The sequence below is a fragment of the Hyaena hyaena genome, unplaced genomic scaffold (assembly GCF_003009895.1).
Source record: "Hyaena hyaena isolate Hyena2069 unplaced genomic scaffold, ASM300989v1 scaffold_34, whole genome shotgun sequence".
In the NCBI taxonomy this organism is placed as follows: domain Eukaryota; kingdom Metazoa; phylum Chordata; class Mammalia; order Carnivora; family Hyaenidae; genus Hyaena; species Hyaena hyaena.
In genome coordinates, this window is record NW_024080665.1 from 1,659,029 (window position 1) to 1,778,696 (window position 119,668).

The 119,668-nt window shown below is 50.1% G+C and overlaps 2 protein-coding genes across 4 annotated transcripts; one reads left to right on the forward strand and one right to left on the reverse strand.

Annotated features, from left to right (window-relative positions):
• Positions 1–888: 888 nt before the first annotated feature.
• On the forward strand, positions 889–3,671 carry TPBGL (trophoblast glycoprotein like). Its single transcript, XM_039228796.1, has one exon. The coding sequence runs from the start codon at positions 927–929 to the stop codon at positions 2,103–2,105; it is 1,179 nt and encodes a 392-aa protein (XP_039084727.1). The 5' UTR covers positions 889–926; the 3' UTR covers positions 2,106–3,671.
• A 15,295-nt stretch (positions 3,672–18,966) lies between these two features.
• Positions 18,967–90,837, reverse strand: ARRB1 (arrestin beta 1). 3 transcript variants are annotated; one of them, XM_039228669.1, is made up of 16 exons: positions 90,511–90,837; positions 41,184–41,214; positions 39,314–39,374; positions 36,192–36,236; positions 35,411–35,607; positions 34,095–34,154; positions 33,187–33,254; positions 30,874–31,009; positions 29,921–30,005; positions 29,398–29,470; positions 28,442–28,579; positions 27,170–27,253; positions 25,886–25,909; positions 23,647–23,717; positions 22,855–22,906; positions 18,967–21,496 (listed from the first exon to the last, which is right to left on the reverse strand). In XM_039228669.1, the coding sequence occupies exons 1-16, from the start codon at positions 90,528–90,530 to the stop codon at positions 21,385–21,387; spliced, it is 1,257 nt and encodes a 418-aa protein (XP_039084600.1). In that variant the 5' UTR covers positions 90,531–90,837; the 3' UTR covers positions 18,967–21,384. The 3 variants fall into 3 exon arrangements, with proteins under 3 accessions (XP_039084600.1, XP_039084598.1, XP_039084599.1); XM_039228667.1 differs by lacking the exon at positions 90,511–90,837 and adding an exon at positions 44,104–44,367; XM_039228668.1 differs by lacking the exons at positions 25,886–25,909; positions 90,511–90,837 and adding an exon at positions 44,104–44,366.
• Between the last annotated feature and the right edge of the window lie 28,831 nt (positions 90,838–119,668).

Sequence of the window (119,668 nt, forward strand, 5' to 3'; positions counted from 1 at the left end):
CCCCCCCCCCCCCCCGCTGCCAAGGGAGCACTTCCTCCAGAGCCAACCTTTGAAGAGAAAGAACAATAATCAAATGATCCTCCCCAGGGGTTGGGTGGGTTATCAAGATTAGTGTGGGGCCTAAGCTAACTAAACAACAGAAGGCTTTCTGGGAACTGGGCTGTGTTTCTCTGCTGTGGCCAGGCGCCTGTTGTGATTTCTGTTCTGTGGCTCAGCCGGGGTCCTTGAAGCCTCTGTTGTTCTTTCCATTTTCCACTCTCTCATTCCAGTGGGGGGGGGGGGGGGGGGGGAGGAGGAGGAGGAGTGGGGGAGATGACGGAGAAGCAAGTCAGAGCCTCGGAGAGCCAAACTTCTCAGCAGCCCTGGAGCTGGAGAGTGGGGGAGAGAAAGCGCAGCAGCCGAAAGGGGGGGGGGGGGGGGGAGGAGGAGGAGGAGTGGGGGAGATGACGGAGAAGCAAGTCAGAGCCTCGGAGAGCCAAACTTCTCAGCAGCCCTGGAGCTGGAGAGTGGGGGAGAGAAAGCGCAGCAGCCGAAAGCTCAGATTCTCGGGAGCCTCCCACCCCGCCTCTCGGCGAGGAGGGCGCGGAGGCTCCGCTGGGGGAGGAGGAGGAGGCGGGGAGGGGGGAGACAACCCGACAAACCCTGCCCACTCGGCTCCAAGCCCGCAACGGCCGCGGAAGTCGGAGGCCGGCGCGCAGGGCGAGGAGGGCACCGAGGGCGGGGGGCTCCGCTCCCCGCCTGACCCCTCTCGCCCCAGCCAGGAAAGTGAAGGCCCCTCGGACTTTAGAGCCAGCGGACAAAACAACCGCGACCGCCAGCCGCTCCGGGTCAAGGACTTTCCCCGCCCGCCCCCCTCCTGCCCCCCAGGCGCTCCGAACTCACTGGTGAGCGCGGCGGCCAGGGCGCTGGATGCGGGGGCAGCTGCGATGGCCCCGCGCGCGGGACAGCCGGAGCAAAGGGGGCCGCTCCTGCCGGGGCTGCTGCTGGTGGCGGCGGCGCTGAGCCGGCCCGCCGCGCCCTGTCCCTTCCAGTGCTACTGCTTCGGCGGCCCCAAGCTGCTGTTGCGCTGCGCGTCGGGCGCGGAGCTCCGGCAGCCCCCGCGGGACGTGCCGCCCGACGCGCGCAACCTCACCATCGTGGGCGCCAACCTGACCGTGCTTCGCGCGGCCGCCTTCGCCGGCGGGGACGCTGACGGGGAGGAGGAGGCGGCGGCGGCGGCGGGCGGCGTGCGCCTGCCGCTCCTCAGCGCGCTGCGCCTCACGCACAACAACATCGAGGTGGTGGAGGACGGCGCCTTCGACGGGCTGCCCAGCCTGACGGCGCTCGACCTGAGCCACAACCCGCTGCGCGCGCTGGGCGGCGACGCCTTTCGCGGACTGCCTGCGCTGCGCTCCCTGCAGCTCAACCACGCGCTGGCGCGGGGCGACCCCAAGCTGCTGGCCGCGCTGGACGCCGCGCTCGCCCCGCTGGACGAGCTGCGCCTGCTGGGTCTGGCGGGCAACGCGCTGAGCCGCCTGCCGCCCGCAGCTCTAAGCCGCCCGCGCCTGGAGCAGCTGGACGCACGCCTCAACGCGTTAACTGGCCTGGGCCCCGACGAGCTGCGAGCGCTCGAGCGCGACGGCGGCCTCCCAGCGCCGCGCCTGCTGCTCGCCGACAACCCCCTGCGCTGCGGCTGTGCGGCGCGCGCCCTGCTGGCCTGGCTGCGCAACGCCACTGAGCGCGTACCCGACGCGCGGCGCCTGCGCTGCGCCGCCCCGCGGGCGCTGCAGGACCGGCCTTTCCTGGACCTGGACGACGCTCGGCTGCGCTGTGCCGACGGCGATGCATACGGTCGCGGGGAAGAAGTGGAACTCGCCGGCCCGGAGCTGGAAGCCTCCTACGTCTTCTTCGGGCTGGTGCTGGCGCTCATCGGCCTCATCTTCCTCATGGTGCTCTACCTAAACCGCCGCGGCATCCAGCGCTGGATGCGCAACTTGCGCGAGGCCTGCCGGGACCAGATGGAGGGCTACCATTACCGCTATGAGCAGGACGCAGACCCTCGCCGCGCGCCCGCTCCGGCTGCGCCCGCCGGCTCCCGCGCCACTTCCCCGGGCTCGGGCCTCTGAGTGTCACCCCTTGGGGGTTGATAGATGTCCCTGACAGTTGGTGACTTTACTGGGGCTATCTGGCCAGAAGCCATGGGTATGAGACGCCCGCGAGTAGGGGGCTTTGAGACTTGCCCCTGCCTGGCCTGAGACCTTTGGGTTATGGCATCCCCCCACCCAGAGACTCCAAGCTGTACCTCCTCTCCCCGGCCTCTGAGAGCTCTCACCATCAAAGATCGAGAGCCACCCCCTTCGGATTTCAGAAACCCACTTGCCCATCCCAGGCTCTGACACATCCCTCCTAAACCACCAAAAGCACCTTCCCCTTTTCAAGACTCTCCAGGAAACTTTGTCCTTCAAACTTTGTCCTGCCTCCACCACCCTGTACTTTGAGGCCTGCCCTCTCAGTGGGAAACCATCCTAGACATTACTGACTCCCATCTCCAGCTTGGAGACCTCAACTTCCTTCCCGGGGCTCAGGGACCCTTACATCCCATTCCGGTCTCAGAAGCAGGGCACCCCCACTTGAAGGTTTTTGTGGACTTTGAACCTTTTTTTCCATCCCGGAGCTCTGAGCCCTCTATCCTGCAGACACCCACATCCCCAGGCTCTGAGGGCTAGGCACCCTCCCCCAATTGGGGGGCGTATTTCATACTGCCCACCCCCCCGGAGCTCTGGCTCCGGCGCCTCCCTTCCTTGGCCCAGGCTTGGGGCTCAGCTCCAACTGTCTCCCATCCCAGGGACAGTCACACCCCGTTATAGCCTTAGTATGGAACCAATCCTCAGCCTTTCTCACCGGGGCTCCGATCCCCCAATACTCAGTGCTTGTCCCCTAATCTCCAGGCTCTGAGCTCTTCACCCTGATCTGAGTTTAATCCCCCTGCCCAAGTTTTAGGCTATCTATCCCCTCCTACACCCATCGCTTGCATTCACTATCCACCCCTGCCATTCATTGGGTCAGGGTCCAGTGAGGAACCCATTCCTGGGATGTGCCCATCCCCCCTTCCTCCTAGGGTGAGCTCTCCAGCCCTATAAGACAGGTGCAGGGGCCAGGTGTCCCCCAGCCGTCCTGGCCCGAACCAGATGCCCATGAGGAAGGAGAGACTCCTAGTTGGTTGGGCCTCAGAACCAGAATCACCTGTACATTTTGGCCTCAGAGAGAGGTAGAGGAGGGGCCCTGAAGGCCTGGGAGCTGTTGCCCACACACCCTTTCCCACCCATGTGACTCTTCTCTCCCGGGGTTTCCTTGATGTCATCCCCTCTCCCCCTTCCCCCGTGCCTTTTGGAAAAGATGAAGGGTCTCATTTCTTGTCTCAGGCACAAGCCGTCCTGTTTAGGGTCAGAGCCTCAGTGCCCTGCCTTCTGCATGATCCCAAAGCACAACAGGTGAGCGGGGAGGGGGCTGCCTCTCCCTGACTCCCATCCCCTAGGTCAGGCAGAATGGCTGGCCTGTGCTGTCTCTGCACACAGGAAGTCCCTCCTTCTTCAACATATTGGCTGAGGCCTGCCTTCCCACCCCCCACCCAAGACATCTGGATCTCCCTTGGGCAGTTTTCTATAAAGTCTGCAATAATCTCGGATACTCTACTCTTGTAAGTGGTGCCATGTCATTCCTGCTGACCTTGGGGCATTGAAGGAGGCGGGAGGGGACACCTGGGAGGGCATTTGGGACCTCCCTGAAGTGAGGCCGTGACCTTTGGTGTCTTCGCCTGGAGTATGGGAAAAAATAGGCTCTGACTGCATGTAGCCGGATTGAGGTGAGAGCATGGAGGGAATTCCCACTGTGATTGCATTGCTCTCCAAGCCAGCCTGCCTTTTATCCTCCGAGAGGGGGTTACCCACAGCCCAGATTGGATCCTACACTTCCTCTACACCCTCTTAACCCAGTCATTCCTCATCACTGCGGTGAGGGTGGTAGCTGTGCGGGAGATGCAGTTGGACTGACAAACACTAGCATCAGATGAGGCTATTGGGGAGGAAATCCAGCTACAGAGAATCAGAGGTAGTTAATTCAGGCGGGAGAGGAGGGATCATGATTTGCCACTTTGATACCATCCCCTCTGATGAACTGTCTGACATCCCTTACGACCTGTGTCATGCTACGCTGTCCTGGCTAGAGGGCTAAGAACTGCACCTTGGGTATGTGAGAGGAAAAGCAGCCTAGAGGTGGAGGGAGGTGGGTGGAGATAAAATGACCCCTTGAGATATGTGGAGCAAAGAGACAGGTGGGTTCCGGGCCAGTAGGGCCAGTGTTAGAGGCGTATCTCCTGCCCTAAGGTCCCCAGACTGGATTATTTTGCATTCGTGGTCTCAGGGCCCTAGAACTACATGGCAGAAGGCTAGAATTTTGGGACTTTAGAATCTTACGGCCACGTAATTTTAGAATTTGTGCCCTCTAGACCCTGAAAAGGACCTCAGAGGTAACGTGGGAAGCCTCCTAGGCTGTCCCAATAAGGAGCACCCTCTCTCGCTGAGGAGCTCACTCCTTCCTCTCCTGGGAGCATCCCTTTCATTGCCAGAGGAGTCTGCCTGGGACTCCCTGACAGTTCCAGCTTTGTCTCGGGGCCAGGAGTGCAGGTCATGCACGATGGCTCCTCACAGAATCAGGGATAGTGGCATGAGTCTCCTTATCTGTTCCCAGCGAATTCCCTACCCCTTCTCCCAGTCATTCCTCATGAAAGGGGGCCAGATTCTCTTGAAACATTCCCCTCTGTGAATGACCTTCAAAAGGTGCTCTGCCAGTTCTCCAGGACAAAATAATAATGATCTCTCTAACACAGGTTCGAGAGCTGTGTCTCTAACAGGTCACCTCCCCGATTCCAAAGACATGCCCTCATAATGTAACATAACACTACAGTAAGTCCTGGCAAACAAAGCATGCTGTTAGCTGTGGGTTCATTGTCAGCAAAAATCTTTGAGGGTTTTATATGAGAGCTGCTGCTAAGCTAAGTACCAAATCAATAGTTGTCAAAAATCAACTAATTGAGTGCCTAATGTATGCCAGTTGATATTTAACCTTAGTGCCATTCACTGATTCCCATTAAATGTCATTTCTGGGCTACCACCCTTCTTGCAGCCAGTCAGTGGTCTTTGGCCTTATGGGACTATCAACGGGTCCCCAGGGTCCCTAGCTTTGCCTCTCCTGCAAATCCAGCGAGCCATTAAGCCTGGACTGAATACAACTTTGTTAGTTCTAGAGAAGCTAACGACCCAGGGAGAATCCTATTTAATCATGATCTAGAGAAAAGAAGCCCCAGGAAGTAGAGCTTAGAGTAAGGGCCCCTGGCCCAGCCTACAGAGACTTCTACTCAGAGGAGGTCATTTTTGAGTGATGTTTTGAAAAATGAGTAAGATTTTGAAGAGCAGAGAAAGCTCAGAAGAATCATCTTGTGCAAAGAACAGGAGGCAGGAAGATCTTGCTAGTCTGAGAACTAAAGAAGACCGTTAATGGCTGGGGTTAGGTGGGTGGATGTATGTACATAAGTCAGATCTGCATTCCCCACATTCTTCACTGGGAGGCTCTGGAGGGACCTCTGCCCATAGAGGAGGAGTGGAATATGGGAAGCAGGAGAGCTGCCTGGTGCCTCTTCCCTTTCGCTCACTTTCTGCCCATCCTTTTTGTGCCAGACCTCATGCTGGGCACTGGAGACAGAAAGAGGAATCAGACCTAAGCCATGCCCATGGGAGCCCAGATGGGCAAGGGGGTAAGGACTGTGGCTTCTATAGGAGTCCAGAAGAGACCTTGCAGGAAAGGATGAGATGGAGGGGTCTGTGTGGCCTTGACCTGATACACTGATGCCACCCACCCCTCCGGACGCTCTCAGCAGTGCCGAAGTCTCATTGAATGACCAGCCTTGCCTCTAAACATAATGCTGCTTATGCTACTGGGAGTCTGCGGTGGGCAGGGGGGTGCAAGGCCAAGTGCCAAGAGGAAGAACTCCATCTGGGACGTCCCCATAAAGAGAGAAGACAGAGAGAAAAGGTGTGTAACAGTCAGAAATGTGATAGACATGAAACCAGCTACACACTTGGAGAAACATGTGAGACATCCCAGGGTTTGTGGCCCTGTAAAAGCTGAAATTTCCTCTCAGGAACAGAGGGAAGTCATGATCCATCTCCTTGAGAAGTCTTTTACTTCTGCAGCCTCTTTCCTACCCACACCCTTCAGGTCTGGTTTGGAAACTAGGAAGGGGCCGGCTAGAGTCCAGAGGTCTGGGTTTCAGACCTGAGCTTAGCATTATTTGTCATGCCATTTGGTCCTCAGTCATAAATACTAGTGGAGACCCTACTGTGTGCTGGAGATACAGCAGTGGACACAGCAGACCTGCCTCCTGCCTTCCTGGCCCAGTCCAACATTGACCTTGGATACCCCATGCCCCTCTCTGGTTCCAGGTTCCTTTTGTCCAGGCTGGGGCTGGACTTGTGACCTCCAGAGGTACGGCCTGCTCTCACTGAAGTTCATCTCCTTCTTCATTAAGTCTCTGCCTGGCAGACTCACGGCCCTAATTTATGACCATGGCCTTTGCTGGACTGAAAGAAGCGACAGGGCGGTTAATATTTCTGTGGTAATGTGTTTGGCGGCCTTTGGAGTCCCCTCCCCCACCCTCTCCCTCACCATTCCTCCCCCTCCTCCTTCAGCACTTGCCCCAGGCCAATTCACCTAGGGCTGGCTAGTCCCATGCAGACCACCTCAACTAACCCTTCATTGTACTGATGGGGAAATTGAGGCCCAGAGAGTGTAGGATCCCACCCAGGTCACCCAGAGTGTCAGAATCAAAGCAGATCCAGAACCCAGGATGCCTCTGGGGCCATCCCAGCCCCACTCTAGGTTTGAGTATCTGGCAGGGCTGTCCCATCTCCTCACTCTGTATCTCCATCCCTTTGGCCATTCCTCTTATAGCCAGCCTGTGGTAGCCTAGAGATCAGAGATGGGGGGGGGGGCGGGGGCAGTGGGGAGGGGAAGCCATCAGCAGCTTCCAGCAGGCCTTAGAAACCTGACTCAACCTTTTGCAGGCAGAAAACCTGCTAGGGAGCATCTCTATCCCTCCCTGAGAGAAAAGAGGAGTTTGCTCTGGAACCCCAAGCTCCACGGTCCCCAGATATAAAACTCATTCTTCCTGAACCTCTACTTTCTGCTGAGCACCCGCTGAGATGGACCAGATCCTGCTCCCCTCCTCAGTAAAGACCGGGTCACTGTGATAATGGAAGCACATGGGGCCCCTAAATAAGGTGACCAACCAAACCAGAAAACTTTGGAGAGTGAAAGCAGCCATTATTGATAATTGCATCAGGACAAGAATAATTCAGGACTGTACCAGGCTGGTGGGCCTTGGACTCTGGTGACTTTTGACAAGACCCAGAGGGGAAAAGAAAAAGTGCTAGACTGCTAGACTAGCTAGTCTACCAACACTAGATAACTAATACACTCCCTGTCCTTGACCTTATCCTCCAGCCCTCTTGAACTTCTATTCTCCAGCTCCAAACTACTTAGATTTTAGCCACTGAGCCCAGTGATTCCAGTCCCCGTACCTTTGCTCACCTGGTACTCTCTTCCTGAAATGCCTTCCCTATGAAGAAAGCATCAGGACAGCTTGAGTCCCCTCTGCTGTCCTCACCTCACCTCTTCTTCCCATCGCTGCACCCCCTAGACCTTTATTTGTATAGACTGGTCTTCTGGTCCATTGTCCACACCAGACCAGAAGTTCCCCTCAGGGGTTGGGCCCATTTCCCTTTTGGGTCCCCAATCCTGGAGGACAGAGAAGATTTGTGAGCACTGTCCTTGCCCAACAGAAATCCAAAGCACCAGGGAAGAATCATCATGCAGGGCTCATGGCCTCCCTTTGCTGCACATCAGATGCCCACTTCCTTTGACCCCCATAACCTTCCACATCATTGAACTGAGTTTGCCATTATATAAGATGCCTGAATGGCCAGCTCCTTGTTACGGTTTAATAAAGTGAGAAAACAGAAAGAAAATGCAGCTATAGAATATGCAATCGTGTAAAACATAATTTAGCCTTATCTTCTCAACTTTGGCTTTTTAATACAATTATAACTTTCTGACCCTCTATTTGGAATGCTTGTCCATCGTCCTACCTGGGTGACTCTGACCACTGGCTCAGCCAGCTCAGTCACAGGTCTTGGTTCCTTTACCCAGAGAGCTGCAGCGACATCTGTTGGCCAAAGTGTGTCAAAGCGGAGTGAGTTTTAATTTTTCTCTGCATACATGTGTCATCTGCTGGTGAATATGGGAATGTTCCTTCTTTTCAGTTAGTCACAATCTGTTCAAGTATTTTATAAAGTGCCTATTATGCACTAAGCACTGTGCTAGGAAGAAGTTGGGGGTGGCAATTTATGCATATTATAATATATATTAACCCATTTTATTTATTTGTATATATTTAACCCATTATATATTTATATTTATACTCATTTTAGCCTGATGACAATCCTATGAAGTAGTTATTATTATTCCTATTTAGAACTAAAGAATAAAAAAAAAGAAATGAAGAAACCAAAGGCACATAAATATGAATGATTTGCTCAAGGTCACACTGCTAATAAAGGGCCAAACTGGGCTTAGAACCCAGAGCCCATGTGCTTATACTATAAACCAGCAAGACACTTATGAGAGAAATAAACAGAGTGATATAAGAATGACGGGGAAGGATGTCCTATGATTAGGGTAGTCCGGCAGACCGCTCTGAGAGGGTGGCTTACCCTGATAGATGGGAAGAAATGAGCTCTGTAGGATCTATCAGTCCAAGTAGAAGAAATAGCAGGTGCAAAGTGTTGAGACTGAATATTCAAAAATTGGATGGGAGGCCAGTCCTAGCCAATGTTCATAGCCTCTCCTCACCTGCCTAACTCCTTCTTATCCTTCAAAACTCAACTGAAGCAATTTCTCCTCTAGGATGCCTGCCTTATTCTCCACCTTACCCACCCCACCTAAACATGATGACCCCTACTGAGTGCTCTCATGGCACGCCATGACTACGTGTCAGCCCCATCTCTAATATTCCTCAACAGCAATCCCAAACCTTATATGTCATCATACCTTATTCTCCTATGAATCTGTGAGCTCCTTGAAGGGATTATCTTATTTATCTTTGTGTCTTCAAGGGTCCGCATAAGCTCCAGCAAATGGCACATGCCCAGTAAATATTATTTGCAATCTGTGATATAAATTGTTTATTTCTTTTTTGCCTTATTATTATTATTATTGCTTTTGGCTTTTTTATTGAGATACATATTTTCATAAAGTAAAATCCATTCTTTTGGGCTTACAGTTGATTTTGACAATCAAGATACAGGAACAGTTCCATCACCCCTCAAGTCTCTGCTATAGTCTCTTTGTAGCCAAGCCTCCCTCAATCCTAGCCACTGGCAACTAGGGGTCTGTTTTTTGTCCTCATAGTTTTGCTTTTTCCAAATGTCGTATAAATAGAATGATACATATTTGTTCTTTTAAGTCTTCTTTCATTTGGCATAATGTATTTTAAGATCCATGTTGTAAGTATCGCTAGTTTGTTCATTTTTATTGCTGAGCAGTATTCCATTTTGTGGCTGTACAATAGTTCATCCATTTACTCTAGTTGAAGAGCATTTGGGTTGTTTCTAGCTTTTGACAATAAAGCCACTATTAACGTTCACATGTGGGTTTTTGTCAGAACATAACTTTTCATTTCTTTTGAGAGTAAAAATGCTAAGTCTTATATAAGTATGTTTCAATTATAAGAAACTGCCAGGCTGTTTTCCAAGGTGTCCATACATTTTACCTTCCCAACAGCACTGTGAGTGTTCCGATGATTCCTCCACATCATCACCAGCACCGTTTATTGAAAGGACAACAACTGTTTGCTTTTGCACTTTCTTTGAAAATCAATTGACAGTATATATGCAGGTCTATTTCTTGATTCTGGATTCTGTCCAACCAATGTAGATAATTATTCTTTCACCGCTATCACATTGTCTTTATTACTAGCTTCATGGTAAGTCCTTAGATCGGGTAGTAGAGAATTTCAACTTTGTTTTTCCTTTCAAAAAATGCCTGGCTGTTCTAGTTCTTTTACTTCTCTGTGTACATTTTGGAATCAGCTTGTCTATATCTGCAAAACACAATCCTGAAGGGTCTTGATTTGGATTTCCTTGAATCTGTAGTCAGTTTGGAGAGAACTGGTATCTTAACAGTATTGAATCTTCCAATCCATGAACATGGGAAATGTCTCAATTTGTTTAGGTCTTCTTTGATTTCTTTCACCAATATTTTGTGCTTTAGAAATGTGCATCAAGATTATGCACATATTTATACCTAAGTATTTCCATTTTGGTGCTGTTGTAAATGGTGCTTTTTATTTGGTGTTATCTATTTATTTATTTATTTTGACAGAGAGAGTGAATCCCAAGCAGGCTCTGAGCTATCAGCACAGAGCCCAATGTGGGGCTCAATCTCACAAACTGTGGGATCATGACCTGAGCTGAAATCAAGAGTCAGACGCTTAACTGACGGAGCCACCTAGGCACCCTTGGCATTGTCTTTTTAATTTCAATTTCCAATTGATGTTACTATCCAGAAGTACAGCTGATTTCTGTATATTGATCACGTATCCTGCAACTTACGTAGATTCACCCATTGTAGCACCTTTCTTTGGTATATTTCTTGGGATTTTTCTATGTAAATAATTATGTTGTTTGTGAAAAGAGAGACCATTTTATTTCTTTCTTTACAATCAGTGGGCCCTTTATATCTTTTTCTTGCCTTATTTTACTGGCTAGGACCTTTAGTAGGATGTTAAATAGGAGTGGTGGGAACAATCATCCTTGCCTTTTTCCCAATCTTAGAAGAAAATCATTCACCACTACCACACCTTTTCACCATTAGGTAAGATATTAGCTGTGGGTTTGTTGTAGATGCCCTTTATTGGGTTAAGATGGTTGTTGTCATTGTCGTTCTTTTTAATCAGGAATGGATATTAAATTTTGTCAAATGCCATTTGTGCATCTATTGAAATAATTTATCAGCATCCAATAAATTTACTTATTTTTGTTTTCATTTTCATTTAATTCACAAGATTTTCTAATTTTCTGTATGGTTTTTTCTTTGATCCACTTACAAGGTTGCTTACTTTCTAAGTATTTGTAAATTTTCCAGATTCTTTTCTATTATTAATGTCTAGTTTAATTCTGCTATGGTCTGAAAACATCTTTTTTATTTAAATTCTTTTAAATCTGCTAAGGTTTTTTCAGACCCAGAAAATGGTCTTTCTTGGTGAATGTTACATGTGTACTTGAAAATAATGCTTATTTTGTTGTTTTGAGGTGAAATATTTGATTAATATCAATTAATTGATAGTGTTGTTCAGGTCTTCTCTATCCTTACTAATCTTCTGTCTTCTTTCTCTACTGAGAGAGGAGTGTTGTGGATTTGTATAATTCTCCTTTCAGTTCTATCAGGTTTTGCTTCATGTGTTTGAAAAACACAATTACTACATGTATATACAGTTAGGATTGTTATGTCTTCTTGGTAAGTTGAAATTTTTATTTTTCTATTATGTCCCTCTTTATCCTTGATAACATTCCTTGTTCTGAAGTCTACCTTGTCTTCTATAATATAACCACTTAAGCTTTCTTTTTATTATTGTTTGCATGGTTGGCTTTTCCATATTTTTACTTTTAACTTATCTTTGTCTTTATATTTAAAGTGGGTTTCTTGTAGACAGCATATAGTTGAATTATGTTTAAAATCCACTCTCACAATCTCTATCTTTTAATTGTTATATTTAGACTACTTACATTTAATATAGTTATTGATATGGTTTGGTTTAGGTCTACCACTTTTACTTTTTTGATTGTCCTCTCTGATTTTTATTCTTTTGTTCCAAATGTCCTGCCTTTTTTTTTTTCCCGAATATGTGCTTATTTTTTAGTATGCTATTTTAATTTATCTATATTTTTGGTTCCATTTTATTTGTTGCTCTAGAAAATACAACATACTTACATAACCTTTCTCAGTATACTTAGGGTTAATATTATATCACTTCAAGTATAATACAGAAGCCCTACAATAGGTCTCTTTATCCTTCACCACTGAACTTTATATAGTATATATAGTATAGTATAGTATAGTATTTCATCTATGTACTGTGACAACCCTATTAGACAATTTATCAGTCTTCCTTTCAACAGTCACACATATTTTAAAGAACTTAAGGGGACCAATGTAGCCTCTTATACTTACACAAATAATCACCATTTCTATTGCTCTTAATTCCTGAAGATGTGAATTTATATCTGGCATCATTTCCTTTCAACCAAAATAACTTTTTTTTAAGAACATGTATGCTGACAAATTCTCTTAGTTTCCCTTCATGTGAGAATCTCTTTATTTTGCATCATTCTTGAAGGATATTTTCACTGGATACAGAATTCTGGTTTGACAACTATTTTATGTTAGCACTTAAAGATGCTGTTTCACTCTCTTCTGGCTTCTATGTTTTCTACTGAGAAAGCTGCATCAAACCATCACTCTTTGTAATGAATAAGATATAAGAATGTGTCATTTTCTCTAGCTGCTTTTAAGAATTTAGACTTTATCTTTGGTTTTCAGCAACTTGGTTATGTGTGTCTGTGTGGTTTTCTTTGAGTTTAACCTGTTTGAGTTTTGCTGAGCTTCTTGAATTGGTAAATTTATACTTTTCATTCAAAGATTTTTTCTGTTCCAGTCTCTTTCTCCTGTCTTCTGGGAGTCCAGCGACATGAATATCAGAGCCTATAATACTATATCATAGGTTCTTGAAACTCTGTTAATTTTTCTCAGTTGTTCCTCTGTTTTTTAGATTGAATACTTTCTATTGATCTATCTTCAAGTTCATTAACTCTTTCCTTTGTCAAGTCCATTCTGCTATTTAGCTCATTTTCCAGTTTTTATATCTCTTCTTATTTTTTATTTTAAAAATTTTTTAGTTTTTATTTAAAGAGAGAGCGTGGAGGCAGAGAGAATCCCAAGCAGTTTCCACACTGTCAGTGCAGAGCCCGATGCAGGGCTTGATCTTACAAACTATGAGATAAGGACCTGAGCCAAAATCAAGAGTCAGGCAATTAACCAACTGAGCCACCCAGGCACTCCTATATATCTTTTGAGAACAACTATCTTTCCATTCATTTCAAGTTATAGTAAACTACAAAATATTTTCTTATAATTCCAACATCTAAATCATCTTAAAGCTGGCATATGTTGATTGTATTTTCTCTTGATATTTGGTCATATTTTTCTGTCTCTTTGTATGTTGCATAATTTCAAGTTACTGTATCTGAAAAGGACATTGTAAATGTTATATTGTTTAGACCCTGGGTCCCATTATAATCCTTTATAGAATGTTGATTTTGTTATTGTTGTTTCAAGAGGCAATCAACTAATTTAGGTTCATATCCTAAGTTCTTGCATCTTCTGTTCGTGGTAGTTCTAATCTCAGCAGAAACCCACAAAAGAGGGAAAAAAGAGAAATTCACCCCATTCAGCTTACTTCTCCAAATTTTGACTCCTCTATAACATCTGCCTGCTTTTGTTTAATTTTCAGAGTCATTAGTGTGTTCAGTATTTTTGTCAACAACTTTTATGTAATCAGCAGAAGTGATAGGCTGTAGTGGATTTACTCTCTTGGTTATAATTTGAAAATCCTACCCAGTTTATCTTGATTTGCTGGAATTTTAAAAAGCTAGGAGAAATGAAGTCTCAAAGTACCATGAAGACAGTGAGTGACAGCAGGAGAAAAGCTCAAAGCTAAAAGGCAAAAACAAATACTTCCCCCACATTTACAGTCCTGTTTAGAGGTCAAGGTACTCCTCAATTGAGGTATCCAGGCCAGTATGATTATTTTTATTTTTTGGATGAGAAGATTGAGGAAGAGCTGGTGATTTGCCTGTTTGGTCTCAGATATAATCCCCTGATTACATCCAAGCATGATGTTGGAGGGCAGGAAGAGAGGAGAAACCAGACTATTTCTCCTACTCTCTCTGCTTTGGGTAGCATCCCCAGTGACAGATGTGTTTCTCTGCTGGTCTGAATTCTTCAGATACCCTCTCCCTCCATGTCCCTAGTTCCTCAGGTCTGTAACTCCTCTCTCGGTCCTTCTACCCTCCAGATGTAGTGGTTTCCAGTTGTACCTAGTCTCTGAGTTGCCTCACATTCCACTTGCCCTTTGAACTCTTACAATATTATAACCAGTTTCATCAATAAAATCCCTGATCCTGAAATACAGGCAAGGGCTATTTCTCTGGACTCAGACTGATACAGACCACTTGCGAGGGCAGAATGAAAGTCCTAGCTCAGGTCTCCTAATTCAAATGTCGGTGTCTTCCCACTACCCTTCTCTGGCCTAAAGGGAGCATCGGAGGAAACAGACCACCTTCTGGCCAACCAGGAAGGCAATGCTTTGATCTAAGTTGCACATTATTTTAGAGGAATGTAAAAATATATATTTTTTTTCATACATAATCAATTTTCTGGGCAAGTCATCTTACATTCATCAGCATTTTCCTTTTGTGTTAATACAGCACATTATCATGTAGAACTTTGAATCTTTCTCACATATATCCCCACTTCTCCTATATGTTCTTTTGGAACAGGCAGTGGAAAAGTCATGGAAAAGTGAAGGGACTTCAGGGAGACCCAGTAGAGCAGGAGATGAGAACTGAGTAAGAACCAGGTCTGGGTAGGAATCCAACTGAAGTGGTTGGTGTTGCCAAAAAGAATATGGGGTAGCTTTACCTGAGGGGCAGACCAGGGCTCATGGGATCCAGTGACATCTGAGAGGGATAAGAGGTTTGACAACTTCCCCAAGACCATAATACCGGTAATGGCAGAGTGGGGAGGAGAAAGCTCTTTGGCAGTTTCCAAAAGGGGATGCGGGAATCGGGTTGGAGTTGGGGCCACAGAAAACAGAAGAAAACACCTGACCCAGCCACAGGTCCTGTCCACCATTCCAGGGCAGCACGGACAGGATTTGCTGGTCTATGTCTTACCATGAGCTAATGAGACAGAAATGAAAGCACATCCAGGATCTGTCACAAAAGACCTTTAATGGTCCCTTATTTATGGTTCTTTTGTTCATTGTCCTGTTAGAGTTGAATAAACTGTAATAACTTATCTGACATTATAAGGAATGCCACAGGTACAACAGATAAACCTGGCAGGTGGCCCAGGAATGAGGGCGTAACAAAATAATCACTTAACAGAAGGGCCACAGACCTGGAGACCTGTCCCAGTCACCTGTCACTCCCTGCATCCAGGATCCACACAGTCACTGTGCCAGGCTCAATGCTGGCTCCCATTGGGTAGGAAGAGGCACATCTCCCATAGTGTGTGTGGCTAGAACTTAACACTGAGCAGAGATGCTCCAGGAAGATGTTACATCCCATTAGTCATTAATCCCATTAATCAAGTAGTCTGCTGATCTGCAGTGCAGGCCATGACCACACCCCAAGTTTGTGCAGATCCCACCTCTCATATGACACTGCTTATCATGCCCACCTATGACCTTCCCTTGCAGTAATCCCTGTGAGGAGGGCAGAGCTCGGCACTAGCCCCATCTTACACATGAGGAAACTGAGGTCAGTGGGGTTCCAAGGGCATACTTAGGCTGAACATAGAACTCTTTCTCCCATGCCACATGGTTGGCTATGCCCTGAGCCTCACATTTTCCCCATAGAATTCCCTCAATAGGGCTTGGACAGGATTCTGTGTCAAGGGCTAGTCCAGGTCTCACCAATGTACCCCCCCAACTTAGCCCTGGTCAGGGGCCCTAGCAGAGAGGCAAGCTGGCAGAGAGAATGTGGGAGACTGTGGGTGGGGGACCAGCATCCCTTCAGTCACCTTTCTGATGCCCACACACTTGCTTGTCCACAGATGTGGGAGCAGAATCCTATTAGAATGGCTCAAGGGAAACCTACTGCTTTAAAAGTCTCTGGAGGGGCATGTCCTCACAGGAGGGACTTCTGTCATAAAGTCCTCCCTCAGCACTTGTTTTGTAAAAAACCCAGACATCGATCCATCTGGCTGTATGTAAAGAGGAACCTGAGTCTAGTTTCTCCTTCTCTCATTATGTGTCCCTTAGGCCTGGGCCAGGGAAGTGGGGTGCAGACACAAATTGTGGGGTGGGGGCTGGGCCTGTGTCCTTGCTCCTCAGTCCCCCACACTGCATGGGCTGATATCAAGGTAAGACTCATCCTCACTGAGCACCAGGCCCCTGCCTAAATCAAACCCAGGCCAGAGCTTCAGGGTGGGTGAGCTACAAAACCATCAAATGTGTATATGCACGTGCGTGCGTGCGTGCGAGCGTGCATGCATGCGTGTGTGTGTGTGTGTGTGTGTGTGTAAGCAAATGCTTGGGCCTGGGTCTGCGACCCAAGTTCCAATACAAAGACACTTTGTATTGGAATGCTAGAGCCATTCCAACATGAAAAGCAAGAATAGAGCCTGTGCTTGCTGGTTGAAGATCAAACCTTAGAATGGTGGTTTGAAGAAGTTTTTCTTCAAAAATTTGAAGGTGAAACCTCAATAGGCAAGACAGATAAAAGCAGAGTTGTCCTGGTGGAAGTGGGGATGAGGGAGAGCTGGAGACCTAGCCTTTGCCTCCACCCCCATCTTCGCACCTTAGCAGCCCCTGACAACGCTCTGTGAAACTCAGGGGTTCCACAGCACCTGGTTTGAAAACCACTGTGTCAAGAGTGTCTATAGATCATGGGTCCTGGGGACCTGTGCTTTGATTTCTCTTTCAGAGTGAGGAGTTGGGAGAGAGTCCTGGGGGAGGGGTTCCCCCTTCAATGAGCCTTTGAAGCCACTGTGTGGCGACACTGCAGGGGAGTGGGAGAGGTAGGGACCCTGTGCCACAGGTAGGCCATTTCGGTCTGGAGGGAGGACAGAAGCGATGGACCTTCCTGGACAAGAATGGCAAAATGCCAAGCTCAGTGCAGGCTTTATGCATGAGGGTCAGGGAGGTCTGTTTTGGTCCTTGTTGACTTTAAAAACAGAACAGATATAGGCCCACGCCCATGAAACCCAATTATAGTTTAAGATTGGGGCCAATGCCTTCCTCTGGGATGGGTGGAGAACGTTCAGTCCCCAGTCACCGGCAGGAGAGAAGCTGCCTTTGTAGGATACTGGAGCCACTGGGTCAGCGCGGGCTCAGCTCTTGGGGTAAGAGGCCTGGGTTTTTCCTGGGCCCAAATCCCTCCTAAGTGTCACCAAGAAGCATTGGCAGCTGTGTTTGATCCTGGAGGGGGCCTTCTACTTTGAAAGGCAATTTCTATTCCACCTCACCCTTGGGGTTCTTAGATGGAAGAGTGGTTCAGCCCTCCCTGGGCCTGGGGGTTGGCGGCTCTCCCTAACCTGGGATCAGAGCCAAGGCTTTTCTGGTCTCTATGGGATCTGAAAGATGGGATATGTGGGTGGCACCAGGCTTGTGACGATCCAGAAAGCCCAATCACTGATGACATCCATGGCTTGCCTATCTGTCATGATCACTGAGACCGCTATCTGTGGGCAAGGCATTCCTGAGGGCACGGTGACCTTCCCGTGTGACCCCGGGTTGGCCCCCTGCAGTGGCAGTGCCACGGCCTGTGCAGCCCTTTGCACCTTACAGAGCTGATTTTCATCTCCTCTGGGCCTTGCAATTCCTTGAGTCAGGTGGGCAAGGGATCACGACCTCATTTTACAGCTAGAGAAACCGAGCCCAAGAGGTCGAGTGACTTGCTCAAGGCTAATCAGCTGGTTGGTGACAACTGGACAGGAGGCCCAAGGGCTTCCAGGCCAGCACCGCGGGCACGGTGGGCTTCCAGGCCAGCACCGCGGGCACCGTGGGCTTCCAGGCCAGCACCACGGGCACCGTGGGTTTCTAGGCCAGAACCGCGGGCACCGTGGGCTTCCAGGCCAGCACCGTGGGCACCGTGGGCTTCCAGGCCAGAACTGCGGGCACCGTGGGCTTCCAGGCCAGCATGCTTTGCATGGCACCATGTAGGAGCCAGCTTGTTGGCAACACGCCCAGCTGAACCAGCCCCTGGTGTGCCCACTCTCACCTGTCTGTGCCTTGAGGCTGACGCAGCCCATGGACTCCAGCCAAATAACTCAGTCCTTATCTTCAAGGGGACTGAACTCTTCTCACAGTGGTAGTGCTGAGGACATCCAGCTGGCCCTCTGCCTGTAGATTTTCACCCGGGGCCATGTTCTTTCCTTCCGCCCAGACTTTTATCTATATGCCCATCCACAAAGCCCACTGGAATGTACCAGTGTGGAGCTGTGTGGTCAGCACAGAGCCCACATGTGTGCACAGAGAGCCGATACTGTGGGCTGGTGCCTGGAACCCAGTGGGGGCTCCTGCATCCCCAGTTTCACTCCAAGATCTCACCTGATTCCAGACAGGTTAACCTCCAGATGGAGAGGGGCTCAGCATAGAAGGACTCAGTTATGGTGGGGGCCACAGGTGGAGTGGGGTCTGGAGTCAATCAGAAGCTTTGAAAGATGATCTGGGTCTTTCTCTCAGGAAGAGGCCAAAGGAAACACTCTGGCTTGAGCGTGGCACCTGGCTGGCAGGTGGGGCTGAACTCCAGTCTGTGCACCATTCAGTTTTGCATTCTAACATGGGCTGAATCTACCTGGAAAGGGCACTGCTTCTAATTCACAGCAAGGCACTATATGAACCAGCAGCAGCCAAGGAGCCCTGAAAGCAATGGCTCCCATTACTCCCCACTATAACATTCACCTGACCATGAACTTTCTGAGGACAGGGGCTGCGACTGACCCATCTCTGTGTCTCGAGTGCCCAGCACTGAGCAGAGACTGTCAGCCAAGAGCTGTTAAGCCAAGTTCGAACGAAATCGACTCAAAGAGTAAAAGTCTAGATGAGGCTATGATACTTCCCACAGCTAGAGAAATTTCCATTAAAAACACTGGGATAAACCCCAAATGGTGAGTGTGACATTGAGGTGAAGAAGCTCAAGAAACCAGGCTGACAAATCTTTCATGTGTGCCAGTGAGGGATAGAGGAAGAGGTTTGTAGGGGAGTGATCAATTACCTCAAATCCTAAAGTGCCTCATACCAGCCTCAAAGGTTCCAGAGGAAGACGCTTGGCCTGTATTGCTAAAGCCCTTCATCAACTCTTCAGCTGTCCAATGAGGTGTGGACTGCCAGCAAGCTCTGGTAGAGAGGCTGGCAACCCCAGGGCTGGCCAGGAGAGTATGGCTGCCCCAAGCTGACTTGGTCCTGACCTGGGGCAGGGAGTCCCTAGCCTCAAATCTTCATGAGATTCAGGAGAAGGGCTGAGGTGCAGTGCTAGGTCTGTAAACTGGGTAATCTCACCATGGATGATGGTTACAGAGCCCACCTCAGGAGGGGCTGGACAGAAACGGTTTGAGACCCAACTTGCATAACAAATGTTTGTTGTCTCCTTTTTCAGGGAAGTATGGGACAGAGTAAGAGGGAGCAGGGATGGAGGAGAGCTCCCTTGCCCTGCTAAGCAATATATTTGCTTGGGTATAAGGTAAACCTCAGGGGGCCTACCATCCACAGGGAGCTGTGAGGCACCAGAGGCCCTGTCATGAGCAAATACAAGCTTGACCTTCTGTAACACTCAGGCCCTAGGGCCGAGCAGCTCGTGCTAGCTATGGCCACAGTTTGACATTAGATGACCCTCCAGAGGCCCAAGAAGGGCCCTTCTCCAGCCTGGAAAGGGGTTGGCTAGGAGTTTGCCAGGGCCCCACTGCCTCTGGGGTGCAATGAATCACCTCTGGAGGCAGACAAACAAGAGTCAATGGTCTGGCTCTGGTTCCACCCACCATACCAGAAGCTCTAAGGTTTACAAATTCTTAGAGGCCAGAGCTGGGAGGTCCCTTTGTGATTATCTGGTCAAACCCCTAGGTTTTCTAGGTGAAGAACTGAGGCCCAGAGAAGGAAAGGAACTTGCCCAAAGTCACACAGTAAGTGGGTGTCAAAGTCCAGACAAGAACAAATACCTTTTAACACTTTCTACCTCATCATCTGCCCACTCTATTGCCTAAAAATGCCCCAGGTCTCAATCACACCAACACCAGCCAATGGGTGCTGAGTATCCATGACACTGGGAACTGGTGGGGGTTCATCAACTCCCTAAGGAAATGAAGGGTTCTTTGCTACCTGACAGTCCCTTTCCTTTAGGTGAGGGCATCCTGATGGACCATGCCACCTTTTGGGAAAGAAGCCCCTCTGACTGTGGGCATGGTGGCCTCAAGCACTATCTCCCAGCCTGTGGGCCAGCCCAGCTCAGCCCGGGTGAACTGTAAGGTGAAGCAGGGGGATATGGGTGTCCCCAGCCCCGTCTGGACCTCCAGCCTTACTTCCTGAGGGATCACCGATTGTTCTTACATCCGCAAAGGAGGGAACAAAGCAGATTCTTATCTTCCTTGCCCCTGACCTCACCTCTCAGAACCACCCTTCAGGAAACCTCCCCAGGAGCTTGAGCTCATTCTACTTCTGGTTGGTGCTTTCCGAAGACCCCTCCCTTCTCTCTCTGTGCCTGTGTACGGACAGGACACACACATAAAATACAAGGTAGCTAGGATGTTACATCCTGACAGTACTGAAATAGATGGGCTAGTTCACACAGCTTGCCTTAGACTGAGTAACTGCTGGTGAGAAAGCCAGTCTGGTGGCTTTTCTCTACTCCTGGGGTCTGCAAACCCTCACCAATGGTCACTGTCAGACACAGAGGGATGGAGGGTGGGGACAGAGGGCTGGATGGGGAGAGGTGTTTGTTGGGTCTCGACTGCATGAAGCCATTGAGCATTTATCCACAGTTATGCCCCTCCCAGCCAGACGAGGGTGGCCCTCAGGATAGTCATCTTTTAGCTGCCAGAGCTGTGTTAGCCACCTGGGACTGTGGGCACCCTCTCACACGTCTTGAGCCCTCACCTTTCCAAGCCCTATGCCCCACATTCCCCGTTCTGCTCCCCATCCCAAGTCAAATTCCAAGGCCAGAGCCAGGATGGCCTTTCCGGGGGGTCGGGTGTCACCAGGAAAAGAGAGGGGCTGGAGGGGTGCCCCGCGACAGGGGTGAGAGGGGTGAAGGTGGCCCATGTGCCCCTTGTTGGCATGGTGATGTGGGGCCAGTCCTGAGGCCAGAGGTTCACCACCGTGACCTGGAAGAACACTGGGCCCCCTGGTAGTAACTAGAAGAACAAAAGAGAGGGGGAACGAGAACGGGAAGAAGACGAATAAGCATCCTAGTGCAGGAGAGCTGACCCGGAGCTGCCCGGAGGGGGGCTGGCCCCAGTCTATCTGTCGTTGAGCTGCGGAGAGCCAGTACCATCCTCTTCCTCCTCCTTGTCGTCCTTCATGCCTTTCAGTCTCTGGCGGGCAAAGTCCTCAAACACGATGTCGTCATCGCTGGTGGGAAAGACAAGGAAAATGGGATGTGCTTGCAAGGCAGGGAGAGTAGGTTTATCCAGAAGGTTGGATGGGACTCCGAGGCTGTGCCCTGGGGTTGACCGTGGGCAGAAAGGCCTGTCAGGCTGGCCCATCTAGATGCCCTCCAGTGACAGTGGGACTGGTCGTATCGGGACTCCAGCCAGTCGTGGAAATACCAGAGGGATACAAGGGTTTGACTTTCACACCTAAGGGCTGGGAAGGGACCCAGTTCTTAAGGATTTGGGGGTGGGAGGCGGATATCAAATGGGGCTGGAGGTGCAGTGTAGCTGGGCTGGGGCCAGAGGGAGAACGTATTCACACTGCGAGAGGCCAGGCCACCAGCACTTTCACAGCCTATACTGAACCCCCCAGAACAGGCCCAGGAAAGCCCACCACCCACCCAAAGAACTACCCTCGGGAAGCATTCCTGTGTCTGTACAGGATGCTGCCGGCTTGGCTTAGTGGAGGAAAAACCCATGAAAGCCCTTCTCCAGGGAGCTGTCAGCTTACACTCTACCCTGAAGGATCTTGGATGGGACGGGGTCTGGGAGTAGCAAATCTAAATAGTGGGGCAGAGGCAGGGTGGGTGGGGAAAGGGGGTGCCTGAGTGGGGTTTCCAGACTGAGGACCGCTTTTAAGAACAGTGAGTTCTGTTCTATCACATAACATGTACACCTAGGCCCACCCAAGTCCCCTGCCACACAGAACTCAGCCAGCCACATGAGGCATCCTCATGGGGTGACTTGAGACCCCACATCCCAAATATCTCCTGGGGGACAAGGAAAGGGTGGATTTGGAGCCGGAGAGAGAAAGCTGCTTGGCTCTGGAGGTGGTTCATGATGTCGGCCCAGGTCCTCCCCCTCTGGCCACTGTCCGGTGAGGCGATGGCCTTTGACCGCAGGGAAATCCGCATCGGTCCTCAGGACACAGAAGCAACAAGAGCCCCAGAACCTTCCCCACCCCACAGCCTGATTCACCGGCTGGGCGCGGGCAGGGCAGGAGAGCCCCCAGCCAGGGCCCGAGCCGAACCAGCCCTGTGAAAGCCGAGCAGGCGCTGTGGACGGACGAACGGACTGACGGATGGACGGACGTGCAAGGACGAGGGAGGAAGACAGACCCCACCAAGGCAGGAGGAAGAGGAACAGGCACGGAGGGTCCTTCAAGTCACATGCAGGCAAGCGGGTTGCTGAAGAGGCGAGCAGAGGCGGCTCTCAGCAGACGGGGTTAGATCAGCTGTTCCTCAGGGGTTAATAAGCATATATGCAAATGACCCCATCGCCCCACCACCACCACCCAAGGCCCGCCCCCCGGACTTCTGCAGGCAGGGTTTGGCTTACTTGGTGTCAAGTTCTATGAGATTGGTATCTACTGGCGCCTCGTTCTCTGGAACTAAACACAGGGTGGGCGGGCGCCCGAGCATTAGTGGCGAGTGGGCATGGGGCCAGGTGGCTACAGCTCCCCACTCCACGGCAATGGGGAGGGCTAAGGAAGAAGGGAAGTGGGGAAGAAGGGCTGCTCCTTGATCTTGAAAACACCCTCAAATCATCCTAAAGGCAGGAAGGAAGGTCCAGGAGGGTCCACGAAGGCCCAGGAGGCCCCCCTGCAGCTCCAGAAGTATAGAAAAACCTCCGGACCCTACTCCTTTGTCATGCCTCCTACATGACTTAGATTCTTAAGTACAGGACTTTCATAAAGTGTTAAGACAACCTTATTTTTTCCCTCACATTTTCACGTCTCTGAACTTGGGGTATGTTTTACAAACAATGGCATCTGATAGTTTCATTGTGAGAACATTTTTCTTTCTTTGTGGTACATACTATCAAGTTGTCTCAGTTCAAACAGTCTTCGATTTAAGGAAATATGACCAATCTGGTCATCTGACCCCTCCGCTCCCAACCTCCCTCCCCATGGACAAAGGAGTCAAGACCTCTCTGTCTCTTGGGGGAGTCAGATGCAAATAGAGGAGTGTGGGCCTCACAAAAGACCCTGGGGAGCTGAGGGAAAAGGGTGACCCAGGGCTGAAGGCTAACCCAGAGTGAGATGGGATGATGGGGAGACACAGCAGCTGGTGGAGAACGGGGTCGGCAACCTGGAAACTCCCACTCCAGTGACCCACAGATCCTGCTCACCTTCACGATGTGGGGGTTCCTCTTTGGGCTTGGGGTGCATTAGGGTGAAGGGCAGTTCCACAGCCACGTCACTGAAACAGAGACCCAGACCCGGTCAGCTTTGAGCCCAGTCTCAGACTGTAAGACTCAATGCCCTATCAGTTTGAGGACTAGGGGAGGGTTTTATGGTCAGAGGAGGTAGCTCCCAGCTAAGGCAGGGAATCTGCTCAGGCCCTAGTTCTGCTACTCAGTGAACTTTACTCTCTCTAGGAGTTGAATTAGAAGACCTTTTCTGCTGGCTCCAAAAAGAAATGGAAACCTCCCCTTTCCTGAAAAGGATCCCTGGATTCTCATGAGCTGGGATGAGGCAAAGGGCTGGGAAAAGGACAGGGCAGTGTGCATGTTGGTCCCTCGGTGGCTCCAGAGGTGTCCGGGGACCGTGCAGGCCTCAAATCACCACAGCCAGCCCAGCCTTCCTTAACACAGCCCTTCCCCCCCTACTCAGTCCCACCTCCCAACATCTCCATGAGATTCTTATGAAAGTGCTCCAGTGGTCCTAACCCGTCACATCTGGATGATGCACTGCTGAGGTCAATTAATCAAATTCAAGTTGTATTGGCCCAGGCCCCAGGACTATCTACACTGTGCAAAGAGCCTTGAAGCCCTGTAGGGATGGAGGGTCTGGGTGGTGGGCAAGAACGGGGAAAGGGGCTGCCAACACCCAGTGCTTCTGACCAGGACCTCCCTCCCCTTGGCCCTGAGGAACAGAATAGTAACAAGGGCAGACACGTGGTGCTGACTCTGCGCCAAGGACTGTTCTAGAGTAGCTCCTTTAATCTCCACAACAACCCCATTATTATGGCATATGTACAGACTAGGAAATTGAGTCACAAGGAGGAAAAATAATACTGCACAAGGCCACACAGCTATTAATGGGAAGTGACAAGATTCGGACTCCATAATTGACATCCTTACCCACCGAGTGATAACTGCTCAGAATTGAGGTGGTGATTCCTATCCGTCCTCTGCTCTCCACTCCTACAGAAGCAGCCATGTTCCTCCTCTCAGCTTGGGGTGGTGTCACCTAGGAGGCCCTGCCAACTACGAGCACCTTCAGGCACAACCTTATCTCACTGACCTTGCTGCCCAGAGCCCAGTTGGTGGGGAGGAAGGGAGAGTGGTACAGAGTAGGCAGGGACACCGGCTGTGCAACCAGAAAGGTCTGTTCCTGGCCCCAGCACTGTCCGGGGGGACGCTTTTACATCTTCAAGTCTCACTGAGCTCATCTGGAAAATGGGGATAGCAATACTTACCTTCTAGAACCACAAGAACTTCTAGGAGATGATATAGGTGAAAGGTTTGACTGAACTGTGACACTGGTACCTGCCAGCATCATTACTTCCCCTCAGTGGGAACATGGGGGACTCATAGGCTATTAAAATAATCTGGCTTTTCTTTTCTTTTTTGGTTTTTGCTTACAAAGGGGATTGCTTTTCCAGGCTCACTTGGAAGAGCGAACTATCAGAATGGAAGAATGCATTTGCCAACCTTCGTTAAAGCCAAACAGGATGTGGGTGGAAGAATCTAGGCATTAACTCCAGCGGGCCATGAGTGATCAAGGACAGAGGATGGGACTGATTCCTCCCTGCGACCTCAGCATGTAGCACAAAGCTGGGCACAAACCTGTGTTCAGAAAATCTTTGTGGAGTTGTACTGAACCGAATCGAATTACTTTCACCTCGCCAAATAGATGATTTCTTGGGATGAACAACACTGCCCTCCTTGTGACAGCAGGAGGCAAATCCACTGCAGGTGGAGCGTGTGCAGTTCTGGGAATGTGCAAGGATCCAGCTGGCTACAAAGAATCTTGTCTACAAGGGCAGATCTCCACAGGCCCTCTCCTTAGCAACGCATGGCCAGCATTTAACTCCCATTAGTGTACAAGTGTGGAGGCCACGAAACCTGCATTTCTCCAAAACGCGAGACTTTTAGGGGGCCATTCCCCAGATCAATGAAGCTGACTTTGCTGTCTGCGGAGGTTCTTATCTCTTGGGTGGAATGGAAGGTTTTTAAAGGGCAGGTTTTTAAAGGAGAAACTGCATCTCCCTAGTCTCTTTGGAGAGGGCCCTAGACCAGGCACATGCCTGAGCCTCGCAATCAAAAGTGACTGTTAAGATTCCTTCCAACCCAGTGCCCTGCACTTCGGATCTCTGGGCCCTCCAGGAAGGTGGGTTGATCAGGTTGAAGGGAGGGACTTTACCTGGATGCAAGGTCTCCCAACAGGCTGGGTGGGTCAGAGGAGGCGGGAGAAGTGGTCAGGAGAGAGTTCAGAGAGGAAGAAAACAGAAAGTACGTTCATTCACCACCTTGCTGCCCATAGGGATAGGGAAGACCCTGAGATGCGCTCCCACCCGCCGCTGCGTGGCTGTAACCTCATCCAGAGATACAGAGATGCCATTAGCCTTGCCCAGGGGACTGAAATCCAGGCCCAGCTCAGCCAAATCTCCTCACAGGAGGTCTCACTAAGCCTGAGGATCCTTCTCTGCAAAGGAGACATAAAAACTGACCCCTGTGCTGCCCGCCCTGGGGAAGCCTCTCTGGTGGTAGAAGAAATCAGTTTGGGATTCACTGAGGATTCCTCAAGGAAGAGCCTGAGGCAGACTGTGGATCCTGCAAGAGTCACAGGACACAGGATTTGGGATTTTCAGGTCTGAGATGTCCTATATATGTGGTCAGTATTATACACTGCCACCTACATAAGGCATTATTCTAGAAATAAAGGGGATTCAATGTCTAAAGCTATTAGCATTCAAATCTTTTCATAGACATTTATGAATCAGAGAAAAAAAAAATCCCTGTGACAAATTAGAAATCCTCATTCTAGGTTTCCAACAACATGCAGGCCCGTTCTGTGGGGAAAAGTTCCATCTGAGCCTCCACCAGCTTGTGCTCCGGGGCAAGAAATATGTATGGTCTAGTGCAATGAGCCCAGCACCTAGCCTATGACCTGAGATCAGGGGAGGAGATTTCAGGAAATGTTTGGAAAACTGTCTGGGCCTCTGTTTCCCCATCTGTCAAATGGGAGAGTCAGAACTTCCCTAATCCAGCTTTCGTTAGCCATTTCCTCAGCAGATCAGCATGGGCATGAGCAGGGGTGGGTGCCGTGCCCCAACATGTGATGAGGGCACAGAACCCTCTGGAGATCCCACAGCATAGATTCTGAGGAATCTTGCCCCCCACCCCCACCCCCACCCAAACAACAACCCCAGGTGCCCAGACAGGGAAAGGGAAGAGGAGGAAGGGGAGGAAGGAGAGAAACATGGAGAGGGCAGGCAAGGGATTGAAAGCCTCTGAAGTGGGAGAGGGAAAGGAGGCAAAAGAGAAGGAAAAGGAGCATGAAAGGGGAGGAGAAAAAACAGGAAGTGGATGCTTTGTGGATGCAGCTAAAACGTCAGACTAACAGGTAGAATGGGGCAGTGGGCTGTGGATGGTCGGGGACACCCCGCTCAGCACTTCGAGTCTTGGGCTGGGCTAGAGCACTTACCCGCCCCGAGATACCACCAGCTTCACTTTCACCTTGTAGGAAACAATGATGCCCAGGATCTCCCGGTTGGCTCCTTCCCTCAACCTGCAAGGTGACATAGGGAAGCAGGTTCATGGTGGCTGGCTGGGTAGATGAGACACAGTAGGGTGGCATGGGGGGGGGCGGGGGCGGGTAGCAGCTATCCGTCCCTCTCCTGGTCCACTCAGCCACCATGTGCAAACAGAGCTCCGTATATGAGAAAAGTAAGCTTTGCCCTGAGTGGGTAGGAACCTAGAGCCCTGGGTCCCACCTCTGGTTGTAAAACTCAGTCCCTGTGCACACCTGGTAAGCCTCCTTCCTCCCTAGGCCCGAGTCCCTGCAGCGTGGTGGGTCCTTTCTACCCTTAGATGGATGGATTCTGCTTCTCTCACTGCTCAGCGACTCATGGGGCACAAAGGGCTAGACAGGCGGGGAATTCAGAGGGGAGGGGGGAAGCTGGCAAGGCAGTGGGGGGAGGTAGTGGGGCAGACCCTCCAGGAGATGTCCCCTCAAGTCTGGAAGCCTTGAAGTCAGATGGGATTTGAGCCAGGGTGGAAGAAGAGGAAGAGGGGCAAAAGCTTGGAGGTGAGTGTCTAGCGTGTGCGTGCGAACAACTGTGTGACTGGAACATGGGGTATGTGTGGGGTGTCACAGGCAGGGGGGCTGCAGAGGCAGGCCAAAGCCCCACTGAAGGGCCAGACCTCAGGAGGTAGGGCAAGAGGAGTCTCCATACCCCAGGTCTACACTATAGCAGGTAGCCTCAGATCCATGATGACCATGAGGCAAGAGTGATTGTATGGCCCAGGGATCCCTGCCTTTGAGGGGCACACCTCCATGGGTCTTGCCCAGCTCACTGTCCACATCTTCCCAGACTCCCCCCCCCCTCCTGATTCATCCCCTCCTGCTGGATAAATCCAGCCTTACTCTGCCTCAGGGACACACCCCATCTGACTGTAGCTACTAGGTCAGGAGTTGCTGCCTCCCGCAGGAAGCCTCTCCGGGTTGCACCCCCTCCCCCAGGCAAGCCAGAAGAGCCCAGCACTGACTAAGGGAGCTGGGTCTAGGGGCCCATCTTACTCTCTGGTCACCCCTGGATAGGAGTGGGAGTAAGGGGACAGCTTCCCTCTGGCTTAAGCTCCTGGGGATGGGCCAGGGACGCTGGGGGAGAAAGTAGCCACACCATGTACTGGCACTGGTGGGAACAGGTGTGTGTGGACCCACTGGGGGCAGGGAGTGGGGAGGGTGGGTCCTCACAGGGTGCTGGAGGCCAGGTTCGTGTCTTCGTGCTTGAGCTTCCCATCCAAGGCGAGGCCCCGCTTCTCTCGGTTGTTGGCCAGGAAGGGGGTCAGTGTGTAGACTTTGCAGAATGTCGAACTGGGTGCCACTGTGTCACTGGGAAGAAGGCAGGCGGGTGTGGAAATACTCCCCAGAGCCAACCTGCAGCCATCACCCCCAGCCCAGCCAGAACATCTCAAAGACAACATAGTAACATTTAAAACAGGTGTTTAACTTTCAAAACTACTGATTGCTATTACGTGTAAAACACACACACACATGCATGAAAAATTACATGAAATGCACTTGCCTCCCCAAAGGAGGCAGGGCCAAGGGGAAAAAAACCCTAAACAGATGTGTCTTCTAATGGGAGCATCTACTTCCTTTTTAAATGAGAAGAGTTTCATTTGGGATCTCTCCTGTTGACTCAGCTGCTAACAGGTTTGGGACAAAATTCCATGCTGTCCTCAAACCTAGAATTTTTAAAAATAATCATTCTCTACCCTCCCACACACAACCCCTTTTACCCAATGAACTGGATTATTCCTTGATCAGACAGGAAATGCTGTGTACCTAACACCTTCCCCTCTTTGCCGTGGCTGCCAGGAAGCTCAGAGCAAAGTATCTCCTTCAATCTCGGTTTCTAGTACAGGGTAGTCATGACTACCTAAGTCTGCTTAGATTCATTAGCTCTCATTTGGTCATTCTAGTTTTAGTAAGTCTTTCCCTTGACTGGAACATGCATTTCCCTGTAGCGAAATCAAGTGGACGTTTTCTAAAAGGCTGTGTGGGGTCATCTACCATGAGAGGCAAGAAAATCTGAGGCCAAGCCCTCTGCCAGGCGGAAAAGAGCCATCCGCACCTGTAACCAGAACCAGGGCTTCTCACTTCCCACCCAGTCCCACACATCCAAGGCTGGGCTTGTGTTCACTTACTCAGCCTCTTCCATGGCCACCGGGCACTTGTACTGGGCTGTGTTGAAAAGGCAGATGTCCGCATATTGACGCACTGGGGAGGAAGAGGGAAACAAGGTGGTGTGAGCCAGCGGTGCAGCTCCCAGGCAGGCTGGGCTCCCTCGAATTGAGGATGTCTGGTCCCGGTAATGGCCAGAGTGCACTGGGGGATTCTGCAAGAGGCCACCCCCATCTTCCACCTAAAAGGTAGTCCCCACACACCCACTCCCTTCCACTGCCACAAATCTCCCTCAAGGACAGCTTTGCCCAGAACCTAGGGAACCTGAATAGGTGGCTTAAACAGTAAACTCATTACCTGGCCAATGAACAGCTTGTATCACTAGCCTCAAAAGCCTTACCCTTTGGCTTAGAGCAGGCCCTGGGCTTCCCTACAGGCAGTAGTTATCTGTACGGCTGCTAACAAGGGGAGAAGCTTCAGCTCCCCCAACCCTTGGGTTGATTCCCTCTTGCCTGCCCCCCTGGGCTGGCCCTCTGCCCAGGGTACCCGAGATCTTGATCTTCTTCACTGTCTTGTTGGTGTTGTTGGTGACGTGAACATTAACGCTGATGGGTTCTCCATGGTAATAGATCTGGGAGGGGTAAGAAGGGGGAAGGGTTGGACAAGAGAGTATTAAAGCTCTAGAGAGGGGGAGAGAGAAGAGACCCCACACACATCTCCTGGGGTTCCCCAGACTTTGGCCACTCTGACATTGGCCTCAAGTTCATCAGCCGCTTCCCACTGATGCTACGTCACTGGGCATCTTCAGTTCTTTTGCGGGATTTTGAAAGATGATTGAATTAGAAGGTGATATTCCTGGGCTCCAGTCCTGACGTGGTCACCAGAAATAATGGGAGTGATGAAACCATGATAATGAAGGATGAGAGCGGCGTGACCTTGGACCCGTCTGTCTAAGCCTCAGCTTCCCCTTCTATTCAATGGAGGGGTTGGACTAAGTGATGTATCAAGTCCCTGCTCACTCTGGATGCCAGGAATTTCAGACACAGGAGGGTCTAAAAGAAGCAAGAGAAAGGTGGGGAAGAGCTGACCTGCTCACTGAGGGAACCGGCTCTGAGTCCTCATTGAAGGACCTCATCTCAAATCTTGTCCCCAACACCTGCCTTCAGCTGTCCCCAGAGATGAGGAAGCAGGGCCCATACCTCAAAAGGAGGAAGGCGTGTGGGGAGATGGCCAGGAGCCCAGGTCCCTTCGTGAGGTACCCTAACTTCTAAAGTCAATCGCACCCTTCAGACTCATACCCCACTCTGTCACTTCTTTAGGCCCCCAGAGCCTTCCCCAAATTCCCCAAGGGAGGTCTCAGATTCCCTGAACCCTGTGGCCTCAGGACTGGAGGTGGAAGCTCCTACCTAAGGAGCCTGAGAGGCCATCAGAGAGTTGGGATCTGAGGTCCCAGCCCCAGGAGAACAGCCCTCACCCCCCGTCAAGCCTAAACCTCCTACCTCCTTATCCAGGGAGGCCTCTAGATGCAGGGGCTTGTCCGACATGAGGAACTGCCTGGTGGTCTCAGCTGTGGGCTGGGGGCCAGGCCTCTCCGGGGCATACTGAACCTTCCTGATAACCAGGCGCACGGAATTCCTAATGAAGATGGACAGAGCAAAAGAACAGCCAGAGTCACCTGCCTCCATTCCGTTCCCTTGGGATCTTCCCTTTCCTGCTCAAGAGACTGCAATGGCTCCCCATGGCCTTAGAATCCAGTCCAAACCACAAGGGTTAACATAGGGGCCTTGTCACCACCTGGCCCCACTCAATGCTCCCCCACTGTGGCCGCAGCCACCCCTACTTCCTCACTATCATCCTTGATGGTCTATCTAGTCTTTTCTCTGCAGCTTCACTTGCACTGCCCCCACCTGCAACACCCTCTTCCCACTTCTGCTCTCATTTGCTCCCTTCTTCAAGGCCCAGCTAAATCCCTCTTCTTCTAAGAAGCCTTCCTAGATCGGCTCACTTGATTTTCTCATGGTCTGAACTCCCACACAATCAAAGTTGGACTATCCCATTGCAGCATTTGATGTGGGTCTGTGTCTTAGCAGCCAGCAGGATAGCAAGAAAAAGACTGTGTTTTCACTTCCTGCATCCCTTATGTCACTTCATAGCATAAGCTCTTTAAGGACAACATTTTGTATCTAAATTGTTCAGTGCTGTGTTCTCACCACCTATGACAGTGCCTGCCATCTAACAAGTGCCCACCAAATATCTATTACATCAAAATACACAAAGGGGCTCCATGAAGAAATGGGGTCTCAGAGAGGTGATGGGGTTCCGTCAGAGGGTATGGATTCAGTCAGGGGGGTGCTGGCCAGCAAAGAGGATAGAGACTCAGTGGGTTGATGGAGGCTCAGAGATGAGATTGGGCTCAATGAAGGTGACAGGGGCTCAGGGGAGAAATGAGGGAGGACACAAGAGTTGGGAGGGGATGGGACCCGGGGAGGTAGGGTCTGTGGCATGCTGGGTTTGCCAGCACCCGCACTTCTCAACTCTACTCCCTGGAACTGGATAGCCAGGGTTAAGGTCTAAGCTCTCCCTTTATGAGCTATATGACCTTGAGTAAATTAACCTCTGGGTCTCAGCTTCCTCATTTGTAAAATGGTAACAATAGTGACACATACCTCACAGGGTTGCTGTGAGGATTAACTTAGTTCATACGTGTTTATCACTCTGAATAGTGTCTGGCCCTTAATAGGCCCTTGATAAATGATAGTTGCTGTATCATTAGTAATAGTAGCAGTAGTATGGACTTAAAATATCCCATTGGTAGTGGGGTGAAGGTGGTGGCCTTCAGTGTTGTTCTTTTTCCTTGGTCTTGTGAGGCCTCTCCAAAAACCCACAACCCCCTTTCCTTCCCCTGGTCTCAGATCTTAAGAAGAAAAAGAAGCCAGAAGCCAGGGGAAGGGTCCCAGCTCCCCAAACTCAGGAGTTTCCCAAGCTGAAGATGGAGATGCCTGCAATACACACTTCAGCCACCAGATGGCAAACTCAGCCCAGGTTCTAGGAAGTTGCAGCGCCCTCCCTCAACCAGCCTCCGTTAGGAATTGGGCCTGGAGAGGCAGAGTACATTCGAGTTGGGAGCTGAGACCAGCCTCACCAGGAGGACCTGCTTTGAGAAGCAGCAGGCATGAGAGCAGGGCTGGGCAGTCCATCTCAGAAGTCAGGGCTAGCTATTTCCGGCTGCCAGCCTAGACTGTCTGCCCAGGGCTGTGCCTGGCTGGGAGAGCACTACCTTCTCTAACCCTCCCCGTCACTTTCCCCAGGGGTGGCTTAACTGACTGCACTTCCCTCCCTCACGTAGAAGCCTCCACTGACCCCACATCCCACCCCAAGCACCAGCTACTCCTGATGGCCTCCCAGGAAGAGAACCGGGGAGTGGGGGGTCTAAGATGGCTGGGAAAAATCTTGTTCGCTGTTAAAAGCAACCTTAATTTTGTGTTTCTTTCCAAAACAAAATAAAAAGACATGCAGTCTGGTGGGGCAGAACTAGAGGCAGGGAGGGAGATGGAGGAGGCAGGTACAGTGGTATAAAGGAAAAAATGCAGAGGCTTGAGCCAGGGCAACGGAGCCACCTCCCCCAGGAAACCCTCCATGACTTGCCAGCCTTCCAGAGTGCCCTTGTCAGAGTTCCTGAGGCTGGAACGTGTGGCCCCTCCTCTCACACTTCCAGGTATTTTTACTTATCTCTTCTTCAGACTTTGCAGGTCCTGTCTCCCTCCCTCTGCCAACAGGCAGCCCACACCCCGCGGAAGCTGTGCCCTTCTCACCGCTTGTGGATCTTCTCCTCCAGGTTCTCAGCACAGAAGGCTTTGACTTCATAGTCCACACCACAGGCCTGAGGGGAAGGGGCTGCTGACCACAGGGCCTTGGAGAGGGCAGGGTCCCGACAGCACAGCCATCCCGCCCTCTCATGTTACAAACGAGGACGCTAGATGGGAACACCGGACTCTCACAGCCCCACCTCAGCCTGACTCAGCGGCCCTGTGCCCAGCCCCAGTGCTGCGCCGCCTCCCTCTGTGGCTGCCTCCCCACTCTGACCTTCCCACAGAGCTCTCCCAGCTCCCCCCACACTGGACATCCCACACTGCCCTAACTGGACTCCACTCTCCAGACACCTGCCTGGTCTGGGCGGCTGTCCTCAGCAAGGCAGCCACCCGGAGATAACGGCGGGTGCCTCAGCCACCCTGTTTGGGGAGCACGTGCTGTGTGCAGAGCCCACAGCACCTCAGTGTCTTGTTCCCCGCTCTCAACCACACGAGGACATACATCCTATTGTCTCCATTTTGCAGATGAGGGAACTGGGGCTCGGAGATCTGGGGCCTGGGACATCTGGGGTGGTGTCACTTCTCTCTGAGCCCCAGTTTCCCCATTTGTGAAACCACAATGAATGCACCCCCATGTGAGGCTGTGAGGCCAGGTGGTAGTCCGGAGAATAGTTTGGCTCTGCTACAGCCAGCAAGCCCAGGAGACTGCACGTCACTGAATGTGGGGGTGAGGATGACACTGTATCGGCCACCCTGTACAAAGAGACTGCTTATCTGAGGTGGGACTGAAGTGGCCTAGATGCAAGGAGGCTTCTACACAGAGGGTTCCAGTACCTCCCAGAGAGAGAGCCAGGGCCCCGGGGACACAAACGTCCTACACCCAGAGAAATGCTCCGAGAGAGGGGACCCACCTTCCCTGTGTCTTCAGGCCCCGGCTGCAATGTCACGGAGCATGGGAGGTTCGGAGGGATCTGTTAAGAGGACAGACAGAATAGGTCTCCCGTCACAGTCACCACTGACCTCCCCGGTGCCCACCCATCACCCCCACACACATTCATCAGACCAGGGGCCCCTAGCAGCAGGCCACGTCTCTTCCATCAGACTAGGGGCTCCAGAAGACAGACCATGTCTCCCCCATCAGACCATGGCAAGGATGCCCCACATCGGGCTGAGCCCCCTCCAGTAAAGCTAAGGATTTCAGTGTCTTTCTTCACCTAAAGGGTTTCGCCTGGACTGTGATAGAATAATACCCTCTCCCAAAGATGTCCATCCACATCCTAATCCCCAAAACCTGTGACGTGCTTCCTCACATGACAAAACGGATTTTACAGGTATGGTTAAGTTAAAGATCTATAGATGGGAGAGTAGCTGGGATTATGCAGGTGTGTCCAATATAATCACAAGGGACCTTGGAGGGGAAGCAGGAAGCAGGAGAGTCAGTATCAGAGTGTTGGGCTGTGGGAAAGACTGCCCGGCACCTGGTGGCTTTGAAGATGGCGGGGCAGGCTGTGAGCCCAGGAGCATGGGTGGTCTGCAGAAGCTGGAAGATGCAAGGCCTAGAGCCCCCCGGAAAGAACACAGCCCTGCTGACATCCTGATGTCAGCCCAGGGAGACCCGTTTTTGACGTCCAGCCTCCCAAACTCTAAGATGATAAACTTGTGTTGTAATTTCGTGTTTAATTCCCACCAGGTTGGCGGTGGTTGGTTCCACAGGCACAGGAAACCAAAGTGTCTATGGTGGAGAGGATGACTGTATCCTCGCTCCTGCCCTAACCTCCTAGCAAGCCAGAGGAGTTCACTGAATCACAGAATCAGAGTCTGAGAAACAGGAGACTTGAAAACCCAGCATCTGGGAGTCTTTCCCTTCGGAAAAGTGGCAGAGCAGGGAAATCACTACGCGCCATCCCTCGTTTGTGAGCTGGGCTGAAGCCCGGCATGTGGGCAGCTGGTCTGAGGGAGGAGACAGTCTTGTAATAACTCAGGGGTGAAAAAGGGCTCCTTCTTTCTCTACGGTCTCTCCCCACCCTACTCTCCCCTGACATGGGAGGGTCCAAGGAGTAGCCCAGAGGTAAGGTGCCGCCCCTGGCGGTGGCCAGAGAAGAGACACTTACCAGGTAGTGTAAGTGACAGTGCCCCAGGTCCCAGTGTACACCGAGAAACTGAGTGCCATGGAGCTGCTGCCCCAGCTGCCCCCACGTGCCTGCCCAGGGGGCTGGCGGTCCCTAACCTCAAAGGTGAAAGGGTAGGCGTGCTCGCCCAGCTTCTTGATGAGGCGCTCCTGCAGCCGCGTCAGGGGCTTCTTGTCCTCAGGGGCCGGCGGGAAGGACTGCACGTTGGCCACAAACAGGTCCTTGCGGAAGGTCAGGCCCAGGACATCCAGGTCCTCCCGGCCATAGCGGAAGGCGCAGGTCAGTGTCACATAGACTGTGGGAGCAGGGTCACTGAGGACAAGCCCAGGCGGGCAGCAAACAAGCCTCCCCAGAGCACCAGCTGAGCCCTGGGATTGGCCCAACTGGAGCTTCTAGGTCTGTCTTCTCCGGTGGGGAGGGCTGTGCTGCCCTTGAGAGGGGGATACTGGGTACCTGGGCCATTCAGGCCTGGCCCCTAGGAGGGGGAGACAAGTGCTGGGTGGTATCTGGAAGGCCTGAGGTCTTGTCACAGCCCAACACCCACCCAGTGGGACAATCCCTTCACCTCCCTGGGATTCCGTTTTCTCTTCTGTATGAGATCCTAACTCCTGCCCTGTTGGGCAGCCCCAGCCTTGCAGCAGTCATGATATACCGACGTGAGTGTGCTCAGGACACTGCAAAGGATCTCCCCAAATGGGCACGAGTGGGCCGCTCCAGGCCGGAGGAGGCCAGAGCACCTGCTCTGATGTTCATTGGAGCTGCAAAGGGAAGAGCCAGTGGGGCTGGGCAGGGAAAGGCCGTGAAAGTCCTGCCTGGGACTCAAGTTGGTGGGGAATAGGAGGCCCCTTGACAGGCTGGAGGTGGGGACCCCCACCTCACCTCTCCTCTCCTTGAGATACTCAGGATCCACCAGGACCACACCATCTGGAAGAAGGACAGAGAGTAAGCAGACCCTCCCAGCTTGACCTCTTGAATTCCTGAGCCCCAAACACCAAGCCAAACCCAAATGTAACCATCTGTCTGTTGAAAGGCATCACGAGAGAAATGGGGAGGCCAGCGCCCTCTGCCCCCAGGTCACCTGGTGACCTGGGGCACGTTACCTCTCCATTTCTTCTCTCTTAAGAAGAATGATGATATGGGTTTGAAACCCCTGCGATCACGTATCCTTTAGAATTTAGAGGTTCTGAATTGTGAAAAGGCCCTGTGGTACACCTCCCAAATAGTCTGTGACACCCTCCTCAGGACCTGGGGCCCCAAGACAAACCCATTAACACCTCAGCAGGGAAACATGAATATTTTCGCAAGAGGCTAAAGTGTAAAGAGCTCCCTATGGGTTCAGGTCAGGTTTTGCCTCTGAGTGAATCCTACATCAAACTTATGAGCAAGTTTAGATTTCCAGAGTTTCTTGGACTTGGGATTTGCAGATCGGGACTTGTGATCCTGAAGAGCCAGCCTCACAGGGCTCCTGTGAGGACTAAGTGAGTGACTATGTTTAAAGGGTTGGTTGGTGTGGGGCTCATGTGATACCACGGAGAATGTCCCATGGCCTGGCCCTGGGACAGTAAAGTCCAGCTGGACACAAAGGACATTTTCTCTGCACAGAACCCCAGGAGGCCAGAAACTCCGACTTAGGGGTCACCTCCTTGTCTGGCAGCCCCGGTCACCTCTGGCCAAACTTTACCCAGCCATACTCAGACCCACCGAACAAGAAAATTCTTTCTCCCCAGCTCTAACCCACTGCCAGCCTCCCGTGATGACGCTGCCCCACAGCAATCTCTCTAGGAATCTCAGAGGCCACATCTGGAAATGAGTCCTGGAGGGCTCTTGTTCCTGTCCCGGTCCTGGGCAGGTCCAAGGGATACCTGGCCAGGGGACACCCACCCGTCCCAGAACCTGCTGGGCATCTCCCCTCCTTCTAGTATGGGTATTTCCTCTGTGCCTGAGCACTGGGGCCCCATAAGAAATCAGGGGAGAGGGCACTCCCCCAACCAGGGGTGTCAGGCAAGGAAGGCTTCTTGGGGGAGGGAAGTGGAAGCTAGGTCTTAAAGGGCAAGTAAGCGTCACCAGTTAGATGACCAAGGGGCAGCACAGGGCAGTGGGAAGAGCCCGGCCCTGAGGCTTGGGAAAGTAGACCCTGGGGGCGGCTGAGGAAGCAGGGCCAGGCCTGGCCTGCAGTGTGCCGTCTGCAAGGCGAGGGGCTTGGACTTGCCCCAAAGAGGGGAAATGGGGGATAGGTAAGCATTGGGAATTCATAATCAGCTCAATGCCGTGATGGAAAAGGTGTTTCACTCTTGTGGGTCATCTGATCCACTGTGGACAGTGTTCCAGAGCTCTCTGGCATCCCCAGGCCCCAGCACAGGGCCTGGCTGGAAGCAGGTGCTGTGAACACGGACTGCACAGCTCTAGGGTGCCTGTGGATGCTGGGGAGGCTGGTGGTCTCCTGCCTCTGCCTTGCCCCGGGCTTCTGTGCCACCAGCAGGGCTGCCCTTAATAGGCTGGTGGGTGTGGAAAGTGTGCCTTGGAGCAGGCCATAGGCAAACACTGGGGGGCCTGCTCACCACCTCCAAGAGGCCAGCTCAAGGGGGAAGTGCAAATGGCAGAGGGTACACTGAGCTTTGGAGGACACCAGCGTCCCCAGACAGCACAGGGAAGGAAAGGTGGGGTCGTCCAGCTATAGGCCAGGAAGGGAGGGCCTAAATGGGAGCTGGCCTCTCCCCAGCCCACAGCCCTGCACACACACACCCTCAGCAGAGGGGCCCCGGGGACCCCCAGTCCCTCTGCCCCCGCTGTCACAAAGGGCTTCCAGTCAGCCCAGTCCTGCCAGCCGTGCTCTCTCTGCTCCTCGCTTGGCTCTGGAACCATCCACTCAGTTCTGCCCTTGGGCCCCACGACAGGTCCCAGGGGTGCGACAACAGAGGCCACGTTCTCTGTGAATTTTCCCCACGCATGCATCCAGTTTCTCCGCCTGGACTTGACCTCACGCAGTTTCCGATGTCCGTCCTCCCAATCTGTCACCTCCTTTGGCCTCACTTTGGTTTGTTCATATCCCTCTGAAATCATTTAACCCCTCTGGGCCTTGCTGTCCCCATATGTAAAATAGGGATAATTCTGGACCCACATCCCTCCAGCAGCTGTGGGGAGAGGCAGTGGGGTCAGGCTTTTCTAACGAGAGCTATGGTTCTTAGAATCCTAACTAGGGGTGACTGTGACCCCCCCCCCCAGGGGGATACCGGGCAATGTCCAAAACCATTTTTGATTGTCCTGCTGGGATGGGGTTACTCCCAGCATCTAACAGGCAGAGGCCAGGGATACTGCTAACCATCACCCTACAACACACAAGACAGCCTCGCCCACAGAGGGTTATCCAGTCCGAAATGTCAACAGCGCTGAGGCTGAGAAACAACTGGAGTAAGACTTTGAAAGGTGCTTTCCGCCACACCCCAGCCTCTGGCCAGACCTGTGTGTGGGTGAGTACAGACCCAGGTTCATAATCCCTGAGGTCTTCCTCCCCCTCCCCCCTTTGCCATCAGGAGGCAGCAAAACAAAGGTTCTGTGGAGCACTGCCTGGGTTTGAATCCAGGCTCCTCAACCCACTAGCTCTGTGACCTGGAGCAAGTCACTTAACCTCTCTGGGCCTCATTCTCTTTATCTGCAAAGCAGGGATAATTATGGAGCTACCGCAGTGTCTGGTGTGCAATAAGCCTCACACTGAGTGGTGGCTGCTATCGTTATCTGCCTCACTGTCATCATCATCAGGCCACCCTCCCGGCTCCCTCCCTCAATCCGTCCACACTTTCCCCTCACGTGTCCTCACTGAAGGGAAAGGGGCTGCTCAGTAAATGTGGTAAATTTTTGCCAAATGACAGGAAACCTCATACGCCCTGTTCTTGACACCAGCTCCCTCTGGAGATTCCTGGATGGCTTTAACAAACCTTCTCTAGAAGGGGCCAGGTCAGCCCAGTCTTCCCCCACCCTCCTCCCTGGCCTCCGCAGGGACTCACCGACAGGGTCCACGAGGTCGATGTGGTCCACAAAGTCCCGTTTTCCCAGATAGACAGTGAGCTGGGGAAGACAGGCACAGGGGGTGTTAGCAGCCATGGACCTGGGGGACACATCCCTGAAAAGCCACTGGCCCTTGCTCTGGAGGAGACCCTGGGAGCTGCCTGTGAAACCCCTAAACCCATCCATCCCTAATACATATTAAAGTCCTAACTGGATTTGAACCCGAGCTCCAGCCCTAATACTAACAAACCCCTGTATGATTTTGAAAGTACCTGTTTATCCTAAACCCCTATGAAGAAGTTATCAGTGTTCCCATTTTATAGACGAGACCACTGAGGCCTGGGATCTTCACACCAAGCACCACTGAGGGTAGAGAAGCAGCAGCAAAGACGTCTGGGCACATCTCCGAGACATCAAGGGCAATGCACAGCAGGGCCAAAGGGCTAAGGACGGAAATGCTCTAAACGCTGAGCTCTGTGCCCCGCTGCTCCTCACCCCTGTGCAGTCTGGCAGCGGTCCACTCATACTAGGGCTGGTTTTCTGAGGCAGTGGGGACCCAGAAGCCAGTGTCCTGCTCGGTGGCCAGCCTGCAGGGAAGAACCTCCCAGGGCTGGAATCCAGAGTGTCATCCAAGACACTTCTTGCTCCAGCACAACCCCTGCATCCAGTTGAGCCCCCCTCCCTCCATCACAGCTCTCAATGCACCCCTCCTCCTCCCCACCGCCACTGTAGCCTGAACAGCACACCGGACATACCAACCCCTTCTGCAGCCTCGGAAGCTCCAGGCCTTTCTCCCCTCCTTAGGCCAGACTAATCATCCTAAAATGCAAATCTGACGATGCTACTCCTCCCTGAAAACCCTCTAATGGTTCCCTGGGCCCAGAGGTAAGATGACAAATGGGTTTCATTCCAAATGCCAACTCTGATAGATGGGTGCTGCCCAGGGCTCTTGGTGGAGAGGCATCTAAAGCAGGATCCTGGCTCAGCAGGAAAGGGTGAACAGTGACTGGCGATGTCTGTTGTGGGCACAGAGGGGAGACCTGGGAGCACAACGAGGTGCTATCTGCCAGCCCAGGAGTCCAGGCTCCTACGCCCTATACCTGCCCTGCCTCAGCTCCCACTCCCTGTGCCTCCCTCCTGGTGCTCAGATTCAACTGCTGCTCATTCCCCCCCACCCCCTGTGAGTTATGCTCATGCCTACAATACCTGTTTTCACTCTCTTTCCTGGGAGTGCATCCCTTTTAGAGAAGCCATCCCAGACTGCCCAGGCTGGATCCCGTAGCCCCTGGGCACCGCTTTATCTCACACCTGCCATTTCATACTGAAATGACCTGTTTCTGTGCCTGCCACCCCCATCTGACCGTGAGTGGCATGGGGTGTGCCTCGTTTGTCTTGGAGCACCCTACCCCAGTCCCTGCCGGCGTGGCCTGCACCCGACAAGGGATGATGTCAGTAATATGCACTTGCGGAACTGAAGGGAAAGCAGAATGGAGCCTGGGGCCCGTGGAAAAAAAGAAAGCAGAACAGACCCTGGGCACTGCCCTGGATAACTAGGTGATGCCAGGGTTCGGTAAAGAGGGTCCGGGGAACCTCTCCCACCAGGGGATCAGTGCCCCCGAGGCCCTTGACACTTAGTCTAATTATCATATTCACAGTTAAGTCCCAATAGGCTGTATCTCAAACCAGAGTAGGGGTTCCCTGAAGTCCGGGGGAGTTGGACTGCCCCCCTCAGACAGAAAGTTTCTCGAAAGGCCCCTCCCCCTGTGGTAGGTGGGCCCCTAAGGACAGATGAGGGCGTGCAGAAGTGTCCAAGACAGGACAAACGTTTGGGGCCAGGCAGGAGGTGGGGCGCGGTTGTTACAGACTCACCTTTCCATTCGGGCTGGCCTTCTTGAACACCCTGTGGACAGAAAGAGAGAGAAAGTCAGGACTGGCACATCCCACCAGGGTAAGGCTCCTGCAGGCCATCCCTTGGCAGGCCAGAGGGCAAGGGCCTAGAGTGCTTTCCAGGCACCGCGCAAGCCTTGAGAGCCAGAACGATGTCTGGCATAATCGGATCTCACCCCCTCCAACGCCAGCCCACCCAAACCTCCCTTACTGCCATCACAGCTCCTGTGGGATCTGGCCATGGCCCTTAGGCCTCATTTTCACACAGCAGGCTGAGGGAGTCTCTAAAGAGATGTGGGACCATACCATTCATTTGCTCAAAGTCCTCCCAGCTCAGGCAAAGAAAAGCCTGCGTGTGTGTGGTCTGCCCTGCCTCCTATGCCCTTGGGCTTCACCTTCCACTCTCCCTCACCCCTCCAATCACATTTCCTCTTTGCTATTCTTCCAACATACTAGGGTGGGTCCTGCCTCCAGGCCTTTGCTCTCGCAGTCCCCTCCCCCTGAGATGCTCCCCACAACAGATCTACTTGCCAGCCCCACGCCGTTCTGTGATGGGGCTCCGCTGTGGCCTCACCTCTTACCCCCTCTCCTCCCCTGGCTCTATTTTCTTTCCCACAGCACTCCTGGCTTGCTAACCTACTACACAAGCAACTTGCTAATTTATGCCTGTCTGCTCTGCTGACATGTCAGCTCCACGAGGCAGAGAGCTTGGTCCTTCTCCACAGATACATCCTGAGCACGTAGAACGGCTTCCCTGGTAGGTGTTTAATAAATCTGTGTTAATGCATGGCAGGTAGCAAGCACTCAACAAATAGTAGAGTGAGTGAATGAATGAATTAGTGAAGGAATCAAATGAAAAACTGAGGCCCAGGAAAGACAGGAGATGTGTCCATGGCCACACAGCAGAGCACTGGAAGTGCAGTCCCCCAACCCTTGCAAAGTGCTTGCTGGGCCTTCTAGGGCACACTGTGGTCCCCACCAGTGCCCCCCTCATCCTCTCTCCCCTTGAGACCCCCTCACCTAGCTCCCATCGTCTGGCCCCAGAATTGCTCAGAACACTGTTGGGAGGAAAGGAGAAAAATGAAAAAGGCAGAGAGAGCCTCAGAGACCAGAGAAGGTGTTGGAGGAGGGAACGGGGAGGGAGGGGAGGGGAGGGGGGAGGGGGGGAGAGGGATGCTGTCCTGCAGGCATGAAAATAACAGATGGAATGAGAGAGGAAAAAAAAAAACAGAGAAACTCACAAACACGAGGCCCAGAGGGTCCACACAACCCACATGGGTCCCCGGGAACAGGGGGTGCAGCAGGCATCTAGGGCAAGGCGGGGTGAGGCCCGCAGTGCCCCTGTGGTAGTTGCTCCTCCCAGGGGGGTGGCCCTGTGCTACCTCCACAGCACCCCCTCCAACTTCTGGGGCCCAAGGGACCACGGATAGGTCTGAGCCTGGCTTGCAAGAAGGGCCTGGTGCATCTTTCCCCCACCTCCCCTGGTTCTGGGCTTTTCTCCTCCTTATAAATATTTATCAGTGTTTGGAGTGTGAAAATGCCACAGTCAGCTGGGGTGTAATAGTTGCTAAAGTGAGAAAAAATACAGATCACACGGTTTGAAGCAGCAGCTCCCAAGTGAGGGCTGGGCCTGCAGAGGAGGCCCGAGAGGTGCCACAGGCCCCAGGGACCCCCAACTGCTTTCAAAAACCTTAGTCCACCTCTCAGGAGCCCAGAGTCTGGCAGAAAGGAGAGGCCACAAATGCCTGAGTTATAACTGAATCAGGGAAATAACTGAGTCAGGGAGAGCCATTCTAGCGATCCTTGAGAGGGCCCTGGGGCACCCCACCACTGGAGGGGGCTGAGGGCCAGGCTGGGGGGAGTGATGGTCAAGAAGGGAGGGACGGAAGGAGAAGGGGCAGTAAGATGGAACAAGCATTTGTTGGGCTCCTGTTTCTCATAACACACTGTGAAATGGACATTACAACTCCCATTTTACTGATAATGAACTCAAGGTTCAGAGACATCTAATCATTTGTCCAGGAATGAACAGCAAGCAAGTGGCTAAATCAGGATTCAGACCCAATTCTGTCTGCCTCCAGAGGCTGGGCCCTTTATAGCCCACACGGCTGCACTCCTAAAGCAAGGGTTTTTCATCAGCTTTGGGGAAGAACAGAAGAGAGGGGAAATGAGAACTGGGGAGGGGAGAGGGAAGAGATGAAAGGGTGAGTAAGGATCGAGAAGGAAAGCAAGGGCAACAAGGGCAGGAAGTGTGGTCGGTGGTGGGGAATGTCCCGCTAACTCAATCAGCCCACCTGCTCAGGAAGCTGGGATTCGGATGGCTTCTTCAAACAACAGCAGCTTCCCATGCCCTGAGCACCTGTTCTGCCCTAGTCATGCCTCTGAGTGTTTTTCCCAGAATACTGCTGAGCCTTCAACAATCCCATTTCAGAGATGAGGAAATTCAGGCTCCAACAGGGGAACTCTGTCTGCCTCCAGAGTCCACGTCCTTTCCACTCTGTCGCCCAGCCAAGCACTCCCTGAAACAACCCTATTGGCTTCCTGACCCCAACCCTGGGCGGGAGGTGGGGGTGGGGGGTGGGTGCTTCCAATTCACCAGGCCCTGCCCTCAGGCAGCACCATACAGATGGCTTCTGCCGGGTCCACTGCAAAGAGCAAGCGCAAATGCGCAAGACTGTGGTCAAAACCAAGCTTCCAGATGGTGGATCGGCTGGGTTTGGTTCACCCCTGAGACCCATCCATGCTCTGCCAGCCTGGTTCTCAGAGTCAAAGCTGGGTCCCCTAAGACATATACCAGTGGTGTCCCAGCTAATTAAAACTCACTGGAGACAAACAACAGAAACCCAACAAGGGTGGCTCGAGGAAAGGGGGAACGAGAATGAGAAGGAGACAAAAATCTCACGGGAAGGATGCGCAGGCAGAACGCAGGAGTGCTGGACCCGGGAACGGGGAAGCCATCAGCCTGTCAGGCGGTTGCTCTCTCTCCACCTCTCCCCCTGGGGCTGCATGTTCTCAGGCCTGCACTGCTCTCCTGGGCAGCTGCTCCATGGTCTCTGGGGACCGACTCTCTCTGCTTACTCAGGGCTTTTCTGCTCCCTCATCATTTCGGCTTGCACGTGGCCCTCACTCCGACCCTGTTTCTACTCTGCCTCTCGCTCAGCTTCTGTTAACTGGCCGAATGGCCCAATTCCAAATTCCCAGGAAAGGAATGTGATTGAGCAGCTTTGGTCAGGTGCTCCATGCCTGGGCCAACCAGCTCCGTCAAGGGCGTATCACGTGTCCCATGAGGCTTGGGCAGAGGGGGGCTTATAGAGCAGTGTTTTACCAATCGAGGGTCACAACCCATTAGCTGATGATGAAATCAACTTAAAGAGTTGCCACCGGCACTTATAAAAGAGATAAGCATTAATACAGATAACAAGGGTATAGTAGATATTACTATATTTACTAATATTCCATTTCCCTCTAAGGCTGGGGAACTTTCTCCAGCCCTGTGAAATTAGACAGCCCCATGTGACTTGCTCTGGCCAATGAGACAGGACTAGAAGTGCCCTGTGTCACTTCAGGGCAGAAGCATTTAAGGGCTAGTGTGTGTGTCAGTTTTCTATGGAGCCTTTAACAGATAACCACAAATTTAGTGGCTTGAAACAGCATATACTTAGCTTACAGCTTTGTAGTTCAGAGGTTCAAAATGTACCCCACTGGGTTAAACTCAAGATGCTGTCTGGGCCACATTGTTTTCCAGAGACTCCAGAGAGGAATCTGTTTCCTCACCCTTTCCAGTTTCTAGAGGCCACCCACATTTTTTTTTTTTTAACATTTAGTTATTTTTGAGACAGAAAGAGACAGAGCATGAGCTGGGAAGGGGCAGAGAGAGAGGGAGACACAGAATCTGAAACAGGCTCCAGGCTCTGAGCGGTCATCATAGAGCCCGATGTGGGGCTGGAACCCACGGACCGCGAGATCATGACCTGAGCCGAAGCCAGACGCTTAACCAACTGAGCCACCCAGGCGCCCCATAGAGGCCACCCACATTTGTCTCTCGGCCTCTTCCTCCATCTTCAAGGCCAACAACAGCAAGTTGTGTTCTTATTATATTGCATCATTCTGACCTTTTCTGCCCCCCCTTCTATTTTTAAAGACCTTTATGAATACATTTCACCCCCTAATTTAAGGTGAACTGGTTTAGCAACCTTAATTCCATCTGCGACTGTAATTTCCCTTTAATCATGATTTGTAACATGTTCAAGGGTGTCAAGCATTAGTATGTAGACATATTGGGGAGCCACTCTTCTGCATACCCCACCCTCCTCCACTGCCACTGAAACCAGCAATGGTCTGGAGGGAGAAGACTTCTGTCAACTAAATACCAGGGCTCTCCTGCTGCATGATAGATGTGTAACACAACAGAAAAGGAAAGCTCTTGCACCACTAAGAAACGGGCCTTGTGTGTTACTGCAGCTTCTCCAGGCTGATACAAAAAGTATTATTTAGCAAAACTTTCATTTCAGGTCAGCTGAGTTACAATGTCAAATGAATTTCATGCTGCAAATGTTTTCATTTTTTAATCCACTGTTCTAGAGAAATATGCCTAAAATGAACATGTTCTATCAATGTCTATGCAGTCGGTTGGATCGGTTTCCTGATTTCATTCCATCAGGTGGGCAGGCAGCTCTCCAGTAACCAGAATGTTGGCTTTTCCAGCGAGTCCTATTCCCTACCTGAAGCATGGGATACTTGCTAATCAATTTTAATGTTCTTCTGCCCTTCTGTGAGCCAACTGTCCTCCCACTGTCCATTTGTGCCTGTGCCATGAGGGACCCAGAACAAAGTACTTTCCATGATAGATGATGCGAAAACCCACAGCTTTTGGTACAGCCAAACAATGGAATATTACACAGCACTGAAATTATTCTTGCATTTTTCATAACACCAGGAAATGCCTAGGATAGAATATTAAGCAGAATAAGTCAGGATTCAAAACAATATATTCAGCATAATCTCAACCCTATAAACTCAGCCCTATAATCAACAAATACCAAAAGAAAGAATGAGAAGACTTAATATTAAGGGGGCAATACTTCCCAAATCAATCTATAGATTTAGTGCAATCCCTATTAAAATCCCAGCTGGACCTTTTTTTTTTTTTCCCAGAAATGAACTGGCTGGCCCTAAAATTTATATGGAAATGCAAAGGCCCAGAATAGCCAAAACAATCTTGAAAAAACAAAACAGAATCAAGTTGGAGGAGTCACACTCCCAAATTCAAAAGTTACTACAAAGCTATAGTAATCAAAAGTGTGTGATGCTAGCATAAAGATAGACACATAAATCAATGGAACAGCACTGAAAATCTAGAAATAAACCCATATATTTATGGTCCATTGATTTTTGACACAGGAGCCAAGACAAGTCAATGGGGGGAAAACACAAAGCATGCAGGGACAAATAATGCAGGGACAACTGGACATACACATGCAAAAACAAAATAAAATAAAGTTAGACCCCCCTACCTCACACCATATATAAATATTAACTGAAGATGGATCAAAGACCTTAATGTAAGAGTTATAACTATACAGCTTTTAGAAGAAAACTTAAGCGTAAATCAACATGATCGTGGATCAGGCGATGTTAACCTTAGATATGACACCAAAAGCATAGGCAACTTAAAAAAGAAAGAGATAAATTTGCCTTTATTGAAACTAAAACCTTTCGAGCTTCAAAGTTCACTATCAAGAAAGTGAAAAGACAGCCCCTAGAATAGACAAAGTATTCTCAAATCATGTATCTGGTAAGGGTTTAGTATGCAGAATATATAAAAATCCTATTACAATTCAGCAATAGACAGGCAAATAGTCCAACTAAAAATGGGCAGGGGACACTGGGTGGCTCGGTTGGAACAGTGTCTGACTTCGGCTCAGGTTAGGGTCTCACAGTTTGTGAGTTTGAGCCCAACCTCAGGCTCTGCGTTGACAGTACAGAGCCTACTTTGGATCCTCCGTCTCCCTCTCTCTCTGCCCCTACCCAACTCCCACTCTCTCTCTCTCTCAAAAATAAATACAATAAAAACATTTTTTAAAAAAGATTTTTAAAAATGGGCAATAGATTTGAATAAACATTTTTCCAAAGAGGATATAACAAGTGGCCAATAACCACATGAAAAGATGTTCAACATTATTAGTCATCAGAGAAATACAAATCAAAGCCACTTCAACCCACTATGATACCTACAATCAAAAAAAGACAATAGCAGTGTTATCAAGGATGTGGAGAAATTGAAACCCTCCTCATACAAGCTTGGTGGTAATGCAACATGGTTGGGACCGCTTTGGAAAATAGTTTGGCAGTTCCTCTGAAAGTGAAACATAGTTACCATATAACCCAGCAATTCTATCCCTAGGTACATACCTGAGAGAACTGAAAATAGATGCCCACACAAAAACTAGTACAGAAATATTCATAGCACACACTATTCATAATAGTCATAAAGGCTGAAAAAGAAAATCAAATGTCCATCAATTAATGAATGTATTTTTTTATGTGGTATATCTATACAAAGAAATATTATTTAGCTATAAAAAGAGATGGCATGCAGTTTCCTGCTACAACACGGATAAACTTTGAAAACATGTCATATGAAAGAAGTCAGACACAAAAGACCACCTATTTGTGTGATTCCATTTACAGGAAATGTCCATAACAGACAAGCACAGAGAGACAGAAAGCAGGTTAGTGGGTGCCAGGGGTTGGTGTGAGGGGGAAACGAGAAGTGACTGCTAACAGGTATGGGGTTTCTCTTAGGGGTGATGAAAATGTCCTGAAATTACAGGAGCCTGGGTGGCTCAGTCAGTTAAGCGTCTGACTCTTGATTTCGGCTCAGGTCATGATCTCATGGTTCGTGGGACCAAGCCTCATATCACTGGCTCTGCTGACAGTGTGGAGCCTGCTTGGGATTCTCTCTCACTCCCTCTCTCTGCCCCTCCCCTGCACGTACATGTGTGAGCTTGCTTTTGCTCTCTCTCTCTCTCTCGCCCAAAATAAACATTTTTTGAATGTATGGCATGGAAATTATATGTCAGTTAAAGGAATAATACTAAAACCCCCAAAATAAGTGAAAGGAAAGAAAATGTGCCTAAATATTAACAGGGGTTGAAGGAGACTGCCTCCACCCACCAACCCGCTTCTTTATACATCTTATTTTTCTATGTTGTACAAGTACAACATTACTTTACAAAGATGCCGTGTCTTCCCTAACAAGATATGTCTCAGGTCTGGGTAAAAGGAGAGTCTGGGGAAAAAAAACATTGTTAGTAAGGTAGAGAAATATAGATCCTGTTCCTCTGAATCCTTTGATGTTAGAGTCTCTCCTTCTGCCATTTTACAATCCAGAGTCTGAATCTCTGTGATTGCTCAGATCCCTCCCAGGCCTGCTGTGCTGTCTTCTGCTCAGCTATTTCTTTCTCCAGGAAGCCTTCCCTGACTCCCTCCAAGTCCCACACCCCGTGGGGAATCACAGCATCTCCCACACTTCCCGATGGTTTGTTTGCTCACTCTCTGCTTCACTTAACACGAATGAGAGCACAGATCTCATTTGTGTTATTGACACTGGATCCCCAGGGCATAGCACGGTTCCTGGAGCACAGTCAGAGCTCTGTAAATAAATACGGGTTGAATGTTGTTGAATGAACAAATGCTCTAAGGGAGAATTGTCAACAGTGAGGTTGGAGGAGGTTTACAGAAATGGTGGTTGCTGATGATTCTTTGCCCTGGGTGAGACTCTGGAGATTTCTTCTTCTGTCTATACTTCTCTTTGGCTGTCAGGATCCATGGGCACTGGGCTTAGAAAACGCTTCACAGGGGCAGTGTGCCAGCCACCATCAGGCTGAGTGAGGAATACAACTGATCTCTCTAAAATGGGCCCCTGCTCAGCTTTGATAAAGCTCTCCCACTTAGCACTCACCCACCCACATTCACACCGCCCCTCCCACTGCCAGCCTCTGGGGGCACTAAGGTGGACAATTCATGGTCCCTGCTGACAAATGACCCTGGTATACAGCCCAGTTAGAGAAAGCCACCAAGCACGATGACCACGGCATACTAAGCTCTCCTTAGAAGTCAGGTACGGCGCTAAGCAGTTCACACACTTTGAGATACTATATTATTCCATCTGAATAGTCCCATTTTTTAGACCTAGGACTCCAATAAATAACTTATCCAAAGTCATGAAGTCAGCATCAGAACATTTACACAGGAGAGAAACCCCAAGAACGGGCCGCCTATGGGAAATCATTTAAACGAAACCTGTCTCACTCAACAGCAGGAGACTCATCCTGGAGAGGCTATGCACGAATGTGCATTCACTACCAGTGAACCGAGGGAGCACTGGGCACAATTCATTCCTTTATGAGCATCGGAAAATTCGTGGTGGAGAAAAACGCCATGGATACAGTGAATGTGGGAAGACCTTCAAATATTACTCAGTCTTCAGTCAACATCAGAAAACTGACACAGGAGAGAAACCAGGTGCCAGTTACTGCTCTGAGTAAGTGTGTCATAAATATTAACTCGCTTGTTCCTCCAACAACCTTATGAGGAGGTACTACTACATCCTCGTTTCAGCAATGGGGAGACTGAGGCACAGAGAGAGAGTCTAATTCTCCCAAGGTCACATAGCTAGTAAGGGGCAGGGCTAGATACTGGAGCTGAGCCAGACTGGCTCTGGAGATCACACTTTTAGTCATTCACAATAGTACCTGATAAGTGGCATTGTGTGGTTCTGTCTGGCAAGGTAGGAAGGTCTTCAGGGGAGGAGGCAGCAATGAGGAAGACATTGAGAACATTCAAACCTCTGCAGGCCAAGGTCTTCAGAGGGTGACTGAGTCCACAAGGTGCCTGGGAGATATCAGGCAGCCTGGTGTGCCTGACGTGTATCCTGCATGCCTGGGATGAGCACCAGGAGCGCCTGGGATGAGCACCAGGGAGGAGGATGGGCCAGAGAAGGGTCCATTCATTGCCCAGATAGTCACGGAGCACTTCCACATGCCAGGCCCTGGGCTAGGTGTCAAGGGTCTCAAGAATGCCAAGCTAAGGAACTTGGACCATAGCCAGAAGGCAACCGGGAGCCACAGGCATCTGGCGGAGGGAGAAAGACTGGCCAGGTCTGTATTTTGGACACAGAGGTGCCCTAACCTAACCCCATAAGTTTCCTCCATCTCTGCCCCAATAGCAATCATGACTCAGTTGGGTAGGGTGGGGACCGCACAAGGGGGTATTCCTTCTGCCCTACATTTTGACCCACTTTCTGGGTGTGAGAGCAGCCGTCAGGGAGCAGGGAGGCGTGAGGAGCAGGTGGCTATGGCAGCAAAGAGGTTTCTAGGGCCCTTATCACACACTCCCTGGTAGCAGAGTTATTTGTGTACAAGCTTGTCTGCTCTGCCAGAATTGAACAGCCCTTCCTGTGTCAGAACATTGCCTGCCTGTTTACCCGCCATTAGCGCACCTGCTTCTCAGGACAGCCCAGGAGGGGGGAGGAGGCAGGAAGAAAGGAAATGTCACCCTCATTTCACAGATTTGGGGAGCCTGAGGGAGCACGCTGCAGCCTGCTCCATTTGCCAAATGGAGAAATCACAGCCCAGGGGAGGGCAGGATCCTGCGCTGGGGCCAGGAAATAGGCTCGAAGAGACGTGCTGATGCGTGCAGAGTCGCAGACAGGGAGGAGAGCCCCAGGTTTCTGGTGCTCCTGCCGTATTGCAGCTCACAGCCCAGCACGGCTCCTTTGGGCTCCTGCATGGCTCTCTGGGCACAGGGTGGCGTGCCTGGCAGAGCTGAGGGGCGAGGGGTGGTGGATGGGGGCCCCGACCGAGTCAAGCTCCCAGCCTCTGGACTTCCCACAGGCTTCTGGCCAGACAGCAATTCCTCCAGTCTCATGCCTGCATTCACATGTTCCCTCTTCTGGCCATGATCCATACTTGGGGAGATTTCCAGGAAGTGCCAAGTGAGGCAGGAGGGGAGCCACCAGGTGGCTTAATGGAGGGGTATGGCCCATTTGCTGGTAACCTATGAAACTGGAGACTTGAAAGTCAAGGGCTAATAAAAATTTCAATGAGCGGGCTGGCAGCTGGACCACAAAGGGCCTGCAGACGGCACCTGAACACTCTCCAGGCTTTTCTAGGGTTGAGAGGGGGAAGGGAGGGCTGCTGGTGCAGACCCTAAAAGCAAGCAGACCTTGCGTGAGTCCTATGTGACCTCGGGCCAGTTTCACACCTCTCTAAGCCATACTTTCCCTCATTTGGAATATTGGGGTGATATCTACCTCACAGGTTGAAGGCACATAGAAAGCCGTGGTACACAGTAGGGAATTGCTCAAATGAAGCCAACATCATTGGTAATAGGATTATTATTGTTATCACCATTCCACTGTCCAGCACTCTGCCTCGCTTCCCCTACCCAGGGGACAGTTCCTGCCTAAATGGCCCTCAAGTGAGAAGGCCTTGGGGTGGGAAGAGATGGTTGTGTTACCCTTGCTGGAGACAGGGAAGTTTTTAAAGCTGTCTTCCTCCCAGTCTCAGATGGAAAACAATAGTTTATAATGTTCTCTTCCCAGTTTAGACCCTCACATTTCAGACATCTCTGGGCACACGCCCTATTTCTTCTTTCTATAGAAGCATCTTCAGTTCTCCCAATGGCAATCCTTTCTTGCCTGTGTCAACTCATCCAAGAAGCCTTCCCCGACTGCATCAGTCAGTGCCCTTGCCCTGAGTCCTCTCATCTCCAGAGGGGCTTTGCTTGCTCCTCTCCCCTCCCTCCTTCCCTTCTCTCCTCTTCCCATCCATCTTTCTGACTTCCCTCCTTTCTTTTCTTCCTTTTGTTTTCCAGTCTCTGGGCCTGGTGCTGTTCTTACCTCCATCAGGTACAGGTCCCTGTGCCCTGTCCTCAGGGCACCTACACCCTGGAGCAGGGAGGCAGATACTCTGTACGTACACAGACCCTGCCTCAGAAGCACAGTGGGCAGGTGGGATGAGATGATGCATAATGTGCAGCTCAGTTCCAGCCATAAGACATTCACCCACACACAGTACCGCCCCTCCCTTTTTCTCCTCTCTCTAGCACCCCTGTCCCCTTGGCATCCACGTGGGCCTGAGCCTCTCCTCGCCTCAGTGACAGCCATGGAATGCCGGAAAACTGCAGAGAGTAGGAACCTCTTTCTTCAATCATTCATTTTCCTTGATACATAGTCAGTGCTAAATAAATATTTTGAATGAATAAATAAATGAAAGCAAGGAGAGCCAAACCCTGAGCTTGAAGCTGGGGAAAAATATGACCTGGGCAAAGTGGCGAATCAGAGGTGAGCAGCCTGGCCGGCAGGATGAGATGCATCACGTGGGACTCAGAGAGAGCCCTGGCGACACAGGGCAGCCGCAGACACAAGGTAGTCAGATTGTCCCAGCAGAAGACTTTATTTCAAGTTTCATTTGTCTGGATTTGGTGTTTTGTCTTTTGCTTTGCCAATTTGAACATGAAAACTTTCGGGATTATAGAATAACATATGAGAATGAGATATTAATTCAGAGCATTACTTTTTTCCTCTTCTTACATTTCACTAAACATCAGAACAGAACACCATGGCAACGCATCACCCACTCTCTGTCAACCACCTTGGGGGCAAGCCAAAGGCTGAGAGCCCTCTGGAATCAGGGGCTCTGTTCTGACTGTAAGTTATGGCCTAAGGTGGCAGCACTTTTTTGAGAAAAAAATTCTAGGGGGAAAAGTCCATGCCTTATATTTAGCCAGATACGGTGCCCTTGATGTGCCGGAGGGGGCTCCTATAGACTCATAAGAGCCTACCGCCCTATTTGTAGGTTTTGTGAGCTGGTAGTTAAACAACAGCCATTGCCAAGGCTGAGGGTGAATTTGCCCCATGGGGGATCAACTGGCAATGTATGGAGACATTTTGGGTGGTCACAACTTAGAGGAGGGTTCTACTGGCATCCAGTGGGTAGAGGCCAGGGATGCTGACTGCACAATGCACAGGTCACCCCCACTTCCCATCTCCAACAAGGAATCGGCAGCCCAAATGTTTTGAGTACTGATGGTGAGAAATTCTGATCTAATCTCATGGTTAAATAAATTATATTAAAAACGAAGGGAAGCTATAATCAAGACTTATCACTTGCTACTATTTCACAAAATTTCCCTATGATGCTCTTGAGGCTATTGATGTCCACTAGATCCATATGGTGAGAATAACGTATGAGGATGTCCCCAACTCCACATTCAATGACATCCCTTCAGTAGTGTGAAATCCTTGGTAGGAGAATTTACACCACAGAAACTGGCAAGTACTGCAACACCACCCCTTTTTTTTCTGGACAGACACTTGTTACGAGTACAGCATTGGGCATAACCCTAAATAGAGAAGGGAATTCACAAGCCTGGTAAATGCTTCTAAGTTTCCAACCCCGGTAGATGTCTCAGCACCGGCTTGCTCTACACAGTGTGGAACAAGGATCTAAATGTGGTGACATGCACAAAGCACACATCTCATACACACACACACCATGCACACCATACACACACACACACACACACCCCACATATAGCCACAGATAATGCACACACACCACACACCCTCCACGTATACCAACAGACATCACACACCACAGATCACACACACCACACCACACGCACATTGTGTACACTGGCCACACACACATATCATACCTGCTTTACACCTCAGGTGCACATGTACCCCACAGACACTTATACACACCACACACAGACCACTCACACAAATATAAGCACAATACGCACCTGCAACACACAGCTCACACACAACGCCCCCACCCCCAGCACAGAAATACCCATGTAAGTAGCCTTCTGGCCAGCAGAGAACTTACAGAATGAGAACAGTAAAGGAATGTCAACCTGACCAATCACATTCTTTGATGTCTCTGTACCTTTACCTTGACTCCCTCCTCACCCTCCCCCACAAACCACCTCCCCACCAGCCTGCTAAGGTGAAGGTCTCAACCACGCCCCACCCTTCAGGAATACCATCCAGTGGCCCTGTGTCAGTGCCCATTCCTCTTGGCCACCGGAGCCCTGGCTAAGTGGTTCCCCATCCCTGCTCTGTGCCCAGCTCTCTGCCAGCTGAGCCCAGTTGGCCGTGGCCTCCAGGGTCTGGCCTCCGCCCCTTCCCAGAGCTCATGACAAGCAGTTCCCTGGGTGACTCCACCCACCCAGTCACTTGGCTGCTACTAGACTCTGGCAAGTCCAAACCTCTACCTCCAGCCAGACCCTCTCTGCCCCCACACCAGCCAGCCTTGTGACATCTCTACTCAGATGTCCCCCACTTCCTCAGATAAGTCCCAAACTCACTTCCCGTCTGTCCACACCTGCTCCTTGCCTAGGTTTTCTGCCCCCGCCCATCCCAAAGTTCAGAGGTGTTCAATGCACATCTCATGATTAGAGGAATAAATTATGTAAATCCTACAAAGAGAGGAAAAAAACCAAACTTCCATGTGAGGCAGATAGGAAGTCTTACCCCATTTTACAGATGAGAGTCCTGAGTTTTGGCGAAGTTAAGGGACTGGCCCAGAAACAGCAGGCAAGGGGGGCAGGGGTGGAGGCAGACAGGTAAGGCTGTGTTAGACCCAGAGCTGGGGCTGCAGGCAGCAGCAACTAGGCCAGGGCAGGCCCTTCAGGATCAGCTCTCCCCGGCCCCAAGTGAGGGGGTTAGTTACAAAGAAAAGGAAAAGGCGTTCCTGATACGCGTCCTGTTTCCTCTCCTCCTCTGGGCTTCTCGGGCCTTGGAGGGCGGATGTCTCTGAGTTTGCGACACTCAGCCTTTGCACAGTCAGAGGGTGAGGGTCTCCCTGGGACCCTTCCCTGTCCCCCCCCCCCCCCCGAGCAGTCAAGCCTGCATGAAGACAGGGGCTCTTTGGAGTGAGCTCTCAAGCGTCCCTTCCCAGCCTGTCATCACAGCCAGGTGCCTCCTGTCCATCAGACTGTCCCATAAAGGCACCTCCACTGGGAAGCCTTCCATGTCACCCTCACTTGCTATGGAGTCCTTCTATAGTCCCCCCTTCTCCCCTTCCTCCCTGCCCCACAGCAGCCAAGCCCATTACTCTGCCTGGCCTTCTGTGGCTATTGCTTGCAGATCTGGGCTCCCCCTAAATGAGGCAGGGGGTAGGAAGCAGGGAAGACAGAAACAAAGGCAGAGGCCATAAAATGGGGCTTCTTGAGTGAAAGGACATATGAGCCTCCCCCATCAGACAGAGGCCTTCCTGAGGGCAGAGAGCAGATCTCCTCTATCAGGTAAAGACTTCCCTGAGAGAAGTGGCTCTGACTTTCCATCACAGGAGGTTCCTGCAGGACAAAGATCGTGCCTCTTTCCTTAAACAAGGAGCTGCCAAAGGATAAGAGGGCTGTGTTCCCTCCATTTTAAATAGGGAGTTCCCCCCACCCCCCCATCAGACAGAAGTCTCTCTCCTGCAGGATGGGGCCATGTCTCCTCCATCAGACTAGGAACTCCCAGAGGGCACACTCCCCTACAACAGTCCTCAGAACAGACTTCAGCTCAGTCTAAGACACAGAGAAGGGCTTCCCTCTGGGCCAGAACTTGGGGGAGTCTTGCCCAATCCTTCCTTGCACAGGGTCCCAGGCCGATTTCCCATTCATGCCCTCAGCTGACCCAAAACTGCCTTGCCATGTGTAAGACAGCCACGTGTCTGGGCAGATGCCACCGGCCATCTGTTCCAGCCCAGGAATGTAGACTTCTCAAGAGATTTCGAAGGGGGTGACTGGGAGAGCCCTGAGAAGGGGATGCCTGGACAGGCCAGCTCTGGCCCGGATGTGACCAGATGTGTGGGCTGGACGGGTCTCTGCTCCTGGTTTTACCACCAGCCGGGCAAACCTCTTCCCCCCATGGCCATTATCACCCCTCCCACCCCCACATCTCCAAACTCTGTCATCGCCTACTGCTGGCTAAAGTGGCAGCAGGCACAGAAGAGGAAGGACAGCAGGGCCCTGCCCAGGTCCCGCCTGGAGGACATCACCGGCCACCCCGAGTGCCAGGTGCCATCCCTGAGCCTGGTCCAAGCCGTCTTCACAACCCTCTTCCCTACATGTGCCAGCTCCAGGGAGCCGCTATTAGTTAGCATCGATCCACAAAGTGCTTTGCCGACACTGTTTATGAGCTTAGCCTCACCCAGGGCCCTGGGGGCTAGGAGCAAGGGGTGGAAACGGAGCTGGGGGCCCAGGCCACTCGGCAGAGTGACAGAGCAGTGGAGCCCTAAGACCAAGGCCCAGACAAGCCCAGGGCCAGCACTCAGTAAATGTTAGCTGAATACATGTTCACTGAAAAGCCACCTTAATCTGGTAACTTAATCTGGGTATATTTTCTCAGTAAGAATTATTATTATTGTTACAAACAATGTTTATCACGTTTAATACAGCCCAGCACTTTTCTAAACACAATAGTAACTCATGTAATCCTCACAAGAAACTGTAAGGTAGATACTCTTATAATTCATACTCTACATAGGAAGAAACTTAGACACAGAAAGGGTAAGTAACTTGACCAAAGTCACAGAGAGGAAAAGAAATAGAAGCAGCTCAAACCATCTGCTTGAAAGATTAAGAAGCAAAAATATAATAACAATGCTTCCAAAATTTTAAAAATGTTTATTTATTGATTTATTTTGAGAGAGAGAGAGCAGGGGAGGGGCAGAGAGAGAGGGGCAGAGGATCCAAAGCAGGCTCTGCACTGACAGCAGAGAGCCCGATGCAGGGCTTGAACTCATGGCGTGAGATCACAACCTGAGCCAAAGTCAGCCACTCAGCCAACTGAGCCACCCAGGTGCCTCAATGCTTCTGACTTTTAAAAGAATTCGATCATTTTGAAAGATACAGTTTATCCTGTGTTCCAAAGTGAATATGGTCATTATCGGACATACTGTGGTATGGTCAGGATGTGTGAGGTTCTCTCAAAGAGTAGTATGACAAAGGTAAAACATGTGCTTCTTGGTTATCTCAAAATCAAAGTTCTTTTTAAACTTTTAACTGAGTAGTTTTATTAAAATTTAGAAAACAAGAAAAACTCACAACAGCAACGGTTTTAAGATTTATCATTTATGTCTTAATGTGCTAGGGACTTTGCATATTTATCCTGTTGAATCTTGAGGTCAACTCAAGGAAGAAAAGGCATTTTTTCCCCCTGAGGGCACCTATCTCCTACACCTCCTTGGTGGGTCTGGTCCATCAGATGTCTGCCTCTCCCGGGCTGGGAGCTGTTCCAGGGCGGGGCTGTGCTTGGCACAGAGAAGGGGCATCTCAAAGGAGCTAAGGTCTTGGGATCAGGCTGACCGTTGCTTCATCAGCCTGCACTTCAGCTGTCTGGAGTGTTAAAAGAGGCCCTGGCACAAAAGTTAGAGCTCTGTGTAAGTGGTGCAAATACTAACCACCACCAGCACAATAATCAGACTCGCCGGGGTGGCCTAGGGCAGGTTCCGGCCCATCTTGGCCTCAGCTGGCTCACCAGCTCTCAATGGGGGTCACGTTACCTTGATGGGCCTGTGCGGCTGAGAGGAGATAATGGGTATGAGGAGTTCCTCGGAGGCCAGACACAAAGGCGTGTTAGGAGAACAAGGCTAAATTATCAAGCATTTTTAAGACATGCATTTCCATTACGTCCAAGAACACAGAGGCCTCCGGATGAGGTGGGCACAGTAAGGCGAGCCAAGAGCAGCTGTCCTCGGCAAGGCACGCAGGAAGGAGCCCTGGGGGCTCCCTGAACCTCTCCCTAAACCACACCCCAGGTGATCCACAGCCTCACACCCACCCCAAACTGTCCACCCCCTCACCCCTCACGCTGATTCCCATCCGTTGTCCAGGGAAGTGTGTGAAGCCAAGAGAAAGAGTGCTGGCCTGTTCTTTAGCCACCACTCTGCAGTGACAACCTCCCAACCAGCTCCACCCGCCCAACCTAGATGCTTATACAGCTGCTGGAATGGGTCACGGGGACCTGCTCAGTTCTAAAGACTGGACTGACACATGGGGACCTGGCCCAGTTCAGACCCCAGGAGGCCAGCCCCCCAGTGCCTTTGCCAGCCTGCCTCTGCTCCACCACAGATACAGGGACCTTGGCAAGCAGAGGGGTCTGTGGTGAACGCATTGCCCGCATATGGTAGGGGAGACAGATGCACAAACCTAAAACTCTCCTGCAAAAGGCACCATGAGGGAGAGGTATAAAGAACTCCAGAGAGGGAGTGGCTTGGAAGTTACAGGGAACAGGTGACATCTGAGGCAGAACTGGAAGGATGATTCAGAGTTTGCCAGGTCATCAAGATGCAGAAGAGAGGACATTAAAGTGATGTGCATATGCATGCAATGACACATCCCTATGCAGCAGAGTGTACATTTCAAAATCACCATCCCATTTGATACTCTCAAATCCCACAATGGTGTTACCTGCTCCCGCCGCCCCCCCCCCCCTTACACGTGGAAGTAAGAAAAGGAAGGCCCAGTGAAGACAAATGATGAGCCCAAGGGAAAACAGTGACTGATTTCCTGGGAGAAGGTAGGAGGGAGGGAGGGACACTAGCCAAAATGGCTCTCTTCTCTCAAAGGGGGTGGTATTCCCATAGGCCAGCGATCCCTCATTTCCTGCCCCTGCTGGTCTGTGATGCCCTCCTCCCATCCCCAACATATGTGCATCCTCCTCGGGGCCCCAGGGCCTCTCAGAAAGACGGCCAGGAGAGGGACAGAGCAGCCTTCCAAGGAGGCCCAGGAAGATTTGAGCTTCCATGAGGCCTAGCTTAGAGGCCATGACTCACCCTCTCCCACTCCCCCACAGCACTGATAATCTCGAATCTCCCACTGCCAATCTCCCCTCCTGGCCTGGCCTCTCCCCTTCTCTCTCGCAGCTACAGCTGCCGTCAGCCTCTCCCTCTCCTCCCTCCACTCTCGCCCTCCCCAGGGAGCAGTGAGCTCAGCCTTTCCCATCAGCCATCCCTGGGAATGATGGGAAATGTGAGGCCGGCCAGGAACCGGCAGAGGCCTGCCCCAGAGAGGGAAGAGGAGAGCATGGGCTTTTCCGAGGGCCGCTGGGGGCGTCCCCGGGGGCAGGGCTCCATTCTGCTGCTTGTGATGAGGCCAGGCTGCGCTAAGGGCAGTCTGCCTGTCCTCGCCACTCACTTTAAATAAGGTGGGATCCAACTGCTAGAGCTGGAATGGGTCTCTTTTTCTGGATAGGGAGATGGAGGTCCAGGGAGAGGAAAGAAAGGAAGTACGTGTGGGGGCTGACTGCCATGTTCCTGGCACTACCGGAGCCTTTCACGTTCCTGGTCGGTCTCATTGGATCCTCACCACTACCCTGCAAGGTGTGTGCGGCACGCCGAAGAATGGCGGCCCAAGATGCCAACATCCCCCAATCCGTGGAACCGTGAATATGCTACCCTCCACAGTAAAAGGGACTTTTACTGTGGCAGATGAGATTTAGTTAAGGTTCTGGAGATGGGGAGATCCCCCTGCATTATCTGGGTAGACCCAGGGTCATCACAAAGGTCCTTATAAGAGGGAGGCAGGAGGGTCAGAGAGAGAAAAGGCAAGGACGTGCTGATGGAAGCATCAGGAGAGAAATTGGAAGATGCGATGCTGCTGGCTTTAAGATGGAGGATGGAACCAGGAGCCAAAGAGTATAGGCAGCTTCTAGAAGCTAGAAAAGGCAAAGGGTTGGATTCTCTCCTGGAGCCTTCAGGAGGAGAGGCACCTGGGTGGCTCAGTCAGTTAAGCGTCTGACTTCAGCTCAGGTCATGATCTCATGGTTCAGGAGTTTGGGCCCTACATCAGGCTCTGTGCTGACAGCTCGGAGCCTGCTTCGGATTTTGTGCCTCCCTCTCTCTCTGCCCCTCTCCTGCTTACACTCTTTCTCTCTCAAAAATAAATAAAACTTTAAAAAATTAGAGCCTTCAGAAGGAAGGCAGCCCTCCAACTTGCTTCAGGACTTTGGACCCCCAGAACCATAAAAGAATAAGTCTGTGCTGTTTTAGACACTAAATTTGTAGTGATTTGTTAAGAAGCAATAGGAGACTAATAAAGGAAGTATTCCCATTCCTGTTTTGCAGACGAGGAAACAGCCTCAGGGAAGGCACGTGACTTCCTCAGGTCCTAAACACTCCCCTCCACATCGCACTGGGCTTACTCAGAATCTCCACAGGCTCTTTAGGCTGGGAGACCCTCAGCCAGGGCTTCAAGGCTGGGGGAGAGTCTGAGGAGGAGGCAGGGGTCTGCTACTGCAGGATCAAGGTCGAGGACAGAGTAGGGATGGGATCCGGGGAAGCTACAGCTCTGCCTGCAAGGACTTGTACTGTGGCTGGGGCCTTCTGGAGCCGGTGACTGCTCCTTCCCTGCCCCAACTTGAAGCAGGGAGGCATGTGACACGGACAGAAGGCCCTGGCTATGTAGCTAGTCTCAGCAGGCCAAGAATTTGCAGGGTTCATCAAAATTAGATGAAATCTCGCCATTATCTCTCTGCTCCCAATAAAATCTCTGAGAGGAAGGCTCCTCATCCTTCTTCCCACATGATCGGAAGCCCTGGGGCTTAGTGACCGGCCCAAGTTTTCACAGCCAGTAAGAAGTGGAATCTAGGTGTTCACAATGATCAACATAAGGAAATCATGACTAATAGCTATTGAACTGCGCCCGACACTGTCTGCTGTGTCTGGCATTTTCCCAGCCAGTCCTGATGCAGACCTGGTCAAGCCTCTCCTCTGCCTCAAACCCCTTCACTGTTCCCCACAGGCTCTTCACAATCTACCCCTCTGCGCTCCCTTCCCACTATACTCCTCCACCCCCCACCCCCTCTAGCCACACTGACCCTTGTTGTTTCCCTGGAAACATCAAACTCTTTACAACTTTGGACTCTCTCAGGGGGCTCCCACCTCACCAGCTCCAGGCCACACGGCACTCGTGGTAGAGAAACCACAGGCCCAGGCCACACCTGGTCCTCCTCGTGGGTAAGGGAGAGGGAGAAGGGCCACAGGTCGGCCCTAGGTGGCCAGAGACCTGGCAGACTGGAACCGAGAGGGTGCGAGTAAACCGATCATTTCCTACGCGGTAAGGGAAGAGCAGCCTGGAGAGGGACAGGGAGTGGTGGGGTAATTTCTCAGGGGGACGGGCCCTCCCCGCAATGCAGATCCCAGGGTACTGGGGCTGAGGAGGCCCACTCCTCAGTGCATGCGTGGTGGCACCAAGGCCCAGAGAAGGACAGGACTCACCCCTGACCCCACAGCATGAGAGTCAATTTGGCGTAGTGTTTTGGGGTCTGCCACTCACTAGCTGGGTGACCCTGGGCAAGATGAAAACCGCTCTGATCCTCACTGATAAAATGGAAATAGTAACAGTGCCTCTCTTGATGAATGCCTGGAGAGGATGGGGTGTGTGAAGCCTCCAGTAGGTGAAAGCCACTCTCACCACTGAGAGAGTAGGGCCTGGACTCAGGGCACTGGATGGGGAAGCTCATCCATCTCTGTGATAGAGTGGGTTTAACTTCACCCCCACATTGGGCCCTGAGGCCAGGGAGGGAGACACGCCCAGAGTGATAGACACTCAGCTGTCTGCAAAGCCCCTGCTTCTGGGCCCCCAAACCTGGTTTGTCCTTAACCTCAGCGGATTGTCTCTAGTAACGAAATTATCTGCCTGATTTTCCTTCCAGTTAGAGAACGGATCCCCTGTAAGGGATCAAGCCTGGGCTAGAGGGGTTCCTGATCAAAACCTGGGCTCCCCACTTCCACAATGATGGAGGGAAGAGGAACCCACTGGGTGCCAAGCACTTCCTGCGGGCCACACTGTGCTGGGCTTCTGTGCCATGACTTCTACCTCAGCACAGCCACCTGAGGCCACCAGGAGACCCATCCTGCTGAAGGGTAAGCTGAGGTCTGTGGAGGGTAAATAACTTGCTGCCACACCAGCTGGCAAAGCCACATGCCTACTGCTCCAGGAGTCTCTGAGCAAGGGCTCTTCCTATTCTAAAGCCTTTTTGAAAGGGTCTAGGGCCTTTTTGAAAGGGAGGAGCCCAGAGCCGCGATGAGGCCCCAAGGCAGCCTCCTGACTGCCTGCAGCCCAGCAGCCCATCTCCTCCCTCCAGGCCCTTTCGCCTCCCCTCAGCCTCCCCAGAGATCTGTTATTAATAACTATGAAAAGACCACATGGTAATGCCATTGCCTCCATCTGGACCAGACTGTCCACCCCCACTCCAAGTTCACATCCACTTTATCTCAGATATTTGCTCACTAGGCACTTCCTCAGAAAGCCTTTGGTGGCCCCCAATTAGGTCAGGGCTCCTCGTAGGCACCCTCAGGGTACCCCTCACATTGGGTACTCTTGCTGCCCCCCTGCTCCAGACCATTAGCCCAATGAAGCCAAGGATAGCATCTGTTTGCTGCCACAGTTTCCCCAGAGGTGTGCCCAGTACTGGCACGCAGCCTCAGGAAGCCACTCTACACTTGCCTGGGCCAGGCACCATGCCAGTTGCTGATCCCAGGCTTCACATTTAATCCCCACGATTACTCTGGGGGTGGGGGTGGTTATCATCCTCCTGGACAGATAAGCACATGAGACCAGGACAGACAGTGACTTCCCCAAGGATACCCAGTTAACCTGGCACATGGCTGGGACCAGCACACAGCACTGGCTATATAATCCGTGGGCCCAGTGCAGAATGAAACTGCAGGGCCCCTTGTTCAGATTTCAGGACAGTGACAGAAGAGCATTTAACCAATCGAGAGGTCCTCCTGAGCTTGGGGCTCTACGTGACTGGCCAGGTCGCCCACCCCTGAAGCTAGGCCCCTTGGGCATACCTGTTCTGACTTCTGGCCCAAACCCAGGCTCCTCTGATAGGCCTTTGGGCATCAGTCCCCTGTGGCAGTGGCTCTCACACTGAGCATGGGTCAGAATCACGTGGGAGGAGGGGTGCTTGTGTGGCTCAGTCACTTAAGCATCCGACTTTTGATTTCAGCTCAGGTCATGATCTCAGGACTGTAGATCAAGCCCTGCATCAGGCGCTGCACTGACAGCGCAGAGCCTGCTTGGGATTCTCTCTCTCTCTGCCCCCCCCCCCAGCTTGCTGTGTGCACATACCCTTTCTCTTCTCTCTCTCTCTCTCTCTCTTTCTCTCTCTCTCTCTCTGTCTCAAAATAAATAATCACATGGGAGGCTTGTTAAAACTCAGCTTGCTGGGCCCCACCTTCAGAGTTCCCATTCAGTAGGTGTGAGGTAGGCCTGGGAATATGTATTTCTACCTGTCGCACTTCTAAAGGTGAGGCTGATGCAATGGCCCCTAAGACTCTGAGAACCACTTCCCGGAGGAGAATGTGTGTTTAGCAGGGGCATTCTGAATCCAGGGCTTTGCGGCAGGAGAGATTTATGGACAGGCTATCAGAGCTGGGGATGCTCCACATCCTTCCCACCGTACCCAGGCCTCCAGTGGACAGGGCCAGCCCTACTAACAAGGAGTGGGGATGGGGGGGAGGGCAGAGGCAGGGAGAAGCGGGGAGGAAAAAGGAAAACTTTACACAAGTTATCTTAATTCTTGTAATAATCTTGAGAGGCAGCTTCTGTTATCTTTATTGCAGAAGAAACCCCTGCATATACAAGTCAGTGATTTGCCCAGGGTCACAGCCAGGAAATGACGGAGACCACAACTGAACTGTTTCTAACCAGTGTGTTGTCACAAGCCTGTTTCAACCAGCTGGCCCCTGACAGATTCTAATCCCATGACCTGCTCAGCCCAGAGAAGCAGAGCCAATAGCCTTGGGTTCACACAGTCCCAAGCCCTGGGAGAGCCTGGCAAGTCTCCAGGGACTCCCTTACCCACCTGCCTGCCTGCCCCCCCAAACCCCGGCCTGCAGCACACAGACCTGGGACCCAGCTGAGGGGGGTAAGTGCTGGCACCATTCCAGCCGGCCAGGGCACACATGCTGAGATCAGAGGTTCCTCCCAATCCAGGCCCTTCTCTCCAGCCTCCCTTCTTTCCACTTACTCGCACACGCTCTAAGCCCCAGATCACATGCCATCTGCTTCTTCTGCCTAGAATGCCCTTCCCATCTCTTACCCATCCTTAAACACCTCACGTCACCTCCATTAGGAAGTGCTCCCTCGGTGCCTGGACTCACCCCTCCATCATGCCACTGTCAGCTTTCCTGGGTCCTCCTCCAAAGATCATTTTACAAATATTTATTGTCTGCCCTGCTCCAGACCCAGGGCAAGGTGCTGAGGATACAGAGCTCAGGCTGAGCTCTGTCAGGCTTGAGTGTGGGTCTGCTTCACCCCCTGAACCTCTGCCAGGAGGGGCAGACAGCGAAGGAGTAGGTGAGGGTCCTCAGGGAGTGATCGGACCAAAGCTGGGGATATGAAAAGGTGGTAGGGGTCCTGGGGGGCAGTACAAATCCTATATTCCAGGCCACTGCGAGGCTGTAGGGAACAGCTCCCCAGTGTCCCATACCTGGAGTACAGATCCTTGGCGGAGGGCACAAAACGACTACCAAATGAACACCAGGCAGGTTATGTGGCTCCAAGGGGCTGCCTAGGCCATGGGCTCCCCAAGAAACCAAGGCCCAGAGACAGAAAGGGCTGAGCCCAGACTACCACTCGGAGCGGGAGGCAGTCCCAGAATGGGCCTGCAACCCGCTCTCCCAGGAGCTGTGGGCTTTAAACAGTAGAGGAAGGAGAAGGCAATGTGCCTTACCCTGAAAACCGTGCCCCGTGGACCCTTCCTCGGGAGACAGAAGGCATTAAGGAAAAGCCACAGCCCACAGAAGCCCCAGGCGGGAGAGCACGGCTACTGAGGAGCAGAGAGGCTGGAGTGTGGCCAGGCTGGCGGAGGAAACATCTTGAGAGGCAAGAGGGAGGAAGGGAGGAGGAATCAGAAGGGAGGAAAGAGCCAGACACGCAAACACCTCCGCCTCCTCTTTCCAACCAAAACAGAATCCCCAGCAGACAGACCTGCGAGGAAGGAGACAGGGAAAGAAGCTGGGGCCTCGGAGGGGCGGGTGGCTGGGAAGGTGCCTGTGGCTGGAGCCTCTGGAAGCTTCAGGGACTAGGTAGCCCTACTGAGGATTGGGTGGGGGCTGGTTAGTGGGGGGGCCCCACCAATCACCAGGGCCTGCCCAGCTCTGTACCCACAGGGGCCGGGGCTCAGGCAGGAAGGTGACATGGACTCCACCTAGTCACGCCTACTGCTCCTCCATAACCCACTCAGGTACCAGCTTTTCCCAAAGCCCCTGAATCACCCTCTGGGCTGGACTGGGCTCCAGCACAGGATTAGCACACACTCACAAAGTACCATGCAGCAAAACTGACCTGATGATGAAGTCAAGGCCTAGCCCTTAGAAAGCCCATGGTCTAATGGGAAAGCCAAGGAATTCAAAGGTGGGAGCATGGGCACTGAGGTGACTCTGAACTCCCAGACAACCAGGACTGGCAGGCACTTTGGGACAGTCCACAGAGCCTTAACGGGGGCCTCATCCTCCAGAAGGACACGCTGCTGGGGTAAGGAGTCAGGAGGAGCTAAGGGGACTGAGGAAGAAGGAGGCATCATCTTTGTCCCCCACCCCCACTCCACACTCCTACACACACACACACACACACACACACACACACACACACACACACACAGAGTGCTGGGGGCTGAGGGGCTTCTAGGGACCGGGATTCTGGTCCTGGCTCTGGGACTTAGACAAATCCCTGACTTCTCTGGGTCTCTCCACTCCCTCATCTGTATAATGGAAACTCTTCTATCTCATTTCCTCTCAGGAGACACCCCAGGTCAAGGACAGGCTTCCACATAAGTAAGAACCGAGGCCCCTGGCGTGACTTCAGCACATATTAGAGTCGCACCCCATCCCTGTCCTGGCCGCTACTTGCTTTCCTCAGGCCTCCATTTGGGTGCAGTGAGCCTGGGAGACTGAGGCTGCGGTCAGGCGAGTAGGCATCCAGGCCTGGTGTCCAAGCAGGAGAGTGGCCCCAAGGTAAATCCACTTCCTGTCTGGGAGCCTTTCTCTTCTTCCTCTCTCCCTACAGGACGAAAACAACCCTCCCCACACACAACGTCCACAGCGCTGTTTGAGAAGGTTTATTGCAACAATTTGTGTCTGGGCTTTCCCTCGCTTGACCGGCTCTAAGCTGCTAGAATTTAGGGGTCCTTCTTTCATCTACTTTTTTATAGGGAACCAGTGTGGTTTGGTTGAAACTTCTACTCACTAGAGGACAACAGTAAGTGACTTCCCCTTCCTCAGCCTGCGTAATCATCTAAAAAGAGGGGATGGCAAGAGAGCCTACCCCATAAGGCTTTTCTGAGGATAAACTAAATGTAGTGCCTAGCACTTAGTAATATATATTAACTCTTATTATTAGTAGTAATGTTCCATGGGCCGTCTGGGTGGCTCCGTTGGTTAAGCATCCAACTTTGGCTTAGGTCATGATCTCACGGTTTGGGAGTTCAAGCCCTGCTCGGGCTCTGTGCTGACAGCTAGCTCAGAGCCTGGAGCCTGCTTCAGATTCTGTGTCTCCCTCTGTCTCTCTGTCCCTCCCCCACTCGTGCTGTCTCTCTCTGTCTCTCTCAAAATAATAAACATTAAACAAATTTTTTTAATTAAAAAATAATATTCCACAAATATTGATTGAGTGCCTTCTCTGTGTCAGATGCTGTTGGTCACCAGGGACAAATGGGCAGATTTGTGTAATTGACCCTGTCTACACAAAGTTTCCCCTCTAGCAAGGAAGATGGCAGGGGTCCCCATTGCACAGCACCAGGGGCTCCATGGCACGCACCCCAATGCCCACAGCATCCCCTGCAAGACAGCCATCAAACACATCAGTAATACACAGTGACTCTCACAATAGGTGCTGACAAATCCAGTGCTCCAAGAGCGCAGGACAAGGGACTGACCAGCCTGAGAAGTGGAAAGGGCTTCCCCAGGAGGCGACATGTGAGCTAGGGGCTGAAGGAGAAGCAGGAATAACTGACAGGGGCAAGATGTGGGCATGTTATGCTGAGGCAAAACAACCAAAAGCTGCGTACACAGGCTCTGAGGAAGGAGCAAGACTCACTGAAGGTCCTGAGGGGGATGGGCAGGTAAGGCCAGCAAGGCGGGACAGCAGGGCCCCGTCACCAGGTGGCCTTGGTCAGCAGTTAGGACTGTCACCACCATAAGACACTGGCAGCGTTTTCAGCAGGGAATGGACACAATGTAGTTATGCTTTAATATGCTCATTTTGGCCACTGGGTGGTGACTTGAAGGACAGAGAGCCGAGAGTAGACACAGGGAGACCCGTTAGGGGGCAGGATCAATAATAAGGCTGCTCTGAGTTCAAATCCCAGATCTGCAATAATGAGCTGTAAGAGAGATCACAAGAGCACCTGCCTCCTTCGCTTGCTGCAGGAATTAAATGAGCAGCTTCGCGTATGTAAAGAACTTGGAATGACACCTGGCCCATAGAGAGTGCTGTGTGTTCAGCTGGGATCATTCATACAGGGGAGCAATGAAGGTGGCCCACATTAGACAGGTAGCAGTGACAGAGAGTGAGACATGGCCAGACTCCAGGGATAATAGCAACAAGGTCTCCTTGCAAGCGCCCAGCCTCAACCACATAAGACACCCTGAGCCAGAAATGCCCAGCTGAGCCCTTCCCACATCCTGACCCACAGAAACGGGGAGAGATTAAAAAAAAACAAAACAAATGTTGTCATTTCCAGCTACTAAGTTACTGGGTGACTGCACAGCAAAAGACAAATGCAACAACTCACTGAGTGAGATTTACCTGGTGGGGACCTCCCCTCCCCCACAGGGAATAGGCTGCCCTTTAGCAACAAGAAAGGTGCACAGGAGCCAGGGAGTACGGGCACCTGCAGAGTCTGGGACCTTTACAACTCCCAGGATTCGTCCTCTGAGGGCCATCGGAGAGTTGCAAAGCTAATCATTTCACTGTTATTTACAAAAGCAAAAAAACAAAACAAAACAAAACAAAAAACAAAACAAAAAAAACCTAGAAGTCACGTCAATGCCAAATAAGGAAAGGATTCAATAAACTCTGGAGCATTTGCAATGAGGAACTCGATGTGTCATTCATAAATACGGATTTATTAATTGTGGGTTAATGGCATGGGAAATGCTAGAGGGGGGAAAAAGCAGTGATCCAGATGTGACATACAAGTTAAGCATAGCTGGGTTTGAAAACACAGGCACATGCACATACTAGCAAAGAGGGGAGACACCAAAAAAACGTTTTTTTTAATGTTCTTCCAAAGTGATGAGATTATGGGTGCTTGCTATCTTCGTCTTGTCCAAATGGGGAGGCTTTGTGGTTTTAAAAAATAATCACTGGAGGATAAATATTAGTTCTTTTTAAATGCTGCCTCAGAACTCGGGTCATTCTATCTCTAGGGTGACAAAGCACTAGAAGGTTAGCCTGGTGAAGGGGAGGGTTCCTGCCTGCTTTGTTCACGGCTAGTGGCCCAGCGCTAGAATGGTGCCTGGTATGCAGCAGGTGCTTAGCAAACCTTTGTTGAACGAGCAAATGAGTGCATGGCCCTTATCAGACTGCACTGCATCCTTCTGAGTGCCTGGGGGCCTCCCTCACCAGCCCTCAGGAAGGGACCTGGTGTGGCCTCACTCTCTATCCCCAGGGTTCAACACAGGGCCTGGCAATGAGCAAAGGCCCATGGATGAATGAAAGGCTGAATATATGAGTATTCTACCAAAGGAACCTTTCCTGATCACAGCGTGCCAAGCCCTTGAAAGCCGGGGTCCAGTGTGAAGGAGTGTGGTGTGCATGTCTGGGGCGGGGTATGAATATACCCGGGCCTTCTGAGAACCCAGAGAACTCTGCGTGGCCTGACTCTGGCTGTACCTTCTTCCCGAGGCCCTCCAATTCAGCTGCGGCTGCCTGTTTTGTCCATCCTCCCCTCCCATCCCCGGGGAGGAGTTTCGGAAAGCCTGACTCAAGATTAGTTTTGTTTTTACAAGAAGAGAGAAGGCAAGCTCCTTCCTGGGATGACTTTTCTGCTCCTCGGCCCTGGGACAACCTCTGGGACAAGCATCCGCAGGGAAGCCCGCAGGTGGAGGCAGAGCTCTGGGGAGAGGGCGGGCAGGTGGCGGGAGGCGGCTGGGGGAGGAAGATGTCAGAGAGGGCAGGGGGCACTAGAGCTGAGCAAGACTTTGCTGGGGGCGCCGTGACCAGGTGACTGCATGTGTACTGACTGCCACAGTGAGGGGATGGGGCACATGCCAGTGCCCGAGTGACAGCCTGAGGACGGCACTGGGAGGGGTGCCAACATGGAGGGCTTGCCAGAGCAGGGAGGGGCAGCAGCTGGAATCGTCCGTGAGACTCGGAGCCTGGATGACTGCTGGCGGGCCCAAGGAGGTGCCCAGGGGCTGGCCAGGCCCAGAAGGAAGCAGAAGCTTGAAGGCTGAGGCTCAGGAGGGACCCCCCCACTCCTACTGCAACCCGCTACTTTGGTTGTCCAGAATGCCAGCCCAAAAGAGACCATCCACTTTTTATAAGTAAAATCGCAACAGATGTGACATGTCAGACCCATCCCAAACACAGCCTCAGAGGCCTGGAGGTTAGAAAACACTGAGAACCCCAGGGCACAGCCCCCTGACCTCTCCCATGACAAGGAGGCAAACTTAGCCTTACCTTACTAAGCTTCCCAAATGCCCAAGGCACCAGCCCCCAAGACCTGGGTGTTTTCAAAAGCCATGAAGGAGGTCTGCCAGGTCCTAGGGGAAAAACAGTGCCTGCTCAGGCAGCTCTGAAAAGCAGGAGTGAGGAACGATTTCACTAACAGCTGGAGCTACAGGCAGTGCGGAAGGAGGGACTGTGGGGCCGGACTCCTGCACCAAGACGAGCTGGCGCTCCAAACAAAAGGCCCCGGGTCCTGCTCAGAACCCTGGCCTCGTAGCACAGCCCAGGCCTGTTGCTCAGTAATGAGCACATAAATAAAAATGTGAATGGGCGATAATAACAGCAGCTAACACTCACGCAGTACTTACTCTGTGCCAAGTGCTATTCTAAGCACTTTACAAATATTAACTCATTTAATGCTCAGGAAATTTTTACAATTTCCATGATAAAAGATGAAGATTCCCATAATACAAACTTCATTATTCCCATCTCACAAGTGAGAAAATTGAAACACGGTCGGGGGGGGGGGGCAGTAAACAACCTGCCCAAGGCCACATAGCTTTGAATCCTGTCAGTCTTGTTCTAGAACCCTGGGTCCTAACCAGGCCGCCAAATATCTGCGCCTGTCATGGCATTCAGTCCCACACAATCCTTTCTGCAGTAGCCCACCCCCATACCCACGTCTCACCTCCAGCATCCCCTCCTAACCTATGCTGCTTTTTTTCTTGGCAACTAAAAAAATATAATTCATTGAGGTGAAATTCACATAACATAAAATGTACCGTGTCCAAGGGAACAATTAGTGGCATTTAGTGCATTCACAACATGCAAAACTTCCTCCTCTATTTCCAAAACATTTCCACCCCTCCACAGTAAAATGCCTCACCCGTAAGTAGTTTCTTCTCCCCATCCTCCCCTCCCGCTTCCCACTGGCAACTACCGATGTCAGCTTTCTGTGCCTATGGAGGGATCTGTTCTGGACGTTTCATATATAAATGGATTCATACACATGCAACCTTTGCAACTGGCTTCCTTCACTTAGAGCAGTGTTTTCAAGGCTCGTCCATGTTGTAGCATGCATCCGTATGCGATTCCTTTTTATGACCCAATACTATTCTAGGGTTTGGATAGACCACAGTTGGTTTAGCCCTTCATCCGCTGATGCATATTTGGACCATCTGTTTCCACTTTCTGCTGCCATTTGATCCTACTATGACCCTGCGGGTGAGGACTATTGTTCTGTCTTGCTTCTAAAAGCAACACTGATGTTCATACATTTGCCGGGGCGGGGAGGGGGCAGTTGGGGCTTGCATTGGAACCCGCTGCCTGCCAAACTAGGTGCTCAGCCCTGGAGTACCCTTGTCTCCCACCAGCCACTCACTCACCCTGCAAGTCACATTTTTCCTGGGCGTCGGTTGTCCCATGCCAGGCTCTGGGCCAGGTGCTGACAACCCAGTGGATGTCTGAGGCCAGGCCCCAGGGTCCACTGGGTCCTGAAGCTGTAGCGATGGCCTCGGGCCCAGCCCAGAGCTTCCAGAATCCAGGCACACCATGTCCCACACGAGTATAGGGGCAGGAGGACCCTGCTCCTTTTCCTCCTTGGGTCTTAGCTTTCTACCCCACAGAGAGGGAAGATGGCTACTAGCAGAATGCTCTAGAGGACTTCACAGCAAGACTGTTGAGAAGAACAGGAATTGCTGAGCTGGAAGGGCCTCTAGAAAACACAGTACTCACAGCATGGAGTGGGGAGGAGCTATGGGTCAGGACAGCCACGAGGATGTGCCCTGCCAATCTGTCATTTCACCTCTCAGACATAAATGCACTAGAAAAAGTCCTTTGCCAGGAAGGCCCACTATGCGTCCCTGCTGTGTAACTTTGAGCCAAACCTTGTCTGAGCCTTCTCTGTGCAAAGGCAGGGGCTTGGCAATCTAGAATTCCAGACTCTAGGTTGGGAGGAGTGAGTTGACTTCAGACGGCCCCTCCATTTGACTGCTTCCCTTCAGGCCATCTCTCTGTGTAAGGCGGTGTGGCTATGAACGCTAGACACCCAGAGAGGCCACCTCCTGCCTGGCCCTCCAAGAAGCCGCCTGCCACACATTTGCCTGTTAATGGGACCATTCTGAGGGAGTTTCTGGCATTCAATGTGGAGACAATCTGGTCTCAGCAGGGTGACTCATGGTCACCACTGCCTCCTTAGGCCCCCTTCACACAGGACAGGGGCCTGACAACTACGTAGTGAATGAACAAGTGCATGAATGAGTGGACAAACAAACAAACAATCCCTTGGTGATTTCCCAGCTTCTAGCCTCTCTTTTCTGGTCTATTTTTCTACATAGCAGAACCTTCAGCTCCCGCCTCCCCTGCGAGCCGTGCGGCTTTAAGCAGACTGCTTCTTTTAGCTGAGACTCGGTGTCTCCATCTGCAAATAGGGAATCTACTTGCGGGGTAATGAGGAGGGTGAAAAGAGAAAGTATATGCCCAGCACCTCAAGAGCTAACGAGTAGCCCAGGGAAAGCAGTTGAAGGAAGGCTGTTTCTCTCTGGCACCCCACCCCATCCCACGCCTCTGGGCCCTTATCCTCTGCTCTCTCTGTGTTCCAAAGGCTGGAGGAAAGAGCCAAGCCCCTAAGCTGGCCCCTGACTGGATGTAAATGTTTATGCCAAGCCCAGCCTCACAGGGACAAGTTATTTGCTCTGCTTGTAATTAATTGCAGTAGGCCGGCCGGGTAATAAACTCTGCCGGGGAAACATAAACAGTTTGCACAGAGCTCCAAATCCTTTGTGAGGCCAGCAGAGAGGGTCTGCGGGAATGGAATGTTCTCCCAGCCAGAAGAGGAAGACCCTTGGAGATCATTTGAAAAGCAGAGGCTGACATTATGGGGTGCTTACCTTGTCCTAGACATGGCTGAGCCCTTGACTATCTGGTACCACTATTTTCTCCATGTTATTTATCTATTTTTTTTAATTAATTTATTTATTTCAAGAAAGAGAGGGAGAAGAGGAGGGGCAGAGAGAGAGGGAGAGAAAGCATCCCAAGCAGGCTCCATGCTGCAAGCACAGAGCCTGATGTGGGGCTTGAACTCAGAACTGTGGCATCATGACCTGACCCGAGACCAAGAGTCGGACACTTACCCGATTGAGCCACCCAGGTGCCCCTTCCCATTTTGAAAAGGAGGAAACTGAAGGTGAAAGAGGCAGGGTGACTTGCCCCAGCCAGAAAGTGGCTGGGCTGGGAGGGACACCAAGACTGCCTTCCAAATAGTGGGAGGGAAAGGCAGCTATTCATTCAACAAAAATGCATGTGAATCCCCTGTGCCAGGTACTGGGACAGAAGGAAAGAAAAGAAAGTCACTGGTACAGAGGGTGATAGCAAGTTACAGAAGCCATTCAAGCTCTGCAGGGCAGACACCACCCAGTAGGTCTCCAGTAGGAACACATAGTAGGTGTGCAATAAGTGAGTTTCTGGCTAAAACTTAGTGCTCCTCTCCTTGAGCCAATGCAGTTTGTTGCCACCAGTTCAAGGTGTCTTAAAGATACTGTATCAGAGCTGGGGGTGTAAAGAGGGGTGAATAAAACATGATCTTCCCTCCCAGGGAGCCCAATCCACCTGGGGGGTGTGCACACAAGGGTAAAGGAATAGAATGCAAGACAGGTTGATGAGAGTTATGGAGCAGGAGAGAGGGATAATCAGTATTTATGGAACACATACTATGTGCCAGGCACTGTGCTAAGCCCTACATTATCTCATTTAGGCCTTAAAACAATCTGGGCAGGGGAAGAGAATATTATCACACCCATTTTAAAGATGAGAAAACCAAGGTGCAACAAGATTACATAACTGTCTCAAGGACACAGACATAAGCAGTAGTGCTGGTATTTGAAACCTGGCCTCATACCAAAACTTACATTCTTCTCTCCCCACCCACACTGCTCCTCCCTTCCTGAAGGGGACGCTGAAGTTGGGAGGGCCTGGGCAACCACCATTCAGCTATCTTCACCTCTCCCCACCTCTGCGCCAGGGTGGAGGACGTCGTGGGGAGCAGCGCACCCTGCTGGCCTGGTTTCCTTTCAATGCCAGAAAGGTCAGTTTGCCTGCCAGGGCCCCCGTCTTTCAGACAAAACCAGTCAGGCTGGTTACTTCCCTCCCCCCGCCCCCCCCCACCACACACACACACCTCAACCCCCCACCCCAGGAGCAGACTTGCATTCTGACCTCCCTCACAAAAAGGCCAGTTTACAGCAGTTCCTTCCCAGGGAACTGTCCTTCAGACCACCACCACCCCACCCACCCGGCAAGAGGCACAACACAGTGCAGGTGAATTTGACAGACAGCAGACTGGCTCCACCCCAATGGGAAGGGTGCCCCCTACCCCAACCCCCAACGCCCCAACCCTCCCCACCCCAGCCCTGCCCATCTCCATCCAGCTTCCACCATCATTTACTGAGCTCCCACAACAAGTCTGGGGCTATACCAGGCTGTTTTGTCTGTGGTACACTGTTTAAGCCTTCCCACAGCCTTTTCAGGTAGGTATTATGTCCATGTTGCAGATGCGGAAGACTGAGGGCAGAAGGACCTTTCCAGGCTCTTCTTTACACAGCAAGTAGGATCCACGGCTGGGCCTGTCCCAGAGCTGGCTCCCCCCAGATGACTTTCAGGCCCTGCCTCAGCAGGGCAGACTCTCACTGATGACCAGGTCCACACGTGTGGGGTGAGACTGCTCTGAGCTCACGCAGGGACGTGGCACCAACATCCTGGCACAAAGGACCACTTGGCCCGAGCAGGGGCAGATCCAGGCTTGAATGAGCTCATGGAGTTTGGAAGAGCTCTTAAAAAAAAAAAAATGAAGAAGAAGAGTACAAAAATATCTTCCTTTTGCACCTTTCACAAAACCTCCGAGCACGTGGACACAGTGCTAGGCCCTGGCAGGGGCCCTGGAGCACAAAAGGCCTGAAGCTGAAGCTGCACAGCCTCATGGTGAATCCGCCTCTGGGCTGGAGGAAGGGCCCAGAGGCGATCTGATCACCACCCGCCTTCACAAAGGCCCTGCCTCCAGCCCAACCGACAGAGGAGGCTCCGGAGGACATTCCTTCTTCTTGTCACGCGTCCTGCTGCTACCAAACCCTCCCCACAAGGTCTGTCTGTCTGTCTCCCTCTTGCCATGGTTTCAGAAGAAGCAGAGATCATCTGAGCACAGGGCCAACCCACAGAGTACATCCGGTCCCACGGACAGCGCCGCTGGCCTTCTCTGTGATCCTGGACCACACCCCCAGGAGGATGTTCTGTGCCTGGGTGGGCAGGGTCATCCCCCACCTGTGCCTGGACCCAGGCTGGCACGAACAGCCTTGCCAAGAGCCCCATCTCCAAATATTCGAAGGGTATGACACTGATTACCAACTGTTCCCACATCCCATCTGGTCCACACATCAGCTCTGGAAGGTATGCAGAACCAGTGTTATTGTTCCCATTTACAGAAAGGGACAACAGATGACACTCACTGTATGCATGCTCTGTGCTAAACATGCCGAGGGGCTCTCCACAAGCCACAACTCACAGACACTGTGGCAGGAAGGGCTGGTCCCCGGGGAACAGGTGGGGAACTGAGGCCTCGCTCAGTCTCTGGGCCAGGACCTGAGAAGGGGGCTGCAGCCCCGCTCTCCCATCCCCCAGCCCAGACCTGCGCGCAGTCTCTTCACAGTCTGGAGTGGCTAGCTTGGAAGGCACACAGACTGGAACACACTGGGCTGAGTGAGGGACGAGAGGCCTCCCGCTTCTCAAGCAGAGGAGCAGCTGGTGGCTTCTCACAGGCCTTCCTAGAAAAAGCAGATCGGCAATTGCCTTCCCCTCTCTGGATGTGTCAGAAAGAGTGCATAGGCCTTGGAACCCTGAAACCTGCTTGAAAGCAATAGCCTCAGAGACTCAGGACCTGTGTCTTCCATCCCGCTGCCATGCAGCAGAGGGCCCCATGCCCACCTCCCACCTTCCACCTGCTGGCTCTTCCAGACCCTTCCCAGGACCACCTCTCACCTGACAGGCCAGCTGCCCAGTGCTTGGTCTCGATTGCCCTAGTGCTTGGTCCTTCCTTCATGAGTCGTCCACTCCTATATCCATTCTACAAACCCTTCTGGACAATGTAGTGTAGGGTGACCAACTGTCCCCATTCACTCAGGACCAAGGAGTTTCCCAAGATGTGGGACTGACACAGTCCCAGGGAAACTGGGATAACTGATCACACTGATGTACTGTGTGCCTGGCCCTGTGCTGGCCACTGAGAACACACTGGACAAGGTCACTGTCTTCAGGAAGCTTCCAGCTGGAGAGTGGCTCTCACTCCATGAAGAGCTGAGATCAAGGCAGCTGCTCAGCACCTCACACACATTATCAACTGCAATCTTAGGAGGAGGGTATTATCATCACCATGGTATACAGAAGACAACAGAGGCTCAGAAAAGTGACCTGATGACGTGCCTAGAGTCACAGAGCTATCAGTGACATGCCAAGACTTGAACTCTGATCCGATGAGACAGATAAAGGAAAGGTCAGGCTTGTTCCAGCATGAACATTAAGAAGACAGAAAAATATAAAGATACGTTTTATTTAATCAATTTTGTAGCCCCCAGTATTTGGCATGTCCTTGAGGCTCAGAAAAATGTGTATGGAAGGAAGGGAGGGAGGGAGGGCAGGGAGAGGGGACTCAGGAAGGGAAGGAAGGGGGAGGGAGGGAGGAGATAAAGGAGACAGGAAAGGAAAGGAGGGAGGAAGGGGAGGGACTAAGGGAAGGGAGGGAGAGGGGGAGGAAGGGCAGGGAAGGAAGGGAGGGAGGCATTTGCCTGATTCAATCACCTCCAGGCCAGGAGATCCCAACCCCCAGTTCAAAATATATGTATTTCCCTTTTCATAGCCCATGTCAGCTGTTTTCTTTCAGCAGCAGGGCCAGGAAGGAAGTGAGAAGAGGGAAAGAGTGCTTCTCTTTTGGGTCAGCAGCTCAGGGCTCACTTCCTCCAGGGAATCTTAAGTGACTCACACACCCATGTAATTCTAGCCCCCACTTATTTAAGTACAACAGCCATGTGTATATGCGTGTGCGCATGTGTGTGCGTGTGCGTGCACACATGCATGTGTGATGCTTGTATTCTTGCTTCTGTTCACTTCTACAAACCTGGACCTCGCCTGGCTAGACCAGCCCTATCAGGAGCTGGAGGTCCAAGAGGTACCAGAACCCTCGTCTGCCCTCTAACACAGGAAGGTGACATGTCAGCCGCTGACCATGATGATGCAATGTGCCATCATGGAAGCCTGCAAGGTGCAAGGGAGCACGGAAGAGGGCACTGAGTGCCTGGGCAGAGAGCGCCAGGTCAAGGGAAGGCGTCGTGCCTAAGAACGCAGAAGGTGCTCCGTACAACAGATCAACTGAACTGCATTGAAGTTAGGTTCAACCTTCAAATAGAAGGGAGATATCATCAGAGGAAGAAGGTATTCCAGACACAGACCAGCTTGAACAAAGGCACAGTGTGCATAAAGTATGAAGACTATGGACGAACATCCAAAAAAAGTCAGTGCAGCCAGAGTGTTTGCTGTGTGGTGGGGAGAGCTGGGACAGCAGAACTGGAAGGAAGTTTGGCCTAGATCGCGAAAGGCCCCCAGTGCACCCCAACCCGCACCCTGCGAATGTGGACTATCCTATAGGAAATCAGGAGAAACTAGCCAGGTTTTTTTTCTTAATGTTTGTTTGCTTGTTTAGAAAAAGAGAGGTAGAGAGCCAGCAGGGGAGGGGAGAGAAAGAGAGAGAGACAGAGAGTCTCCAGCAGGCTCTGCACTGCCAGTGGGGAGCCTGACATGGGGCTCCAACTCACCAACCTGGGATAACGACCTAAGCCGAAACCAAGAGTTGGACGCTTAACTGACTGAGCCACCCAGGTGCCCCCAGGTTTTTTTTTTAATGTTTGTTTATTTTTGAGAGAGAGAGAGAGTGTGTGTGTGTATAAGCAGGGGAGGGGCAGAGAGAGAGGGAAACAGAGGATCCGAAGCAGGCTCTGCACTGAGAGCAGAAAGCCTGATGCAGGGTTCGAACTAACAAGCTTTGAGATCATTACCCAAGCTGAAGTCAGACACTTAACCGACTGAGCCACCCAGGTGCCCCAAAACTGGCCAGTTTTTAAGCCAGGGGGAAAAACAGAGTCAGATATGAATTTCAGAATAAATGGAGGGTTTGGGGGGCGTCTAGACTGAGCGAAGGGACAGCAGTCAGAAGACTAGTGTAACAGTCCAGGCCAGAAAGGGGGCTTCGCCTGGGCCAGTGGCAGTAGAATTGGGAGATGAAAGGCACTTTGGTAATAGGGGCACATAGCCATCAGCATCAGGTTGGGTGCCCTGAAGGTTAGGGTTGGAGTGTCTCTTCTCCACGGAGCTTGGCACACCCCTTCCCCCAAACACTCCAAGAGAAACTTAGGCTGATGGGAGCCAGGCTGCTGTATGGCCTGGGACAGGACTCAATCTGAGACTGAGTCATGGTTCTTTGTTTGAAAGTTCTTTTTTTTTTTAATAATTTTTTATGTTTATTTATTATTTACTTTGAGAGAAAGAGAGAGCGCACCTGCAAGAGGGGCAGAGAGAGAGAGAGGGAGAGAGAGAGAGAATCTCAAGTAGGTTTCGCAGAGCCCAGACTTGGGGCTCCATCCCACGAACTATGAGATCATGACCTGCGCCAATATCAAGAATCAGACACTTAACTGACTGAGCCAACCAGGCACCCCTGAAGGTTCACCTTACCAAAAAACTTTACCTCTATTGGGGGAGCAGGGAGTCAAAACTGACTGCAAAACAGTGAACGTCAGAGATGACCAGATGGTTTCAAGTATGCACACCCGAGTCCCTTGCTGCTGAAGTCAGCCCTCTAAATGAGAAATGAATATGTGCATATTAACCACTCCATTACGCCATGTGATCACCTGAGTCATTTTTAGGATATTAAAAAAAAATTCCCTTGCAAAGAAACAGTTCTCATTACTGAGCTTAAGCCTGCTTCCAGGTTTCTTCCACTGCCCTGGGGCAATAAAGGCCCATAATAAAACCATCCTGCTACTGTGCTAGGTGCTTTCATTAGCACAGATACAGCGAGAATGGATGGAAACTTTATGCCCAGAGGCTGAAAAGCTGCACAGACACAAAGCTATTGGCAGAGGAAAGGTGAGAAGCCCCAGCCCACTGCCTCTTCCCAACAGGACAGCCACTGGCCTCTGGCCTCCTGTGTTCCCAGGAAGAGCCCTCAGACCTGCAGCATCCGGACCTCCACCACCACCCCACAGCCCCAAAGCCTAGAGCAGTCTCTCATACACCATGGTTTCCTATTTCATGGCCACAGCTCATCTGGGAAGTCATCAGACCCTCTCTGCAGGGTTTCCTCCACTGAAGGAAAGCCTTCGCTCCAGGGGCCCTCCACCAGAATAGGCCTGGCCAGACCCTCGTTTCCAATGGTGGGTTTGCTGGACCTGGGGTCTCCTCTTAGGTCCGTCCCATTTCTTCTGTCCAGGACCCAACACTCGCTGTGATGCCAGGTGGCAGTACCTGGACGCTCACCCTAGATTTTGTGTCCTCAAGCAGTCTGCAGCCCCAGGACACCCCCAGCTGACAGCAGAGGAAGTGAGTGTCTGACGCTGTGCCTGGCACGTAGAGGGTCCTCTAGTGTCTGATGAAGGAAGTCAGTGCTGGCTGAAAAGTTCTGTCACAAATACTCCAAGACAAGCATCACCAGTGGCCCACCTCCAGCTCACTCACTATCCAAAGCCTGGTTGGTGCCCCCCGCTTCTCAGGAGCTGCCTCTGACCCTTAACCACTGGGCTTGCTCTGCCCCCAGTATACACGGATCCACATTACCCCCTTCTTACAGTGTGTTGTGATGATCTATTTCCTCTCCCCCAGAAGACAGGAACAGCGCCAGGGCTGACTTGCTTGTTTCATCCTCACACCTCAGGTGCCCGGCCTGGGGCCTGCGATGTGGCAGATACTCAGAAGGCTCTGTCCACAGGTACCTCCTTGGAAGGCACAGGGTGGTAGAAAGGGTCTAAGCCAGAGGAACCCTCACAGGGCTCTCTATCGTGAACCCCCATACCCAGGAGGGCTAGGCTCCAGGCTCTGAGAAAGGGTCTTGCTTAGGCCAGAGACAGGAGCAGAGCTGCGCCCTAAATCAGCTTCCCACCAGGAGAGACCGGTGTGGGCCAGGCGGCTTGGGGACCTACCTGCCTCTGGGCCCGGCACCCTGCTAGTGCTCAAGAAATGCTTGTGGAACTGGGGCGCCTAGGTGGCTCAGTTGAGTGTCCGACTTCGGATCAGGTCATGATCTCACGGTTCGAGCCCCACATCCGGCTCTGTGCTAACAGCTAGCTCAGAGCCTGGAGCCTGTTTCAGATTCTGTGTCTCCCTCTCTCTCCGACCCTCTCCTGCTCACACTGCATCTCTCTCTCTCAGAAATAAGTAAAACATTAAAGAAAAAAAAATTTTTAAATAAAAAAACTTTTAAAAATTAAAAAAAAAAAAGAAATGCTTGTGGAACTGAGTGGAGGAGACTGAAAAATGTGGGCTATTTGTTCTTCTGGCTGCTGAGGGGCCAGGTCCCCTCTGGGGGCACTTCGCAAGCAAATTATCTCAGGACACAGCCTGTTTCCTCTAATGAGGCTTCTCCCCTTTGCAGTTCTGCTCCCAGGAGCGTGGGAAGGTGGGGGGCAATACACAGAGCCAACCTCGGTGGCCTGCACTAAGGCAGCACACACGGGCCTCCTCCCAAAATGGGGTGGGCAGCACGCACCACCCAGCCGGGCAGGGGAGGGCCACATTGACCTCTGGGGCCCAGGAATCCTGAGCAAAGCAGCGCCTGCCTCGTCCTGGGCCCCTGTGGGGAGGAATGAAAGAAGGAGGCAGGGAGTCAGGCTGTTATGTAACCAGCTTCCTCAGAGTCAGAGCTTGTCTGTCACAGCCCAGCGCTGCAGGGAGAGGCTGGCTGAGGGGGAGGCGGCTTTCTTCCCTCCTTTGCTGTCTCTCCTCCAGACCTCAGCAGACCTCAGAGGCGGGAGCTGCTTTCCAAGCGACTCAGCTCCAACACCCGCGAGGGGTGGTGGTGTCTGAATGTGCGAGAAACAGTAGCCTGCTGGCTTCCCTGGTAGAGATCTGGCTCTGGACTCCACCGCTGCACCTGGGCACATGGGGTAAGGGAGAGAGGCTCAGACCCTCCACGAGGCCCACCCCTGTGCCTGCTTCCTCCTAGAGAATCTGACAAGAATGGGGAGGCTCACGCTGCCCCAGCACCACCCTGCTCTGCCCCTCCCTGCCCTGGGCAATCTCACTTCCCTTTGGTGACATCATCTGAACTTCTTCTCTGGCCCAGTGCAACCCCCCACCCCCGCATAGTCAGCCGTGTGCACAGTGCTGTACAGGACAGAAGGGAGGGGATGCGGGAGACAGGGGAGCAAAGGGGAGAGCTGAGACCCGCGCCTGGTCTTGAATGACAGCAACGACTTCATCGACTCCTGGCCCTCTCGGCCACAGCAACCACATGCAAAAGGTGGTATCATTACACCTATTTCACAAATGAGAGCACTGACACCCGGAAATTTAAGACCCTCATCCACAGTCATGGAGCTAGGGTGCGATATTGCTGGACAGCAAAGCTGAGTCTGTGTGACTCAACCCCAGGGCTCCACCTTTGGGGGGGGGGGCCCATCCCCATACACCTGGGGGTGCTATTTGGGAAATGCCTAAGCTGTTGAGAGACACTGGGCAGCCTTAACTGGTCACCTGCTGAGGACACCAGTCTGGGGACCACAGGACAGTCATGAGGACAGGGACAAGAGCGTGACAGAGGCCGAGGGCTTGCCCGCTGCCACCAGTAGCCTTGCCTTCTGATTAAGCTACAGGCAGGCACTCAGTCTCAGGCTGGTTGACACCCACAAACAGCCTGCCCCTTCTAGAAGATAGGGCTGCAAGTGGCCAAGCTATCAAGCACAGAGCACAGCCTGTCCTGTGTGCTCTCTTCCCCTTCTAGCTCTAGAACCAAGAAGGAAAGCACCCTAGAGTCCTCCTAGGCCAAAGCCCTTTCTCTTTCCTGCTTGACACATGGAGAAACTGAGGCCCAAAGAGGAAAAGCAGCTTATCCATGGTATCAGGGGGATGGTGAAGAAGTGGGGTCCCTGTAGCCAAGGTCAGAGCCCCTGTCCATGATTTATCTCACTTGGGTGCTGTCCCCAGAGAGCACTGTCTCTCATCTGTCTGTCTGTCTGCCTCTCTCCCTGCTCCCCTGCCTTCTCTCCCCACCTCCTGCTTTCTTTTCGCATCTCTGCTTGCAGGCCCAGTGTCTGAAGCCTCCTTCACAGCATCCCTCGCCTTCTCACACTCTTCCGAGCCTCACTCCCCCCCACCCTCTTCCTTCCTTCCACTCCTCAGGGCCAAGAAGCAATTCCTGGTTGGTTTAATTAGCTGATTATGACCACAGCCTACTGGATCCAGTGCCCAGAACCCTGTCCTCAGTAATTAGGTGGGTTCTGAGTACTTGCCCAGTGGGAAGCCAATGGGTAGATCTCTCCAGCTGCATAAAGGGCTCCTTGATCACTGGTGGGTCATCAGAAACCACGGTCCCCTCCTCAGGCCAGGCCAAACCACACTGGATGCGCTGTAGTTAGATCGAGATGTCCATCCTATAGAAACAGCCCATACTCCCCACCCCACAGTCCAGAGACCCAGGAAGGCTCAGGGAATGTCTGAGGATGGGAATGATGAACAGATCCCACACTCTGGGGGCCAGGAAGGGATGGCTCCATGGCCAGGGCACTTATTGAGGAAGTAGGATTTGGACAAGCAGTGAGAAGTGAGGATGGTATTCTAAATGGGGAAAGCAGCAGAAGCAAAATCAGGAAGGCTGGAATGAGCCACCAATCCCGGTGCCAGATAGCTCTGGTTATCAGAACGCACATTCTCCTAGCAAGGTAAAGCTGCTCATCCACTGACCTCCGCCCTTTGGGTCACAAACACACAAAGTCACTGTCAGATATTTCAAAATCCCCAAAGATGTCCCATTGTCCTCATCAACCACATTGCCCATCCCCCATCCCCCGCCACATATATCTTTTCCCAGTGAAATACCTACATTCAGCCTCCTTCACTGAACAAATATTTATGGAGCTCGGTTCCATGCCAGGTCTGCACAGGGACAACAGACACAAGGCAGGTGTCCTTGGTCTCACACAGAGGACATCACAAGTGTGTAAATAAACAGGACCCATGGGGGTGCAAGGGAGGGATCAGTGCCAAGAATGAGAGAGAGAGAGAGAGAGAGAAAGAATGGCAAAAAAAGGTCACACGGCACTTGGAAGTCAGTGAGGGCTTCCTGAAGGAGGAGGCCATATATGATCCAGGTCTTGAAGGACAGACAGGAAGGGCACCGTATAGGGTCAAATCACCACCTGTGTACAAGGGCCGATGATAAAACAGGCTTGTGCTGAGACCTTTGAGGCCTCAAGAGTGAGTCAAACAGAGTCCTTCCCTGAGGGAGCTCACAGCCTGGTGGGGAGGCAGACCCCAGGAGAAGTCATCTAAGAGCTAACCTCAAATAACACTGCCCTTGTACCAGGGGACTTGTCTCTGAGCTTTACCTGTTGTAATTCATGTAATCCTCCAGACAACCTACTGTGCAGGCACTATTACTACCCCATGTTGCAGATGAGGGTGCTACAGCAGAGAAAGGGTTAAATAATAGGGGAAGTGGAAGAGCTAGTAAGGTGCAGAGCTGGCATTTGAAACCAGGAAATCTGGTTCCTCCTAAAGCCTACCCACTATGCTAATCACTCTATGCTAATCAGATCCCGGAGTGGCTGAGGGCACAATCCACACCCACCCTGGCCCAACTCCCCTGAAGTCTCAGTCTCACTGGCCTATGACAGAGGCCTGAACTTTGCTCGATCCCCCACTTCTGGCACCCCCTGAAAGAAAGGTCACCCCCACACTCACTAGCAGAACCCAGGAAAGGGGTAATTCAAGGAGAGTTACCTCCTTCCCCGTGATGGCTGATTTGACTTCCAAGGGACGCCAAGATCCAGAGAGGGTGAATGTTGTGCCCAAGGTCACACAGCAATGATTAAGCATTTGAGCATACTTCTGGGACCGTCCTGGATGGTGCCTCCCAGCCGTCCACTTCCCACCCCTGCCCCCACCCCATGACCATTAATGGCGCCTGAAGGAGGAGGAGGATGAAGATGCTTAAACAACCAGGAGTCAGAGGCCCATGGCCACTATGGGAGAGACCTTGGGCCTCATCTAGGTCCGTACGCATCCAGTTTCTGGGCCTACGGTACACTCTGGAGAGAGAGGCTGCACCGTGTACCGCCACTGAACGCTTAGACCCTCAGCGAGGAGTATGTCTCCTGCTGGCCTGGCATCAGCCACAGCGCCCCAACTTGCTCCAGGCTCTTTAGACCAACAGATCCCTCTCCAGGTACAAGGGTGTCCCTTGGAATCAGCTGTGGTCTCAGCCAGGCCCAGCCCAGCCCTAGGCAGAGACTCGGTTGCTGTGGGGACTTCAGTCACACAGAACACCAGGACCTGTCTGGTCCAGTCCCTGGAGCCTGGCCTCATCTGGCACCAGGTCTCCTGGGAAGGAACAAGCAGTTCCTCTAAAGTGGGCTAAAGATGGGGCCAGTCCCAGAAAGGAGGAGGCGTCTCCAGAGAGATGACCCTGCCAGGGCCCCATGGGGAGGGAGGGAGGGAGCTGGCACAACAGGCTCCTTTGTTCCCCTCTCAAAAGCAGCCACCCTGTCCTGCCCCACCCCCACTGCTGTATACCCCCCTACTAGGACTCAAGCCATTCCTGGGGCAGGACCCATCCTGCACACAGGAAAGAGAGAGGATGGCTGAAACCATCCTCTTTTCTAATCCCAGGACCCACACTGGAGACATGCCCCGTTCTCAGACGCCTTCAGTCTGATGTGGGAGAAGGGCTTCCTCCTGCAGAAGCCTGTCTGATGGGGGAGAAACAGGCCTCACTCCCAGAAACCCCATTCTTTTTTTTCTTTTCGAGACAGACAGAGACAGAGCACGAGCAGGGGAGGGGCAGAGAGAGAGGGAGACGCAGAATCCGAAACAGGCTCCAGGCTCTGAGCTGTCAGCACAGAACACGATGCAGGGCTCAAACCCATGAACCTCGAGATTGTGACCTGAGCTGAAGTCCGACACTTAACCGACTGAGCCTCCCAGGCGCCCCGCAGAAAACCCATTCTGATAAGGATGGTACATCCCCTTCCCTAAGGACTTCACAACCTGATGGAGGAAACTGTCTCCCCCGCACCCCAGCTCCGTCCCCCCACCCTGGTCTAATGCGGGAAACACGGCCTTCTTCCTTAGAATTCTCTAATGGGAAAAACCTAATATTAGCCCTTAAGATGCTCCTGGGCTGAGAGCAGAGGCAAGAAGGGAGGAAGGAGTTCAATCCATTCAACAAATCCTTGCCAGGCATCTCCAATGAATCAGATCCAGAGGTGGATAATGGGCCAGCAAAGAGAAAACAGAAATAGCCCCAAACCACAAGGAGCTTACCAACTGGGGAATAAAAACACCTGGGGGTAGGAATAAACATGTGAGAGAACGCCAGGAAACTCCCCCATCCCAGCACCCAAGGCCTCCTCACCAGGGCTGCCTCCTCCCTTAGCAGCCACACCCCTCACGTGCACTCACTGTCTGCACGGTCTGTCTAGATCGCTTGGCCTTCCCCAGGACCCGCTCAGAGTGTACTTCCTCTGGGAAGGCCTCCCCGAGACCCCCAGCCTGAATCAGATGCCAGGAGCCAGTACAGAGAGCCTCCCCTGTGACCAGCTCACATTTCTGCAACGTCCCTCCCACCCTCAGCTGAGCCTGAGCCCCCAGGTTCCCACACCTCTAGTTCCCACCACCCTGAGCTCAGGGCCTCACACCCTTCCTCCAAGAGGCCCACCCCAGCTCCAAGCATGAGGAACAGCAGAGTCCTCCCCTCTGCTGTGTCCCTGTGCCTCTGGGGCCCAGCTCTGCCCTCACCACTCCACCAACAGCCCTCTCACCAAGTCACTAGCCACTGCCTTCTGGCCAATTGCCAGGAGCCTCTCCCAAGGTCTGTCCCCTCTCCCCCCTCAGACATCAGTGCTCACCAAGGCCTCAGCTGTCCCCAACTCTCCTCTCTTCACACACCATACCTCTTCCCTGCACCACTTCTAAACCCAAGACTTTCAAAGCCCCACCTCCCTCCTCCATCCCTACCCCAGGATCCTGACCCATCTATGCAGAAACTTCCCTACATCTTCCTTAACTTCCAGTCTGGCTCCCTCCCAAGTCACCCCCTCCCTGCAGGCCTCAGAGAGATAGACGGTCACTCCGAAAGCAGCGGAGGATGGCTTGGCTGAGGCCAGGGGGCCACCAACACTGGTTGTGTTGGCTCCCCCTGCCTGCTGACCTTCCACGGTCACAGCCCTGAGGTGTAACAAGCCCCCTGAACCAACGTAATGGAAAGCTTCAGCCTTGGGCAAGGATGCCCAAACTTGGAAGGAGGTGAGCTGTGGAGAAGTCTGAAGCCCAGAAGCCAGCCTAGAATCAGGGACCGGAGATGGTAAGTCAGACTCAACCCTTCCACTCCCAGCAGCCCCAGAAGCATCCCTGACCAGAGCCGCAGGACTTCCCCATCTTGCAGCCAAGAGAGGTCACACAGAGCTTAACCGCCAAGGGGGACGACAGCCAAGGTTCAGAGAGCTGGTGATTACGTGTCCCCATCACGCCCACCCTCCTCCCCTTCCAACAAAGAAAACTTCATAAACATCTGTAGGCAAGAGAATTCCATTCCATCCCATTGCCTCTCAGGAAGTCCCACCTGTTGCCTAACTGATTGTCCATGTTGCCAAGTGAGTCAGGAGGACCAGCAAGAACCAGAAGGGATGCGCAACTTTAGAGTGGAGCTGTCAGGGAGGTGCGGGAGGCCAACTGTGGGCCAGACAAGCCCTCTCCTGCATGAAAGCGCCGTGCGGCAGAGGGCTCTGTGAACAGACAGGCTGGGGTTCAGAAGCTTGTTGGCTGAATGGCAACGGACAAATTACTTCATCTCTCGTAGTCTGTTTCCTCCTCTGTAAAAGGGACTAGCAATCCCTACATCAACAGGATCATTGGGAGAACCAAGTGAGATGGTGCATGTAAGTCTCCTGACGCACACCAGACACCCCAGCAGCCGGGCTAACGGACACCACCTCCTTATTCATAGTTCTCAGCCGCCTCCTCTCCACAACCTTAGCTCAGGTCCCTCCTCCCAGGCTCCTCCTCAGCCTCCTCACGGGGTTTCCCTGCTTCTGCCATCCACCTCCTGCTACATCCCTCTGAAAGGGAAATCTGCTCCCATCCCTCCCCTCACACCCCCCTCTGAATCACAACGCACTTCAGGAGAAAACCCTCTCTCCTTAGCTTGACATTACAGGCTGTGGCTGACTAGCCGGGGTTTATCTCTTAAGGCTCACCCAGCATCGCCTGCCCAACCCGCAGGCTGTATGCGTTACTTCATGCCTCCAAGCCTTCGCACACTCTGCCCTCAGCCAGGTATGACGTCCCCAGTGCCACCACCTCAGCTTCCTCGGCCTCCTGGATGAAGTTCAGCAGCTCCAAAGCCACCTGGTTCCCAGGAAAGCTTCCCTCACCATGCCCCCTGCTGGGACTGGCGTGGGGACTCCTCCTTAGGCCTGCCATGGCACATGTCACTCTACATTATAACCGCCTGCTCTGCTCTACATCCCTTGGGGACACAGTGGGGCCATTCCTCTCTGAAGCCCCAGCCTCTGACACTCGGTCAACATTTGTTGAATGGATGTATGAAGGCTCCCAGAGCACCTTATTGGAGAAGTCATCATACCACCTGCCTGTAACTAATCTCATCCAGGCATTTGTCTCACCGCCCGCGCCTGCCTCCTTGACCCTGGGAGTTTCTAGGGGACAGTGACAGTTTCCGACTAATTCTGCTGTCACTTTCATATGGGGAGTGAGCCCAGATACAGAGATGGATGCCGTGACTCCTGATCTAGAGTACTGGATGTTTGCAGTTTCTTCTTCTAGGTCAGAGATGAAGTAGAAGCCCACGGCCTACGGAACAAAGCAAGGTATAGCCCATTACTGATTTTGCCCTTCTCTTCTGAATTACTGAGGAAACCTGTCTGAAAACGGGAGGGAGGCTTCCTGGGGCTCCGGGGAAGAGGGCAGAGGGGTTAGGGGAGAAGAGCAGGGCCACCATCCATTGAATGAAGTTTAGCCAAGCCTGGGCCCCAGGCTTCAGGCAGCACCCCTCCCCCTGCCCAGCAAATTCAATGAACTCAAAAGAGCCTTGACATTTTTTTGAGTATTGACAGCTCCAATTTACAGATAGGAAAACTAAGGTCCAGAAGGGCGAAGACAATTGTATGAGGTCCCCCAGCGAGTTGGAGGCAAGCAGAGAGTCATGAAAAAGGGCCTAACCCCAAAGATAAGGTCTCCAACAGGTACCTGGCTGCTCCTCGTGTCCCCATCCTGCTGACAACCTACGTCAGCAGGGGAGCAATGACACTCCTCAAGTCACAGAGAGGCAAACCAAGGCCCAAGAGGGGCTGAGTCACCCTGATGGCGAAGCAGAACGGGAAGAACAAAGGAGACTTTTGCTCCTAGGAGCCTTGGCTCCTAACTCTCACAGGGAGAAAAGTCTAACCTCAAAGGTGAGGAAGATCTTGGCTTTGGGGGATGTGGACATAGAAGACAGAGGCACACATCCTCCTGCTGAGGACAGAGACCCGGGTCACAGTGCTGGCCAGCCAGCTGCAAATGAGGACTAGTCATCAAGGTGAATGCAGAGAGATCCCGATCTTCTGCAGCCTCCCACCAGCCTGGGCCTCTACACACGGAGCAGTGCACCCCACCCTGACTTTCAGCCCAGGGCCCACAAAGGTCTTGGCAATGCCCAAGGGCAAGCCACAGAGAAATGGACCAAGTAGACTCCAGCCTCTGTCCTGCTTCTGATGCCTCCTGGCCTTAAGCAAGTCAGATAACCTCTAACACTCTCTTTCCTCTTCTGGAAAACAGAAAGAAGAAAATTAACCTCTTTGAAGAGCTGTCAGGAGCATGGCTTGGAAGCAGTTTCTAAATTACCTCCAAGCCTCAGTTTCTTTTTCTGAAGAATGGAAATACTTGCTGGCAGGTGGCAGTTGGTGTGAAATTGATTTGTCGTGGTAACAAAATGCAATGACCACTGGGGTCATTTCTCCCTAGCCTATTTGCTCCTTTGGGGAAGGAATCGGTCTTGCACATCTTTGATCCCCACACTACGCCTAGTACACGGCAGGCACTCAATAGATAACTATTGAAAGCAAGGAGACAGGGAGAGAGGAAAGAAGAGGGAGAAGAGAGAAAGAAAAAAATGAAAAGGGGGGATGTAGGAGGCTTAAGGGGAGAAGATGAAGGAGAAGCTTCTCCTAGGACTTCACGGAGTGGACAGAGTGGAGGGGGACAGATGGCGTGACAAACCTGAGTGCCTGATCAGGGCTAGTCTTGGTCTAGAGGGGCTGTCTTCAAGGACTGCCTTACCCCCACCTCCTCCTCCTTTTGGCTCCCAGTTTTCCATTTCAGACACAGCCTCTCCCCTTCTGAGCCAGGGCAAGCTCCTAAGAAGATAGGAACCCCTCTCTCCACCCCAGCTTAAAAGAGACCCTGGCCAGCCACCCCAGGCCTCCAGAGGTCAAAGAGACAGGAAACAGTGTGGTTAGGATGCATTTTTCCCAGGCTCCGGGGGGGGGGCTGCCACCCTGTGTGATGTGTGCGTTCCACTTCTTGCCATGTGGGGACTGGAGTGTGTGTGTCAGCGGACCCGGGGTCTGCTGGCTTGTGACCATGGGGTGCCAGCGTGTGGAGGCATTAGTCTGACGTCTCTGCGGGGGTCGGTGCTGGGACAGTCTTGCAAACACTGTGTTGAGGAGACAGGTGCCAGCACAAGTGTTCATGTCCGTGAGGGTGCGTCTCAGTAAGAGTGTTCATGACAGTGAGTGCAAGTGACAGTGTATGCGTGTATCCGTGTAGGCCCACATGCGTGTGCCAGCGTGAAGGTGTAGCACTGCTCTGTGCTGGAGTGTGACCTGTGTATGCCAACATGACTGTCAGTACAAAAATGTGTTCACAAGTGTGTGCCACTGAGTGTGTGACAGTGTGTCATTGTATGTGATCAGTGTGTGGCAGTGAATGTCAGTGTGTGTGCCAGCATGAGTGTGCCCATGGATGCGTGTGTCCGTGTGTCCATGTGAGCGTGGGTGCCATTGTGTGTCAACCTGCCCCCTTGCGTCTCTGCGTCTCCTGGCCAGTGCTGGGTGTCAGCGGCGAGTGAGTGTGTGAGTGTGTGTCCATGGCAAGAAGCCTCGAGCCAGATGGGGCGGCCCGGGTCCTCGCCTCTCGCCACCCCCGCCCACGGCCCCTGGGCCGGGCCAGCAACCCACACAGGAGACCTCGGGCACAGGAGAGCCGCTTGCCGCGGGGCCAGGCGTCGGCGCTCCCCGGGGTGACCGACAGTAACCCCCGCCTGTGCCCTCGCCCAGGTCGCCCCCACGCGCACCGGCGGGCCGCCGCCCGCACTCACCGCGTCCCTTTGTCGCCCATGGTCCGCGGCGGCTGCAGGAGGTCCGAGGCGACAGCGCCCAGGCTGGAAAATCCCCGGCCGGCAGGAGGAGCGCGGGCCAGCCGGCTCCCGGCTCCCTGCTCCGCCTCCTCCGCTCTCTCGGCCGCCGCCGCCCCCGCCCCGGGCCCGCCCGCCGCGCCGCACAGCGCCCGGGCCGCGGCCAGGGGCGTGGAACAGCGCGGGAGGGTGCGTGTGCCTGCGCGTGTGCCCGCGTGTGCGCGCCAGGGCACGGCGGCGGGCGCGTCAGGGCCCCGAGGTCGGCGTTGGGGGTCCGCACGGCCGGCCGTGTGCCCAGCTGCGTGTGTGTGGGGGGTGTGTGTGTGTGTGTGTGTGTGTGTGTGTGTGTGTGTGTTGTGGTGTACGTGAGGGCGCACGCTGGAGTGTCTATACGTGCGCGTGTGGACATGCGAGTGTGAGGTGCGTGTGCACGACAGTGTGCCGGCCGATTAGGGAATGTGTTTGTGTCATGGATCGGTATGCACGTCTTTGTTAAATTGTGTGTATGTGCAGGAGCGCTCCCCCGTGCACACCGGGGGCATCCTTTGTGTGGGGGAAGGTAGAGGCCCAGGGTCGGCCCACCCCAAGGCCAAGCTCCCTCCCCGCGGCGCTCCTGGTAGGGTGTGGATGGGGGCCTGTCTGAGACCCCGGGTGTCTGGACCGACCTTAGCCCTCTGCTCCACCCTCCCCCACCCCAACTCCCCGCCCTTCTGGAGAGATAACACCCGACAACCCAACAGGGACCGGAAGAGGGGGCCGTGGGGGCAGGAGGAGGCAGTTGTCAACACGGGGAAACTGATGAGGGTGGGAGGGGACCGAGGCCAGCAGGGGTGGTGGCGGTGGCTGCCCAGGAAGAGGAAGCTTTGAGCACAGGAGATAAGGAAGAAGCTAGAGCTGGCCTGCTGTCTGACCTTGAGGGTTAGCACAATGGAAAGGCCCCTACCAAGCTTCATGGCCTGTTATGGGTGACACTGGACACAGCCCTCCTCAAAAGGGCTCCAAACAGGGAAAGTGAGATACCAGCTTGCAGAATTGTTCACAGGTATTTGCTGGCGTCCTCTGAGTGCCTGATGCTCAGTAGGTGCCCAGTAGATGTTAGCTCATCTGTCTGCAGACTTCTTGGTGTCCTGGAAAACCTGGGCTGAGATCCTGCTTTGTCAGAGGCCTCTGCCTGCTCCATGCACAGTGGGGGAGTGTGAAGTCTTTCCCACCCCCCTCAGTGCTGCGATTTGGCTAATTGGACCCAACAGAGCCTTGATATCGGCATACTAATGGGAGGAAAGGAAACCATCATTTACTCTTCTGTGATTGTGGGTCTGTAAACATCTTCTATAATTATGCTTAGAAGCAGTTACCTATGCTGGTCATATGTAGGTGGGCAAGGATATCCCAGTATAATTACTATAATTACGTCCAGAAAGAGGGGTGGTTGAGAAGGTGTGCTGATGGACAGCCAGGGTGGCCCAGGGTCTGGGCAGTGTTAGGAATTAAGAGAATGTGGATTAGAGCCCAGGACTTTCCTCTTGGCCTTGGCCACTGGGCCTCACCCTTACTCCCACAGGGGAAGGAGAGCAAGCCACCTGCTCTTTCTCCAGGGATCTTGAAAGGGGCACATGAGAGTCCTGTGTGGTGACAGGAGGCCCAGTGTGTGAGCTGGAGAGGACCCTAAATGGGATGAAGACACCAGGTCCTGCATCAGTTTCCCCACCTAGAAAACACAGGAGCAACCCAAGCATATATTCTTCAAAGGCTCTGCTTGTGGTGATGACCAAAGCATCTGGGTTTTAAAATTCAGACACATCCTTCATTTGACTCCATAAATCATTTGTGTTTTGTTTACTACCACACATAACGTTGTAAATAACTTCCAAGGAAAACAAACAGTCCAGGAAGATGTGTCAGACAGTATCAGGTAACCCTGGCCCCAACACAGCCCTTCTCAGCCCATCTTGTAAAGCGTGGCTCTGACCTTCTGGATTCAGTGAACAGACTGGTAGACTGTGCGGTCAATAAACAGAGTTTCAAGTACATCCCCTCTAGCCTATAAATTTCATGAGGGAGTTAATGGTGTGCCTGGCACTACTTGATACTCACAAGTCTAGGAGATAAATTTTTTCCCCTGTTTTATAAATAAGCAAACTGATGCTTGGAGAAGCTAAGAAGTTACCCAAATCCATAGCCTGCTATGGGCCTTGGCCTCTGACCTCCCCTTCTCCAGAACCTCCCATCTAAGGGAAGCTAGTATGTAGTAGAGCCAGATGTTGACCTTCAATTTCCTCTTCATTCAATAATTCTGTGTCAGATGTGCCATGCATGGTTCTCAGAACTCACAAATCAGTGATCAGTAGGACAAATAGAGCTGTCCTTCCGGTGAGGGATCTAGGATGGGGGAAGAGGAGTTTAGGGGTACTTTTGCTTTACCCCCATCAGGCTCTTCAGACAGTGTTAAGTATTCTTAGTATAATTAAAATTAACAATGATGTAAAAGCTGTATGTTGAGACCTCTATAAATATAAACAATTTAATTTCAGGCAGTAATAAGTATTATGAAGGAAATAAAACAGGGTGATGGGGACAAGTGTACTTAGAAATGGGCTCTTGACCTCTGGGTAAAACCTTCAGGTAAGGACCCAGTGATGGGTGGTGTGCAGGGAGAGCTGGGGGAAGAGCTGCCCAGGCAGAAGGAGCAGCAGGTACAGAAGCTGGGCCTTTCTGAAGCCCAGGAACAAGGTCAGGGTGCCTGAGTTTTGGTGAACAGGGATGCACTGGTGCAGATCATACAGGGCTTGCAGGTGGGCTGAAGAATTTGGGGAGCCAATGGAGGACTTAGGAGGGGAGAAACAGTACCTGATTCCAAGGTCACTCTGGCTGTTGGCTGGAGATCTCTTGGTCCAGACAAGCAAAGGCAGGGCACCCCACTACCACAGTAGGCAAGGGAGAGCAGAATGTGGTTTGGACGATGGTGGCGGAGCAGAAATGCAAAGAAAAGGGGTTCATACATATTTGGAGGCAGAGCACCTGCTGAGGGACTGACTGTGGATGGTGGAAGACCCAGAATGACTCTGAGGTTTGGGACAGGTCTGTTTGTTCCCCACTTTGTGCACATTTCTTCAAAGGCACTGATGATTGAGAGCTCTCGAGGTCCCCCCTTCCTATCTCAACCCACTTGTTATACATCCTCTATCTGAAAACCAGTCTAGTCTTTCTACAAGGCAAATAGATTCTACTACTGAGGCTCATAGGAGATGGTCATCTCCAACTATGACCCAGCCTGGGCCAGTCACATGCCTGAAGTTTACCACTCACAGTAAGAAGTCTTTAGCAAAAGAGAAAGAGAGAAATGAAGTATTACTCCTGTTTTATCGATGAAAATTAAAAAACGCTCTAAGAGAGAAAGTGCCTAAGCCAAGGACATAGCAAATAAAAGGTAGTATTACAGCTCTAACCTAAAGCCTCTGCTTAGCAGGTCAGGTAGTTGAAGGTCAGATTGAAGAGGGAGTGAGCGGGTGAGTGGGCAGATGTTGTTAGCTCCCTGTTCAACAAAGGATGTGAGGCTGACTGATGCATGCCTTTGAGATGTTAAAGATTAATAAGCTAAGGAGCTTCCCTACTTCTGCCCCAACCAGAAGTCTAGATATCATCTTTAACTTCTCCTTTGCCTCCTTTGATCCATATCAAGCCAGTCCCAGACATCTACCTCTTCAGTGTCTCCCAGTAGCCTTGAAGAGGTAGGCAGGAGCCAGACCATGCCGGGCCTGGAGGGTCATGTTAAGGAATTTGGTCTGCATCTAAAGACCAATGAAGAAGCTTTGCAAGATTTTAAGCAGAGTGGTGACATACTTAGACATGCATTTTGGGAAGATGACTCTGGTCACTGTGTAAAGAATGGACTGGACATGAGCCAGAGGGGATGCAGAAGGGAGGGACCTTGTCAGCAGTTTAGGGGAAGGATGATAACCGCATTCCAGGAGAGGACATTCGACAGATGCAAAGCCAGGCAGGAAGGAAAGGGCACAACTCTTTGAAAGAATTCAGATGGGATCATGGCCAAAGCACAGAGATATGAGGGTTGGGCTGAAAAGGACAATGGGGGCCGTATCTTGAGGAAGCAGGCTCGTAGCTGGGTCAGCTCCCGAATGTGGCTGGATCTAAAGAGACCTGGGGGCACCTGGGTGGCTCAGTCAGTTAAGCGTCCGACTTCAGCTCAGATCATGATCTCACAGTTTGTGAGTTTGAGCCCCATGTCGGGCCCTGTGCCGACAGCTCAGAGCCCGGAGCCTGCTTTGGATTCTGTGTGTCTCTCTCTCTCTGTTCCTCCTCTACTTGCCCTCTGTCTCTCTCTCTCAAAAATAAATAAAGATGAAAAAAATTTATAGAGATCTTCAGTTTGTCTAACAAGATTTCTTTATGGTGGGATTGTTGGTATTAAACCATCACTAAGTGGACAATGCAGGGTTCTCATTTGTAATCAACAAAACCAATCTGGCTGACTTAAACATACAGAGAACTTATTGGCAGTGTATTCAGACAGCTGTTACTGCTGAGGAAGGATCACCACAACTCATACCCCCAACTATTGCTAGCATCAAACCTAGCCCCAGAAATTAGGTATGGCCACTGCCATCTCTGTCACGAGAAAGGATTCTTCACTGGCCCTACACCTCTGAGTCAAAGGCCTCCGTGCATCAAAATCCCCCGTGATTGGCTGAGCCTAGTCATGTGATCCTGCTTTTGCTGCAAGGATACTGAGAAACTGTGTGATTGGCATTTGATTCCTATACTGAGAGGCAGGCTTTAACTTACTCCAAGACTTACAGGGCAAAGGATTCAAGGGAGTTTAGAGGCTAAGTAGCCCAAAATTACAAATACCCACTCTACTGTGAAATGCAGCTGAGTGAATTACAGTAACAGCTCAGACCCAGAAGATGACAGGAAAGGACACATACCCTTGCTAACAGAGAGGTCTTTGCCAGGTTCTAAAAAAGAGAGGGGAACCTGGATGGCTCAGTCAGTTAAGCAAGTGTCCAACTTGGGCTCAGGTCATGATTTCACGGTTCCTGACTTCAAGCCCCACGTCAGAGCCTGGAGCCTATTTCGGATTCTGTGTCTCCCTCTCTCTCTGACCCTCCCCTGCTCACACACACACACACACACACACTCTCTCTCAGAAATAAATAGAAAACATTAAAAATAATAATAAAAATAAATAAATAAACATAAAAAAGAGAGAGAGACAGCAGGGGCGCCTGGGTGGCTCAGTTGGCTGGGTATCTGACTTCGGCTCAGGTCATGACCTCGTGGTCCATGGGTTCAAGCCCTACATGGGGCTCTGTGCTGACAGCTCAGAGCCTACTTCAGATTCTGTGTTACCCTCTCTCTCTCTGTCCCTCCCTGCTCATGCTCTGTAACTCTCTCTCTCAAAAATAAACATTAAAAATTAAAAAAAAAGAAAGACAGCAGATATGATTTTAGTAATGGTAAAGTATCTTACAGACACCCCCCCCACCATTGCATATGTGCTCTCTCTCATAAATAAATAAATAATAAAATTTTTAAAACAAAAGAATTTGAAGGTACTGGAGAGCAAACAAAAACTATCCAAAACTGGAGGAGATTTTGCTCCTGAAAGATGGGAACCACACTGTGGGAAATCTACTTTTATATGTTATTCCCATGAGGGCACTTCCTAGTCTGGGCAGTGTAGGGAAGCTGGAATCAAGCAGAAACCTAGAAGGAGCTGAAAGCTGTTTGAGGTATTAGAGGGAGGAATTTGGGACTGCAAGCATGGCTGGAAATTGAAAGGGGGAAATCCTGGAAAGGAAGGAACTACAATCTCCTGGAAAGGAGGAAGACTCCAAGTCTTCTTAAAGGCTGTCCTCAAGTCCTCGCTGACACATGGATGAAACCATGTCGTTTCAGCCCCAGAAGAAGAAGTGACAGGTCATCAAAGCAAATATGCACAGGCCAATAAGTAAATGAAAAGATGATTCATGTCTTATGTCATTAGGGAAATGTAAATTAAAACAGCAATGAGGGGGGCCTGGCTGGCTCAGTCAGTAGAGCATGCGGCTCTTGATCTCAGGGTCATGAGTTTGAGGATCCCCACATTGGGGCATAGAGCTCACTTAAAAAAACAAACAAACAGCTATGAGGTGCTACTAAGCACCCATTAGGATGGACAAAATTTGAAATACAGACATCAAAAGCTGGTGAGGATGTGGAGAAACAGGAACTCTCTCATTCATTGCTGGTAGGAACACAACTCTGGAAGACAAGTTTCTTTGGAAGATAGTTTCTTACAAAACTAAACATACCCTTACTATATGATCCAGAAATCATATTTCTTGGGATTTACCCAAATAAGCTGAAAACGTATGTCCACACAAGAGCTTGCATAGATGTTTATAGCAGCTTTATTCATAATTGCCCAAGCTTGGAAATAACCAAAATGTCTTTCAGTAGATGAATGGATAAATAAACTGGGGTATATCCAGGCAATGAAGTATTATTCATAAGTGCTAAAGATAAATGAGTTATCAAACCATGAAAAGGCATGGGGAAACTTTAAATGCATATTGCTAGGTGAAAGAAGCCAATCTGAGAAAGCTATATACCGTGTGATTCCAACTTCTGGAAAAGGTAAACCTATGGAGACAGTAAAAAGAGCAGTGTTTGCCAGGCGTTGAGGGAGAGGGGAGAACGGTTTTTAGAAAAATGAAAATACTCTGTATGATAGTATAATGGTATATACATGTTATTATATATTTGTCCCAAATCTTAAAATGTAAGACACCCTAATGTAAATAATGGACTTTGGATGATTATAATGTATCAATATATGTTCATCAAATGTAACAAATGTACCCCTCTGGTGGGGAATGTTAATAGTGGGGAAGGATATGCATGTGTGGGAGGTGGGGAGGAATGAAAATCTCTGTACCCACTTCTTGGTTTTGCTGTGAAGCAAGCAAAAAAAATTGCTCTAGAAAATCTTAAAGAATAATAATTTTTAAAATTTTTATTTATTTTTGAGAGAGGAAGAGTGAGTGGGGGAGGGGCAGAGAGAGAGGGAGACAAAGAACCTGAAGCAGGCTCCAGGCTCTGAACTGTCAGCAACAGAGCCGGATGTGGGGCTCAAACTCACAAACTGTGAGATCATGACCTGAACCAAAGTTATATGCTCAGCCAACAGAGCTACCCAGGTGCCCCAAGAATAATAATTTTTTAAGGAAAGTGAGAATGAGGCAGAAAATACGTTTGAATAAATAATGACTGGGAATTTCACAAACTTGGTGAAAAAAATTAGCTTCTAGACCCAAGCAGTTCAGCAAAACCCAAGTAAGATAAATACAAAGGAATAATATCTAAGAACATCATAATCAAACTTCAGAAAACCAAAAATAAAGAGAAAACCTTGAATGTGGCCAGCGGAGAAAAGACACATTATAAACACAATTATATATGAAAAACCAATACAGATGAAGGTTGTCTCCTCATCAGAAACAAGTGAGTCCAGAAGGCAATGGAGTTAACATTTTTAAAGTGCTAGAGGAAGGAGGGGGAGGCTGTCAACCCAAAATTTCATTTCAAAAAATGGAAGTGGAATAAAGATATTTTCAGATAAATGATGGCAGACAGCATTCCCCACCAGCAAACCTGCATTACAAGAAATGCTAAAGAAAGTTCTTCAAGCTGAAGGAAAATGACACCAGATGGAAAGGTAGATCTTTTGAAAGGAATAAAGAGCACCAGAAATGGTAAATATATGGACAAAATATATTTGTTAGTAATAGAAGGCATTTTTCGCCTTTACTTTTAACTGACTGTTAAATACCAAACTAATAATATTTTATTATGGGATTTTTTAATGCATGTAGAAGTAAAATATATGGCAACATTAGGACAATAGAACATAAAGGACAGATATATATAAACGGAATTATATTGTTGCGAGGGTCATATATTTTATTCTAGGTAGACTGTATAATATGCATCCATTATGATCCCTAGAGCAAGCACTTAAAAAGTAAATAAATGATGATGAAGTATTAAAGTATTTGACTAAACTGAAAGAAAACAGGAAAGGAGAAACAGAAAAACAAAAAAGAAATGGAACAGAAAAAGAAAACCAATAGCAAAATAGTAAACCTAATCCTCCCATATAGAAAATTACATTAAATAAAAATGGAATAAATGTTTCAATTAAAATAATAAAAAGGTAAGATCTAACTATACGTTGCCTTCAAGAGCCACATATATTAAAATATATTATTTATATTTATATTATTATATATTATAAATTAATTATATATTATATTAAATTATATATACTATATATTATATTAAATAAATATTTATATAAATATAAAGATACAGATGGATAGAAAATAAAGGGATGGAGGCGGCGGATGGCTCAGTTGGTGGAGCCTCTGATTCTTCATTTAGGCTCAGGTCATGATCTCACGGTTCGTGGGTTTGAGCCGACAGCTCAGAGCCTGGAGCCTTTTTCAGATTCTGTGTCTCCCTCTCTCTTCCTACCATTCCCCCTCCCCTGCTTATGTTTTGTCTCTCTGTCTCTCTCAAAAATAAATTAAAATTTAAAAAATAAGAAAAAAAAGAAAGGAAAAGAAAAGGTATGGGAGAAGATATAACATGAAAGCATAAGAAAGCTGTGAACAGGGGTGCCTGGGTGGCTCAGTCAGTTAGGCATCCAGCTTCACCTCACGGTTTGTGAGTTAGAACCCTGCTGATAGCCCAGAGCCCACATTGGATCCTCTGTCTCCCTCTCTCTCTGCCCCTCCCCTGCTCATACTCTCTCTCTCTCAAAAATAAATAAACATTAAAAAAAAAAAAGAAAGTTTGGGAACATAAGAAAGCTAATTTAGTTTTCATGTCAGAGAAAATAGACTTCAAGATAAGATTACTATCTGAGATTAAAGAGGGATATTTCATAACAAAAGGGTCAATTGATCAGGAAAACACAACAATCATAAATGGGTATGCAATTAATAAAGAAGCTTCAAGATACATAAAGTAAAAGCTTTACTAAAGAGAAAAATAGTGAAACCTACAATCGTGTTGGTGATCCTTTTTTTTTTTTTTTTAATGTTTTATTTATTACTGAGAGAGAGAGAGACGGCGTGAGCAGGGGAGGGTCAGAGAGAGGAGATACAGAATCTGAAACAGGCTCCAGGCTCTGAGCTGGCTGTCAGCACAGAGCCCGACGCAGGGCTCAAACTCACAAAAGGTGAGATCATGACCTGAGCCGAAGCTGGACGCTTAAACCCACTGAGCCACCCAGGTGCCCTGTGTTGGTGATTTTTAACATCCCTCTCTCAGTAAGAACATCTAGAGAAGCATAAATAAAATTTGAAAAGATTTGAAAAGTACTGTCAACTACCTTCACCTGATTAACATTTGCAGAAGTATATAACCAACAATTACAGAATACACATTTTTCTCAAATGCACATAGAATATTCACCAAGGTAAACTTTATGCTGGGTCTCAAAAATACCCCCGAAAAACAACACAAAAAATACTTAATACATTTCTAAAGATTGATATCTTACAGACTACATTCACTGAACACAACAGAATTAAATTAGAATTAAAGAAATTAAGATTGCTAGGGCTTTACATATTTAAAAATTAAACAACAGACTTCTAAATAGCACATAGGTCAAAGAAGAAATCACCTAGAAAATTAAAAATTCTCTTTAGCTAACTGGTAAAGAAAATGCAACATATAAACACTGTTAAAGTAGTCTTTGTGGGAAATGTATATTTTATATGCTTATAGTATAAAGGAAGAAAGGATTAAATCAACCACCTAAATTTTTACGCTAAGAATCAAGCAAACATGGAGAACCTGGGTGGCTCAGTCTGTTAAGCGACATCTGCCTCTGAAGTTCTGCTCAGGTCATGATCTCACGGTTTGTGAGTTCAAGCCCTGAGGCTGGCTCTGTGCTGATAGTGCAGAGCCTACTCGGGATTCTATCTCTCTCTCTCTCCTTCTCTCTCTCTTTGCCTCTCCCCTGCTTGTGCTTGCTCTCTCCCTCTTTCAAAATAAATAAATAAACTTTTAACAAAACAAGAAAACAAAGAACATATTAAATCCGAAGCAAGTGGAAGAAAGGAAGTAATAAATATAAGAATATAAATCAATGAAATTAAAAGAATAGAGAAAAATCAACAAAGCCAAAAGTTGGCATTGTAAAAAAAAAAGATTATTAAATCCCTACAACACTGGTTTAAAAAAAAAAGAAATACGAATTACTAACATTAAGAATGAATATAAGAATATCACTCAGATCCTACAGATATTATATAGGTGATAAGGAAAATTATGAATAACTTTACACCTATAATCAAACAATTTATGTAAAATGGGCAAATTCCTCGAAAAACACTAATTACCAAAACTGGCACAAAAAGAATAGAACATCTGAATTCTAATCAAGTCTCACTTTATAATCAAAAACCTTGTCACCAAGAACCTCCTGGTCTAAAGAACCTCAATGGTGAACTATAAAAAATATTTAAGGAAGAAGTAATACTAATCTTACTCAAACATATTCAGAAAATAAAGGAAGGAACACTTCCCAACTTGCTTTAAGTGGCCAGAATAATCCTGATACCAAAACTGAAAAGACATTCCAAAAAAAACCAAAACTATAGTTAAATATTCTGCATTAAACCTCATTATACATGAAGGCAATGTAGGTAATACATAGTAGGTGCTCAAAACAAAACGAAACAAAACAAAACCCTAAAGTATTAGCAAATTGAATCCAGCTGCAGATGAAAAGACACACTATATCATGACCAAGTGGGATTTATCTCAGGACATAAGGTTGGCTCAACATTTTAAAATCAATGTAATTTACTGCATTAATGGATTAAAGTAGAAAAGCCCTATGACCATCTCAATAGATGCAGAAAAAAGCATTTGGCAAAGTTTAACATCCATTCATGATAAAAACTCGCCCAGTAAATTAGCTATGGAAGGGAACTTCCTCAGCTTAATAAAGGGAAACTATGAAAAGCCTACAACTAACATGATACTTAGAGCTGAAATACTAACTACTTCCACCTTGAATACTAAATACTTCCGCCTTAAATACTAACTACTTCCCTTGAGATCAGGAATAAGAAAGCAAAGATAACTCTCACCACTTCAATCGAATGCAGGGATCCTAGCCACTGCAGTAAGGACTATGGTTTGTGGGTTCAAGCCTCTGCGAGGGACTTTGCTCTGACCGCGTGGAGCCTGCTTGGGATTCTTGGTTTCCCTGTCTCTCTCTGCCCCTCCCCTGCTTACACACGTGTGTGCTCACACTTTCTCAAAATAAACTTAAAAAAAAAAGTCTTCTCTTAAGGTCTAACTAGATGCACCTCCTCCACCCCCCCTATGTAATTTCTGGAGGGAAAACAACGACCTTACCTTAACCTCCCTCACCCCACATCTCCTAGTTCCCCTCCTCAGAGTCCTCTCTTCCCCTTCCCCTTCTCCATCCAGAAATCAGCATCACCACCTTTCTGACCTACATCTCACCCCTCAACTACGGCAGACGCTCTAAAATTTAGAAAGTACAGGGGCGCCTGGGTGGCTTAGTCGGTTAAGCGTCCGACTTTCGCTTAGGTCATGATCTCGCGGTTCGTGGGTTTGAGCCCCGCGTCGGGCTCTGTGCTGACTGCCAGCTCAGAGCCTGGAGCCTGTTTCAGTCTGTGACTCCCTCTCTCTCTGACCCTCCCCTGCTCACGCTCTCTCTCTCTCTCCTAGAAATAAAAATAAAACATTGAAAAATTAAAAAAAAAATAAAATAAAATTTAGAAAGTACATAATGCTAGGGGCTGTAGCGCTGACATCCGCACGCCATGGGTTCTTTGGTGTCTTCCAGCAGAATCAAGGTGGAGGAGGAGTGAGAGGACTAGAACTGTCCCCTTGGAAAGCACCCTTTGACCAAATGCCTGGATGTGCCTGAGACAGAGGAGTTTCCCGAGACACAGCACTTTCCGTTTTCAGTGGGGACGGTGGTGGGCAAACGTGGATGGTTCGTCCGTCACCATCCCCCCTTGGGAATCCTTCCCCCAAGACTACCTTCACCCTGAGAAGGAAAGTGCAAATGGACTCTACCCTGGCCCACCCTGGGGAACGCCAGCTCTGGGGTGAGCAGTCTTGTAAGGTTTGGTTAAATGTTAAGAGCAAAGATGCCTCCCATCCTCAGCCCGAGACAGGGTCTGGAGCTCAGCAAGGGCTCGGGAAGTTGCTGGAGGAAGGAACACACAGGGGCAAAGGGCCCTACCTTGGGGAACCCACCTACCCAAGGTGGGCTGTTTTCTGCAGCCCCCGCCCTGCGCACAATGCACTTCCTCCAGCCCCGCCTTAGCCCTGCCCACCCCACATGTTCTACCAAGCACCATTCTGTTTCTGCCTCACCATTCATACACATTTTAATTATTTTCATAAAAGGACTACATTTTTCTAAGTGTTTCAATACAGACTGTTACTAAGGAAAAAAACTCAGTTTTGCTCCACCCTACCTTGCCCTGCCCTATGGCCCCTCTTCTAAGGAAACCAGCAAGCTTTCCTGCTTTTAGATGGGGTGACTTTCACCACAAATCTGATTGGTATGCATCTACCTTCATGTCTTGCTTTATCAACTGAATGATTATTGACTCCCTTCACGAAAAAGAATGAAGAAATTTGCTCCCTTATACTACTGTTCAGCTTCCAATCCGTTCTCCATTGTACTGGTTATAGTTTTAGCTTATTCTTCTATTGATTATTTCCTCTGGAGCAATAATCATTTATAATCTTTACTTCCCATTTCATCCACTCTAGCTGTATCTCATGCATTCTACTATGTAGCATGAAGAAATAAGCATCTGAACGCTACGTTACCTTTTCTTCATCCCATTCTGACTCCAACAGATATGCTATTACTTTTACATTGCCAAGAGTTATAGTTACACATATTCTGTAACCATAATTAAGCTATTCGTACTTGATCTAGAGCATAATTCTGATCATTTAAATCCAGTAAATAACACTTACAATGTTATGATTACAAATAAATTCTAATTTGAGATTATTGTGGATTCATCAAACAAGAAATCCATTTCTTTAAAAAAAAATCAAGAGAGAGTTCTGGGAAATGACAACTATGATTGCCAAAGTAAAAAATATAATGTCAAAGTCTATGAGCTTGTGCCAGAAAGTACGGAAGTGCTTAAATAAATCAGGATGGGGCGTGTCAACAGGACGCAAGAGCCAACCCAAAAGAGCTCTCAATGGCCGAAGCTGGGACAATCTGAATAAGAAAATAAATAGTGTAGTATTGGAGGATCACCCAAAGTGTAAAACAAATATACCTGGATCCAAGCTGACCTAAATAATTGAATAAATAAATAACTGGGGGAAAAGGATAAATCTTCCTTTTAGAAGAATTCCAAATAACATATGTAGCCACCTCCAGATGGAGCTTAATTGTCTCTTCTCCCTTGAATGTGGCTGTACTGAGTGACTCACTTCCAAAGAATAGAGTATGGAAAGGAGAAAAATAGTAACTTCACAGCAGACAAATCTGACAAACACTGCTTTAATCAATTGACCAGAGAACCAAGTCACCAGCTGATCTCATGTGATGAAAGAGGCACTTCACCTCTGTGTTATTCTCCCTCAAAGCACCCTTCTCCCCGGCAGTCTGGTCATGGGAAAAAATCCAGACTGAGGGATGTTCTACAAAACACCTGAATAATAGTCTTCAAAATTGTCAAGGTGATTTAAAAAAAAAAAAACAAAAAACAACAAAAAACAACAACAAAAAAAACAACCACAAGGAAAGACTGAGAAACTCACAGAGGAGACTCAGGAGAGATGACTAAATACAATGTGCTATACTGGATTGGGTCCTGAAAGAGAAAAAAGATAATTAGGAAAAATTGTTGAAATTTGAATAAAAAATCTGGAATTTCAATAATAGTAATGTATGAATGTTCATTTCTTAGTTTTGATGTACTTCAAGAACGTAAGATGCTAATGTTAGAGGAAATTGTGTGAAATGTGTATGAGAACTCCCTGAGTCATCATGGCAACTTCTCTGTAAATTTAAAATTATCCCAAAATAAAAGGTTTACCTGAAAAATATCTAGAAGCATCCAACTCTTGATTTCAGCTCAGGTCATGATCCAGGGTCATGGGATCAAGCCCCATTGGGCTCTGCACTGAGCATGGACCCTGCTTAAGATTCTCTCTCTCCCTCTGCCTTTCTCCCACTTAAGTACAAGCACCCTCTCTTTCTCTCTCCCTGTCTCTCAAATAAAATTTAAAAATCCAGAAGCAAAAGTCATGGAATTCTCCAAGAATAGAGAAAAAAAATTTTTTTAAAGAATTGTATCACAAAGGATTAATTCAAGAGTCCTGATATTTGTGGAATGAAAATTCCAGAGAGGAAAGGGAAAACAAAAGCAGGAAAATAATTATCATGCATGCTTAGGGTCTCATGAGGTATCAGAAAGCCTAATAGCTCCTGGAAATTGAAAACAAATAAATGGACTATCTATAAAGGTATAAAGATCAAGTTAGCATCAGGCTTCTCTGGAGCTAGAAGCTATGAAACAATGGCCCGCAAAACTGGTGCAATGTTTTTTGAACCAAGCAAAAGAAGAAAGTGTAGCGTCCAAATAGACTTGTGAGAATGAATAATGTTTACCCCTCAATGCACTCTTGCTGAAAAAAAAGTTACTTGAGCTTGTCTTCAAGAAAAACAAAAAAAAGGAAGACACAATGTTGCAATTTGATTGTCAAAATGTAGTTCCGGGGGCGGCATCTAGTATGGTATTAAAAATGCAAATTCTCAGGCCCCACCTCTGACCTACTGAATTGGAAACTTTGAGTGTGGGTTCTGAGATCTGTGGGTTAACAAGTTTGAGAACCACTGGAGTTTGGTTGCTGCTGTCAAATCTCCTTCAGCAGTCTGGTGCACCTACCACATGGCTGCTGTGAGTTGCTACATACAATGCCACTGCCCCCACTCTACCCCAGGCACAAGGGGAGACAGACTCCAGAGTCTTCATGGGACCCTGCTGAAGCTAGTCTCCAGCCAAGAATATTTCCTTGCTTAGCTTTCTTCCCTGCTTTATCCCGGTGATCGTGATTAACTGCGGGAGTGGTCTCACTTTCACCAGAATCCTTGACTCAGGCTCTGCTTCTGGACTAACTCATACACACATTGAAAAGAACCTCCCTGGTAATAACTGTTTGCCTGGAAGTATTGCATTTAAATTAGCACAGGAAAACATAGGTTCGGATAACAGCGTTTTAAAAATGTCTTCAAGAATAAAGTGAATTCCAGTTAATAGATTGTACAATTAAGAAGTTAGAAAACTCTTAATCATATGATAAAGAAGGCACATGTTTCTTCTCTCAGAAAGGAATAGGAAAGATGCCAAGAAACTCCAGGAAAAGCATAAAACTGTACCAGAAAATTGTGATTCAAATATGAAGTAAGCAAAAATGTGGCATGATTTTAAGCTATTGATGATATGTAAGGAAAGAGAAGTATTTGGTCTTAACGTTTGAAATACTCTTTTTTTAGGGGGGTGTCTTATTTTCTTTCACTTTTATTAAGGGAAAAATTCATATATATGCAGAGGTAGAAAGAACAGCAAATTCAGCCCCATGTACCCACCACTTAGATTCAATGGTTATCGGGGCGCCTGGGTGGCTTAGTCGGTTAAGCGACCGACTTTCGCTTAGGTCATGATCTCGCGGTTCGTGGGTTCGAGCCCCGCGTCGGGCTCTGTGCTGACTGCCAGCTCAGAGCCTGGAGCCTGTTTCAGTCTGTGACTCCCTCTCTCTCTGACCCTCCCCTGCTCACGCTGTCTCTCTCTCTCTCTCCTAGAAATAAATAAAAATATTAAAAAAAAAAAAGATTCAATGGTTATCAAGATCTGCTCAATCTCAAATACCTGCTGAGTTTTCTGTTTTACAGGTGATTTGCCCAAGTGAGGACAAGGTCTGTATACTGCATTTAGTTGTTATGTCTGCTACATGTCCCCTGGGCTGCTCCACTTTGGACAGCACCCATCTAGGGACTGAAATGACAATTCCTTCTCTACTGATCCAGTCACCTAAAATCTGGAGGGGTTGTTCTGTTCTTGCCTCAAGGCCAAATCCTTTGTCTTAATCAATATCATCTCCTGAAATCACCATTGGGTCATCTGCACATTCAGGCTGCCTGAAGCTCTCTCAAATCTCTAGTTTCTTTAGTCAAAAGAATCTCCAGGTGCTTTATCTTTAGATTTTAAAGGAACTTTTCTCGGTGATCCGATCCACACAGAAATGTGGGATTCCTCAATCCAGCATAAACAGTGAGGCAGGTGTCTAATGTCTAGAAATCCTCTGGACTTTTTTGTTCACCAAAGCTTAGTAAGATCTCCCCTGGTTAAACATGCAATGGACACTTGAGGGCTGGATGAGATTAAAGAGATCCAAACAATGCTCTAATTTATACCTGGACTTCTCAGAAAACCCAGAAACTCTAGGTTAGGAGCCAAAAGGTATTTGGAGCTCTGCAACTTCAAAAGCCCCCCAGGAATGATCCTGTGGGCCCCAGTTTTTGTTAGAAATTGCTCACTTGACTGGGAAGATGAAGGAGGTGGCCCAGCCTGGGACACACACATTGCCATCATGAAGTTCTGCCTCCAGCCCAACCTTGCCTGGGTCTTAGGTGCTGGACTTTACCCCTGCCCTCCTCTTTATCAGGTAGTTGATTCTAGGTGGTGCTGGGAACACCAGAGGAAGGGAGTTTCCATCTCCACTGCCCAAGACCTCACAGCTTCCCACGGGTCAGACCAGGGTTTGGACCCAGGTTAGTCTGGCTCCATATTTTACCCACTTCTCCTCCCTCCCCAGTCCTATGAAATCTGGGAGCTGAAAGGAAAAGTCCTAAAGGACCTGGGTGTTCCCATAGGGGTCCAAAGAGGATTGCCTAGAGTCAGAACGGCCAAGTTTCCTTCAGTTAAACCGTTGACTCAGACAAATATCAACAGACACTCCCAGAAACATGAAACCAAAAGTCAAACAAACGACCAACAAAAAACAGTCTTTCTGACAGGTGGGGAAAAACGGGAGAATTTGTTGTGCTAGAGGCCCCGGGGGACTCAAACGTTAACCAGCTAATCTGTGTGTGTGCGTTGGGGGGGGGAGGGGGTGGTGCACGTCTGTTTTGAACATGCCAGACACTGAGTCCCCGCCCTCAAGGAAACTTCCTGAATGCTCTCTGCCCGTGAATGCTGAAACTCTGACGCAGGGATGATTCTCATCATGTTCTCCCCGTCCGTTCTCATTGCCAGTGCAGGGTCAGACACAACATATTCCATTTTTGAAAATGAGCCTACTCCCTCTGCCACCAGATAATTCTTTCGGTATTCAGTGGTCTTGTAAATTTTAGAAAAGAGAACACGGTCATCAGGGAAGGGAATTTAAAGGTGAAATTACGCATGCTGCCTTGTAGACATGTTTTTTGAATGCCTTCCTGGATAAAGCAGGGGAAGCAGAGGGAGAGAAGAAGCAGCCTGAGAACATTTGCTGAGGAAAAGGCTCTCGATTTCTGAATGGGATGCAGGACTGGTGCGGACTAACTGCTGTGTTTGAGGATTTCCAAGGCTCCATAGCCCTGAGGTTGGGAAGCAGGCGTTGGGGTGGCCATCAGGAACATATCTTCAGGCTTCCAGGAACGCGGTTCTATTCATTCAACATGTACTTATGTGGCAAACCTTGTCTGAGGCATTGGGGATACAACTAAATCCCTGCCCTCACATGGAGCTTACATTCTCGTGGAGAGAGCAGGATAAAAAACTAAGATAAAATTAGAAACACATTTATCCCAGGGGTGGCTGGGTGGCTCAGTTGGTTGGGTGTTGGACTCTTGGGTTCCGCTCAGGTAACGATTTTGTGGTTTCATGAGTTTGAGACTTGAGTCTGGCTGTGCACCGGCAGCATGAAGCCTGCTTAGGATTCTCTCTCTGTCCCTCTCTCTTAGCCTCTCCCCAACTCATGCTAACTTTGTCTCTCTCAAAATAAATAAATAAACTTAAATTCTTTTAAATGCATTTACTCCCTAAGCTGGCAACCCCACTTCTGTGATTATAGCCTAGAGCTTCATCTGCAGGGTGAAATGATGTAGACATGAGATTATTCATTGAAGTACTATTTGTACCAGTAAAAAACTGGATACAACTTTGAATCTTGAACTGTGAGAACATATTATCCATTCAAATCAAAACAAAAATTTTTTTAATCTAATGTAAGTTTTATTAGATGGTGATAAATATGTTATGGAGAAAAATAGAGAAGGGAGGAAGAGGATTAGATAATACTTGGAGGGGATGTTACTATTTCAAATTGAAGGTCAGGAAGGCCTAATGAGGAAGATAACTTTGAGTAAAAACCTAAAGGAGATAAGGATGTGTTGGGGAAGTATTCCAGGCAGAGGGAACTGCAGGTACAAAGGCCCTGGGGTTGGAGCCTGTCTGGCATATCCAAGGAGCAGCGACAAGGCCAGCTGGGTTGGAGCAGAGTGAGCCAGGAGCAGAGGTTGTACCCTGTTGCAACCCCAGGCCCTCGGAGTCTGAGGGGCTGCAGCTACGGGACACTCATGAGCCTGGGAAACTCCTTTCTCATGTTGGCCTCCCCAGTTCATTCACACATTTCCGCAAATGACAGTTGGTCCTTGCCTGGATCTTCTCTTCCTATGAATGTTAGTCCTGAAGTGTGATGCCCAGAACTGTGCTGGCTCGGACCCACCAGGCCCCCCCACCGCCATCTCCAGCCCACCTGCCCTCTCAGCAGGGCCCACTGCTCCCTCCAGGGACCTCTCTTCACTTCGCTGGCCCTCCGGACTCAACCCCTACCCAGACCTCTGACTGTTTTCCCTCACTGCCCCTGCAAACCGAGGCTCCCAGTCTCTGTCCCCACCCTCTTCTCTCTCTCCTATCGACTCTCGTCATCCCAACCAGCACCCAGGGCTTCCGAGCACATTTCTCTCCCTAGCCTAGACCCCCAGTTCTGTCGCCTCCCTGGACCCCAATATCTCAGGTACCTTGGACTCCACATATGTCCAGAGCTGGACCACCACACGCTAATCACTCCTCTGCCTCCCAGACCAGTACAGGCTGGGCCTCTCGATGCGCTCTCCCAGACAGCACTGACCCTGATCCCTGCCTAGGCCTCCCGTCCCTGCCCACCTGAGCGGGGACCAGCTCCACCTGTTGGCCACTACCTCCCTAGCACACAGTGAGCTCTCGGTAAATAAACTTTATCAAATGACTGAATAGTCTTATCCTCTGCTTCCAGGTTCTGAATCTGCTCGCCTCTCCTGGTGATCCCTGCCAGGCTCAGTGGACAACCCCCCCCCCCGACCCAGGTCCCCACCTCCCCAAACCCTGGGCGGGGAGGTCCCATGAGCCTGGCCTCATTCCTGGGTGGATTCAGACCCCAGGAGGTATCGAACCTTTACACTTGCCCGCTTGGAGGCTTAGTGTTATTCTTTGGGTTTCAGTGACTTCCCCTGCAGGAGACAAGTGTGAATGGATCATGCACCCTTTGCAGAGAGCTCTTGAGTAAGAGGAGAGAGAAGCAGAATCAGGAGTTAAGGGCCCATTCCAGCCAGGCACCTGAGGGACCTCAGTGGCCTTCTCAATGCAGCGTCCTAATGAGATCGTAAGCCCCGCAGAGCAAAGATCGCCTCTGTCTGCTCCTTCCTGCCTGGCACCTTATGGCAGAGGCTCTTAACAGAGGGTTATCCCTCCATCCTCATCCCAAGGTTGCCAGATAAAGCACATGCCACCCAGCCAATTTGAGTTTTACATAAACAAGTAGATTTTCAGTGTAAGTATGTCCCCCACCCAGTAGGTCTTGGGGATATACTTATACTAGAAAAATATTTCATGTTGATCTGAAATTCGAATTTCACCAAGCAACCTTTATTTCTATTAGTAGTTTCTGGCAACCCTATTCCCAGGTGACAGGTGGCAACACCTGAAGACATTTTTGGTTGTCACAACAGGAGAGGGGGTACTACTGGCCTCTAGTGGGTGGAGGCCAGCGGTGCGGCCAAACATCCCGCAGGGCACGGGAAAGTTCCCCACAACCAAGAATTATGCAGACCACGCGGGCCTCTCCCTGTGGGTACTCAGGGCACACAGAGCTCCCCACCCCACCTCCACCTCCTACCCTGTCTACCTGCCTCCCTTCCCTCAGGCCAGTAAGAGATGTGGAGAGGGGCGCCAATCAGCTGGGTAAAAAGTATAATCTCCTTGCTTTAATCTGCACTTCCCTTGTCACAACTATTTTTTTCAGCTTTATTGAGATATAATTGACATATAACATTGCGTAGGTTTCAGGTGTAGAGTGTAGTGATTTGAAATGATCACCACTATAAGGTTAGTTAACACATCTATCACCTCATATAGTTATCCTGTGCGTGTGTGCGTGTGTGTATGTGTGTGTGGCGAGACCTTTAAGATCTATTCGCAGCAGTTGGCAAGTCTACAATACAGTATGATTAACTATAGTCACCATGCTGTCATTAGATGCCCCAAGCTTACTCATCTTATAACTGGAAGTCTGAGCATTTGATCACCTCCACCTACTCCCTCCTCCCCTCAGCCTCTGACAACCACCAATCTATTCTCTGTTTCTAGGAGTCTGGCTTTTTTTCCTTTTTCTTTTTCCTTTTTTAAAAGATTCTACATATAAATATGATCACACACTAGGGGCGCCTGGCTGGCTCAGTCAGTAGGGCATGTGACTCTTGATCTCAGGGTTTTAAGTTGGAGCCTTGCATTGGGTGTACAGGTTTCTTAAAAATAAAATCTTTAAAAATAAAAGTATGTAAGATCACACAGTGTTTTTTTCCTCTGACTTCCTTCCTATGACTTAGCATAATGCCTGTGAAGTCCATCCATGTTGCAAATGGCAGAATTTCCTTCCTTCAGCTGAATTATATACACACACGTATGTATGTATTATGTTTATGTATACATGTGTGTATATGTATATATGTGTGTATATATGTATATATATGTGTGTGTGTGTCTGTATACCACATATCCTTATCCATTCATTCATAGGTTACTACTTGGGTTGCTTCCATGCCTTGGCTATTGTAAATAATATGCAATAAACAGGAGGGTGAAGATAGCTCATCAAAACAGTGTTTTTATTTCCTTCAGATGAATACTCAGAAGTAGGATTGTTGGATCATATGGTAGTTGTATTTTCCTTCTCCTTCTTATTTTTTTATTTAAAATGTTTTGACATTTCTTTATTTATTTTGAGAGAGAGAGAACAAATGGAGAGGGGGAGGGGTAGAGAGAGAGGGAGAAAGAGAATCCCAATCTCTGCAGGGCTCAATCTCATGAGCCGCAAGGTCATGACCTGAGCTGAAATCAAGAGTTGGATGCTTAACCAACTGAGCCACACAGGAGCCCCTATTTTTTTGTTTGAGAGAGAGAGAGAGAGAGAGAGAAAATCCCAAGCAGGTTCCATGCTCAGCATGGAGCATGATATAGGGCTTGATTCCATGACCTGGGATCGTGACCTGAGCTGATATCAAGGCTTAGACACTCAGCCCACAGAACCATCCAGATGCCGCTGGCAGTTAAAACTTTTTTTCAATTTTTTGAGGACACCCTACACTATTTTCCAGACTAGCTGCACCAGTTTGCATTCCCACCAACAGTGCACAGTGTTCCCTTTCTTCCACATCCTCACCAGCATATATTTCTGGCTTTTTTTTTTTTTTTTTTTTTTTTACAAATAGCCATTCTAACAAGTGTGACGTGCTGCCTATATCTCATTGTGGTTTGGATTTGCATTTCTCTGATGATGCATGATGCTGAGCATCTTTTCATGTGTCCGTTGGCCCCTTGCTTACCACCTTTGGGAAAAAATGTTACAACTGAACTTGCATATCGTCAGGTGTTCATCTTTACTTTTAAATTAATGAAAAATTTATTCAATATGCATGCACATCATACAACATTCAAGAAGGGTGTTCTGTGAAAAGTCAGCCTCCTTTCTGTGTCTTGAAGCCCCGCTCTGTAGCCCCCCATCCAGAGGTCACATACAGACGCAGTGTCTGGTGTTTCCTTCCAGAGAGATTCAATGCACTTGTAAGTGCTCACATATATAACCTTTCTTTCTAGTTTTTCCACAAATCATAACATTTTCCACACTGTTTCCCACTTGGTTTTTGTTTTTTTTTTTTTAACCTGGAAAGTGGTTCATTCCACTAGACGCAGAACCATCTTCATTCTTGTTCATGATTTCACAGGGTCTCATCTGATAGAAATATTACAACTGGTTTAAACAGTTCCCTACCATTGGACACTTTGGTGGCTTCCAATTTACCGCCACAGTGCATGTTCTTGTGTATATGCACTTTCTCACGTAGAGGAATACATTTGTAAGTATTCTGCCAGAAGCAGAATAGCTAGGTCAAAGGGGAAGTGTATTTAACTCACCTAAGTGTGTAACCAAATTGCATTTGCATCAATTTGCTGATTATGTCATTTCATGATTGTAAAGAAACTACCTTATTTTTTAATTCACAGGAAAATATAATACAGTCATTATTTCTGATGATAAGGAACCAGGACCTTATGACCTCTGTGAGGCATAGTGAAGTAAGCCTTTTGTTTAAGGCACCCATGGAGTGGGTGGCGGAGCCAGAAATCAAACCTTGGCCTGTTTGGCTCCCTCCCCTGGGCCCGGGTCTTGTCACCAGGCAGGAGGCTGACACCCTGGAATGAGGAACTAGGTTCCGGCATAGCTCACAATGATGTCACGTGACAGGTGTCCAGCTAGAGGCTGGGAACAGCACCTGGGAACACAGGCCAGGGAGCACAGGACAGGTCATAGAGGTGGGAGGGGTGGGGGGCCACCCCCCACCCCCGGAGCAGCCAAAAGGGCTTCACAGAGGTGAGAGCTTTTAAGGTGAGGCCTGAGGTTTGAAAGAATACATTTTACTGGTGAAAAGGAGACAGGATGGCCCAGGCTCAGACTCTGGAGACAGACTGCCTGGATTTGAATCTTACACCTTTTTTTTTCTTTTTAAGAAAGTATTTCTTTTCTTATGTTTATTTATTTACTTTTGAGAGAGAGAGCAGGGAGAGGGGCAGAGAGAGGGGGAGACAGAGAATTCCAAGCAGGTTCCGTGCTGTCAGGGCTCAAACTCACAAATCCAGAGATCATGACCTGAGCCAAAATCAAGAGTCTGTGCTTAACCGACTGAGCCACCCAGGTGCCCCCTGAATTTTCCTTCTGCCACTTCCTGGCTGTGACCAGTCTGTTCATGTGTAAAATAAAGGATCTAAGTTCTAGGGCTGTGAGCCTGAAATGGCTTAAAGCATGTTAGAAAGAGAGAAAGAAAGAAAGAAAGAAAGAAAGAAAGAAAGAAAGAAAGGAAGGAAGGAAGGAAGGAAGGAAGGAAGGAAGGAAGGAAGAAAGAAAGAAAGAAAGAAAGAAAGAAAGAAAGAAAGAAAGAAACGGAAGGGTGCCTGGGTAGTTCAGTCGATTAAGCATCCGACTCTGGCTCAGGTCATGATCTCACGGTTTGTGAGTTTGAGCCCCGCATCGGGCTCTGCCTGCTGAAGCCTGCTTCAGATTTTATGTTTCCATCTCTCTCTGCCCCTCCCCTGCTCCCACTCTGTCTCTGTCCCTCTCAAAAATAAAAACAAACATGAAAGAAAGAAAGAAAGAAAGAAAGAAAGAAAGAAAGGGAAGCACCTGACACTTTGCAAGCATTCGAAAGCATCAGCCACATATTAGCAAATAACCCAGTCGGGTTTAAAGGTATTTTAACTGGTAATCTTTTTCTTCGTGTTGTTTAAAAGGTTTAGTTGGCAGATTGGTAATGATGGGGCCCATTTAGCTGAAGGTGACAGGAGATGAGATCAGAACAGCCTGTATCCAGGGACCACAGTCCCCGGCTTTGGTCATAGCCACGGAGTTCCCAGAAGTTTATGTGTTTGGGCCAAAAAAAAGAAAAAGGAAATGATTGTTTCAAAGTGTTGAAATGCAGTCATGCAAACGTAGGTTTTTCAGAGTTAACGTTTATTTAGCTTTTACTATGTGCCAAGCGCTGTTAAAAGCCTACCGTTTAAGCCTCTCAGCAAGCCTATCGGCTAAAGTACCATTGTTGACCCCACGTTACAGATGAGGGACCACTCACAGAGCTTTCTGCACCTGGCTTGGTGAGCTCGAGGCCTGTCACCTCTCTGAGGGTCGGCCTCTCTCAGTGGGCAACCGGGCCTAGAACCAAGTGGCTGTCTTCTCAGTCCCTGGGCTCTTTTGAGGTCTGTGGAAACACTCACCCCTCCTCAAGGCTGAACAGCTCTGGTCTCAGACCAGAGGGGGACAGAGGGGACAGGAGCCCTAATCTGGGGCTCCTAACCTGGGGCATGACACATTGCCTTGCATTTTTTTTTAAGCTGATTTATTCATTTTGAGAGAGAGAGAGAGAGGCCACAAGCGGGAGGAGCAGAGAGGGAGGGAGAGAGAGGGAATCCCAAGCAGGCTCCGCACTGTCGGCGCAGAGCCTGGCGTGGGGCTCAAACTCACGAACGGGGAGATCATGACCCGAGCTGAGACCAAGAGTCCAACGCTTGACCGTGTGAGCCACCTAAGAGCCCCTCCTTGCATTTTAGGGAGCAGTTCGACAGTGCCCTAGTGGAAATATTTACAGGCAGGTGCGTAGGGGTGGGGCAGGTTCAGGCTTTAGGCAGAGCCCAGAGTCCTTGGACCGACCTCTCTGGGAAACTACTGGAATCTTCAAAAGGACCTTATCCTTTAAGAGGTACTTACTTGGTGGAAATTAAATGTCTGTAGTCACAAGCGGCTATTGAACCCTTGAAATGTGGCTCATCCAGATTCACGGTGCTGTAAATAGAAAATCCATGTTGCATTTCAGAGGCGTAATTAGAAAAGTAAGATATCTCAATAATGTTTATGTGAATACCCTATTGAAATGATAATATCTTGGATATACAGGGGTAAATTGAAAATACTATGAAAATGAACATCACCTATTCCTTCTTTTTCCTTCTTTTAAGTGGCTACCAATAAACTTGAAATTATGTATGTGCTCACATATTTCTACTGGACGGCGCTGGTCCATAACGCTCCCCCATGCCCTCCCCCCCTCCCCTTCATGAGAAGCTGCGGCGGTGTCTGGTGAGGGCGCAGCAGCCAGAGGTGCCCACCGCCAGGCCTTCTTAATTTGAGACAACAGAAGGCTGGATGTCCCCGCGACCTAGGTGGGTCCGCTGCGCGCTGCCGCCCTCTAGCGGTTTCTCTTTCAACCTGTCCTTTTTAGTAGTGGGATTTTTTTTTCAATATAAAGTCATTTATTTTTAAATTATCAATAAACTAATCAACTTTACATTTAAAAAAATACAAATGACAAAAAAACCCACCTTCACTTGTGTTAAGCTAAGCCCCAGGCCTCAACAAAGGCCTGTGATTAGAGCTTGTCTGCCCTTGTTGCTGGAGTCAGTCCGACTTCATAGCCATGGGCAAGAGGGCATCCCCTTGGCTCTGAGTGCTAGGCAGTGACAGAGTAAGTAGCCTTTGCAAAGGAAGCCAAGGGGCAGTGCCTGGATTAGGGTGCCCTCCCTATCCTAAAAAGTCAAGGCTAAACTGTAAATCAGAGAGACCGGCAGACTGGGAATCTAAGGGGCTCACCACTGGGTCAGCACAGTCACTACCCTTGAAAATTACCCAGCTGTTGCTTCCTCCGACAAGAATTGAGAGAGACTAACAACCTGTCAAGCTCATTAAGCTGGTAGTGGATGAACGACTCAGTAATTCCGGATCTCCCCCCAATGATTCAGCCCAGGAGATAAGATTATCCCAAAGGCCACATGATTGATCTCAGAGTGCTGTGGGATGTTCTCAGGACAAGCCTCATCTTATCACACCTGTCTGCTAAGCAGAAAGACTTAATGGGGTCAGCTTAGTCCTCACCCCAAAGATCCATGATGGTCCCAGTACTCATCTGTAAAATAAGGTTCCTCAATGACACGGGAAGATATTTCTACTCTGATCCATTTGCAGATGAGCAAATGTCTCTTACCTAATTTTTATCCTAGCTCAAGGTTTTTGTTTTTCAGGTTTGTTTTTTTTGAGATCATAATATTCTCTGTTTTTAGTTTCCTACTTCCTGAGAGACACGAGCATATATGTACATACATCTCACACACATGATTATAAAAATACATCCGGAATACGTGAAATGAGTGGTGGTGTATTCGCACCAGTCTCGACCATTCCCAGAGCCTGAGACTCAAGCACCTTGTCCCTGGCCCAGTTTTAAGTGCCTGGTTATTTCTTGCCTCAAGGCAATGGCTTCATAAAGCATCACTCCAAGGGAGAACAGCCAGTTTCCAAGAGTCAGATATGGGAAACTAATATCCCATACCCTCAGCCTTTACAAATGGTAACCTCACATAACTGGGTCATCATGTTGAGTAAACATGAGACTACAACAGCTTCTAAGACCAAAATTACATCTGCCAGTTCCTCCTATTTTCAAGATGTAGGGACAAGAAATTGTAAAGGACTGAGATACTGCCAAGTGGAAGGCTCGAGTCAAGCCTTATTGATGTCACACATGGAAGAATCCCTTTGCTTTGTTAAAGACACCCCCCTAGAAAAGACATTGCAATTTCTGGAAGAAGAATACTCCATGAGGTAGAAAATACGGCACCTTGGGAAGGTTTTGAACAACAGGCTTTCCAAGGTGCAAGGCACCATTTGACACATTCAGAGGGAAGACAGAGAAGCTGGGTTGGTTTGCACAGTCCAGGAGAAGGCATGTCAGAGTTGGGGCAGGAGAAGGTTGTGAAGACAGCTCGGGGTTGTATCAGGTAGATCAGCTTCGTCCGGAATAAACTGTTTGCTGGGTCATGTCCAAGGGCGGTTACAAGGCAACAAAGGAACAGGTCCCACTCTCTCAGGAAGGTCATTCAAACTCCACTTCCATCTGAAGACAAGGATGGCCACACCAGGCTCCCGCTCTCTTGCGGTTCCTCTTTCAACCTGTCCTTTTTTGTGGTGGGATTGGGCTGGACCGGACTCGGGAGGCCGAAACTCTGTGGTCCCAAACCATTTATTCCACTCATGTACTATCCTCCTTTGATTTTAGGTTTTTTTTTTTTAATTTTTAAATGTTTATTTTTTTGAGAGAGAGAGACAGAGCATGAGAGAGGGAGGGGCAGAAAAAGAGGGAGACACAGAATCTGAAGCAGGCTCCAGGCTCTGAGCTGTCAGCACAGAGCCCGACGCGAGATCATGACCTGAGCCGAAGTTGGACGCTTAACTGGCTGAGCCACCCAGGTGCCCCTCATTTTAGTTTTGATTTTAATTCAAAGTCCCCATAAGGAAGGAATTTAAGAAATGTCATAGTCCCTAGTTACTACCCTCTCAACAGGTCTGCAGACAATTAGGGTATTACAGGTATCTCTTCTCCAACTGTGGCTTCTGGTTGGTGGAAAACTATCAATATTGCATAACTCTTTAAATTCCTGTATGTTAATAAGCAATTTTCTTGAGGGGGCTAGAGTTTTGGTCTTAGAAGGCAGTTTCCTTTGGTTGGCAAAATGGGTTGACAGCATGGCTAATAGGTTAAAGTGCATCGTGAGGATTTGGAGGCAAAAATGTATATAAAGTACTTAGCATAGCGCCAAGTGCATTATAAGCTCTCAATATGTGGAGATGTTGTATATAAAATTACTTGTTGAGGCTGCTGGGTAGCTCAGTCGATTGAGCCTCCGACCTCTGCTCAGGTCATGATCTCAGGGTTCGAGGTTTTGAGCCCCATGGAAGGCTCTCTGCTGTCAGCAAGGAGCCCACTTTGGATCCTCTGTCCCCCCCTCTCTGCCCCTCCTCTGCTTGTGCACATACTTTCTCTCTCAAAAATAATTAAAATTTTATTTAAAAATTTTTAATGTTTTATTCTATTTTTTGAGAGACAGAACAGGAGCAAGGGAGGAGCAGAGAGAGAGACAGAGAAACAGAATCCAAAGCAGGCTCCAGGCTCTGAGCTTTCAGCATGGAACCCGATGCAGGGCTCAAACCCATGAATGCAAGATGATGACCTGAATAGAAGTCCGATGCTCAGCCAACAGAGCCACCCAGGCACCTCAAAATAAATAAACATTAAAAAAAATATTTGTTCTTTATATAAGCAGCAATATTCTGAGTGTTGTCACTAGATGTTTATGCCCCTGCATGCTAGCACTTTATTTCAGAACTTTCTGGTTGGGTAAACAAGTGGTAATAGGAAGAAAGGATTTCAGTAGGTCACGGAGCCAGGAAAGCACCCAGCTGGCTTGGGGGTCTTCCTGGAAAACCACCCAGCTAAATAAATCCTGAGTCAGCTTGGCCAATGAGAGCAAGGAAGGTTGACGGGAAAAGGTCATGGACCCACTCCAAGGGAGCTCTGGATTTGTCAGGGCACATGAAGGCATTCACAGGGTTGTGCACAATAAAAACATAAGTTCAAAGAGAGAATGAAACAATATAAAATATGCAGCCATTCAAGAAGAACGTGTTTGTGTATTTTTTAAGTCAATAATGGTGGGTATCAAATCACTGTGGCACTCATATTCCTATGGATAATTTTATTTTATTTTTTTAAGTTTATTCACTTATTTTGGAAGCGAGAGTGTGCACGGGAGAGGCAGAGAGAGCGGGGGGGGGGGTGTGGAGAGAGACTCCCAAGCAGGCTCTGCACTGTCAATTCAAGGAGCCTAATGGGGGGCTCGAACTCACGAATCTGTGAGATCATGATCTGAGCAGAAATCAAGAGTCGGACACCCAACTGACTGAGCCACCCGGGCACCCCACCTATGGATAATTTTAAAAGAGTGGCTAACTTCTGTATTTTAAGGTGCTGACATTATGATAATACTGGAAATTATAGTCTTTGCAAGTTTATTTAAACTTACAGTGAAAAGTTCTACCTATGTTTAAGTTCTACAAAACTTGAAATGTACAAAGAATAACCCCATTCTTCACATTCTTGGAGGGAGAACGTGAGCACAAAATT

Coding starts and splice junctions, on each gene's coding strand:
- TPBGL (XM_039228796.1), top strand. CDS start 927: ATGGCCCCGCGCGCGGGACAGCCGGAGCAAAGGGGGCCGCTCCTGCCG.
- ARRB1 (XM_039228667.1), bottom strand. CDS start 44,159: ATGGCTTCCCCGTTCCCGGGTCCAGCACTCCTGCGTTCTGCCTGCGCA. Junction 41,215..44,103: donor TCTGCCTGCGCATCCTTCCC/GTGAGATTTTTG, acceptor TTCTGTCCACAG/GGTGTTCAAGAAGGCCAGCC. Junction 23,718..25,885: donor TTGGGAGACCTTGCATCCAG/GTAAAGTCCCTC, acceptor TCTCTGTTTCAG/TGACGTGGCTGTGGAACTGC.